This window comes from Oncorhynchus kisutch, linkage group LG3 (genome assembly GCF_002021735.2).
Source record: "Oncorhynchus kisutch isolate 150728-3 linkage group LG3, Okis_V2, whole genome shotgun sequence".
NCBI lineage: Eukaryota > Metazoa > Chordata > Actinopteri > Salmoniformes > Salmonidae > Oncorhynchus > Oncorhynchus kisutch.
The window spans coordinates 27,247,583-27,391,761 of NC_034176.2; the positions used below are offsets into that span (position 1 = coordinate 27,247,583).

General features: G+C 42.1%; 5 protein-coding genes and 1 long non-coding RNA gene across 12 annotated transcripts; 4 read left to right on the forward strand and 2 right to left on the reverse strand.

Moving 5' to 3' along the window:
* The first annotated feature begins 6,057 nt into the window (after window positions 1-6,057).
* LOC109879303 (leucine-rich repeat LGI family member 3) lies at window positions 6,058-18,930 on the forward strand. Its single transcript, XM_020471486.2, has 9 exons — window positions 6,058-6,638; window positions 8,085-8,156; window positions 10,604-10,675; window positions 14,785-14,856; window positions 14,969-15,040; window positions 15,236-15,405; window positions 15,498-15,662; window positions 15,843-15,933; window positions 16,413-18,930. The coding sequence occupies exons 1-9, from the start codon at window positions 6,430-6,432 to the stop codon at window positions 17,140-17,142; spliced, it is 1,653 nt and encodes a 550-aa protein (XP_020327075.1). The 5' UTR covers window positions 6,058-6,429; the 3' UTR covers window positions 17,143-18,930.
* Window positions 18,931-21,810: 2,880 nt separating this feature from the next.
* On the reverse strand, window positions 21,811-35,467 carry LOC116370664 (uncharacterized). Of its 2 annotated transcripts, none has more exons than XR_004208791.1 (3): window positions 35,431-35,467; window positions 34,483-34,556; window positions 21,811-21,858 (listed from the first exon to the last, which is right to left on the reverse strand). It is a non-coding gene; the product is annotated as an uncharacterized LOC116370664 (long non-coding RNA). The 2 variants fall into 2 exon arrangements; XR_004208792.1 differs by lacking the exon at window positions 21,811-21,858 and adding an exon at window positions 31,937-31,975 and having other exon boundaries at window positions 35,431-35,461.
* LOC109879313 (charged multivesicular body protein 7) lies at window positions 35,283-41,643 on the forward strand. Its single transcript, XM_020471492.2, has 11 exons — window positions 35,283-35,559; window positions 35,744-36,029; window positions 36,135-36,306; window positions 36,400-36,585; window positions 36,750-36,883; window positions 36,988-37,036; window positions 40,018-40,137; window positions 40,306-40,404; window positions 40,886-40,943; window positions 41,069-41,305; window positions 41,392-41,643. The coding sequence occupies exons 2-11, from the start codon at window positions 35,746-35,748 to the stop codon at window positions 41,445-41,447; spliced, it is 1,395 nt and encodes a 464-aa protein (XP_020327081.1). The 5' UTR covers window positions 35,283-35,559; window positions 35,744-35,745; the 3' UTR covers window positions 41,448-41,643.
* A 1,959-nt stretch (window positions 41,644-43,602) lies between these two features.
* LOC109879324 (ectonucleoside triphosphate diphosphohydrolase 4) lies at window positions 43,603-55,687 on the forward strand. Of its 4 annotated transcripts, none has more exons than XM_031819866.1 (13): window positions 43,603-43,725; window positions 47,574-47,680; window positions 47,825-48,019; window positions 48,136-48,341; window positions 50,639-50,789; window positions 50,900-51,003; window positions 51,119-51,178; window positions 51,333-51,487; window positions 53,027-53,193; window positions 53,303-53,627; window positions 53,774-53,859; window positions 53,961-54,122; window positions 54,237-55,687. In XM_031819866.1, exons 2-13 carry the CDS (start codon window positions 47,673-47,675, stop codon window positions 54,469-54,471), a joined length of 1,854 nt encoding a protein of 617 aa, XP_031675726.1. In that variant the 5' UTR covers window positions 43,603-43,725; window positions 47,574-47,672; the 3' UTR covers window positions 54,472-55,687. The 4 variants fall into 4 exon arrangements, with proteins under 4 accessions (XP_031675726.1, XP_031675727.1, XP_020327095.1 ...); XM_031819867.1 differs by having other exon boundaries at window positions 51,333-51,463; XM_020471506.2 differs by lacking the exon at window positions 43,603-43,725 and adding an exon at window positions 46,914-47,141 and having other exon boundaries at window positions 51,333-51,463.
* Window positions 55,688-67,644: 11,957 nt separating this feature from the next.
* On the forward strand, window positions 67,645-95,847 carry LOC109879339 (mitoferrin-1-like). Of its 3 annotated transcripts, none has more exons than XM_020471521.2 (5): window positions 67,647-68,158; window positions 68,240-68,298; window positions 89,542-89,770; window positions 89,992-90,048; window positions 90,182-95,847. In XM_020471521.2, the coding sequence occupies exons 1-5, from the start codon at window positions 68,128-68,130 to the stop codon at window positions 90,712-90,714; spliced, it is 909 nt and encodes a 302-aa protein (XP_020327110.1). In that variant the 5' UTR covers window positions 67,647-68,127; the 3' UTR covers window positions 90,715-95,847. The 3 variants fall into 3 exon arrangements, with proteins under 3 accessions (XP_020327102.1, XP_020327110.1, XP_020327116.1); XM_020471527.2 differs by lacking the exon at window positions 67,647-68,158 and adding an exon at window positions 88,844-88,957 and having other exon boundaries at window positions 68,213-68,298; XM_020471513.2 differs by having other exon boundaries at window positions 67,645-68,298.
* A 23,273-nt stretch (window positions 95,848-119,120) lies between these two features.
* Window positions 119,121-120,525, reverse strand: LOC109871954 (homeobox protein Nkx-3.1-like). Its single transcript, XM_020463006.2, has 2 exons — window positions 120,145-120,525; window positions 119,121-119,933 (listed from the first exon to the last, which is right to left on the reverse strand). The coding sequence occupies exons 1-2, from the start codon at window positions 120,344-120,346 to the stop codon at window positions 119,527-119,529; spliced, it is 609 nt and encodes a 202-aa protein (XP_020318595.1). The 5' UTR covers window positions 120,347-120,525; the 3' UTR covers window positions 119,121-119,526.
* Window positions 120,526-144,179: the final 23,654 nt, after the last annotated feature.

Sequence of the window (144,179 nt, forward strand, 5' to 3'; positions counted from 1 at the left end):
TCCTAAAATAACGTCAGAAATTATATATTTTACTTTGTCTGGTGGGTTGTTTCTCCATCCTCTTTATTGAGGGTTAGGAGTTGATGATCGTCTGGGTTTTTATCCGACTGTGGCCATTGTGGTTTTTGGGTGTAGTTCAGTTCTTGCAACATAGTTTGCAGTGGTACATTATATGTCATTTTTATGATGTAAATGTTTTCAAAACAAAAGGATAAAGAAAGCAGCAGTCTTATCAGTATAGTGTAGAATCTCTAACAGCATGCAGAGGTCAATATGACAGCTGTTGGCAGGGCCCATGTCTGTGGGATGGCTGTGTCTGTGACAGGCCGCCAGTGCCCTGGGACAGAACTGACAATAGGGTTTAGCGTACACTAACCCCAACAGTCAGTTAGGTTGTCCCTCACTGGCCGTCACAGTATTGTCTCTCACTTCCTGCCCTGCTCCTCCCTCCATGCTCATCATGGAAGTGGTCTTGCGCTCAAAGTGAAAGAATAAACCCTGGCATTCACACGTCACAGAGAGACAGAGAACGGGACAACTAACCCATGCAGTGACATTCCATCACCTATTAATAGCCACTCTGAAAATGTTAAATGTTTTCAAGTCTATATTTTGTCAAAACATTTGGTGACTAATTCATTCCATAAATGAGGGATTATGACTGTGAAAGAGGTTGGACTGGAGGGGACACTGTTGCAAGAAGCTACTTGACTCAAGCATTTATGGAGTCTGGTAGTATGGGTGTGGTTGGGGAAGAGGAGATGGAGGACAGTGGTTTTGTGTAGGTGGGTGTAAAGCTACCAGCAGATGGCTGTGTCAGGTTGACAAGGCGTGTTGGCCTCTTCACAAAAGTGATGCCTGCAGGCATGGCCCCTCTTCTTTCTCACCGGATCAACTTTCTTCTGCGTTGGAATGAGTCAGACACCTCCTCCAGGCTAAGACATATAATCTGGGCTTGTCAGGCCCTTTATCAAATAGGATCAACTGGTGTGCCAAGCCTTTCTCCTCTGTCCCCATGGGCAGGAGGATACCTGCACATGCATTCCTTCAACACATCCAACTCCCAAGAGGCATATCACCTATCTTTTATGAAGGCTCAGCTCAAGGAGGGAGATGGTTGCTCTGGATAGTACTGCATGATATCAAGCTATGATGCAAACATGATGTTTGGTTGTTGGAGGATTTCTGAGCTCCTCTGGTAATTCAGTTTCAAATGATCAACATCAAAATGCTGCTCAACAGAAATGCCCTAACTCACTATCTTGGAAAGGGGGTGGAAATTGAGGTCTGGATGGACACGAGATTGATTAAAGTTGTTTACTTAGAGCTTCAGTGGTATATGACAATAGTAATCTGTTTTCCCAGTAAAAGATGAAGACACCATGTACAAAACCCCTCCCACTCCCCCCCTACCTGGGGGGGGGGGGGGGGGGGGGGGGGCATACCACTCAATCGAAGCTCATTAAGAACGATCATGTCAATCTGAAAAAGCTTTTTAAACCAATCAGCACGGACCACTAGAGATGAGTTATTGACTCCGTATTGCATGAATGTGGTGTGTGGCGGCAAAGGTATTTACTTTGTATCGTTATATAGATTTATATTGTTTGATTGTTGTACATATAAGTGCACCTGTATTTGCTAATTGTGTAACACTGTAGTGTTTGGAGTATTTCAGGTTGGGTGTTTGCCCTTTATTTACTATGTGCTTCTGTTTTCCATTAATGCCAGGTTTCTGTTCATCCTAGTGTAACCATCTACATCCTCCTCTACATCACCATCTTTTATCATCTGTTACACTGTCTGAATCCTACAAAAACCGAAGATGCAAATCTAGTCAATAAAAGGTCAAAAGGTTGGCAGACATGCCCATTGTGGTACCTCCCATCCATCCTACCCAGTTTCTTTGAGCTATTTGACACACCAGTTATTGATGGTGTGACAGATTGGTGTGGATAGTGTCACATGTCTCCTGGACGATATTCTAGCCTACCCCAGGTCGCATTTCTCAACTTGGTTCTATTTCCCGGCTGGCTGCAGCGAGCCCTTTGCATGTTCCCTCTGCTAGTCCGAGTGAGTGACGAGATTGGGAAGGGAATGAATCACAGCAGGGTCGTTGTTCTCAGAACTAATCAGATCACTTGGCCTGCCCTGAGCCATATATCTTTGTAAGCTCTTTAATTGAATTGAGTCGGGATGAGAGTGCCTGACTGAAATGCCTTCCTATGTGTAACTGAGCCCCAGCAAGACAACATACAGTATTAGACTTCTGTTTGAAAAAGGGTTTTGTTATGGTTTTTTATTTTATAGGATTTCTGTCACAAAACAAAGGGTCATATCCCCTTTCTGCAGAGCATGAGCATTACAACCTACATGCTGCACCCCTAAAATGTAATCTGCTCTGCAGCAAGCAGGTTTTATCCTCAGTTTTCACCTGTATTGCCTAATATGAAATAATCTGAAGCTTATTTTTTATTTTATTTTTCCATTTGAATTGGCTGATAAAGACAGTCATCAAAAGTGACAGAATTGTCAGACGCGACCTGTTACACTTACCTTATTGGATTTCTTGGTCACCTGGTTTAGTGGTTGGATGCATTTGCACCCGACTCATTGGGGATGCTGTTGCTCCTTCAGGACTTTCTCTTTCGGCTCTATTAGCATGTTACAATAAGGTAAGGACTCATTTTATTGATGGGAGACGTAAACTCCCTGGCTGTTAGTTTGTGGCTGGCTGGCACCACTGCCTTTTTATATCCACTTTGGGAAACATTTCCAACCAGACTAGTTTCATTTGGGCGTACAGAAGACTTACTGTACTGGAATTACTATGTTGCTGGTATTACTTTGAGAAGTTTCTCCGTTGCATAGCTAGTGACACCTGTGTGCATATGTCTAAGTGGAGTCTGAACATGGCTGAGTGAGACCACCTGTGCAAATGCATTACCTGGGACAGCTGGATTTTCCGAGAGCACAACAGTAACTGAGGTGAAACAGGAAGCATCTTACTTCATATGTAGCCAGAGGGAGGCTGTGAAAGCCAGACACATGGCAGCAAGGACAGAGAGCCTTCTTCAGGCTGCTTGGCCCTGGCTTCGGATGTGGGTTAGAATATGAATTTTAAAAAGTAAATGTTAAACACTGAGTCATGCCAGTGACGCACAGTAGCAGTTATCCAAACATGTCTGATCCCCACAGGTAACAGGCCAGGGCAATGAGGTCACTGAAAAGGCTTCAACAGAGAGTTGAATAGCTTTAATTCAGAATACACGTGCCACACAGGAGGGGGAATGGTGGGGGGAGGAGCACAGTCTGGTAGAGAAGAAAAGAGGGCTCTGTAGCTCTGAACTCTTAACTTGCCAGACTTTACACCGTAAACTGCTTCTATTCCAAGGTCTTTAGATTTCGATCTCAATTGCAGGAAAGCCGAAATGTTGAAGTCCAAAAGCACAACTGTTTATGCTATAACTGTTGGAGACGTGCTGACAGGACAGAGAAAGCTGCTGTGCTTGTAGGAACAAGTCTAATCTCAAAGTTTTCTCCTCATGTCTGCTGCTGTGCTCTACAGCAGGCAGCCTGTTTTGTCTAAAGTATGGCACTCTCCACACTCAAACGTTGTTAGAATGTTCTCATTGTTATTTATTTTATGCTTCGCTTATACTTGGCGCTAACATGGGTCCTTTGTCCTGATCTTGTTTACATTCTGATTGTGGCCACTTTTTCAGACATGCGTCTACAGATGGTGCTAATGTTTTTTATCCACCCACTGTCTGCATTGTGACCAGATTTTCCTGTATGCAAATTATTTGTCAGATATAATTTCAAAATGTACATTTTTTAAGACACTGATGCCAGACGTCCATGTTGCCACCTGTCAATGATTTTAGAAGGCAGGACAATTCTGGAAATGGTTTTACTCTCCACATCTGTCTACATATGAGATATCCATACACATCCATACACATTGTGTACCATCACAATGCGTTTTTTATTGTCTACACCTGTCAAAACATGTGGGCACAATCAGAAAGTGAACAGGATCAGGACAAATGATGCATGTTAGCACCAGGTATAAACAGGGCTTTAGACACATAAACTGTGTTACAGCCCCTCTAGGTGTCGAAAGCATTCCACAGGGATGCTGGCCCATGTTGACTCCAATGCTTCCCACAGTTGTGTCAAGTTGGCTGGATGTCCTTTGGGTGATGGACCGTTCTTGATACACACGGGAAGCTGTTGAGCGTGAAAAACCCATCAGTGTTGCAGTTCTTGACACAAACCGGTGAGCCTGGCACCTACTATCATACCTCGTTCAAAGGCACTTAAATATTTTGTCTTGGCCATTCACCCTCTGAATGGTTCACATACACAATCCATGTCTCAATTGTTTCAAGGCTTAAAAATATTTTTTTAACCTGTCTCCTCTATACTGATTGAAGTGGATTTAACAAGTGACATCAATAAGGGATCATAGCTTTGACCTGGATTCACCTGGTCAGTCTGTCATGGAAAGAGCAGGTGTTAGTAATGTTTTTTTCCCCTCAATGTATGCTAGATGACATGAGATATAGGGCTGGGGCAGGGAGGCAGTAGTGACTGAAAAACCTGACAGAGTGCCATTTCATCAACTCTAAAGTATATGAATCTTCCAAGTAGACTTTAAAGGGGTAAACAAATATTTTTATGAAGATGTCATTTGTAGTAGGATGTCCCTTTATTTTAGATCATACTACAAATGAATAACACACATACAAACAATACCATTGAATGCAAAGGTAGTAGATCAGTTGCTGTAAATGTTTGCTGTTTTTGCAACCTGGTCTCAGAGCCAAACAAAACATACTTTACGTATGATACCTACTAACGGTCTAGTTACTTTAGACAGAGATGAAAACAGGGAGGTCTGGGAGGATGGGTGCTAACCCTTCCCTTTATTCTAAATGTAGCCCAATCACCTTACATGCTACATAAATTCACCTAAACTTTGTCGTTTTGATTACCCTAACTTTCAATGTAAATTTCCCCCATCATTTTCCTTTGTTGTTGCAGCGCAACAAGCAACCTGGTGTCAGAGACAGACGTATAATATTTTACAATTGCTATTCCATTCATAATGTAAACTAACATACCTCAATATATCATAGTAAATGGGGTGTCAGATTTACGTACACAATAATATGAATTGCCCTGAGACCACGTTGATTTAGCAGCAGTTGTAGTTAGTTGACATGGCAGTGTTTCTCGTCTTTTGCCTACCAATGTAAATGTTTCCTGATATGTACTCTGAATATTGATGCCCTATAGTTAAATTGTCCCTGGAGTGGAAATGGGATAGAATGGAGCACTGTTGAACACCACATAGAATTCCTCTATTATTGCCTGTCTGAAACAGAGCAGCGTGTTGGGATCTAGGCAACATGATAATTGTAGACAGTACCCAGCAGACTCAAAGGTGGTTGCTATCTGTCGTGAAAACAGTGTTGATGTGTGGGAAAGCTGGCTGTGCCTGGCACTGCAGCTCTGTCTCCTCTCACGGCTGCCACCAAACTACTGGCTGCTGGAGCCACACAGCTCCATTATATGGCCAACAGCTCCACTGTGTGGGTATGCAACTCTGTTTCCCATATTTTCAGATTCTAAAGGATTCAATGGAATTCTATAGGTTCTAATATGGGCTGTTTATGCTCCGGAACATCCTCCAGATCTGCACACGTTGGCCTACGTGTAAATAAAAAGTAAGAGGCCAAATGTGTTGTGCCTCCATCTGAAATCTGAACAAACTGTAAATTGCTGATTCATGAGATAGCCAGTACATGTTTTACAATACAAATGAACTTTCATATAAAAATATAACTTGGTAAAGTATTGTTTCAAAAGTATTATTTCTGATTTTGGTGTCTGTATACTGTCAAGTTGTGAGAGAGAGAGAGCTGTGTGTGTCCGCGGCAGAGTGTGAAGATCCCAGAGCCTCCCCACCCTTCCATTCCCTTCCAGCTACTGCCCTTGTTGCTCCTCTCCTCTCCCCTCCCCCTGCCTGGCTGCCTCTCTGGCCATATTTTTAAGGCTTCTGTGAGATAGTAAATAATTCAGTCAGCGGTGCTGCGTACAGGTCCTAACGCGGGGAATTGCAGCCTCACTCCCGCAGTCTGCGCTCTGACCGCAGCTCTAGGGAAAACACACACACATCCAGGGACGCTGCAGAGCACACACACACACACACACAGTGAATATGCCCCCTCTCTGGCTCTGCTCTCTCACTCTCTGCTTCTCTCTCTTTTGAACTGCCTCTCCAAATCCTCAGTCATTTGATATCTCAGCATCAACACTACTACTGCTGCTGCTATAAGGTAACCAGAGAAAACCCAACTTCTTGAGGCTCAGCAGTCTTTGTCACTAGTTCCTGTCCATCTGTCCATCCAAAGAGGAAATATGCTGGATGCCGGATCGAGAAGGGTCCCGGAATGGCTGAGGCTGTTGGCCGGCCTAAGTCTGCTTCTCTGCCTGGTGGGGGAGACAGGGGCCAAGAGGGTCCCCAAAATCCCCCGCTGTCCTGTCACCTGCTCCTGCACCAAAGACAGTGCCTTCTGTGTGGATACCAAGGCTATCCCCAAGAGCTTTCCCCCTGGGATCATCTCTCTGTGAGTACAACATTGATCACTCTGTCTGTTCATGTATACTCTCTCTGCTTTTTGGTCTATTCCTTACATTTCATTCCAAAATTATAAAACCAGCTGTTGATAATGTACATAAAGACTTACTAGATGGAAGATCTGATGTCATGCATGGTTTTTACTGATTACTTAATAATTAATGGACTAGCCTGTTGACCTTACATTAGGCTACACTTTTACAACAAGGTCATTTGGGCTTTTACAATATATTCTACTGTGTCTGGTTTCCAAAAGCTTATACTGTATAAAATCACTGATCCTTTTTTTGTAACTTCTTAAGTTATACCACGGTTATCTTTTCTAAACAACAGTGAACTGTGTCTCTGAAAATGCCATTATCAAGAGAGCAAGATGGTGTTTGAGCTCCTCAAGAACGTGTGTCTGATTTTAAAGAGACTTAAGAGAAAGAAAGCAGCAGGTTCACCATGGCTTGTGTGTTTTGATGGACAGGGCTAGGTCAGCCACGACATGCTAATGAAATATGACAAATGGGCACTTTGTGTCCCTGTGCCTCAGTCTCTCCTCATCCTTGGACAGAAGTCAGGGAGAGCTAGCAGAAATTAGACTACATTGATTGGAGTAGAGCAATGGGATGTGCCTTAGCCCTCCTGGGACTTACAACAGATTCACAGCAAAAGACATGCATGTCCTCCAAGGGATAGTAACCTTACAAAGATGAGATAAATAGTGCACAGTAATTGGAATGACAATAATGTAATAGATTCTGTAGCATAGGACTCAGTATGGTTACATTTTAGTTATATGTTTACTTTGATTTTAGTTATATTGACTCAATGTATTATCTTTCTGTAATTTAACATAATGTTCTTGTATTTAAAGAGCTTGGGGAATTGAAGAGCACAAGCACTACAAGGTGGAGGTAGCCTCAATTTTAAAGTGATGAATACAGGAACCTGTGAATAATGAAACTGTGTGTCCTAGTTTCAAAAGATTTCGCCCTCCTTGAAATTCAAATGGTAATACAGATTGAGCCGCATGAGCTCCTGGTAAAACATGCCGTTCTGCATGTTTAGTTCTGTCAATAGATTGACTGTGCCTGGGGACTAGGGAGGACATCCCCTTGCAGTCTCTGTCCACTCATATTGATTAGGTGGGATGCAGCACCAACATCCATCAGGCCCTAACAATTCTTATTTCTCCCCTTCAAATGTACAAAAACTAAAAGTCTGTGACCAGAATTTTTTTAACCAAAAGTTATGCTCATAAACATGTTATTCTCATGAATACATCACAAAAACATATGTGGCTGACTGGCAACATATACACATTTAGCGTGGAACAACAAGCCCTTGTGCACAATGGGGGTTGGATTTTATATGATAAGCATGATGACATTGACTTAATGTTAGTTGATAGAGCCTGGATGATAAGTTGATTGTCTGTACTTCTCAGGACAATGGTGAATGCAGCCTTCACTACAATCCCAGAGGGAGCCTTCTCCCACCTGCACCTGCTGCAGTTCCTGTGAGTATTCATGCATGTCCCATCATTCTATCCTTACCCTTACTGTCTGAGGTAGAGGAATTAGAGCAGTCTCAACTTAACATCTGTGGCTTGGGTCAATGAAAATGCTAAACATGTTCTCTCCAAAACACATCTTCTGTACAACAACAAAAATTCAGCTTGACCAATCTCGCTGGTTGTTTTGGAGGCAAATCAGGATAATAGATGTTGGAGGGCTAAACATATACAGTTCATTCAGAAAGTATTCATACCCTTTGACTTACTCCACTGTTTGTTGTGTTACAGTCTGTATTCAAAATTGAATAAATCAAGAAAAATCTCACCCATCACCACACAATACCACACAATGACAAAGTCAAAACATGCTTGTAGACATTGTAGCATATTTATTGAAAATTATATAGAAATATCTAATTTACATAAGTTTTCACACCCCTGAGTCAATATTTTGTAGAAGCACCGTTGGTGGCGAGTACAGCTGTGCATCTTTTTTTGGTAAGTCTTAGAGCTTTGCACACTTGGATTGTAAAATATTTTTTTAAATGGTTCAAGATCTGTCAAGTTGCTAGAAAGCCATTTTCAAGTCTTGCCATAGATTTTCAATTAGGCCACTGGAATATTCAATGTCATCTTGGTAAGCAACTCCAGTGTAGATTTGGCCTTGTGCTTTAGGTTATTGTCCTGCTGAAAGGGGAATTCATCTCCCAGTGTCTGTTGGAAAGCAGACTGAAACACGATTTTCTCTAGCATTTTGTCTGTGCTTATAGCTGTTCCATTTATTTTCATCCTATTTCCATTTTATTCAACCTTAATCCTTGGCAATGACAAGCATACCCAAAACATGATGCAGTCACCACCATGCTTGAAAATATGACGAGTGGTTCTTAGTAATGTGTTGTGTTGGATTTATCGCAAACATAACACTTTGTATTCAAGGCAAAAAAGTGTATTTCTTTGCAACTTTTTTTGCAGTATTATTTAAGTGCCTTGTTGCAAACAGGATGCATGTTTTAGAATATTTGTATTCTGTACAGGTTTCCTTCTTTCACTCTGTGGAGTAACTACAATGTTGTTGATCTATCCTCAGTTTTCTCATATCACAACCATTAAACTGACAATTGGCCTTATGGTGAAATCCCTGAGCAGTTTCCTTCCTCTCCGGAAACTGAGTTAGGAAGGACGCCTTTATCAGTGGAGGCTGCTGAAGGGAGGATGGCACACTAATGTCTGGAATGGAATGTCATCAAACACATAGAAACCACATGTTTGTTTTTGATACCATTCCACCCATCCTGCTCCAACCATTACCAGGAGCCCGTCCTCCCCAATTAAGGTGCCACCAATCTCCTGTGTCCTGTATCTTTGTAGTGACTGTGTGTCCATCCAAAGCCAAATTAATAACTTCGCCGTGCTCAAATGGATGTTCAGTGTCTGCTTTTTTATTTTTTACACATCTACCAATCGGTACCCTTCTTTGCAAGCCATTGAAAAACCTCCCTGGTCTTTGTGGTTGAATCTGTGCTTGAAATGTACTACTCGATTGAGGGACCTTACAGATAATTGTATGTGTAGGGTGCAGAGATAGGGTAGTCATTAAAAAATAATGTTAACCACTTATTAAACACGGAATGAGTCCATTCAACTTACTATGCGATATGTAAAACAAATGTTTACTCCTGAACTTATTTAGGCTTGCCATAATAAAGGAGTTGAATAATTGTCTTGAGTTGATATTTCAGCTTTACATTTTCTATTAATTGTTTTAAAAAATTTTAAAAAATCCACTTTGAAATTATGGGTTATTCAGTGACACAAAATATACATTGAATCAATGTTTTATTCAGGCTGTAAAACAAAATATGGAAAAAGTTAACTTAAGAGGTGTGAATACTTTCTGAAAGGAACTGAAATGAGATAAGATGTACAAGTTGTGAAGTAACATTTGTTCAACAATACAATCACTATAAATCTCTTGAAATAAACTGTTATTGAAAACAGTGGTGACATGGCATTAGTGAGTAAAGTGGCTCTGTATCAGTGTCATCACCCATGACTGACTCCCTTCAGTTCTCTTCTATTTAAACAATGGCTTATCTGTCTATGCAGATTCAATGGAGTGTGTGTGTTAAGATTAAGTGGTTTCAGTTTATATTAAGGCCGACCCATACTATGTATATTGAATACTTGATCACTGCCTTTAAATTGAGTAATTCTTCCTATGTCCACTCCACACAAATTCAAGTGATTTATTTGTTACTGGAGGAGATGCTTTGTACACTAATTGTGTCCATTTGCAATCAAGTGTAAATAAATACACATTTACAGTACCAGTATTCAGTAAGATGTCTTCTAACCTCTCCAGCAGTATTTTTCTGGACATTAAATGGAAAGTGAAACATTTAATTCCAGTATTTTGTAAACCTCTCCCTTTCTCTACATTTCTGCAGTCTTCTGAACTCCAATACCTTCACTGTGGTGGCTGATGATGCCTTTGCAGGTCTGGCACACCTGCAGTACCTGTAAGTGTCCCACTTTGTGTCTTCATTCAGTCAGTCACACACACACACACACACACACACACACACACACTTGAAGTCGGAAGTTTACATACACGTACGATGGAGTCATTCAAATTCATTTTTCAACCACTCCACAAATTTCTTGTTAACAAACTACAGTTTTGGCAATTCGGTTAGGGCATCTACTTTGTGCATGACACAAGTAATTGTTCCAACAATTGTTTAGACAGAATATTTCACTTATAATTCACTGTATCACAATTCTAGTGGGTCAGAAGTTTACAGACATTAAGTTGACTGTGCCTTTAAATAGCTTGGAAAATTCCAGAAAATGATGTCATGGCTTTAGAAGCTTCTGATCATCATTTGAGTCAATTGGAGGTGTACAGTGGGGCAAAAAAGTATTAAGTTCTCCCACTTAAAAAGATGAGGCCTGTAATTTTCATCATAGGTACACTTCAACTATGACAGACAAAATGAGAAAAAAAATCCAGAAAATCACATTGTAGGATTTTTTATTTATTTATTTGCAAATTATGGTGGAAAATAAGTATTTGGTCAATAACAAAAGTTTATCTCAATACTTTGTTATATACCCTTTGTTGGCAATGACAGAGGTCAAACGTTTTCTGTAAGTCTTCACAAGGTTTTCACACACTGTTGCTGGTATTTTGGCCCATTCCTCCATGCAGATCTCCTCTAGAGCAGTGATGTTTTGGGGCTGTTGCTGGGCAACATGGACTATCAACTCCCTCCAAAGATTTTCTATGGGGTTGAGATCTGGAGACTGGCTAGGCCACTCCAGGACCTTGAAATGCTTCTTACGAAGCCACTCCTTCGTTGCCCGGGCGGTGTGTTGGGATCATTGTCATGCTGAAAGACCCAGCCACGTTTCATCTTTAATGCCCTTGCTGATGGAAGGAGGTTTTCACTCAAAATCTCACGATACATGGCCCATTCATTCTTTCCTTTACACGGATCAGTCGTCCTGGTCCCTTTGCAGAAAAACAGCCTCAAAGCATGATGTTTCCACCCCCATGCTTCACAGTAGGTATGGTGTTCTTTGGATGCAACTCAGCATTCTTTGTCCTCCAAACACGACGAGTTGAGTTTTTACCAAAAAGTTATATTTTGGTTTAATCTGACCATATGACATTCTCCCAATCTTCTTCTGGATCATCCAAACTTCAGACGGGCCTGGACATGTACTGGCTTAAGCAGAGGGGCACGTCTGGCACTGCAGGATTTGAGTCCCTGGCGGCGTAGTGTGTTACTGATGGTAGGCTTTGTTACTTTGGTCCCAGCTCTCTGCAGGTCATTCACTAGGTCCCCCTGTGTGGTTCTGGGATTTTTGCTCACCGTTCTTGTGATCATTTTGACCCCACAGGGTGAGATCTTGCGTGGAGCCCCAGATCGAGGGAGATTATCAGTGGTCTTGTATGTCTTCCATTTCCTAATAATTGCTCCCACAGTTGATTTCTTCAAACCAAGCTGCTTACCTATTGCAGAGTCAGTCTTCCCAGCCTGGTGCAGGTCTACAATTTTGTTTCTGGTGTCCTTTGACAGCCCTTTGGTCTTGGCCATAGTGGAGTTTGGAGTGTGACTGTTTGAGGTTGTGGACAGGTGTCTTTTATATTGATAACAAGTTCAAACAGGTGCCATTAATACAGGTAACGAGTGGAGGACAGAGGAGCCGCTTAAAGAAGAAGTTACAGGTCTGTGAGAGCCAGAAATCTTGCTTGTTTGTAGGTGACCAAATACTTATTTTCCACCATAATTTGCAAATAAATTCATAAAAAATCCTACAATGTGATTTTCTGGATTTTTTTTCTCATTTTGTCTGTCATAGTTGAAGTGTACTTATGATGAAAATTACAGGCCTCTCTCATTTTTTAAGTGGGAGAACTTGCACAATTGGTGGCTGACTAAATACTTTTTTGCCCCACTGTACCTGTGGATGTATTTCAAGGCCTACCTTCAGACGCAGTGTCTCTTTGCTTGACATCATGGGAAAATAAAATAAAAATCAGCCAAGAACTCAGAAAAGAAATTGTAGACCTCCACAAGTCTGGTTCATCCTTTTGAGCAATTTCCAAATGCCTGAAGGTACCACGTTCATCTGTACAAACAATAGTACGCAAGTATAAACACCATGGGACCACGCAGCCGTTATACCGCTCAGTAAGGAGCTTATGTTTTTGGCTAAAGTGTATGTAAACTTCCGACTTCAACTGTATATGCTCAACAAACATTATATCTGAAAGAATGAGGAAGTGGTGTTACAATGAAAGATTACTATGGTGTCCAGTCCTCAGCCAAACAAGGAAAGCTCAAGTAACTGTTACGGTTTTCTAGGTGTGAAGGAGAGTCGGACCAAACTGCAGCGTGTAGATTGCGATCCATGTTTAATGAACAACGTACAACACGAATAAACACAAACACTACAAAACAAAACGTAACGAAAACCGAAACAGCCTATACTGGTGCAAACTAACATAGAGGACTCTAAGGACAATCACCCACGACAAACTCAAAGAATATGGCTGCCTAAATATGGTTCCCAATCAGAGACAACGATAAACACCTGCCTCTGATTGAGAACCACTCCAGACAGCCATAGACTTTGCTAGATAACCCCACTAGCTACAATCCAATACATACACACCAAAACCCCAAGACAAAACACACCACAATACAAAAACCCCATGCCACACCCTGGCCTGACCCAATACATGAAGAAAAACACAAAATACTTAGACCAGGGCGTGACAGTAACATTGAATATTGTACCTCCTCCTACCAGAGACTAGTCTTCCTTCCTTTGTGGGGCCTGATAAAGCTGAGCATGCCGTTTTGTTAATTGACAGGAAGTTGGCCACCAGGAAATATTAAGTTGCTGATGCCATCGCATTTGCTGCTTTCCATGTAAGCAGTGCATTAGGCTCCATAAAGTGATTGTGTGGCTCTGGCTGCAGCCCAGCCCCAGGGCTCTGCAGCACCCAGCCAGCTCTACCCGAGGTGGCTCCTCACTGTGAATGCTAATGAACTCATATCTTCATATCCAGTGCTGCTCCAAATGGGAGACTGACTGCAGGCTGGCTGAGCTCACACAGTGTAGCCCTGGGCTGCCTCACACATCCAGAATGAAGACAGAGAATGCACCTGTAGCCAATTGTCACTTGTGGTTATCTTTCATCATTCCATCAACTAAAATTATAGATTCATCATCCTAAAATAAGGAGATGTTGATGATATGATGAGAAATTCTCATGTGTGCATTGTTTTGTAGAGATTCATTGTGGTTGTCATTTGTGTAGTACAGGTAGTTCACAGAGCTATGTTTGCATTAGTAACTTAAGCCAAATATTGTCCAATCGACAACTTGTTTGATAGTTGGCAACATTTGCACAGTAACATTCTTTTAGTTTCTAAGTGGCTCAGTTCAATGTCCAAACAGCTGAACTTTGATACAGGGCTCAGACTATATTTATTCCTGAACCCATGTAGAGGCACCCTACTAACTATCTGATGACAGGGCAGTTTTGCCTATAAGTCATTTCTCGATTTTAAGTATACCCAAGAGACGTCCACCTGCTACGTTACCTCCATTAGAAAAATGTGAGCGGATGATTAATGGTTGTTTTGGACGCTTTGCACCACAGCCAGTAAAAGATTCCCTCCCCCTCTTTTCCTTACAACTTGGCTTATCCTCAAGGTTAGTCCCGCTCTTACTGCAGACAGTCCAGCCAGCAGACAGGTCCGTTCCCATTATAGCTGCTTAAGATTCAGGAAGCATTCCCTGGAAGCTAAATGAAATCTCTCAAAGTTTGCAGGACATGTTCCCCTTAGGAACAGGCTTTTGAAGTAAATAAATAAGGGAAAGACGGAGACACAATCAGGTTCAATAAGACAAATATCACACTCTGAATATGGAAAACAAGGCTGTGTACTGTCCATGAGTGACATGGCAATGTATTTAAATGGTCTTGATTGAATTACAGTACCAGTCAAAAGTTTGGACACACAGATTCATTCAAGTGACCCCCAGTTCTACCACAAAGCATGTTTTCTATTATAAGTATCTTGATTATCATGATTGCTTTCATCAGATTTGTAGAGAACAATGACGTCCAAGCCCTGTCAAAGCATACCTTCAGAGGGCTTAAATCCTTGACTCACCTGTGAGTATATCTTCTGACTTTTTCTCTGTAAATATCAATGGAAGAATACTTGTTACGTATTGCATGGACATGTTATGATTATTATATATTTTATCTTATCTGTCTCTTGTAGTTCTCTGTCAAATAATAACCTGCAGTTCCTTCCACGAGAACTCTTCAAATATCTTGATATTTTGACAGACTTGTAAGTACACTACTTTTTGAAAGGGACATGTTAGCCTTATCATAGGTTTCATCTTGTGATATGTTTTTGAAGTAACTAAGTTATCACCATGTTATTACAACTTTATTCAGCGCTGTAATTGAAAATGTGCTACCAAGAATCCTTACGAGACAGTTTTGTAAGAACTGTCATTCTATTGTTCTATGTGTTACCCAGAGACCTGCGGGGTAACTCATTCCGCTGTGACTGTAAAATCAAGTGGCTGGTGGACTGGATGGAGAAGACCAACACCTCTGTCCCTGCCATCTACTGTGCCAGCCCATTTGAGTTCCAAGGTCGCAGAATCCATGATCTCACCCCACGAGACTTCAACTGTATCAGTGCAGGTTTGCCCCAAATCATCTTGAAATTAATTTCACAGGACAGCAAGGCACTGAATTGATAGATTGATAATCCTCATCTCTCTCTTTCCCTGTAGACTTTGCCGTTTATGAGACTTTTCCCTTCCAGTCTGTGTCAGTGGAGTCCTATGAATTCAACAACAATCAGTTTGTGGCCTTCGCCCAGCCTGATACTGGGTTCTGTACACTGTTTGTATGGGATCATGTGGAAATGGTCTTCCGGATGTACCATAATATAACAGGTTAGTTTCTTCTTTGACTTAAGCCTTTTTTAATACAACAAATCATGCCACAAGACAACCAATGCATTCAACTGTTATCACTTAATTATAGACCAAGGGATTTTACATTGTATCTTTAAGTACACAAAGTAGACTGAATTCAGCTAAACCTGCTGCTTTCGGCTTCTTTGTTTCTCCTAGCTCGCTCCGCTGTCTACTGCAAGCCTGTGGTCATAAACAACACTCTTTACATGGTTGTGGCTCAACTTTTTGGAGGATCCCACATCTACAAGTGAGACTTATTCCAATTCTTTATCAAAGGTAAAATGTAATTGATTTGTTAATTTTCTTAGCCATTGGCGCTTTTCCATTAAGACTTACCCACACACCAGCGGGCCACCAGTGTTTTATGTTAATGTAAGCTCTGGTGTAATTGTGTTTCCATCAGAGTATGACACTTAAGACTTCCCACTGGGCACAGACAATTCAAGGTTGGTTCAACGTAATTTCATTGAAATTACGTGAAAACATAGTTGATTCAACCAGTGGCGAGCACAATCAACAGGCTTGTCCCCAAGTTAGAACAGGTCTGCCAGAGCCATGGCCCAGTGAGGCACGGGTGCCAGCCTTTGTAGATAGAAGCAGAAAAGTCTGAACCTTTTGGGTAAAAAACTGGGGTAAATCCTTATTGAAAATGTGCCAAAATTGTGTTACGATTAGATGTTTGTGATGATGATTTTGGGATGGCTGACCTGGTTGACACCTTTTCAGGTGGGAAGAGGACCCACAGCGATTTGTGAAGATTCAGGACATTGACACCACACGTGTGAGGAAACCCAACTTTGTTGAGACCTTCCAGCTGGATGATGAGTGGTACTTTGCCGTGGCAGACAGTTCCAAGGCAGGCTCTACGAGCATATACCGCTGGAACAGCAACGGTTTCTACTCCCACCAATCCCTTCATCCCTGGCATCGTGACACCCATGTGGAGTTCCTAGATGTGGAAGGGAAGCAGCGTCTCATTCTCTCCAGTGCCTCTCAGCCCCCAGTGGTTTACCAGTGGAACCGCAGCCTGCGCCAGTTTGCCTTTCATTCCCAAATCACTGAGACTTTCGACGTGCAGATGGTCAAGCATTTCTGGGTGCGCAACGTTCTCTACCTTTGCCTTACACGCTTCATTGGTGACTCCAAGATTCTCCGATGGGAGGGGCAGCGCTATGTTGAGATTCAGACCCTGCCCTCACGTGGCTCCATGGCTGTGTATCCATTCACTGTGGGCCCCCGCCAGTATCTTCTCCTAGGGAGTGATTTCTCCTTCTCTCGAGTTTACCTGTGGGATGACCTCACCCAGCGCTTCCAGCCCTTCCAGGAGCTCAACATGAGAGCACCCCGGGCCTTCAGCTTGGTGTCTGTGGACAACAAAGACATGCTGCTGGCAGCCAGCTTTAAAGGCAACACCCTAGCCTACCAGCACCTAATAGTGGATCTCAGTGCCAAATAGACCAATCCAGCTGAATCTACAGTATGAGACCATTCATTAATCTGTGCTGTTCTTGTGGAGAAGCAATCTAAGCCATGCAACTAAATGCCTGTTAAATTGGCAAAACAAAATGTAATAGTACTAATGAACAGGAAATGCATGATATCTTCTGATATGTCTGAATCAATTAAAACTGGATGTGTAATGACAGAACATATCACCATAACTAGTACATCACTATGCAACATCACTACTTACTTGACCTACCATTAATTTATGCTCTGTGGAAAATATACTTGGAGGTTCCATTGCAGATATAGTACAAAAATAAGTAACATCAGATTATGTGAAAAGCATGTGCATCTACTGAACTTTTCTATTGGATGTTTCAAATCCTTTAATTCATGAATATCAATATAGGAAAATAACTGTTCACATCAAATAGTTGGACTATGAAATGAAATGATAGTTAAGATATTTTGTTCAAAGCAATACTGTAATCTGCATGCCATAATGTTCTCTTAACAGTAGATAATATTTTATAAAATTATTCTGTGTACATTTTATATTGCATCAAGGTAATAATAGCAATACGTGTTAATAAGTTTCGCTCTGTTGATCCTGAATGATACCAATATATTTTTGTTTAATTACAATGCATGTGCACATGTACAGATTTCCCTAAATAAATGTTTGGTTAACTGAATAGGACTGGAAGGTTGTCAAGCTCCTGTCATCACCGTGTGTGTGTGTGTGTGTGTATATATTATATATATGGACACCTACTCATTCCAGGGTTTTTCTTTATTTTGACTATTTCCTACATTGAAGAATAATAGTGAAGACATCACAACTATGAAATTACACATATCGAATCATGTAGTAACAAAAAAAGGGTTCAACAAATCGAAATATATTTGAGATTCTTCAAAGTAGCCACCCTTTGTCTTGATGACAGCACACTCTTGGCATTCAAGCTTTGGACTGGTACTGTATATATTTTTTAAATATCTACAAGCCTGTTTTTGCTTTGTCATTATGGAGAATTGTGTGTAGATTGATGAGGCGGGAAAAAAACAATTCAATCCATTTGAGTAAGGCTGGAACGTAACAATGTGGAAAAAGTCAAGGGGTCTGAATACTTTCCGAATGCACTGTATAATACTGTTCATTGCCTTACATTTGTTTTGGACTTGGGGACTGTAAAGAGACCCCTTGTGGCATGTCTAGTGGGGTATGTCTGTCAGAACTGTACGTTATTTTCAACAAAGTAATGTTTCTCATACAAACAAGAAGTGATGCAGTCAATCTTTCCTCTACCTTGAGCCAAGAGAAACAAATGCATCTTGTTGATATGAGTCCTCTGTGTGAGGCAATACTCAAGATGTGATAAAACCAGAGCCTGCAGGACTTGTTTGGTTGAATGTGTTGTTGAAAAAGCAGAGCACATCTTTATCATAGTCATAATTGTCCCCATCTTTACAACAACAGAATCAATATGCTTTGACCATAACAGTTTACCTTCTAAGGTAAAACCAATAAGTTTAGTCTCCTCTACTTGCTCAACAGCCACATTAATCATTATCATACTCAGCTGAGGCCAATACTTATGGAATTATTTGTACCAAATACAATGCTTGTGGTATTGGTGCATGCTTATTGATAACTGGAAGAATGCATCAAGTGCAGCGCCTGGATGCTGCTCATTACAGGTCATTGTAAATAAGAATTTGTTCTTAATTGACTTACCTGTATAAATAAAGGTGAAATAAAAAAATGAAATAAAAAATATATTCATAGGAATCACTACAGAACGTTTTGTATGATCTCTTATTGGCCTACACTATTTTAAGCCCAGCCTTTGGAACCCTGCCTTTTCTGGATATAGCTACTATATGGTCACTACATCCAATTGGTGTGGACATCGCTTTAGAACAAAGTTCTCCAGCATTAGTCACATTTATGTCAAAAATAAAATAACTTGTTTCAACATTATTCTTCGAATAGCCTATACCGGTATATACACATTGTTAGTAGGATATTATGAGTGTTGTGATTGTATGGTTCACTACTGTATTTGACACTTACCACCATAGAAGGGGGTATAGTGTGAGCAGACTCTGAATTACGGGGGGCCCAGGGGCGTCTCAGACCCCCTGAATGAGTCACGAGTCCCCGTAAATGCAACAAAGTTTAAAAAAAATTGGGGATGGGTCTCTAAATAATACTAATTTAACCATTGGGTCGTTTCACCTCAAAAAGCACAAAGATGATTTTGACACCCATCATCTCAGATTGTTCTGAAATCGCTTCTGTAGTTAGTAACAGATACGATTAGCATTCCTGAATTCACAATTTACATTTATAGGATTCAGATAATGTTGTGATCTATTTATTAAACACAAGAGATCAGCAAAATTGATAAAAGTGTGGTGGTATTGCAGGAACTGTGGCAGCTAATGGTCAAAACCTGGTACTTTCACACTACTTTATGGTAAATAATGCAAGCGACTTCCAATTACTAATTTCTCAGAACAGGGGGAAAAAACATCACCAGATTCATAGGGAATACATTACATCGTATGGAGAAGCAATACTCCAAGCCGCAGCTTCATACTACTTGTCAAACAGAGAACTGAAACTGTATACTGGTTGTTGGAATGGAATGGAATGAGTTGTGCAGGGAGCTTATTGGCATTTGACAAAAAAAAATGTATTCCTCATGTCTTACTCATTGGTAGGGAAAGGTTTGGTCCAAATCGGATATTTGGTACTATATTTATTGAATATGATCTGAATCCTATAAATAAAAAAAAAGGCAAAATTGGGTGTAATCAATCTCCGGAATACATTTTAATTTCAACAAAATTATGTTTCAGGAATGCCAATCTTGTTTGTAACTACAGAAACAATTGCAAAACAATCTGAGATGGTGGGTGTCATGGCTTGTTGAAATGACATGGAACAACTCCATGCTCCTATATGTTTAAAATGCCATTTGTATGGCTACAGTGGTAAATTAGTGCCTGTCATACGTGTTACCCTGAATCAACAACATAAGTGTTCTTTAGTATTACAGGGCTCCAGAGTAACATTTTCCCCTGGTGTCACTAACTTTTACAGTTGGTAGCACCAGCCCATAATTTGGTTGGATGGACCAAAGCATGAGTAATGATCTTATAAAGTCATACAGAGTGCTTTATTAAGAAGTATAATAAAAAAAAACTACTGAGATATTCAAGTAACAAGTGGTTTCAATTAACACGTCCAAGCAGGAATGCAAGATATGTTGATGTGCAACATCATCCAGCGATTGTCATTAATTTTTACTATAGTTGCTATATTTCACTATCAAAATAGGACTCCAGAATTTTCTGATTTTTTAAATTCAATAGAGATAAATTACATATACTGAACAAAAATATAAATGCAACAATTCCAAGGATTTTACTGAGTTATATAACACAACAACATTATCGGAACACTAGACTCACTCCAATTGGCATACTGCCCCAACAGATCCACAGATGACGCAATCACACTCCACACTGCCCTTTCCCACCTGGACAAAGGGAACATCTATGTGAGAATGCTGTTCATTGACTACAGCTCAGCGTTCCACACCATAGTGCCCACAACGCTCATCACTAAGCTAAGGACTCTAGGACTAAACACATCCCTCTGCAACTGGATCCTGGACTTCCTGAAGGGTCACCCCCAGATGGTAAAGGTAGGCAACAACGCATCTGCCACGTTGATCCTCAACACGGGGGCCCCTCAGGGGTGCTCCTGTGCTCCTTGTTTACCCATGACTGCGTGGCCAAGCATGACTCCAACACCATCATTAAGTTTGCTGACAACACAACAATGAGACAGCCTATAGGGAGGAGATCAGAGACATGGCAGTGTGATGCCAGGACAACAATCTCTCCTTCAACGTCAGCAAGATAAAGGAGCTGATCGTGGACTACAGGAAAAGGAGGGCTGAGCATGCCTCCATTCTCATCGATGGGGCTGTAGTGGAGAGGGTCGAGAGTTTAAAGTTCCTTGGTCTCCACATCACCAACAAAAAGGGCATAACCTGAAAGGCCGCTCAGCAAGGAAGAAGCCACTGCTCCAAAACTGCCATAAAAAAGCCAGACTACAGTTTTCAACTGCACACGGGGACAAAGATCGTACTTTTTAAAGAAATGTCCTCTGGTCTGATGAAACAAAAATAGAACTGTTTGGCCATAATGACCATTGTTATGTCTGGAGGAAAAGGGGGAGGCTTGCAAGCCGAAGAATACCATCCCAACTGTGAAGCACGGGGGTGGCAGCATCATGTTGTGGGGGTGCTTTGCTACAAATCAAATCAAATCAATTTATATAGCCCTTCGTACATCAGCTGATATCTCAAAGTGCTGTACAGAAACCCAGCCTAAAACCCCAAACAGCAAGCAATGCAGGTGTAGAAGCACGGTGGCTAGGAAAAACTCCCTAGAAAGGCCAAAACCTAGGAAGAAACCTAGAGAGGAACCAGGCTATGTGGGGTGGCCAGTCCTCTTCTGGCTGTGCCGGGTGGAGATTATAACAGAACATGGCCAAGATGTTCAAATGTTCATAAATGACCAGCATGGTCAAATAATAATAAGGCAGAACAGTTGAAACTGGAGCAGCAGCACGGCCAGGTGGACTGGGGACAGCAAGGAGTCATCATGTCAGGTAGTCCTGAGGCATGGTCCTAGGGCTCAGGTCCTACGAGAGAGAGAAAGAAAGAGAGAAATAGAGAGAGCACACTTAAATTCACACAGGACACCGAATAGGACAGGAGAAGTACTCCAGATATAACAAACTGACCCTAGCCCTCCGACACATAAACTACTGCAGCATAAATACTGGAGGCTGAGACAGGAGGGGTCAGGAGACACTGTGGCCCCATCCGAGGACACCCCCGGACAGGGCCAAACAGGAAGGATATAACGCCACCCACTTTGCCAAAGCACAGCCCCCACACCACTAGAGGGATATCTTCAACCACTAACTTACCATCCCGAGACAAGGCCGAGTATAGCCCACAAAGATCTCCGCCACGGCACAACCCAAGGGGGTCGCCAACCCAGACAGATAGATCACATCAGTGACTCAACCCACTCAAGTGACGCACCCCTCCTAGGGACGGTATGAAAGAGCCCCAGTAAGCCAGTGACTCAGCCCCTGTAATAGGGTTAGAGGCAGAGAATCTCAGTGGAAAGAGGGGAACCGGCCAGGCAGAGACAGCAAGGGCGGTTCGTTGCTCCAGAGCCTTTCCGTTCACCTTCCCACTCCTGGGCCAGACTACACTCAATCATATGACCCACTGAAGGGATGAGTCTTCAGTAAAGACTTAAAGGTTGAGACTGAGTTTGCGTCTCTTACATGGGTAGGCAGACCATTCCATAAAAATGGAGCTCTATAGGAGAAAGCCCTGCCTCCAGCTGTTTGCTTAGAAATTCTAGGGACAATTAGGAGGCCTGCGTCTTGTGACCGTAGCGTACGTGTAGGTATGTACGGCAGGACCAAATCAGAGAGATAGGTAGGAGCAAGCCCATGTAATGCTTTGTAGGTTAGCAGTAAAACCTTGAAATCAGCCCTTGCCTTGACAGGAAGCCAGTGTAGGGAGGCTAGCATTGGAGTAATATGATCAAATTTTTTGGTTCTAGTCAGGATTCTAGCAGCCATATTTAGCACTAACTGAAGGTTATTTAGTGCTTTATCCGGGTAGCCGGAAAGTAGAGCATTGCAGTAGTCTAACCTAGAAGTGACAAAAGCATGGATACATTTTTCTGCATCATTTTTGGACAGAAAGTTTCTGATTTTTGCAATGTTACATAGATGGAAAAAAGCTGTCCTTGAAATGGTCTTGATATGTTCTTCAAAAGAGAGATCAGGGTCCAGAGTAATGCTACAGGAGGGACTGGTGCACTTCACAAAATAGATGGCAACATGAGGATGGAAAATTATGTGGATATGTTTAAGCAACATCTCAAGACATCAGTCAGGAAGTTAAAGCTTGGTCGCAAATGGATCTTCCAAATGGACAATGACCCCAAGCAGTCTTCCAAAGTTGTGGCAAAATGGCTTAAGGACAACAAAGTCAAGGTATTGGAGTGGCCATCACAAAGCCCTGACCTCAATCCTATAGCAAATTTGTGAGCAGAACTGAAAAAGAGTGTATGAGCAAGGAGGCCTACAAACCTGACTCAGATACACCAGCTCTTTCAGGAGGAATGGGCCAAAATTCACCCAACATATTGTGGGAAGATTGTGGAAGGCTACCCGAAACGTTTGACCCAAGTTAAACAATTTAAAGGCAATGCTACCAAATACTAATTGAGTGTATGTAAACTTCTGACCCACTGGGAATGTGGTGAAATAAATAAAAGCTGAAATAAATCCTTCTCTCTGCTATTATTCTGACATTTCACATTCTTAAAATAAAGTGGTGATCCTAACTGACCTAAGACATGGAATTTCTACTAGGATTAAAATGTCAGGAATCGTGAAAAACTGAGTTTAAATGTATTTGGCAAAGGTGTATGTTAACTTCAGACTTCAACTGTATAATTCTGTAATGGCCTATAGTTACCTGTACTTAATCCTATAATGGCCTGTCGTAACATTATAGCCTGCTAATGGCATGTAGCAATTTTATAATTGCCTATAGTAATCTGTACTTATTATTTTCTGGAAATAATGTATAGGCGAGCCACCAATATAATTGATCCAAGAAACAAGAGGGGAGAGGAAACCCTGCCTAGAGGAAAGAACTTAGATTTGGAAACAATGGTGGAGTAAATCCGAGGGGATATGGTAATTAGCATAAAGTGGAGGGACTATGACACTTGTATAAGCATGAAACTGTATAAAAGGAGTGGACTGAGACTGAGTCCAGCAGTTGCTCCATGTACCAACTCGTCTATTTGAATTCACAGGCTCCGGTATCTGAGAGGTATTATTGAACCAATATTTCCACGACACTACTTTCTGTTTATTATATATGCATAGTGACTTCACCCCTACCTACATGTACAAATGACCTGAGAAGCCCCTGACTGAAGTGTGCAGTTTGGGGCCAGACTCAATGTGGGCGGAGTCAAACACATTTAACCCTTCCTGTCTCCTTAAAGGTCTCCCAAGTTGAGGTAAACGTTGAAGGTATCAACGTCAAAGAAAGCAAATCTTAATCGAATCTGACCTACATGGATAAAAATATAAACCATGGAAGTAAGTGAGGAAACCATGGAAGTAAATGTTTTTATATGACCAACTACCGCACCGATGTTAGCATAGTGTTAATTTGCACCCATTTGCACATGAGCTGTCCAATTGCTCACAATGAGGGAATCTTATTTGGACAAATTTGCCTACTTGAGCAGTAAGCCTAGGTTTACATGTACAGATATGTTATCGATTTGATTATTGATTTTCTGTGTTTCTTCAATGTATGACTCATTGTGTTTGGCTGGCTCTAAATGTGTATCATTGATGCCATTCCCTTAGTCACACATTACGAGTCGACACAGTATATACCATAATGAAATCACCTGGTCCCAACATTCATGGCAAGTCAAGAAAAGTCATTGTAACTTGTCCACACTGCAAACTGAAGTTAAATAAGAAAAAATTCTAAACACATTTACGAAGAAAGCATACACATTGCTTTGAAACAGTGTCCAAGGAAAACATTTTGGCATGTGAGTGCATTGGTGAGAAATGGTTCCACTGAACTGTACCATTTGATTGTCATTATTTTATTAAAAATTGTGCCTTGTTTACACCACAGGGCCTACCAAAGCAAGGTTTCTCAAACAACTGTTGGGTGTTTGTTTTGATGGTAAGATGCTGGCTATTCAGTATAGTATATTAGTCCTATTTTCTGTTATAACACATGAAAAGTTATTATTATTTCTGTGCTTGCAGCCTGCAAAGCACACTATTGTTATTGTTCATACTTTTTCTATTATTTACTTTTATCATTATTGTTATCATAACTATCAAACTTAACAACCTACTCTTTCTTAACTTACAGTACGCTCTGTACATTGCAATGGAAGCACAGTGTGATTTCACTTGGGTATGTATAAATTATGAAATTCTCATCACTAGTGGATATGTTTTTTGGGATCCCCATCCGATCGTGTGATTTTACTTTTCAAAGGAAAACCTGCAGCAAATTAGGCGACGGTGGTGCCTAGTTCTCCTGCAGAACTTTCCAATTCCGTAAGTCTTGAACATTAGAAAAACATTTCCTTAAAATCACTTGTTTCACTGTAGCCAGACTGACCTGAATACTACAAAAAGAAAACCAGCCCCGTCGCAGACCATGATGTCTTGCTCCCAGACAAACTAAACAACTTCTTCCCTCGCTTTGAGGACAATACAGTGCCACCGACACGGCCCGCTACCAAAACCTGCGGGCTCTCCTTCACTGCAGCCAACGTGAGTATAACATTTAAAAGTGTTAACCATCGCAAGGCTGCCGGCTCAGACGGCATCCCTAGCCGTGTCCTCAGAGCGTCGGAATCCGTGATTCCAGTTTACATAGAGTCCAATGAAGTTCTTTCAGGGCGTTCGAGGTGTTTGCTTGGGAGGGGGGATATACACGGCTGTGATTATAATCTAAGAGGTAGATAATGCGATCGGTACTTGATTGTAAGGAATTCTAGGTCAGGTGAACAAAAGGACTTGAGTTCCTGTATGTTGTTATGATCACACCACTACTCGTTAATCATAAGGCATACACCCCTGCCCTTCTTCTTACCAGAGAGATGTTTGTTTCTGTGGGCGCGATGCGTGAACAAACCGGGTGGCTGTACCGACTCTGATAACATATCCGGAGTGAGCCATGTTTCAGTGAAACAGAGAATGTTACATTCTCTGATGTCTCTCAGGAAGGCGAACACTTGCTCGATTTTCATCTACCTTGTTGTCAAGAGACTGGACATTGGTAAGTAGTATACTCGGGAGCGGTGACCGATGAGCCCGTCTACGGAGCCTAACCAGAAGACCGCTCTGTTTGCCCATTCTGCGGCGTCGTTGTTTTGGGTCGCCTACTGGGATCCGATCCATTGTCCTTGGTCGTGGTCCAAACAGAGGATCAGCTTTGGGAAAGTCGTATTCCTGGTCGTAATGTTGGTAAGTTGACGTTGCTCTTATATCCAATAGTTCTTCCCGGCTGTATGTAATAAGACTGAAGAATTCCTGTGGTAGCAATGTCAGAAATAATGCATAAAAAAAATACTGCATAGTTTCCTAAGAACGCGAAGCGAGGAGAACGTCTCTGTTGGCGCTATCTCTATCAGCGCCATGTCCACTCCGACAATGAGAACAAACAGTAAATGACTGTAATAACAATAATAATAATAGTAATAATATATTGAATGCAGAAATTACCATAACTAAGCAAACATTGCAGATTAGAAATTATGGAAATGAATGGTAAATGTAGGCTATGTAATGGGGAATTGAGACACAGCAAACAATTAAGATATGAAACAATGAATACCAACAAAATGGTGGGAGATTTTTGGAGAGACATGTGCCTTGTGCATCGGAGCCACAATCCCTATATTCTTGGACAGTGGCATCCCTGCGTCCTCCTCAATGGATTAGTCCACTGAGGCAGGCTATCACCCCCTCCAGGTGTCACTTATTTCCCTCAAATTTGTGCTCCAGGGCATGCTAAACTGTTTTGTGTTCGTTTACCTTGACGACATCCTGTTTTCTCCCAATCTGCCCAAGTACATGTACTTCATGTCAGACAGGTCCATCAGCGCCTCCTGGAGAAGCAATTGTTTGTGAAAGCCAAGAAGTGTGAGTTCCACCGCTCTTCTATCACCTTTCTGGGATATGTCATTGCTGAGGACAATGTTCAGATGGATCCTGGAAAGGTGAAAGCAGTGGTGGATTGGCCTCAACCAACGTCCAACGTCGACAAAGCCTTTGTGGACCTGAAGCATCGGTTCACAACAGCATCCATCCGGACCCCTCGTATCAATTTGTGGTGGAAGTTGATGCTTCGGATGTTGGAGTGGGGGCCATCCTGTCCCAGCGATCTGTCCAGGACCAAAAGCTTCATTCCTGTGCCTTCCTGTCCCATCGTCTCAATCCTGCAGAGAGGAACTACGATGTAGGCAACCGAGAACTCCTGGCGGTTAAGATGGTGTTGGAAGAGTGGAGGCACTGTCTGGAAGGAGCAGAACAGCCATTCTTGGTCTGGACCAACCATAAAAACTTGGAATTTCTCCGTACAGCCAAGCGACTCAAGTCCAGGCAGGCCTAGTGGGCCCTCTTGTTTACCAGATTCAACTTCACCATTTCCTACTGCCTAGGGTCAAAAAAATGTGAAGCCTGACGCTCTCTCCCACCTATACAGTTCCTCTGCCACACCCTCGACCTCTGAAACCATTCTCCCTACCTCATGCCTTGCTGCCAATGTGGATTGTGGTATTGAGAACCTGGTTCGCGAGGTGCAACGCTCCCAGCCTGGACCTGAAGGGCCCGGCTAACCGGCTGTTTGTCCCTAACCGGTCACAGGTCCTGGAATGGGCTCATTCCTCCAGGCTGACCTGTCATCCAGGGTCCCGTCGTACACTAGCCTTCCTCCAACATTGTTTCTGGTGGCCCACAATGGTTCCTGACGTCTCTGCCTTCGTCATGCACAGTGTGTGCTCAGAACAAGACTCCACGGCAAGCTCCTTCTGGCCTCCTTCAGCCACTACCGGTCCCTCATCGTCCCTGGTCTCAGATCTCTGGACTTTGTCACTGGGCTCCCGCCGTCTGATGGCAACACTGTCATTCTGACGGTAGTCGATCTGTTCTCCAAGGCCACCCATTTCATCCCTCTCCCCAAACTACCCTCTGCCAAGGAGACAGCCCAGTTTATGGTGCAGTGTGTCTTCCGTCTCCATGGACTCCCAGTAGACATGGTCTCCGATCGGGGTCCTCAGTTCTCGTCTCAGTTCTGGAAGTCATTCTGCGCTCTTATTGGGTCGTCGGCCAGCCTGTCATCCAGATTCCCGCAAGCGGTCTCCCCATTTCATTGGTCCTTTTCCCATCTCTTGAGTCCTTAGTTCCACTGAAGTCCATCTTGTGTTACCCTGTACCCACCCTACTTTCCATGTGTCCAGAATTAAGCCCGTGTCTCACTGTCCTTTGACTTCTGTTTCCAAGCCCATCCCTCTCCACGGGTAATCGATGGCTATCCAGCATATATGGTGAAATGCCTCCTGAGGGTTCGACCACGGGGCAGGGGTTTCTAGCACCTGGTTGACTGGGAGGGTTATGGCCCGGAGGAGAGGTGCTGGGTTCCTGCTAAAGACATCTTGGACCAGGCCCTCTTCACCAATTTCCACCGCTGACACCCCGGTCAGCCAGGCATGCACCCAGGTAGGACGCCTGTACATGACCAGTCTCTTGCCTACCCCTTTTGGATTAATAAACATTGCAAGACTCCAGCCATCTGCCTCCTGTGTCTGCATCTGGGTCTCGCCTTGTGCCTTGATACAGGCAGAGCCCCACCTGTGCATTCAGAAAGCATTTAGACCCCTTGACTTTTTCATCATTTTCTGACTTTACAGCCCTATACTAAAATGAATACAATTAATTGTTTTCGTCATCAATCTACACACAATACCACATAATGACCAAGTGAATATAGGTTAAGACATTTTTCAAAAAAAATAGAAATACCTTATTTACATAAGTATTCAGACCCTTTGCTATGAGACTTGAAATTGAGATGTTTCTACAACTTGATATGAGTCCACCTGTGGTAAATTCAATTGATTGGAAATTACTTGGAAAGGCACACACTTGCTATATAAGGTCCCACAGTTGACAGTCATAACAAAAACCAAGCTATGGGGTCAAAGGAATTGTCTGTAGAGCTCCGAGACAGGATTGTGTCCCCAAGAACACAGTGGCCATCATTCTTAAATGGAAGAAGTTTGGAACCACTAAGACTCTTCCTAGAACTGGCCAAACTGAGCAATTGGGGAAGAAGGGCCTTGGTCAGGGAGGTGACCAAGAACCTGAAGGTCACTCTGATAGAGCTCCAGAGTTCCTCTGTGGAGATGGGAGAACCTTCCAGAAGGACAACCTTCTCTGCAGCACTCCACCAATCAGGCTGTTATGGTTGAGCGACCAGACGGAAGCCACTTCTCAGTAAAAGGCACATGACAGCCTGCTTTGAGTTTGCCAAAATGTCCTTGAGTGGCCCAGCCAGAGCCTGGACTTGAACCCGATCTAACATCTCTGGAGAGACCTGAAAATAGCTGTGCAGCGACGCTCCCCATGGGTGGATCTACAGAGAAGAATGGGAGAAACTCCCCACATACAGGTGTGCCAAGCTTGTAGCGTCATGCCCAAGAAGACTTGAGGTTATAATCGCTGTCAAAGGTGCTTCAACAAAGTACTGAGTAAAAGATCGAAATACTTATGTAAATGTAATATTTCATAACATTTGCAAAAATTTCTAGAAATGTGATTTTGCTTTGTCAATATGGGGTTTTGTATGTAGATGAGGGGGGGTAAATGATTTAATCCATTTTAGAATATGTATGGCTGTAACGTAACAAAATATGGAAAAAGTGAATGGGTCTGAATACTTTCTGAATGCACTGTGTGTGTGTGTGTATATATATATATATATATATATATATACAGTGCCTTGCGAAAGTATTCGGCCCCCTTGAACTTTGCGACCTTTTGCCACATTTCAGGCTTCAAACATAAAGATATAAAACTGTATTTGTTTGTGAAGAATCAACAACAAGTGGGACACAATCATGAAGTGGAACGACATTTATTGGATATTTCAAACTTTTTTAACAAATCAAAAACTGAAAAATTGGGCGTGCAAAATTATTCAGCCCCTTTACTTTCAGTGCAGCAAACTCTCTCCAGAAGTTCAGTGAGGATCTCTGAATGATCCAATGTTGACCTAAATCACTAATGATGATAAATACAATCCACCTGTGTGTAATCAAGTCTCCGTATAAATGCACCTGCACTGTGATAGTCTCAGAGGTCCGTTAAAAGCGCAGAGAGCATCATGAAGAACAAGGAACACACCAGGCAGGTCCGAGATACTGTTGTGAAGAAGTTTAAAGCCGGATTTGGATACAAAAAGATTTCCCAAGCTTTAAACATCCCAAGGAGCACTGTGCAAGCGATAATATTGAAATGGAAGGAGTATCAGACCACTGCAAATCTACCAAGACCTGGCCGTCCCTCTAAACTTTCAGCTCATACAAGGAGAAGACTGATCAGAGATGCAGCCAAGAGGCCAATGATCACTCTGGATGAACTGCAGAAATCTACAGCTGAGGTGGGAGACTCTGTCCATAGGACAACAATCAGTCGTATATTGCACAAATCTGGCCTTTATGGAAGAGTGGCAAGAAGAAAGCCATTTCTTAAAGATATCCATAAAAAGTTTCATTTAAAGTTTGCCACAAGCCACCTGGGAGACACACCAAACATGTGGAAGAAGGTGCTCTGGTCAGATGAAACCAAAATGTAACTTTTTGGCAACAATGCAAAACGTTATGTTTGGCATAAAAGCAACAGCTCATCACCCTGAACACACACCATCCCCACTGTCTAACATGGTGGTGGCAGCATCATGGTTTGGGCCTGCTTTTCTTCAGCAGGGACAGGGAAGATGGTTAAAATTGATGGGAAGATGGATGGAGCCAAATACAAGACCATTCTGGAAGAAAACCTGATGGAGTCTGCAAAAGACCTGAGACTGGGACGGAGATTTGTCTTCCAACAAGACAATGATCCAAAACATAAAGCAAAATCTACAATGGAATGGTTCAAAAATAAACATATCCAGGTGTTAGAATGGCCAAGTCAAAGTCCAGACCTGAATCCAATCGAGAAGATGTGGAAAGAACTGAAAACTGCTGTTCACAAATGCTCTCCATCCAACCTCACTGAGCTCGAGCTGTTTTGCAAGGAGGAATGGGAAAAAAATTCAGTCTCTCGATGTGCAAAACTGATAGAGACATACCCCAAGCGACTTACAGCTGTAATCGCAGCAAAAGGTGGCGCTACAAAGTATTAACTTAAGGGGGCTGAATAATTTTGCACGCCCAATTTTTCAGTTTTTGATTTGTTAAAAAAGTTCGAAATATCCAATAAATGTCGTTGCACTTCATGATTGTGTCCCACTTGTTGTTGATTCTTCACAAAAAAATACTGTTTTATATCTTTATGTTTGAAGCCTGAAATGTGGCAAAAGGTTGCAAAGTTCAAGGGGGCCGAATACTTTCGCAAGGCACTGTGTATATATATATATATATCACTGCTCAAAAAAATTAAGGGAACACTAAAATAACACATCCTAGATCTGAATGAATTCAATATTCAAATGAAATACTTTTTTCTTTACATAGTTGAATGTGCTGACAACAAATTCACACAAATTATTAATGGAAATCAAATTTTGCCAGAAATCTTGCTTGTTTGTAGGTGACCAAATACTTATTTTCCACCATAATTTGCAAATAAATTCATTAAAAATCCTACAATGTGATTTTCTTTCTCATTTTGTCTGTCATAGTTGAAGTGTACCTATGATGAAAATGACACAATTGGTGGCTGACTAAATACTTTTTTGCCCCACTGTATATATATATAACATTTTTTTTAAATGCATGTCAATTTGGCATTAATACATGTCACATTTTCGTTTGAAAAAAATATATATCATTGAATTCATATCCTCATACAAACATGGTCTCTTTTTTGCTTCTTGAGTAAGGCAGCTCCAAAATGCAGGTGTTTCAGCCTAGCGCAGTGCTTTCTGTGGTGTTGTGGCAGCCTGCAGAAAATACGGAGCGTAGGGGTTGGTAATGTTCTCTAGTTGCACCGTGATTGGCTCAGTGTTCTGTCACTCATGGGGACACTAAGTCACAGCAAAATCTATGGGGAGAGCTAAAACATTCAAACCCCTTGTGTGATTTACATTAGAAGCTCCCATCCAAGAAGGCTCAAGGTCATTGGCCACAGATAAAATATGTCAAATCCCATTTATATCTACCATAGCTTTGATTGGACTGATCATGTCAACATCATACTTTCAAAATCTTAGCTAGCAAGCTAGACAAGCAGTTATCATCATGAATCAAGACAACAAGCAAATCATTTTCAATCCTTGTCATATGAAGAGAAATTATAGATAAAGTGTATCGGTGTTCATCGGCCATTGAACATAAAACATTACACAACAAGTTGGAAATTGCAAATTCAACAATGTGTGGTTTGTAAGGAATCAGTGGCTAACTGCAAGTGTTGCAAAGCAATCACTAGCCTGCTATTGAGTGGAGTAGGTGTATGGTCCAAATCTGGGTTTAAGGGTCTCTTTTCCAAGATTAAAAGGATAAACATTCACATACAACACCATGGGCCAGAAAAGGTTGAATATATTGGCTGTGCTGTCAACTGAACTCTGAATTAAAAGAGCTCCGACTGGGAAAATAAGCTTTGAACGGTCATCCAACTTGGAATTCCATGTTGAGGAAGTCTGGCCTCTTTCTAGAGCTCCGTTCTGAAGATCACTAAACGTCATGATTTGACCTTGCTTTTTCCCAGAGTTCCCAGTTGTCTTGAAAGCACCATAAATACAGAGAATGGCAGACTTTGATGACAAAGTTTGATGACAAAGTTTGCCCACAAAAGGACTGTTGCGCCACTTTTCTGTTCAAGTGAGCACAGCACAACAAGGGGAGTCTAAAAATGTATTGTATGCTACTGCATAATGATGTAAAATGCCAGGGAAATATGTATACTGTGGTTAAGAAAGTAATACTGAGTGTATGTTGTGTAGTAAGCTTTTAGTAGCCCATGTGCATCACCCTAATAATTTGGTCCCTTTCCCCCTCTTAACTTAGCCTACTGTTTTGACTTGGTGGTGCACATGTAGCCTATAGCCTGTTTTAGAGAAATTTCAAAAGTGCTGAACAAATAGTTATTGACTACGTCTGTCCTAGCTCGCTCATTAATGTCTTAATCAAAATTGTTATTGTCAGTAGAAACCACATTTGTTTAAGCAAGTCATCCATATCAGCTATGTTTTTTTTTAAAGGCAGTAAATTAAGCTGAATTAACTGTTTCGCTACCAGGCAAGGCTCCACAGATACCACCGCTACACCTGGCTAAGGATTCACTCCATGGTGCTGAAAAAAAAAACTCTGCTGTTGGGACAGCTTTATGTAGGCCCTAACAGTTTGTGGGCACCGTTTGTCACCATTATAGTGCAATATCCCCCTTTCTCTTTCCCTACTAATGTATAGTTTAGTGTTGTGTAGTGGCTTTGCTGACATGCATAACAAAATATGTTTTGGAGTTTGCCCCACCAAGATTTACATGCTAAAATCACCACCGCTCGTTTTCCATGAAAAAAAGTAATGTTTTCTATACAGACCCCTTTTGTCATACAGTAGACTATTCCATGAGGCACCCAGACCTTATGAAAGTTGCACAGTATAATCTTGTAATAAATCAAATTTAGTGATACATAACTTGACATTTCCATTGGGACATTGAGGGAGGATAACCAACATTCCAATTAATAGCAATGCATTTCTGTAAATGCTAGGCTACACAGTTTCTTCTGATAACAGTCTCCAGTATCAATGTTTCCAAGCAAACAAAAACAGGGAGAAGGAAGAATCTGTAGACATGCTGAGATAAAAGAACATACTCTTTGCCAGAATTAGGCCAGTCTTCACAAGATCATAGCATATGCAAATATGTCCCCTTTTGTGTTTTACACTTCCAGCAGAGGAATTACATTTATGAGCATGATATTCAGTTTCACTGGTATATTGGATGTTCTATGGATGGTCTTAAGTCTTAAACTGCAGTAATTTGTCTGAGATTATATGAACATGACTGGGCATTCTAACATACCTTTGTTCCCGAGTGGCGCATATGTCTAAGGCCCTGCAGCTCAGTACTAGAGGCTTCACTACAGACCCTGGTTCTATCCCGGGCTGTATCACAACCAGCCGTGATCGGGTGTCCCATAGGGTAGCGCACAATTGGCCCAGTGTCGTCCCGGGTTAGGGGAGGGTTTGGCTGGGGTTTGGCAGTCATTGTAAAATAAACATTTGTTCTTAACGGACTTGCCTAGTTAAATAAAAGGTTAAATTTAAAAAATCCATTCATCATCATCAATATTATGTTGTGTACTAACTGTGCACCATGACAGTGTAGTCTGTTGAGCTGTTGAAACCGTGTCAGTGTGAAAGGTTGAGAGTAAGCTAGGGAAACTGACAGATCAATAACGTTACATTGCTATACCTACTAACTATAATAAAAACTCACATTGCGCTGTCAAAAAACGTCAGAATATCGGTCTTCAATCGTTTGGCCGCTTGGTTTCATCGTTTAATTCAGATCTAGTGTGATTGAGACAAAAATAATACCTAAAGTTAGTGGGCTAGCTAGCTAACGTTAGCCAACTTTTGGCTAGCTCTAATGGTAAATCAACTGGCGAACACTAGCCAATTAATTTACTTCTGTTGAAACAGGACAAAAAGGCTACAAAACATTTCCTAACACACAGCAGCTGTTAGAGACTAGAGCTGAAATGGCTGTGGTAGCTACTAGTTAGCTAGTTAATTCTCTTCAGACATAACTTCAGTGGAGGGGATGAAACATTAGCTAACATTACATGTCAGTTACACTACTAACTCAGCACTAGGAATATTTTTCTCTCCCTTCTTCTGTTAAGTCAAACATGTCAGTTGCACTACCAGCACTGGGGATACATTTGTTTTTCTTCTGTTAAGTCAAAAAGCAGTTACCTTCCCGGCTACATCAGTCAAATTAAGAGCAGCCAGTTTCTGATCTGCTTGCTTTTACAACTCTGAGAAAAAGCACAACATAGAAACAGCAGCTGCTGCACCATGCTGGTCAAAAGCTTTGCCTTCACACATCCCCCCCAGACTGGCAAAAACTATTATATATAAAATACATATTTTTGTGTGTGTCCAGCCCCACCACCATTTTTTTTAAATGGTCCAGCCATTGCCAGATGGCCAATCCAGTATTCAGAATTTGACCAGCGTCTCCGCTCTGACCCGGTCATGTCTAGACCGGATACCGTTTATGTTAAATTGATGACAACATTTTGGGGGGATTTTATCTAACCCTAACACACTTCTCTTAACCTGCTACGTTACTTCAACTAACCTGCTAGTAGCAGGCTGCTACGCAAAGTATATTTTGACATAAACTGTCTAATTTCTAGACAAAACCCTCGCTGCTTACTGTGAACCTTGTTATCCCGACCATCTTGAACATGCGCAGAAAAAGCTCAAATCTGACGTTTGAGGAAGTTAGCTGCTAGCAACAAGCTAACTTCAAAACAACATGTTGTGGAGCACACAGCAGGCATTGGTTAGTTGTTTGCTCATCATGGTGAAAATATATCATAGACTACTCTAGTGTAATTGGACATGTCTGAGATTGAATTTACTACGGAGCTCAGCTTGATAGCCTTGGTTAGCTGATGACGTTGTTGTTATTCTGCCTGCTAGCTAGCTATGCATTCCACACAATCTCTCTGTCTTTTGTTCTACAGAAATGGTTCCATCAAATCTTGGGGAAGAAATGTCTACTGAAGTAACGTTGCCACCTGAGTGGGAGGACGATGAACGGATGAATTTCCTATTCTCCGACTTCAAAGAAAACCGAGATGTCAACACAAAAGATTGGGACAGTAAAATTGATTTCTGGACATCACTCATTCTTAAAATCTGCCGAAGTCGCGGAACCGTCTGTTTTAATTTGCAAGAGTTGAACAAGATTTTTCAGAGAAAAGGATTTGTACCTTTGGGTTTGGGTACTGTCATTCGGTGCATGGCTAGGTAAAATATCATCAATATCAATGCCATCTGCTAAAATGTGAGAAAAATATAACCTACCTAGTCTCACTATCCTTACCTTACTGTACTTGTCTGTATTCCTGGCAGGTGCGGCAAGATACAAAGAGAGTCAGAGTTTGCAGCAAATGTGGACTGTGGGTGGGTGTCTTGGGGTTTTGGCCTGTTGCTGGTGAAGCCTTTAAAATGGACATTTTCAACTCTTCTGGGTAGCAGTGGGGTTACTTTGGAGGAGTCGTTTGTTGTCATTGAACTGGTAAAGGTGTGTATATTTAATTAATTCAAAACATGACCATGGGGCTAGCAGGTTTATCCATTTAACACTGACCTTTTATTTTCTGTATGTTTCCTTCAGGAAAAGGCAGCAGAATTGCTTGGTGTCTACTGGAGTTCCCCAGTGGCCAACTGCTCTCTCCTGTCCTTCCAGGAGCTCCAGACACTGTCGTCCCATATCTGTATTGATGAGAGTACCCTGTGTATGGCTCTGCTACAGCTGCAGAGGGAGAAGCAGGTCACAGTATCACTGCATGAAGGCGAGAAGGTGAGGATATGAGAATGCTTAATTGAAGTGAGCATATTATGAGACTACATTGTAGGCTGCAGTAACTTAGACCATTATCCATGAGATTTCACGCACATTGTTATGAGGATAATGTCACTGTATCAATGTGTTGCATTGAGCCAATGTTTTGTTTATTTTCACAGATTGTTAAGTTTTCTCAGCCGGGACAGGACCGTGTATCTTCAGTCAGTGATGTGGACCTAGGCATCTATCAGCTACAGCGCAGTGAGAGACTGCTTGAAGTGCGGGTGGAGGCATTGGGTCTAGAGGCAGAGAAGTGCGTCCCTGACACATCACTTAGCGTTGTCTTGTGCAGTCTCTAATCTTCAGTCTTACATTTTTTTTGGTGATTTCTGCTTGTGCTGTATTGTCTTTTTGTAGGTGCAAAGAAGAAGCTAGGGTGTTGCTACGCGAAGGGAAGAAATCTCAGGTAGATTTACAATCCTCTGATCCTGTGTTGACTTTTTGTCCTGCACCAAACTCAAACGCAAACCAAAACTCTCTAAAAACAAGCCTCTCACCTTTGCCGCCTGCTATATACCACCCTCTGCCCCCAGCTGTGCTCTGGACACCATATGTGAACTGATATCCCCCATCTATCTTCAGAGCTCGTGCTGCTAGGCGACCTAAACTGGAACATGCTTAACACCCCAGCCATCCTACAATCTAAGCTTGATGCCCTCGATCTCACACAAATGATCAATGAACCTACCAGGTACCACCCCAAAGCCGTAAACACGGGCACCCCCATAGATATCATCCTAACCAACTTGCCCTGTAAATACACCTCTGCTGTTTTCAACCAAGATCTCAGCGATCACTGCATCATTGCCTGCATCCGTAATGGGTCAGCGGTCAAACGACCTCCACTCATCACTGTCAAACGCTCCCTGAAACACTTCAGCGAGCAGGCCTTTCTAATCGACCTGGCCGGGGTATCCTGGAAGGATATTGATCTCATCCCGTCAGTAGAGGATGCCTGGTTATTTTTTTTAAATGCCTTCCTCACCATCTTAAATAAGCATGCCCCATTCAAGAAATTTAGAACCAGGAACAGATCTAGCCCTTGGTTCTCTCCAGACCTGACTGCCCTTAACCAGCACAAAAACATCCTATGGCGTTCTGCATTAGCATGGAACCGCCCCCGTGATATGCAACTTTTCAGGGAAGCTAGAAACCAATATACACAGGCAGTTAGAAAAGCCATGGCTATCTTTTTCAAGCAGAAATGTGCTTCCTGCAACACAAACTCAAAACAGTTCTGGGACACTGTAAAGTCCATGGAGAATAACAACACCTCCTCCCAGCTGCCCACTGCACTGAAGATAGGAAACACTGTCACCACTGATAAATCCACTATAATTGAGAATTTCAATAAGCATTTTTCTACGGCTGGCCAGGCTTTCCACCTGGCTACCCCTACCCCGGTCAACAGCACTGCACCCCCCACAGCAACTCGCCCAAGCCTTCCCCAGTTCTCCTCCCAAATCCAGTCAGCTGATGTTCTGAAAGAGCTGCAAAATCTGGACCCCTACAAATCAGCCGGGCTAGACAATCTGGACCCTTTCTTTCTAAAAATGATCTGCCGAAATTGTTGTCACCCCTATTACTAGCCTGTTCAACCTCTCTTTTGTGTCGTCTGAGATTCCCAAAGATTGTAAAGCAGCTGCGGTCATCCCCCTCTTCAAAGGGGGGACACTCTTGACCCAAATTGCTACAGACCTATATCTATCCTAACCTGCCTTTCTAAGGTCTTCGAAAGCCAAGTCAACAAACAGATTACCAACCTTTTCGAATCCCACCATACCTTCTCCGAAATGAAATCTGGTTTCAGAGCTGGTCATGGGTGCACCTCAGCCACGCTCAAGGTCCTAAACGATATCTTAACCGCCATTGATAAGAAACAATACTGTGCAGCCGTATTCATTGACCTGGCCAAGGCTTTCGACTGTCAATCACAACATCCTCATCAGCAGACTCGACAGCCTTGGTTTCTCAAATGATTGCCTCGCCTGGTTCACCAACTACTTCTCTGATAAAGTTCCGTGTGCCAAATTGGAGGGTCTGTTGTCCGGGCCTCTGGCAGTCTCTATGGGGGTGCCACAAGGTTCAATTCTTGGACCGACTCTCTTCTCTGTATACATCAATGATGTCGCTCTTGCAGCTGGTGAGTCTCTGATCCACCTCTACGCAGATGACACCATTCTGTATATTTCTGGCCCTTCTTTGGACACTGTTAACAACCCTCCAGGTGAGCTTCAATGCCATACAACTCTCCTTCCGTGGCCTCCAATTGCTCTTAAATACAAGTAAAACTAAATGCATGCTCTTCAACCGATCGCTGCCTGCACCTTGCCCGCCTGTCCAACATCACTACTCTGGATGTCTCTGACTTAGAATTTGTGGACAACTACAAATACCTAGGTGTCTGGTTAGACTGTAAACTCTCCTTCCAGACTCACATCAAACATCTCTAATCCAAAGTTAAATCTAGAATCAGCTTCCTATTTCGCAGCAACTCAACTTTGGCGATGTCATTTACAAAATAGCCTCCAATACCCTACTCAATAAATTGGATGCAGTCTATCACAGTGCCATCCGTTTTGTCACCAAAGCCCCATATACTACCCACCACTGCGACCTGTACGCTCTCGTTGGCTGGCCCTCGCTTCATACTCGTCGCCAAACCCACTGGCTCCAGGTCATCTACAAGACCCTGCTAGGGTAAAGTCCCCCCTTATCTCAGCTCACTGGTCACCATAGCAGCACCAACCTGTAGCACGCGCTCCAGCAGGTATATCTCTCTGGTCACCCCCAAAACCAATTCTTCCTTTGGCTGCCTCTCCTTCCAGTTCTCTGCTGCCAATGACTGAAACAAACTACAAAAATCTCTGAAACTGGAAACACTTATCTCCCTCACTATCTTTAAGCACCAGCTATCAGAGCAGCTCACAGATTACTGTACATAGCCCATCTATAATTTAGGCCAAACAACTACCTCTTTCCCTACTGTATTAATTTATTTATTTATTTTGCTCCTTTGCACCCCATTATTTCTATCTCTACTTTGCACATTCTTCCACTGCAAATCAACCATTCCAGTATTTTACTAGCTATATTGTATTTACTTCGCCACCATGGCCTTTCTTTGCCTTTACCTCCCTTATCTCACCTCATTTGCTCACATTGTATATAGACTTATTTTTCTACTGTATTATTGACTGTATGTTCGTTTTACTCCATGTGTAACTCTGTGTTGTTGTATGTGTCAAACTGCTTTGCTTTATCTTGGCCAGGTCGCAATTGTAAATGAGAACTTGTTCTCAACTTGCCTACCTGGTTAATTAAAGGTGAAATAAAATGTTTAAAAAAAAAATGCAGTCTGGGAAACCTCTAATTTTTCTCCCCAAGGCCCTGAGGTATTTGAGAAGCCGAAAGAGAGTTGAGAGGAAAGCAGACGGCTTAAATGCCCAGCTGGAGAATGTGAAGGGAATCTTGGACAGGATAGCAAACTCAGAGACAGACAAACTGGTGAGTATGCAACAACAACAAAAATCTAGCCAAAACAGAGTAAGCACTAAAGTTAACCTAAAATTTGCAATGTGAGTAATTTGTGGCTGTTGTCATCACTCTTCTTAGTTCTACATGCAGTAACTAAGGTATTCTGTTCTCTATGCCTCTTTCTGCTTGCCTCTATAGGTGATACAGGCATATCAGGCTGGAGTGTCAGCCCTGCGACTCTCTCTGAAGGATGGGACTGTAGAAGGAGCTGAGAGCCTTGTGGATCAAATCCAAGAGGTCAGACTCTTCTTCACTGGGACTGCATTTAGTTGCTGTTATTGACAGTGGTGTAAAAATGCTTTAAAGTACTACTTAGGTCGTTTTGGGGTATCTGTACTTCACTATTTATATTTTCTACAACTTACTTCACTACTCCATACATTTCCCCTGGTCATGCCTACTGCCTCAAATCTGGCTGACTCACTAACCACATGCTTCATTGGTAAATTATGTCTGAGTGTTGGAGCGTGCCCCTGGCTATCCATAAAAACAAGAATGGTGCCGTCTGGTTTGCTTAATAAAAATCATTTAAAATAATTTTTTACTTTTGATACTTAAGTATTTTTAAAACCAAATACATTTAGTAGTATTTGTATTTTTTTGGGTGACTTACTGAGTCATTTTCTTTTAAGGTATCTTTTACTTGCACTCAAGTATGACAATTTGGTACTTTCTCCACATCAATCTAAATGTATTTTCTTGCTGTTTGGTATTACAGTTGTGTGACACTCAGGATGAAATGAACCAAACTCTGGCTGGTGGAGCGCTCAACTCAAGTATGTCCTATCACATATTATATATCTACTTGGTTGTAGTGCCTAACTTAGACAATTTCATAATTACATTTCCAATATCCAGAGGGTCTGAGAAATGATCAATTATCCTATTGATATTTGTTTAGCGGATGCCGACACAGACGAGCTGGAGGATGAGCTGAGATCTTTATTGGAGAACTCTACTCTGGATAGGCCTTCCACACTTCCTGAAGTACCGTCACACCCTCTTTCACCTGTCAGGGAATCTGGTTCCCTTTGTGATGATCTGCTGTGTGGTTTGCCCTTAGTCCCTCAAAGCCTCTTCAATATCACAGATGAGGAACTGGACAAAGAGCTGAGCCGTCTAACACTTGCAGATACATGTATGCCACTCTTGTTCCTTTATCTTTAAAATACTACCTCAAAAGAGGCTACTGAAGTAACCTTTGTTTACACATCACTCCCTTAGGTCTTCAACAAAAAGATTGTACCGCGCCAGTGAAGAGGGCTGAGTCTGCACAGTGACAACACTAATAAAAGAACTGCAATATTACCTGGACCCTCAGTGTTTGGGCACAGTGATAAAAAAGTGTGATCTGTCTTTTGTAACATGCTTATTGATGTCTCTGATCACTGTCATACACTTTTAAAATGTATTTATAAGTGACATTTTTGAAGTTTATTTATCATTTACTCTAATAAAGATATCGGTAACAATTATGATGCCAAATTATAAAGCCACTATTTCAGATTGACTGTAATTAGGTTGGGTTGTATGATAATAACTATGCGAAATACAGTGCATTCGGTTTAGTATTCAGACCCCTTGATGTTTTCCACATTTTGTTACATCACAGCCTTATTCTAAAATATATTAAATGATTTCCCCCCCTCATCAATCTACACACAATATGCCATAAGAACAAAGTGAAAATATGTTTGCAAATGTACACTGCTCAAAAAAATAAAGGGAACACTAAAAGAACACATCCTAGATCTGAATGAATGAAATATTCTTATTAAATACCTTTTTCTTTACATAGTTGAATGTGCTGACAACAAAATCACAACTGATCAATGGAAATCAAATTTATCAACCCATGGTTTGGATTTGGAGTCACACTCAAAATCAAAGTGGAAAACCACACTACAGGCTGATCCAACTTTGATGTAATGTCCTTAAAAGTCAAAATGAGGGTCAGTAGTGTGTGTGGCCTCCATGTGCCTGTATGACCTCCCTACAACGCCTGGGCATGCTCCTGATGAGGTGGCGGATGGTCTCCTGAGGGATCTCCTTCCAGACCTGGACTAAAGCATCCGCCAACTCCTGGACAGTCTGTTGGTGGATGGAGCGAGACATGATGTCCCAGATGTGCTCCATTGGATTCAGGTCTGGGGAACAGGCGGGCCAGTCCATAGCATCAATGCCTTCCTCTTGCAGGAACTGCTGACACACTCCAGCCACATGAGGTCTAGCATTGTCTTGCATTAGGAGGAACCCAGGGCCAACCGCACCAGCATATGGTCTCACAAGGGGTCTGAGGATCTCATCTCGGTACCTAATGGCAGTCAGGCTACCTCTGGCGAGCACATGGAGGGCTGTGCGGCCCCCCAAAGAAATGCCACCCCACACCATGACTGACCCACCGCCAAACCGATCATGCTGGAGGATGTTGCAGGCAGCAGAATGTTCTCCACAGCAGACTCTGTCACGTGCTAAGTGTGAACCTGCTTTCATCTGTGAATAGCACAGGGCGCCAGTGGCGAATTTGCCAGTCTTGGTGTTCTCTGGCAAATGTCAAACGTCCTGCACGGTGTTGGGCTGTAAGCCCAACCCCCACCTGTGGACGTCGGGCCCTCATACCACCCTCATGGAGTCTGTTTCTGACCGTTTGAGCAGACACATGCACATTTGTGGCCTGCTGGAGGTCATTTTGCAGGGCTCTGGCAGTGCTCCTCCTTGCACAAAGGCGGAGGTAGCGGTCCTGCTGCTGGGTTGTTGCCCTCCTACGACCTCCTCCACGTCTCTTGATGTAGTGGCCTGTCTCCTGGTAGCGCCTCCATGCTCTGGACGCTACGCTGACAGACACAGCAAACCTTCTTGCCACAGCTCACATTGATGTGCCATCCTGGATGAGCTGCACTACCTGAGCCACTTGTGTGGGTTGTAGACTCCGTCTCATGCTACCACTAGAGTGAAAGCACCGCCAGCATTCAAAAGTGACCAAAACATCAGCCAGGAAGCATAGGAACTGAGAAGTGGTCTGTGGTCACCACCTGCAGAACCACTCCTTTATTGTGGGTGTCTTAATTATTGCCTATAATTTCCACCTGTTGTCTATTCCATTTGCACAACAGCATGTGAAATTTTTGTCAATCAGTGTTGCTTCCTAAGTGGACAGTTTGATTTCACAGAAGTGTGATTGACTTGGAGTTACATTGTGTTGTTTAAGTGTTCCCTTTATTTTTTTGAGCAGTGTATTAAAAACAAATACCTTATTTACGTAAGTATTCAGAACCTTTGCTTTGAGACTTGAAATTGAGCTCAGGTGTGTCCTGTTTCCATTGACCATCCTTAATGTTTCTACAACTTGAATGGAGTCCACCTGTGGTAAATTCAATTGACTGGACCTGATTTGGAAAGGCACACACATGTCTATATAAGGTCCCACAGTTGACAGTGCATGTCAGGATTTTGTCAGGAGAAAGAGAGCGTGGTTCCAGCTAAAGGTGGATTACGGACAGAGCTGGTGGAAGTCATGGACCCTGAGAGCACACTTGTTTGAAATTGAAAAGTGTCATGGTAACGTTTGAAAAAGAATAACATCAAGCTGAAGCAGCTGCATTATTAGTGGGATGCACTGTTGAGCTTTACATCCTGAGGGGTTTGTGCTGCTTGTATAGATTATGACAGCCAGTTAAATGGTGTCCTTTGAGAAAGCAAGAACAAGATGTATGTTAGATGTTCAGTATTATAAGGAGATGTATACAGAGGAGTAATGGAGGGGGAAAAGAGAGACAGAGGGAGGAAGATGGCGAGCTTCAGTCAGTTAAAAATGGCAGGAAAAGGGGAGATGGCTTGTTAAAGAATGTTAGAAAATGAGTGAGCTGAAGACAGGAGGAGAAATGGAAGTGAATGAGGGTGAAGTATCAGAGGTGTGGTGAAGTTCTCGGAGCCCGAGGCATGCACCGAGGTTCAGGATAAAGCTGAGTCTGACAGGAGTGATGTTTTTGGAAGAAGTGGACCCTTGTCTTTTGGCTGATAAATTTGTGGTTTCAGGGTAGGTGAAAACAGAGTTGGGTGCTGTGGAATTGGTGAGGGTAACCAGACGTGGTGTTGTGATAATAGTTTGTGTTTCTGCTGGTCAGAGGGAGAAGGCACTCGAGTTAAATGAATCGGGGCAAGAAATGTGGTTTTGTTTCGCTTTCAAGAAAAGGGTCTTTGCCCGACAAAGTGATGTTAGGATATAAGTTATCCTATACGAGCTTTTGTACCGACTACATTACGTTGTTACTGTTGTCAAGCTTGTGGCAGCAGTCTGTAGGAGGGAGGTTCATAGGTGTGAGAAGTGTGCAGAAGGGCCTGAGACAAAGGAATGTGTAGCATTGGGGAAAGTAGTGGTATGTGTTAATTGTAGGGGTGCCCATGGGGCTGGGGATCAGAAATGTCCCGTGTGAGAGAGGCATGTTGAGGTTTCCAGGGTTAGAGTAGTGCAGAAGTTGTCATATGTGAAGAAAGTAGGGGGGAATATGGATCAAGGGGGAGGGATCCTGAGAGGAGTGGTGTGAGTAGTAGATCTGTACCAGTACAGAGGGATAGGCCAAAAAGTGATATCTATTTCAGTAAGATTGGATTTTTAGCATTTATAGCAATGGTTATCAACTACTGCAGGGATGGAACATAAGTCACAGAATATTGAGGTTGTGGTGGCAGCTGCAGAGAAGTATTTGGGTGTTCGTGACTTGACTTCAGAAGAGTTGCAGGGTGTGTTAAGTGGTGATGTCTCATCATTTCAGGTTGTTGGCATGAGGTCAGACTAAATAGATTTAAATAGTGGAGTAGGGTGGTTTTTATTTATTTTTTGTGAGTAGTTAGATGGCAATTGTTTTGGGGTAAAAAAAAAAAAATTCAGCAAAGTACAAGGGTACTTTACTCCATTCTAGTAGGTGGCAGTAATGCAACATATTGGATGCCAACCGCCATTAAACCTCATCGAAGAAGTGCATGTCAGAGCAAAAACCAAGCCATGAGGTAGAAGGAATTGTCCCTAGAGCTCTGAGACAGGATTGTGTCGAGGCACCGACATGGGGAAGGGTACCAAATATTTCTGCAGCATTGAAGGTCCCAAGAACACAGTGGCCTCCATCTTTCTTAAATGGAAGAAGTTTGGAACCACCAAGACTCTTCCTCGAGCTGGCTACCAAGCTGAGCAATCCGGGGAGAAGGGCATTAGTCAGGGAGGTGACCAAGAACCCAACGGTCACTCTAATAGAGCTCCAGAGTTCCTCTGTGGAGATGGGAGAACCTTCTGGAAGGACAACCATCTCTGCAGCACTCCACCAAATCAGGCCTTTATAGTAGTGGCCAGACAGAAGCCACTCCTCAGTAAAATGCATGGCAGCCCGCTTTGTGTTTGACACTTTGTACATAAAGACTCTCAGACCATGAGTAACAAGATCCTCTGGTCTGATGTAACCAAGATTGAACTCTTTGGCCTGAATGCCAAACGTTATGTCTGGAAGAAACCTGGTACCATCCATACGATGAAGCATGGTGGTGGCAGCTTCATGCTGTGAGGATGTTTTTCAGTGGTAGGGACTGGGAGACTAGTCGGAATTGAGGGAAGGATGAGCGGAGCAAAGTACAGAGATCTTTGATGAAAACCTGCTTCAGAGTGCTCAGGAACTCCGACTGGGGCGACGGGACAACGACCCTAAGCACACAGCCAAGACCATGCAAGAGTGACTTCGGGACAAGTCTCTGAATGTCCTTGAGTGGGCCAGCCAGAGCCTGGACTTGAACGCAATTGAACATCTCTGGAGAGACCTGAAAATAGCTGTGCAGCGACACTCTCCATCCAACCTGACGGCGCTTGAGAGGATTTGCAGAGAAGAATGGGAGAAACTCCCCAAATACAGGTGTGCCAAGCATGTAGCGTCATACCCGAGAAGACTAGTGGCTGTAATCCCTGCAAAAGGTGCTTTAACAAAGTTCAGAGTAAAGAGCCTGAATTTGTGTAAATTTGATATTTAATTTTTTAAAATATAAATTAGCAAGAAAATCTAAACCTGTATTTCCTTTGTCATTATGTCAAGAAATTACACTTTGACACTGTCAATAAGCATTATGAACATCATAATCACATAGGCCAGATTGGCCTATCACGTACATTCCCTTATGTCAGTCATTAGTCAAAAAGAGGGTGTCTTGTCCTGCTCCTTCTCCTTTATCCACCCCAATCATCAGCAACAGCATTGGGGTAGGTGCATGTCTGTCATTGTTGTGCTCAATTACAATGATAATTTAATATGGTCAATTTCAGAATTTTATAACATAAACATACTGTTGACAAGTAGGCTATACTGTAATTGAATGTTTTGCCTTCTGTGGTAGGTATGTTTTTTTTGACTATGTAGGTGTCATTACCAGCCATAAAATAATGCAATTTGTCACAACAGGTCTAAATAGATGTGCCATGACAGTATTAAGACCATGTTATGTCAGCTGTTATAACACTGGGTGTCAAGTGTCACCCAGTTTTCTTTGTTTCCTTGTTTCCAGTGTAGTTGCACATTTTTCTTAATTTGTGGCAACTTTGAGTTGTTGGGGGTGGGGGCCACCAATCTAAACTCATGAGGGGCAGCAAGAAAACAACTGATACACAACTAAATTACGAAATTGCACCTTGTGTGTTCTACCTCGCAATAGTAAGCAAAGACACCGCCTGAGTCCCCCTCCAAAAAGGATCAGAGGATGCTGCCAGTTTCCCAACCCTGAGCAAGCAGGCTGTACCAGTGAAAGCCGCCAGGGAGTGCCAATGATTTAAAAACATTCGTACCGCACCTTTTACTAGCTACGTCACATCTGCCTGACCTGCGCACTGAATACTAGCTAGTTAGGGTGCTGTTAGCGCATCCTCCCAATAGTATTAGTAACAATATTCAGCAGCAAACGAGCTAATGTAAATGTTATGCAACGAAGTCGTTCGAAACGCAACAGTAAGTACATTTTAAGTTTGGTTTTAGATGGACCGTGGGCACAGCATACTCCTAGTACAGGGCAGGGGCTAACGGTAGCCTAGCAATACCCCGGCTATCGTCGTTGGTTAACCAGTGATCTGTTTGTTTCGCTAGCCAGAATCCAAACATTCGCCCGCTTAATAAGCTTGCTAGCTAACAGGTATATTGTATACCAAATAGGCTAGGAAACGCTACATAGCCAGCTAACGTATTGTCTTAGCTAACTAAACCAGCTAACAAGTTGAAATCGGACCAGTATCATTACATTATTATGCAATGCAGTACGTGGCAGTTGTGCCGGTGGATGCGCTAGTGGCCAAATGTCACCATTGGTATTGACACGCGTTGGTATCGATGTCATCAGTAATAATTACTGCTTAGCTTGTAGCTAACGTGTTTATTTTTATCAAGACAATGAGCAGATGGAGAAATGGTGAGGCTCTGAAGCCAACAACAGACTCGTGTCCCCTTTGAATGATTTTCATCCAGTGAACGAGGACAGTCCACGTCATGGGAAGGTAGGCTCGACCGACTGAGTAGAGGACTAGGAATTGTTACCCTTTAATTATTATTCCATGGACGGCATGCATGCCGCTATTGCATAGACTAGTCAAAGTGTATTTTACCATACATACATACCAAGGTCTCACTTGTCCTTACAGGATCAGCTTCTCGTGCCTCCCAGCCTCCTGGCACTTCAGCCTGTCACCCCTGGTTCTTCCTCGTCTACTGCTACCTTCATTCAGGCAGCTACTCTTATTTGGTCTGCTGGTGGGATTGCTAGGACTGCTTTACCTGTTGTTGGTAACAGGAAAGGGCCAGGACATCTGGATCAGAAAGGACAACTACTTCCATAGGTGAGTCACTAGTAGCGGCACATTAGAAGATATCATTACATTCCTGTAAAGACAAGAAAATGTTTGGCTGAATTTTGCTTTCAATTGTCAACTTTTCATTCACCTCTGATCACCAGACACTTGGCGAGAGTCACAGATGTGGAGGCCACCGACACCAGCAATCCCAACCTGAACTACGGTCTGGTGGTGGACTGCGGTAGCAGTGGCTCCAGGGTGTTTGTGTATTGTTGGCCCCAGCACAATGGTAATCCCCATGATCTGCTTGACATACGACAGATGAGAGACCAGCACAGGAAACCAGTGGTCATGAAGATCAAGCCAGGTGAGACATACCTGGTTGCTGATGACTGGTGTGCTGCTGGGAAGAGCCACATGTATACATTTCCACTCTGGTTTCATAAGGTAAACTCAGCAAAAAAAGAAACGTCATCTCACTGTCAACTGCGTTTATTTTCAGCAAACTTATCATGTGTAAATATTTGTATGAACATAAGATTCATCAACTGAGACACAAACTGAACAAGTTCCACAGACCTGTGACTAACAGAAATTGAATGTGTCCCTGAACAAAGGGGGGGTCAAAATCAAAAGTAAGTCAGTATCTGGTGTGGCCACCAGCTGCGTTAAGCACTAGTGCATCTCCTCATGGACTGCACCAGATTTGCCAGTTCTTGCTGTGAGATGTTACCGCACTCTTCCAACAAGGCACCTGCAAGTTCTCAGACATTTATGGGGGGAATGGCCCTAGCCCTCACCCTCCGATCCAACAGGTCCTAGACGTGCTCAATGGGATTGAGATCTGGGCTCTTCGCTGGCAATGGCAGAACGCTGACATTCCTGTCTTGCAGGAAATCACACACAGAACAAGCAGTATGGCTGGTGGAATTGTCATGCTGGGGGGTCATGTCAGGATGATCCTGCAGGAAGGGTACCACATGAGGGAGGATGATGTCTTCCCTGTAACGCACAGCGTTGAGATTGCCTGCAATGACAACAAGCTCCATCCAATGATGGTGTAACGCTCATTCCTTTGACGATAAACGTGAATCTAATCATCACCCCTGGTGAGACAAAACCGCGACTCGTCAGTGAAGAGCACTTTTTGCCAGTCCTGTCTGGTCCAGCGACGGTGGGTTTGTGCCCATAGGCGACGTTGTTGCCGGTGATGTCTGGTGAGGACCTGCCTTACTACAGGCCCACAAGCCCTCAGTCCAGCCTCTCTCAGCCTATTGCGGACAGTCTGAGCACTGATGGAGGGATTGTGCCTACCTGGTGTAACTCGGGCAGTTGCTATCCTGTACCTGTCCAACAGGTGTGATGTTCGGATGTACCGATCCTGTGCAGGTGTTGTTACACATGGTCTGCCACTGCCAGGATGATCAGCTGTCCTTCCTGTCTCCCTGTAGCGCCATCTTTGGCGTCTCACAGTATGGACATTGCAATTTATTGCCCTGGCCACATCTGCAGTCCTCATGCCTCCTTGCAGCATGCCTAAGGCACGTTCACGCAGATGAGCAGGGACCCTTGGCATCTTTATTTTGGTGTTTTTCAGCATCAGTAGGAAGGCCTCTTTAGTGTCCTAAGTTTTTATAACTGTGACCTTTAATTGCCTACCGTCTGTAAGCTGTTAGTGTCTTAAAGTCTTCCCGCAGAAATCCTGTTAACGGGATAAAATTCGACAACATCCGGTGATTTCGGCGCGCGCCGAATACAAAATCGTAATAATAAACATGAATGAAAATACAAGTGTTTTACATCGTTTAAAAGTGTAACTTCTTGTTAATCCAGCCGCTATGTCAGATTTCAAAAAGGCTTTACGACGAAAGCATACCATGCGATTATGAGGACAGTGCCCCACGTACAAAACCATTAAACATTTTCCAAACAAGCAGAAGTGTCACGAAATTCAGAAATAGCAATAAATCACTTACCTTTGAAGATCTTCCTCTGTTTGCAATCCCAAGGGGCCCAGCTACACATCAAATGGTTGTTTTGTTTGATGAAGTCCTTTGTATCCCAAAAAGGTCAGTTTTTCTAGCTCATTTAAAAAATGTAAAAAGCCCCCAAAAACTTTTTATAAAGACTTGGCATCTAGTGGAGGCCCTAGGAACTGCAATCTGGGAGGTATTCCTTTTTATTTTCCCATAAACAAGGATTTGGATGGGCAGATTCCTGCCATAACAGTTCTGTTATACTCAGATATTATTTGAACAGTTTTAGAAACTTCAGAGTTTTCTATCCAATACTACCAATTATATGCATATCCTAGCTTCTGGGCCTGAGTTACAGGCAGTTTACTTTGGGCACGTCAGTCATCCGAATTACCGAATACTGCCACCGGCCCTCAAGAAGTTAACCGTTCCACAGGTGCATGTTCCTTAATTGTTTATGGTTCATTGAGCAAGCATGGGAAACAGTGTTTAAACCCTATACAATGACGATCTGTGAAGTTATTTGGATTTTTACAAATTATCTTTGAAAGACAGGGTCCTGAAAAAGGACGTTTCTTTTTTTTTGTTGCTGAGTTTAGAAGACATTGGCTTAGTTTAAAACACTTATCCATTCCACCCAATAAAGACAGAGCCATGGTCTTCATACTTTGTGATTTTTTTTTTGTAGGCATCTCAGAGCTTGCAAAAACACCAGAGAAGGCCAGTGATTACATCCACCCCCTGCTGAGCTTTGCTGCCCAGCACATCCCCAAACACAAGCACCAGGAGACCCCTCTGTACATCCTGTGCACGGCTGGAATGAGGGTGCTGTCTGACAGGTACACCCCAACTGAGTATTTCTCATCTTGAGATGGAAACTTGCAAGTGTTTATTTTTTATTACCGCTGTGACCTCCCATGTTAACATTGGCTTATTTCCTCTTTTTCAGTCAACAGGAAGCACTTCTGGAGGATCTACGGACCGATATCCCTGTACATTTCAACTTCCTCTTTTCTGATTCCCATGTGGAGGTCATTTCTGGCAAGCAGGAAGGTGAGCTAACCTGTTTAGAGTAGCAGGCAAGCTAAACACTGGCCATTCAACATTGAGATGTCACCATCTGTGTTGGAAATGCTGGAATATATAAATTATCCTTGTTTTTGGACAGGTGTGTATGCATGGATTGGAATCAACTTTGTCCTTGGAAGGTTTAATCATGTGGCTAGTGGTAAGTATCTAAATACATTTCCTTAAGAGATCTGCATATCGTCACACTGAATACTTTAATTCCCTTATTTTACTTACCTCTGACACCACTTTATTTGTCTTTCATTATTTTTCTTCAATGGGACCTGTGACTCCTTCCCCTATCCTTCCTATAGAGAGGGATGCAGTTGTAGAGGTGCAGGTACCTGGAGGTGACCAGCAGGAGGCGCTGGTGAGGAAAAGGACCGCTGGTGTTCTGGACATGGGGGGTGTCTCCACTCAGATAGCATATGAAGTGCCCAAAACTGTAAGCTTTGCTTCTCCACAACAGGTTATTATCAACAACAATTTCCCTTTTTTGTGCTCTTTTAATTTATCACTCACTCATTTTCTCTTCCCACCACTCATTCCCTGGTTAAACCTGTAAACATCATGTTTGTCCTCTGGAGATGAAGTCCTCTCCATTCAGAGTGGACTATTGGAGGTCTGCTCTAAAGATAAGCCTGCTGCATTGCTTCATAGTAGAATGTGTTAGTTGAAACTCTAAAGGTAGACTCCGCAATTTGATATAGATGCATACAATAAACCGCATAGTGGGGTAATTTCTGCAACAGCTAAGAGCGTTAAAGTGCAAGAATCAACTTCTTTGCTGTTTTTGGTCCTCTGGCTACCATGCTGTAACAACATGTAGCGAACCCATGCACACACGTGCAGATATTGTGTCTGTAGCTAGCTTTCCATCCAACTGGCAACAGATTTTCATGCAAATATTTTAAAATGGCATTTTCCCACCAGATTCCATCAAATTGACTTGTGGATAAATGGCTGTGTGATGACAGTGCACATAAAACAAAACAAAATTATACTTTTGCGGTTAAATGCAATGGAAATCCATTTAACTAGTATTTATTTAACTCTACTAATGGTTTTCTCTCAAAAAATGTTGCATTATATAGCAAGTTTGCCCACAACAGCTCACAGATACAGTGTGGGTAGGGCCTACATTAGATCTATTATTATTATGGACAAAATAAATCATATCACCTGAATAAGATACTCAATATTTATTGGAAAGTTAGCATCAAGCTCATCACCTTGCACTTTCACTACCCTGTGAAGTTTCATCTGTAGCCTAACAAACTGCATGGTTTCCTGACAAGTCGTAGGAGGACGACAAATGTTATTGGGTGACTTTACTTCAATATGATGGTTATAATATCAATATTTGTGTGTAAGTGTTAACGCCGACATTTCTTGCATAATTTTTCCGACACAAAGATCCCACCTTGTCTAGCTTATTTTATCTTGTCGACATTTGGAAAGTTTACCGACAAATCTTCTGTTTCCATCAGGCCTGTTATGACTTTAAATTTTTTTTATCCAACATGTACTGTACTTGCATAAAAAGGTTGAATGGAAACCTGGTTACTGTGTGAGAGCAAAGTTTTGCATCTCGCTCATCTCAATATCTACGGTGCTGCTCATGGCAACGTCATTTCGCTGAGTCTACTTTTAAGATCACAGATAATGCTTAAGAGCCATCGTGCAAAACATCCATGACCAGATAATAATACATTCATTTAAAACAGTCCAAGTCCATCAGCTTTTCAGTCCTGCGCAATTATTTTTGCCAGTTCACAAACATGTTTGGTTTTCAATTTACTATGACAATTTGCATGCTCTCTTACTCTTGTAGTTTTTGCTCTCCACTGAACGTAATTCACCTGCAGTTTTTTTCTAAATGCGGAACTTTATAGAACTGTCGTCTTGATCAAAGTTTCTTTAAGTAAATGGTTGTTATACATATATAGACAGTCCTAGATCAAATAATGTCATTTCCTGGCTGATATTGAATGTTTGATTTTTATAGGAGGAAGTGGCCAAGAACTTACTTGCAGAGTTCAACCTGGGTTGCGATGCCCACCGGACAGAGCATGTCTACCGGGTGTATGTGTCCACCTTCCTGGGCTTTGGAGGCAATGCTGCTCGACAAAGATATGAGGAGAGCATTGTCAGGAACACTCTCACTAAAAACAAGTAAGAACCTTTAACACATACTATGATAGCTAATGATACTGATAGTTTACTAGTTTGACATTGCTCACTGCTGTCATTATGGAGAGCTCATTTTAGTTGGTTTGTCCAGGCTCCTGGGTCTGCATGTAGGTGAAACGGCAGAGTCCCCCCTGCTCGACCCGTGTCTACCCACAGACCTGCAGGACGAGGTGGGGCCAGCGACACAGAAACTCCACCTGCGTGGCACAGGGGATTTTGATCACTGCAGACAGCTGCTTCAGCCCTTCCTTAACCGCACCAACGAGACTCACTCCTCCCTCAATGGCATCTACCAGCCTCCCATCGACTACCCCAACAGCCAGTTCTATGGGTTCTCTGAGTTCTACTACTGCACAGAGGATGTGTTGCGCATGGGTGGTGATTTTAACTCCTCAAAGTATTCCGTTGCTGCCAAGGTGAGGCCTTACCACAGCAAAGCAGCACTTCTTCAATGTAGTTGGCACTCCTAACTGCATGGAAATGCATGTATTTCACCATAGCTTAGGCTACTTGCAGTAAGATGGTGGCTGTGTTTACAATCAACATTGTGCTTCATCTCCAGGGTTACTGCGCCACCCAGTGGAGATCTCTGAAAGAGCGATTTGACTCAGGCTTATATGCATCTCATGCTGATGTTCACAGACTCAAGTAAGTCCCACCACCAGCTCTGGCTCTTTAGTAAGACTTGAGTCCAGTAATAGTAAAGAGTTGTCGGGGAGAATTCATGTAAACATTTGTCTTGTGTGCAGGTACCAGTGTTTTAAATCAGCCTGGATGTATGAGGTATTCCACTCAGGCTTCTCCTTCCCTATAGACTACAAAAACCTGAGGACTGCCCTCTTAGTTTATGATAAAGAGGTGCAATGGACTCTTGGAGCCATCCTTTACAGAACCCGCTTTCTACCTTTAAGGTAAGAGAACACTTGCTGTCACACTTCATCATGCTTTAACACTGTGATACGCCAATATATTTTTGCTGATTAGGATATGGAGAAAACTTGCACTATTTTACATTCCTTTCCAAGGGATATTCAGCAGGAGACCCTCAAAGGAGTCCACGCCCACTGGCGTCACAGCTTCTCCTTTGTCAACAACCACTACTTGTTTCTGGCCTGCTTCCTGGTTGTCTTCCTCTCCATCTTGCTCTACTTGCTGCGACTCCGACGTATCCACAGCTGTACCACGCAGCGCTGCACCCCCTCTACTGTTGAGTGGTTAGAGGAGGGTCTGGGATCCCCCTCACTCCCTATCACCCTCTAGACTTCAGCTTTCACGCCAAAACCAGCTCCTTTCCCTAGCTGGAGTCCCTATGCCTGCACTTTTATGTTCAGGCCTTCATTTGTTAGCTGGTAATGACAAAAAACTCTAAAACTGAGTTTGATTTTGAATGAATCCAATGAACAGAGAAACAGCACTGGGAGGGACTCTGGTATGGGAGATCTTGCATGTTGAGTTTGCATACTTGAGTTAACCATGAGATTGTCTTATTTATTTTTAATGATGTCAAAATCTGCCTTTTTTTTTAAAAATGTTGCTGGAAATATGAACTAGGTACTTGGTGTGTAACTCCTTGCCTGAGGTTTGAGAGCTCCCCATGCATACTTTATCCAGTCACGCAGGTTTCGTTAAAGCTTCCTGTAAGGTTCGAATGGCAGCTGCCTCATAACTTCCCCTAATTAGTCAATCAAAAAACAACACATTTTTAAAGAAAGTCCTTAAATTACTGTCTTTTCCAATTAGTGCACAGAATTGAATCAATGTGAATAGACGAGCAGGTTCGAGGATGATAGTGAAACCGTTACTGTTTAGAGTACATACTGTATTAGCTCATATGTATAGATTCTCTGTACTTGAGTGGAGTTTCACTTCCTTTCCTGTCACATTATCCTGATGCAATTTAATATGTTTGTGTACTAGCGGCTCTGTTTGTCGTTTGGGTGCATGATTAGTGAATGCTTATTTGTTGTGTGGAGGAATGGTGTATGCCTCTGCTTACCCTCTGTACTCTTCAGTGTAGACCGACACCTGTCATACTTTCATTGTCATCGCTTCTTTTTTTACTTTAGTTTCTTTTGTATCCTTTGTTCTGCCTTCTATTGCAGAACAGGCAGCATCTATCAAAGCTGCAATGGTGCAATATTTATTGTCTTATCACTGGAGAGACACTCCAGCTGAATCCACACAGTGCTCAGAGCTACAGTAGGGTAAAGAATGTCTGTCTTTTCAGCTCAATGGTGTCACGTGATGGGGTGCCGATAATTTAATTTGAAATCTCGACAAACACACTGGGCTTCGTTTTCAGAAGCTGTGATATCACTGCTGTAAAGGGGTTAGTTTATGAAAGCATATTATAGGCCATATTTATATTGAAGGGTGTACTTAAATCAATTCACAGTTTGCACAGGATTTTTGTTTTGTTTTACAATACCATTGGTGTTGAATAATAAAGAGATTGTTTTGAGACTTCAAAATATAATAATAACTTCAAAATATCAACGAAAGCTACAAAAATCATCAAACGCAATCTGTTGATTTTCACTTGTGTTCACGTGGAATATATTGGGTGCCCTCGTTGTCTTGAGGAGAGTTGGAAGGAAATTGCTGATGAGTTTGAGTCCCCGTTGGTTATGTAAGTATTGAGTAAATAAACACATTTACAGCAGCCATGGTCAGGGTTTACACGTCCCCAGTAGCACGGGAAGAAAAGGAGTGTACCACAAGGATATCAATCAAGACGACTAGGCTGCAGTCAGCCACTAATGACCAGGTCACACAAGCCTATTAGAGGCCATGTTGTTGTAGCCGGCCTGTCAGAGTCTGGGTGACCAGGTTGGAAACACTGCACTATGGGGGTTTGTTTTCACTCCTCTCTCTGTCCTGTGTTACATTTCAGGTCTGCCAGCTGGTGATGGATGAGTCTGACGAGGACGTTAGTTTAATACAGGTTGACCATTAAGATGGGACATGTAAATACTGCATTGAACAGATTGCATGCAATGCATTTTACAGATTCATCTATTTTCACTATGAAATTGTCATTGTCCTGTAATTGTGAGAAATGCTTAGAGCTGAAACAACAGTATTTAACTGGTCAAATTGTTTAGCTTAGGTAGTGGTCATTAATTCAAAGTGCCAGAGACTAGAGACAGTAGCTGTCTGAGATATCTGCATTTCGCATTTGTAAATTCAGTAAAGGTCTAACCTCACAAACCTCCTGCTGGCCTATTCCTGTCACAGATAACTTTATCGCAATGTCCATATGGAATTATAGAAAGTACATACTACATGCATAATTGCACATCACAGATGCTTTTTGATGCTCTGTCTGCACCCTATAGCATTTTAAACCCCAGGAAACTGAGGTCTCAGCAGCCAATGGTTTTAATTCCAATAGGGGGCATTGTTATCCATGGTAGCATTTTACAGTTACCCTGTAAGTACAGTCGTATACAATTACATGTATCAAACCAAGCAGAATGTTACAAATCAGAAATAGTCATGTAATAGCCACAGCATATGTGAAAGAGGGAATATAGTCCAATATTTGCTGTAATTTGTAAATTCCCTCTCAGATCATTGTTGAAAGTGTATACCAGCTGTAGTTGTCACCAGCAGCATTTGTGTACAAGTGGTGTAGGTGCTTCAAGAGGCTGCTCTCCATGTGCTGAGTCATCCTCCATCTACACATGGGTCATACCACTTCAGCTTCCTCCCTCCCCACTGAGTTGCACTGACGTTGGTTACGTGATGAAGTTTGAAGGCGGGATGTTTGAGGAGCTTACGCTACAACTTGTGAGGTGGTGATGGTAGGGCTGTAGGAGGGATCCCATCTGATCCTGCCTCTGCTGCACCTCATTCATGTCTTAAACAGAGTAGGCCTTATAAACAAACTAACAAGAATCTATTTCCACAGCTTTACCACTTGAATTAGATTGGGATACATTTGTTGTGGCAGAATATTACATTTTAATTTATATATGACATTTAGGCATTCAGTTTAAAGTACACTACATTACCAAAGGTATGTGGACACCTGCTCGTTGAACATATAATTTCAAAACCATGGGCATTAAAATGGAGTTGGGCCCCCATTTGCTGCAATAGCAGCCTCCACTCTTCTGGGGAGGCTTTGTACTAGATGTTGGAATATTGCTGGAGGGACTTGCTTCCATTCAGCCACGAGCATTAGTGAGGTCGGGCAATGATGTTGGGCAGTTAGACCTGGCTCACAGTCAGCGTTCCAATTCATCCCAAAGGTATTTGATGGGGTTGAGGTCAGGGCTTTGTGCAGGCCAGTCAAGTTCTTCCAAACCGATCTCTACAAACCTTTTCTGTATGGGCCTAGCACGAGGGAATTGTCATGCTGAAACAGGAAAGGGCCTTCGCTAACTGTTGCCGCAAAGTTGGAAGCACAGAATCGTCTAGAATGCCATTGTTTACTGTATCGTTATAATTTCCCTTCACTGGAACTAAAAAGCCTAGGCTGAACCATGAAAAACAGCCCAAGACCATTATTCCTCCTCCACCAGTTTCCACTACTCCAGAGTCCAACGGCAGCTAACTTTATACCACTCCAGCCGACGCTTGGCATTGCACATGGTGAGCTTAGGCTTATATGCAGCTGATCGGCCATGGAAGCCCATTTCATGAAGCTCCCTTGTGCTGACGTTGCTTACAGAGGTAGTTTGGAACTCGATAGTGAGTGTTGCAACCAAGGACATACAATTGTTATGCTCTACGCGCCTCGGCGATCCCGTTCTGTGAGCTTGTGTGACCTACCACTTCGCAATGAGCCGTTGTTGCTCCTGGATGTTTCCAATTCAGAATAAAAGCAGTTACAGTTGACCGAGGCTGTTTTAGCAGGGCAGAAATTTTACAAACTGGCTTGTTGGAAAAGTGGCATCCTATGACGGTGCCACGTTGAAAGTCACTGAGCACTTCAGTAAGGCCATTATACTGCCAGTGTTTGTCTATGGAGATTGCATGTTGGTGTGCTTGATTTTATACACGTCAGCAATGGGTGTGGTTGAAATAGCCAAATCCATTCATTTGAAGGGGTGACTGCATGCCTTTGGTGATGTTGTGTATACTGCATCTGGACAGGTGTCTAGACTAGGGAGAACAATGTTGATAATTTTAAGTAGCCTAATCTTAAATATTTTATGATTGATAATGAGTAGATGACCCTTCTGTCTTTGGGACATTAGGCAGGTTTCCATCAAACCTTTTTATGCAGTAAAGTAGGCTAAATGTTGGACAAAACATTTCAAGACAGTCGAAATGTCGACTAAACAAAATATGCTAGACAAGTTGGTGTCATTTGTGTTGGTAAAATTAATTATGTGGGAAATGGCGGTGGAAACGCCTTTATGTGAAAATATTGACATAATAACCATCATATCAAAGTCAATTTGGAGTCCGCGATTATGTGTTGTGTGGTCCTCCCACTTTGATTTGGGAAAGCATGCAGTTTATTAGGCTACAGATTAAATAAATTATGATGAATTTGACAGGGTGGCGAAAGTGCACGGTGATGAGCTTGACGATCCTTTCCAATAAATACCGAGGATCTTATTCTGGTGGCATGATGATAGATGCTTGGCTGCCGTTTGACAAATAAAAATAGTCTTGCTCTTTTGTCCATAATAATCTCATCATGCAGTAGGCTATACCCGCACTGAGTGGTCGGTCACATTCACTGTATAACCCCCACAAAAATGTAGATAAAACGATCAGGAGAGTTGAAAAAGCGATGGAAACTCATTTAAATTGTATTTTGTATTCGGTACATGGGAATTTAACCGAAAAAGCTAGTTTTATGTGCACTACTCAACACGCACAGCCTTTTATAAAGTACATTTGATGGAACCATCTCTGGTGGGAAAATGCTTTTAGAATATTCACGTGAAAATCTGTCGGCAATTGGGTGGAAACCTATTTTATGTGGCGTTCTTTTAAACTACTTACGTAGATCAACATTTGCTCCTGTTCAGTGGCAGAACTAAAGTTTTATACATGGGGTGGCCAGGGGGAGGCCAAGGCTACTTCAGGGGGTCCATAGACCATGACCGAAAATTAGTGTGTAACCCTAACTTGGCATCTAAGGAGCATCAATGAATCCTATAATTGCTGATTAGAGATAGAAGTGATAATTCACTTAACCCGGAGTTCTTCAATATGGCAGATGGTGTGGTCCAAAAGGGTTACTTCTCTAGAATTCTTTAACATACTATGAATTGTTTGTCTCTACCTGCAGCTAAATTTATCACTCACTCACACACTTGGGTCACTTTTCATGAATATATATAATCTGGGTCTATAAGTGTTGAACATCCAAAATATTTTCAGAAAATAAAGCTCAAGCACCAAGGAGATAAGATAGCATTTGTGTGTTACATAAATTGCATAGTTTATTTACAAAGAGGTAAACTTACTGCAATTTGACATACCGGGTATGAAGCAGAAATGGACTTTAAAAATAATTTTGGTGCCCAGTAATATTACAAATTTACAGTATCATATTTATGCTCATATATATATATTAGGTTAACTAGTAGCAAAGAATAGTTTTGGAATTGGCCTAATCAAGACCAAATTAAATCTGTGTCACATGATACCCTTTGGATTTGTTATTTTAGGATGTCAGTGTACTAGCTAGGACACAGTGCAGGTTTTAATCATAACCAGAGGGACCAAATTATCCTAGGTAGATTTAAAACAGCATAATTCTGCGGTTCTGGTGAGAACTGGCAAAATGTTTCACAAACTCATTCATGTTGAGGGAGCGTGCCCTCCTTGACTCAACACTGAGAATTCCGAGGTGTCTGCATGTAAGGGGAGTGAGATGGTGTTGGTCAGAGGCAATCTAGGCACTTGAATATCTACATTTAATTTGTATATCATTTTAAATTATGAAAACAATTGTATTTTTTTTACCTTTATTTAACTGCACCACCCTCTGGAGAGCCCTGCGGTTGCGGGCGGTGCAGTTGCCGTATCAGGCAGTGATACAGTCAGACAGGATGATCTGAATTGTGAGGGTGTTAGGGACCAAGACACATTTCTTCAGCTTCCTGAGGTTGAAGAGGCACTGTTGCTCCTTCTTCACTCAGCACCCTGTCTGTGTGGGTGGACCATTTCAGATCGTCAGTGATGTGTACGCCGAGGAACTTTAAGTGTTTCACCGTCTCCACTGTGGTCCCGTTGATGTGGATAGGGGCGTGCTCCCTTTGCCATTTCTTGAAGTCCACGATCAGCTCCTTTGTTTTGTTGATGTTGAGTGAGAGGTTATTTTCCTGGTACCACTCTCCCAGGGCCCTCACCTCCTCCTTGTAGGCTGTCTCGTCAATGTTGGTAATCCGGCCTACTACTGTTGTGTCGTCTGCAAACTTGATGATTGAGTTGGAGGCGTGCGTGGCCACACAGTCATGAGTTAACAGGGTGTACAGGAGGGGGCTGAGCATGCACCCTTGTGGGGCCCCGTGTTGAGAATCAGCAAAGTGGAGGTATTGTTTCCTACCTTCACCAGCTGGGGTGTGGCCGGTCAGGAAGTCCAGGACCCAGCTGCACAGGGCGTGGTTCAGACCCAGGGCCCCAAGCTTAATGATGAGTTTGGAAGGTACTATGGTGTTAAATGATGAGCTGTAGTTGATGAACAGCATTCTCACATAGGTATTCCTCTTGTCCAGATGAGTTAGGGCAGTGTGGTTGCGATTGTGTCGTCTGTGGACCTATTGGGGCGGTAAGCAAATTGGAGTGGGTTCTGGGTGTCAGGTAGGGTGGAGGTGATATGGTCCTTGACTAGTCTCTCAAAGCACTTCATGATGACGGAAGTGAGTGCTCAGTCGTTTTGCTCAGTTACCTTAGCTTTCTTGGGAACAGGAACAATGGTGGCCCTCTTGAAGCTTGTGGGAACAGCAGACTGGGATAAGGATTGATTGAATATGTCCTTAAACACACCAGCCAGCTGGTCTGCGCATGCTCTGAGGACGCGGCTGGGGATGCCGTCTGGGCCTGCAGCCTTGCGAGGGTTTTACTCACATCGGCTGCAGTGAAGGAGAGTCCGCAGGTTTTGGTAGCGGGCCGTATCAGTGGCACTGTATTGTCCTCAAAGCGAGCAAAGAAGTTGTTTACCCTGTCTGGGAGCAAGACATCCTGGTCCACAAAGGGGCTGGTTTTCTTTTTGTAATCTGTGATTGACTGTAGATACTGCCACATACCTCTCGTGTCTGAGTCTTTGAATTGCGAGGTGGGCAAAACAGAGGATCCGCTTCGGGAAAGTCGTATTCCTGGTCGTAATGTTGGTGAGTTGATTTAGCTCTTATATCCAATAGTTCCTCCCGACTGTATGTAATAAAACCTAAGATTACCTGCGGTAACAATGTAAGAAATAACATGTAAAAAAACAAAATACTGCATAGTTTCCTGGGAACGCGAAGCGACGTGGCCATCTCTGTCGGTGCCGGAAGTCTCAATCAGTACGTACAATTTAAGAATTATGAAAATTGTATTTAATGAAATAAACAATAACATTTAAAAAATATATATATATTCAACAGTCTGATAGAGCCCCACAGTGGAGGTGTCATTATACACATAAATCTTAGTGGTCAAACAGGGAAATGTTCCAGTCATTTTAAAATAAGGGCTATGTTTCATGTAGGTTTACCCTGGCATGACATTTTGTTAACCATGTAAATCTCTCTTGGACAAGGTCAAAACTACAAATCCCTGCAAGCTCCTACACGTCATCTCCAAGGTGGCATAGCAGTTCAGACGTCTTTTGTCCTCGTCTTGTCGTGTCCTGTATATATATATATTTACAACTTTTTCACATACATTTTATTTTTATTTTCCATCAACTCATCTTCAAAACACTCTCCTGCAACCCGCCTCACCAATGTATATTTATAAAAAAGTATTATTTACCTCAGATCTGTAATCCTCCAAGAAGCTAGCCAGAAACTCCAAGAAGCTAGCCTGAAACTAGCCAGAAGCTAATCCAGAAGCTAGTTCAGAAGCTAGTTAGCTCCTTTACTGGCAAATCGTTAATATTCAGCTAACCACGGTTTGTGGTCATCAGCTATCCTTTAGCTCGAAAATCTATCGCCAGTTCTGTACGGCGCGGCTCGGAACGGAACATACCGGACCAATTTTTCTCTCCATGTCCCTGGATTTCGACTGCTCTCTGGACATTCATACCCGGATCTCACAGCTAGCTAGCTGCTATCCGTGTGACTATCGGCCTTCGTCGATTCCGGAGCAAACATCAATTATTCCGGAGCTAGCAAGCTCCGTCAATCACTCCTGAGTTCCATCAATCACACCTGGGCTGCAGTCACCTATCCGGACCCGTTTTACTGCCTTCGCGGAGCCCCACCGGGCCTTCACAACTGGACTGCCGACGTTATCTACCCGAAGGAGTTATTCGGCTGGCTCCTCCGTCGCGACGTTACCTGAACGCCCATCTGCGGCCTGCTAACCGTTAGCTGTCTTACCGGCTGCTATCTGAATAGACAATCGGACAATTTTTATTTTTTATTTTTTTTATTATTATTATTATGTTTTCTTCTTGGGCCTCTATAACTATATCTATTGTTTTTATTTTTGTTGTTGTTGTGTGATTTGGATGAATCCCCTCTACCACACGGAACCCCACTAATCTACTGACTGAACGTAAGGGGTGGCTAACAACAGACCTCCATCCTATGCTAGCTTGCTACCGATGCCCTGGCTAGCTGTCTAAATCACCAACCAACCTCTCCACTCACCGGACCCTTTTGATCACTCGACTAAGCATGCCTATCCTTAATGTCAATATGTCTTGTCCATTTCTGTTCTGGTTAGTGTTTATTGGCTTATTTCACTGTAGAGCCTCTAGTCCTGCTCACTATACCTTATCCAACCTATTAGTTCCACCACCCACACATGCAATGACATCTCCTGGTTTCAACGATGTTTCTAGAGACAATATCTCTCTCTTCATCACTCAATACCTAGGTTTACCTCCACTGTATTCACATCCTACCATACATTTGTCTGTACATTATACCTTGATGCTATTTTATCGCCCCCAGAAACCTCCTTTTACTCTATGTTCCAGACGTTCTAGACGACCAATTCTCATAGCTTTTAGCCGTACCCTTATTCTACTCCTCCTATGTTCCTCTGGCGATGTAGAGGTGAATCCAGGCCCTGCAGTGCCTAGCTCCACTCCTATTCCCCAGGCGCTCTCTTTTGACGACTTCTGTAACCGTAATAGCCTTGGTTTCATGCATGTTAACATTAGAAGCCTCCTCCCTAAGTTTGTTCTATGCACTGCTTTAGCACACTCTGCCAACCCGGATGTTCTAGCTGTGTCTGAATCCTGGCTTAGGAAGACCACCAAAAACTCAGACATTTTAATTCCAAACTACAACATTTTCAGACAAGATAGAACTGCCAAAGGGGGCGGTGTTGCAATCTACTGCAAAGATAGCCTGCAGAGTTCTGTCCTACTATCCAGGTCTGTACCCAAACAATTTGAACTTCTACTTTTAAAAATCCACCTCTCTAAAAACAAGTCTCTCACCGTTGCCGCCTGCTATAGACCACCCTCTGCCCCCAGCTGTGCTCTGGACACCATATGTGAACTGATTGCCCCCCATCTATCTTCAGAGTTCGTGCTGCTAGGCGACCTAAACTGGAACATGCTTAACACCCCAGCCATCCTACAATCTAAACTTGATGCCCTCAATCTCACATAAATAATCAATGAACCTACCAGGTACCTCCCCAAAACCTTAAACACGGGCACCCTCATAGATATCATCCTAACCAACTTCCCCTCTAAATACACCTCTGCTGTCTTCAACCAAGATCTCAGCGATCACTGCCTCATTGCCTGCATCCGTAATGGGTCAGCGGTCAAACGACCTCCACTCATCACTGTAAAACGTTCCCTGAAACACTTCTGCGAGCAGGCCTTTCTAATCGACCTGGCCGGGGTATCCTGGAAGGATATTGATCTCATCCCGTCAGTAGAGGATGCCTGGATATTTTTTTTAAATGCCTTCCTAACCATCTTAAATAAACATGCCCCACTCAAGAAATTTAGAACCAGGAACAGATATAGCCCTTGGTTCTCCCCAGACCTGACTGCCCTTAACCAACACAAAAACATCCTATGGCGTTCTGCATTAGCATCGAACAGCCCCCGTGATATGCAGCTGTTCAGGGAAGCTAGAAATCACTGTCACCACTGATAAATCCACCATAATTGAGAATTTCAATAAGCATTTTTCTACGGCTGGCCATGCTTTCCACCTGGCTACTCCTACCCCGGACAACAGCACTGCACCCCCAACAGCAACTCGCCCAAGCCTTCCCCATTTCTCCTTCTCCCAAATCCATTCAGCTGATGTTCTGAAAGAGCTGCAAAATCTGGACCCCTACAAATCAGCCGGGCTAGACAATCTGGACCCTTTCTTTCTAAAAGTATCTGCCGAAATTGTTGCCACCCCTATTACTAGCCTGTTCAACCTCTCTTTCGTGTCGTCTGAGATTCCCAAAGATTGGAAAGCAGCTGCGGTCATCCCCCTCTTCAAAGGGGGGGACACTCTTGACCCAAACTGCTACAGACCTATATCTATCCTACCGTGCCTTTCTAAGGTCTTCGAAAGCCAAGTCAACAAACAGATTACCGACCATTTCGAATCTCACCATACCTTCTCTGCTATGCAATCTGGTTTCAGAGCTGGTCATGGGTGCACCTCAGCCACGCTCAAGGTCCTAAACGATATCTTAACCGCCATCGATAAGAAACATTACTGTGCAGCGGTATTCATTGATCTGGCCAAGGCTTTCGACTCTGTCAATCACCATATCCTCATCGGCAGACTCGACAGCCTTGGTTTCTCAAATGATTGCCTCGCCTGGTTCACCAACTACTTCTCTGATAGAGTTCAGTGTGTCAAATCGGAGGGTCTGCTGTCCGGACCTCTGGCAGTCTCTATGGGGGTGCCACAGGGTTCAATTCTTGGACCGACTCTCTTCTCTGTATACATCAATGAGGTCGCTCTTGCTGCTGGTGAGTCCCTGATCCACCTCTACGCAGACGACACCATTCTGTATATTTCCGGCCCTTCTTTGGACACTGTGTTAACAACCCTCCAGGCAAGCTTCAATGCCATACAACTCTCCTTCCGTGGCCTCCAATTGCTCTTAAATACAAGTAAAACTAAATGCATGCTCTTCAACCGATCGCTACCTGCACCTACCCGCCTGTCCAACATCACTACTCTGGACGGCTCTGACTTGGAATACGTGGACAACTACAAATACTTAGGTGTCTGGTTAGACTGTAAACTCTCCTTCCAGACCCATATCAAACATCTCCAATCCAAAGTTAAATCTAGAATTGGCTTCCTATTTCGCAACAAAGCATCCTTCACTCATGCTGCCAAACATACCCTTGTAAAACTGACCATCCTACCAATCCTCGACTTTGGTGATGTCATTTACAAACTAGCCTCCAATACCCTACTCAACAAATTGGATGCAGTCTATCACAGTGCAATCCGTTCTATCACCAAAGCCCCATATACTACCCACCATTGCGACCTGTACGCTCTCGTTGGCTGGCCCTCGCTTCATACTCGTCGCCAAACCCACTGGCTTCATGTCATCTACAAGACCCTGCTAGGTAAAGTCCCCCCTTATCTCAGCTCGCTGGTCACCATAGCATCTCCCACCTGTAGCACACGCTCCAGCAGGTATATCTCTCTAGTCACCCCCAAAACCAATTCTTTCTTTGGCCGCCTCTCCTTCCAGTTCTCTGCTGCCAATGACTGGAACGAACTACAAAAATCTCTGAAACTGGAAACACTTATCTCCCTCACTAGCTTTAAGCACCAACTGTCAGAGCAGCTCACAGATTACTGCACCTGTACATAGCCCACCTATAATTTAGCCCAAACAACTACCTCTTTCCCAACTGTATTTAATTTTAATTTATTTATTTATTTTGCTCCTTTGCACCCCATTATTTTTTATTTCTACTTTGCACATTCTTCCATTGCAAAACTACCATTCCAGTATTTTACTTGCTATATTGTATTTACTTTGCCATCATGGCCTTTTTTGCCTTTACCTCCCTTCTCACCTCATTTGCTCACATTGTATATAGACTTGTTTATACTGCATTATTGACTGTATGTTTGTTTTTACTCCATGTGTAACTCTGTGTCGTTTTATCTGTCGAACTGCTTTGCTTTATCTTGGCCAGGTCGCAATTGTAAATGAGAACTTGTTCTCAACTTGCCTACCTGGTTAAATAAAGGTAAAATAAAAAATAAAATAAATAAAATCTCTAGCTGACACCTTTGCTAACAGGTATTATGTCAATTTAAAACTTGCACAAGAAAGTTCACAGAATTGTCCATTTAAAGTAATGTAGGGTACAGGCCAATATATTGATTAAAGTAACCTTGTCCTAGAGAGATTTACACGATTATCAAAATGTCACACCAAGGTAAGCCTACACAAAACACAGCACTTATTTAACTTGTTTCTAAAATCCCCTATGGGAAAAATGAATGGTGGAAAAATGATTGGAACCGTTTCCCTGTTTGACCGCCAGATTATATGGTAATTATGGCTCATACTGTGGTACCCTATTGACCTCCATACAAAAAACTCCATGCTTGGACGGAGACAACTATATTTTCTGCCGAGTTGGGCCTCTGTCTTCCTCTTTGGTTTAGCTAATGTTCCACTCCTTGTACTCCATGCTAGCATCAGCCCTCAGCTAATGTTGAGGGGATTTTAAATGCTTCCTCATGCGGTATTCTAGTGGCATAGGTTATTATTTAGTAAGGACAAAAATCATAGAAAAATGTATTACTTTTGAAATAGACAAGGGATCAATGACCTTTGTGACCTTTTTGTGCTCACATTGGTGACTGAGCAGCTAACCGATCGCTGCACCTACCTCATCCCCATACTGTTTTTATTTTATTTACTTTTCTGCTCTTTTGCACACCAGTGTCTCTACCTGCACATGTTCATCTGATCATTTATCACTCCAGTGTTAATCTGCTAAATTGTAATTATTCACTCCTATGGCCTATTTATTGCCTACCTCCTCATGCCTTTTGCAAACAATGTATATAGATACTTTTTTTCTACTATGTTATTGGCTTGTTTATTGTTTTACTCCATGTGTAACTGTGTTGTTGTCTGTTCACACTGCTATGCTTTATCTTGGCCAGGTCGCAGATGCAAATGAGAACTTGTTCTCAACTAGCCTACCTGGTTAAATAAAGGTGAAATAAAAAATTAATAAATACAAAAAAATTGAAAAGACCAGTCAGTGCGCGGATTCGATTATGCTGAGCCGCGGGGTGGGAGGAGCGCCATCTCAAAGCGAGCAGTAATCTGTGCTGCTCGGTCATTTTGTCAAGAAGGCAGCATGGTGCATAGTCCAAAAAGTAAAAGTTTTAATTTTCTAACAAATTTTCATTGGAAAGGTAGATAAAGCGTTTTTATTTAAAGCCAACACTTTTGCATGAGAAACCCAGAATCCTACTAATTGCTACACGTACTTAATTACATCACTTTTGTTTTGAGCCGACATCGCCGAATGCAATTAACTTTCAACCGATGAAAAACATGCCTACACGGGCCCCCGGGTGAGTTCAATCGAACACCCTCATTTTGGTATGCCTAGCTGGGCTACTTTCATTGGCTGTTGGTCCCGCCTCATTTTCGGTTTTCTGGATGTTCATTGCTCAAACTAGACAGCCATCGTGTTTACTGCCGACGTCATTTAGGCGCTCGAACTCGGTAATGATGTTGTGGTTATCCATGCCTCTCATTCGGTGCTTGTGTCTGAAGATATCCTTTTGACCAGTCTGCCTCGCATGGAGTTGCGCGCTGATGGCAACCGTGGAGATGTCGGAGATTAAAGGTAAAGATGAGGAGCCTTTAGAAGGCGAGGGCGATTACGAAAGTTTACCACCTCATGCCTCATTGACAATCCACATGACAGCAGGAGCAGTGGCTGGAATCCTGGAGCACACGGTGATGTACCCCGTGGACTCTGTCAAGGTAGGCGAGCTAGCTACCCCATGAATCAAGTGATGGCTCAATGACCCATTTCATTCGCATCATTATGCATTTCTGTTTTTTTGCTCACCAACAAGCAGAGGAGGAAATAACCTTACCAGATTTGCTTGTGTGTAAACGAGCTATTTGGCTAGCTAGCTGCTAACTAGCCAACTAACTAACGTTATGAGACATGCAAGACACTGTTGCTAGCATATGTGTCTTGCTAGCATATGTGTCCCTGTTTCCCTGAAAATATTCACCCTGTTAACGAAACATGCTATTGAACGTTTCCAGTAAGTTATTGCTAGTTAGGTAACGTATAACAGTTAGCTTGTTTGCTAAAACTTTCAAATCCAACAACCATCAAGTTCTGGTTAACGCCTGCACATGTTGAGATAGCTCTCTGACATTAACCACACAGTGCCCATTTGTTCTATATTCCTAATCGTACCCACAACCGACCTTCCTATTAAACTAGTTGTGAGGCAATTGAGACAAACAGGTGAAATTCAAAAGCTCTCAAACAGGCTCAAATTTAAGTGGCCTTGGGGGAAAGGTGTTCCTAAAGGAACTGGACAACTAGTTAGTGGTCAATATTATTTTTCATATTAAATATACAAAACCAAGTGGTTTAGTCCTGGTCTGGACTAGTCAAAGCTGAAGGGCATGTAGGTAGCCTATAGTAAGACATAAGTAATGAGTAAGTGGTTGTGAACTTTGTTCCCTGCTATGCCCCCTCTCATTGCATACCGGTAGTTATTGTTTTCCAGTTCATTCATACATGTTTATCTAAGTACATTGCTGGATAGCCCTGTGTACATAAACACTTGACTTAACACATCAACAGAATAAAGTTTGTGGCAAAAAAGGCATACAACTTTTTATCTTAATCAACCATTAGAATGAGACAATCTGACTTGGAGCCAAACTAGGTTGCGTCTATTCAACAGGGTTACACAAGCCATTGTCGCCACTTCCTCAGTAGCTGCCAGGATCTGGTGTTGGACCTTTCACGCTGTCCATCTTACAGCTCAAGGTTTAAGAGCCAGACTTGACATGTTTGATCAACACATAGCCACAGTGTTTCATTAACTCAGCTGCTATGAACTTCATTTTAATATAGGAATAGATTAAAGTTCAGTAGATATTCTGTACCCCTTACTTTCCACTGAAAGATTGCTTCTTCATCACTAAGTCTGTGTTTAGATTAGGGACGCCAAAACCGTCATATGTATCGGCATAGCGGAATAAGAAAGCAATAGAGGGTGACGGCAAAAGCAAGCCAGCATGAGGGTATGCTCTGCTATGGTGATTTCAGTAAACAATGAGTGCAAATCAACATCTGTTAGAAAACAATGCTATGGCAAAATTATGTATTCAAACTTTGGCGGCAATGTCTGTCTACTGTGGCGGCTGACAGCATTCACCGCCAGTCTCAATGGCATTTACCGTCATGCTCCCATTGAAAACAATGACATCAGGTTTGCCGTCTTCCATGAGGAGTTAGGCCGAATTGTTTTTAGTGACTACTGACAAGGAAAATAACCCTGACAACTAAGAAGCAGCTCATCACTTCAATTGTTTGTCATTGGGCTAGGCCAATTCAGTGGCTGCATAAGACATTACTCATACTCTATAAAAACATTATGAGAAGAAAGATGGTACCAGGGTGATTTCCCCGCTAAGGAGACCCTAGACAGAGAAGAGAACTATTTACTGAATCTCTGTAAAATTAAGAAACAATAACCTAGTTGTTGATGTCCCTGTGATAAAGATTGCCAGTACAGGATAAACACAGGCTACATTAATTCATAAAACAATAAAACCCTTGTGTTTTACAGGAGCCTACATTACTGATCTAACCTTTTATATATGAGAGAGTTGCAGAGTTATCTATACGGCCCTCTGTACTACTTCTAGAAGTGTCGGGTGTTCTCTTCATGTCCCAGCGTGGAAGTGTTTCAAATTATTCACTTGCAGAAAAATGTTGTGCGCACTATCCCGCTCTTATACAAGTTAATTAGCAAACAGTTTGTGTCAGCCATGGGATGCACTCATGAAATGCATTTACACACATGCTATGAGCACATAGTTAGTCATGATTCTCCCCAATTTCGTGGTATCCAATTGGTAGTTAGTCTTGTCCCATCGCTGCAACTCCCGTATGGACTCAGTAAAGGCGACGGTCCAGAGCACTGCAGCCTCCAAAACACGACCCGCCAAGCTGCACTGCTTCTTGACACAATGCCTGCTTAACGCGGAAGCCAGCTGCATCAATGTTTCGGAGGAAACACCGTGCACCTGGCGACCGTGTCAGTGTGCATGCGCCCGGTCCGTCACAGGAGTCGCTTGAACGCAATGGGACGAGGACATCCCGGCCGGCCTAACCCTCTCCTATCCCAGATGATGCTGGGCCAATTGTGCGCTCCCTCATGGATCTCCTGGTCGTGGCCGGCTGTGACACAGCCTGGATTCGAACCAGAATCTGTAGTGACACAGCTAGCACTGCATTGCAGTGCCTTAGACCGCTGCACCACTCGGTAGGCATTAGTCATGACTTTTAATGTAATAGAAACAAAACACATAGATATCCCCAGCAATCTGAAGACTATGTTCTGGTCTCCCAGTTTTATCATGGTAGGTTGACCTTTTAACTCCTACAGTGTGTGAGGTTTCTCAGGCTTCTAAAGTTGGCTTGCTACTGATGAAGTCACTCCCTTCTGAACAACTAAAGCAGCTGTGTCGCACAGAAACAGGGATTCCCTGCCCCATGTCTAAACTACAACCTCCATACAGTGTAAAAGAACAGAATGTCTTATGCTTCCCATTGAGCCCAGATAAATTTAGCTCCTTCCAGACCTGCTTTTCTCTCCTGCCCAAAACAAGCAGGATGAGCTGGTGTGATTTTTTTCTTCTCCACTGCCAAATGGGTCCCCCCCCCCCCTTGCCAGTAGGAAGGTTGAACGTTATTTTATTTTTTTACAAAAATATTGTGTAATAAAGAGTTCATTGAGAAAATGTGAGTTTCAGTTGGATGTATTGGAGATTACTTTACAGTCAGCCTAACCCTAGATCCTGGTAGAATATATTTACTAATAGTTTTATTACTCTGTGTCATCTCCAAAGGGTGTTTTTTTTTTAAATATATATTTTTATCTACTTCTTGTTATGAAGTATGTCTTAAGCCAATCAGGAATGCATTTCCTGTTGGTAAACTAAGATCGGTGGCAGTAGAACAATGCAAACAAATTACTCATTGTGTGTTATGCAGCAGATTTATTTTATTTATGTTATACAGTTGGCCTAAATGAGTTATTACATTGTTGGAGATTTTACATTAGTTGCTTGTTGGACAAGGTGAGAAAATAAACCAAATGACGTAAGGTCACCAAGTTTGTCTAATATTCAATCAATAGGATAGTTTCCTGGTTCTTTGGCACTGCACAGCCAGAAAGAGTAGCCATTTTAATAGCCTGAGGCATTGTACCGTCACTGTGAGACCCGCCAATCAGGATAAAGCTAGCTCTGTTTTGTCAAGTGGACTGAGTGAGTGCAGACGGAGGCAGGCAAAGTCTCTCTGCAAGGCTGAGCCCAGAAGTACCAAATGAGCCTAGAGTATCAAAAAGTAAGATGTTTGACAGCAAAGTCTCATTCTGTACTCTTCCTTCACCACTTTGTGATTGCTCAATTTTGTATGTCTCACTTCATTAGTGCTTAAGAGGGAAGAGGACACTTTACTAATAACTTAAAGTAGGCTCCGAAAGAGGATGTCCAGCACCCGGGCAGAGGTCCAACATGTATCAGTATTACAGATCTGAGATCACACTAATCACTGATCTGGCTTTCAAGTCTCTTTAAAAATATCCTTTTGGTTATATTTTTTTCCCCATAACCATGCATAATGCACATTCACTAATAATGGCTAATGCCTTGATCACACCGATAGCGTCATTGCGCAAGATGGTACACAGCATCATCTGGATATGTGTGCAGCAAAAGTTCAACATTCACCTTCCGCCATTTCTGTCAAGCCGTCTAAGCATACAGTTTGGCACATGTTTGATAAATCCAACGTATGCACCACACAGGACGCACTGCAACTGCCTCTGCAACGCAAATGCAGCGTTCCATTGGAAATGAATGTACTTCGGGTGTACCAAAATGCAATTATGCTGTCGGTGTGATTGAGGCAAACTTCTTGTAGCAGGCATTATAGAAAATTAACACATCTCATAAACAATCTCTCAAGCACAAGCCTATGTGCTAGTGAGTAGCAACATAGGCCCAATCTTTAAATTTCAAGTTTAGCCAACTTGTATCTATTTGCTAGCTAACAGGGTAGAACAGTTGAATTGTTATGCACACACCCTTCTGTCCATCTCCGACTGTTTAAACCGCATGTTAGCCTGTCCACTTTGTTCAGATGATGAAATCAAGGAGCCTACTCCTTTTCTCAAAATGAGAACAAGTTGCCAATTCCTTATAATTTTGTTTTATGCTTATTGCATCAAAACACACACTTGACAGTCTTTGGCAAATAAATGCTGCTGGCTGTACATGGTACAACAAACTGAATTTATTTTCCATAATCAATGTTCATTGATACCTCCCCTCTTTTTTACTAGTGTCTGCACGCAATTTGAGTTGAGACATACACTTTTTAACTTCTCTATTACAGTTAAATGTGTTTCTGTGTCCATATGACTGATTCTGTTGGACCAAACCTCAAATGCGAATAGCAAGTTGTCAGAGAGTAGGAAGTGATCTTTGTTGTTGTGACTGCCATGGCGAGGGGCTTGATGTATTCAATTGGAAGGTGCTCCCAGCCTACAGTCATTGCACGCAGCACAGAAGGAGCGAAATAGACGAGACCAGAAAGACATGAGAACAGGCGGACCTAAATGCTCATAAAACTGAAAATAAAAAAGACATTGATTCTTGCGATACAGGCATTTGAAATATTCCGCAAAAACATTTAAATTCAAAACATCGTCCAGCCTTACATCAGAATAATTTTTATTCGCCAAGTCCATTTATACACCGTGGTGGAAAAAGTACCCAATTGTCATATTTGAGTTAAAGTAAAGATGCCTTCATGGAAATTGACTCAAAAAAAAGGGAGTCACCCTGTAAAATACCACTTGAGTAAAAGTCTAAAAGTATTTGGTTTTAAATATACTTATGTATCAAAAGTAAATGGCATTGCTAAAATGTACTTAAGTATAAAAAGCAGCACCATTTTTATTTTATTTACGGATAGCCAGGGGCACACTCCAATACTCAAACATCATTTACAAACTAAGCATGTGTGTTTTGAGTCCTTCAGATCAGAGGCCGTACGAGGTGTTCTCTTGGTAAGTGCATGAATTGGACCAATTTCCTGTACTGCTAAGCTTTCAAAATGTAACGAGTACTTTTGGGTGTCAGGTAAAATGTGAGTTAAAAAGTACAATGTAGCAATGTAGTAAAGTAAAAGTTGCCAAAAATATAAATAGTAAAGTACATAAACATCTACTTAAGTATTACTTTAAAGTATTTTTTTTACTTAAGTACTTTACACCACGGCATAAACACACACAGAATTTGCCTTAGTGAGAAGATACTGCCTAGTGTTTTGACTTCGATACCAGGTTTAGTATCATAATACCGTCACAATACTCAATACCAAAACGATACAAAAACAATACCACAAAAAAAAGACGTATTTAGCAAAAGTCACAGAATGGCACTTGATCCAGACAGATATAAACTCAGCTACTGCGCTGTAAAATCATTGGGCATCATTACATTTGAACATAATTTACATAATCTTAAAACAGCCATGTAGGCATTGAGTCAATTGAACAATGGTATAATAATAATAATCTAAATACAAAACAACAATGGTAATAATTTATTTGAATGGTAAATCTCTGTTGATAAACTGGGTAAATCCAAATGTAGCCTAAGTCTATTCACAATACAGGTCAATGCATATTATTCAATAGGAGTGTGTGTGAATGAGTTATTGAGCTTGTTTTGGCTAAGTTCATGGGGATACCGATGAGAAACAATGCCTTCCATTTAGGATTTATTTTCTCATAGCAGCTGCTAACATATTTTATTTGTACTGATTTTAAAAACATTTGCATAGAAGAAGCAATCTCTTTTCTAAAAGAGTGCACGGTGTCTTTAAGAAATGAATGACTTCATTGCCAGTTGGGTCACATGCATTGGCGTACTGTTATGTTCAGCTGGTAACTGTTTTCTTTCATTCATTCGTCCGGTGGTCAATCCAAGAGTGTTAAAACAGTCTGGACAAACTATCCTGTCTTTGTTGAAATTGTTAACAATAGATTTGTATGGATTGTTAAACTTTGAAATCAATGGTTTTTGTTTGGCATACATTTTATTTAAAAAAATAATTTAAAAAAGTCAAAGTATAATTTTGGTACTGTGGAATTTCCCTCAGGGTCTCCACTGGCAGATGGAGTCTGATACTTTCAACTTGGGTAAATTTGTGCTCTAGGATTGTGTTGAAGGCTGAGCTAAAGTCCACAAACAATATCCTTACATATGTCCTTGGGTTGTCGAGGTAGTGAAGGCCCATGTTGTCCGTAAAACAATGTTTTATATAGACCCCCCCCCCCCCCCCCCCCCCCCCAACCTAAATATGATGGACTTGCCGTGAATTCTGAAACATTTTAGGGCAGGCTACTCTCCCAAAAAATATTACAGTACTTACAGTGGTTAGTTTTATTCCTCGTGTGCTTTTGTTCTACTTGACTTTTTTTGTTGATAGCACTACTGATATTCATTACTGCATTATTGGGAACGAGCAAGCAAAGGCATTCCACTGTACTTGTGCATGTGACAATAAAAACTTGAAACTTGATACAAAGGCCTACTTCAATGTAAAAGATCAGCTGTTTAATTTTGACTGTATACCAGTATTATAAACCGCCCTGCCTATGATATTGCAAAGGCTGTATGTATTTCAGGTTATCTATTTACTAGGCTAATAGGTCCAATTTAAATGAGAGATGCCCATGGTAATTTGTTGTATGGCTCCTACAGGAATATGAACCCAATCACGGCCAGAAAAGGTGAGGAATATATTCTGCAGTGGTTATGAATCAAAAATAGATAGGAAAAAGATTCCTATGTCTAATTATATGATTCTTATGTGTATTTTAGATTCTAAAAATAATAATTAAAAAGCATGAGCTGGCGCACAACCATAGAAACGTATTTAGTGTAGAGTTGCTGACTAATGGTGAATAAACTGTAAGCTATAAAAACAGAGTCATAAACTCCCAGTGATTTATTGGGTAAAACACCAACGTTTCGGCATCACTGTGCCTTCAGTGTAATGTCATGAATGCTTAAAACGGGTTATGTGGACAAAACAGTGCAATTGGTGAAACCAATGAAAATAGTGAGGGTTGTCTTGTCATAATTATTAGGTTGATTAGAATTAATTGTGAAACTGTTAAAAGACAATAGTTTAAAGGATATTGAATATATTAGGCCATTGTTAGCATAAGATTAGCATAAACTTTTTTTCAAACATTTCACAGATATTTAATTGTTTCCAATTTTTTTTGTTTTTTTTGTGTGAATTTTACCCCTTTTTCTCCCCAATTTCGTGGTATCCAATTGTTGTAGGACCTCCCGGTCGCGGCCGGTTACGACAGAGCCTGGGCGCGAACCCAGGGACTCTGATGGCACAGCTGGCGCTGCAGTACAGCGCCCTTAACCACTGCGCCACCCGGGAGGCCCGAATTGTTTCCAATTTCATTACCAAATATCAAATCATATAGTTAATTATAATAAACACACAGAAATATGAGCCTTTGGTCATTGATATGGTAAAATTCGTAAAACTAATTTAGAAAACAAAACATTTATTCTTTCAGTGAAATATGGAACCGTTCTGTATTTTATCGAACTGGTGGCAACCCTAAATCTAAATATCGATGTTACATTGCATAACCTTCAATGTTATGTCATAATTATGTACAATTCTGGCAAATTACAGTCTTTGTTAGGAAGAAACACAGTTCGCAACGAGTCAAGCGGCCCAAACTGTTGCATATACCCTGACTCTGCTTGCACTGAACCCAAGAGAAGTGAGACAATTTCCCTACTTAATATTGCCTGCTAACATGAATTTATTTGAACTAGATATGCAGGTTTAAAAATATATAGTTCTGTGTATTGATTTTAATAAAGGCATTGATGTTTATGGTGAGGTACATTTGTGCAACGAATGTGCTTTTTTCGCAAATGCGCTTTTGTTAAATCATCACCGTTTGGCAAATTGAATTAGGCTGTGATTTGATGATAAATTAACAGGCACCGCATTGATTATATGCAACGCTGCCTACCACCGCTCAGTCAGACTTCTCTATCAAATCATAGACTTAATTATAACATAATAACACACAGAAAAATAGCCTTTGGTCATTAATATGGTCGGATCCGGAAACTATCATCTCGAAAACGAGACGTTTATTCCTTCAGTGAAATACGGAACCGTTCTGTATTTTATCTAAGGGGTGGCATCCATTAGTGTAAATATTCCTGTTACATTACACAACCTTCAATGTTATGTCATAAAATTCTGGCAAATTAGGCAGCCCAAACTGTTGCAAATACACTGTCTCTGCGTGCAATGAACGCAAGTGAAGTGACAATTTCACCTGGTTAATATTGCCTGCTAACCTGGATTTCTTTTAGCAAGATGTGCATGTTCAAAATATATACTTCTGTGTATTGATTTTAAGAAAGGCATTGATGTTCCTGGTTAGGTACACATTGGAGCAACGATACGCACCACATCGATTATATGCAATGCAGGACACGCTAGATAATATCTAGTAATATCATCAACCATGTGTAGTTAACTAGTGATTGATTGTTTTTTATAAGCTAAGTTTAATGCTAGCTAGCAACTTACCTTGGCTTACTGCATTCGCGTTACAGGCAGTCTCCTCGTGGAGTGCAATGAGAGGCAGGTGGTTAGAGCGTTGGACTAGTTAACTGTAAGGTTGCAAGATTGAATCCCCCGAGCTGACAAGGTGAAAATCTGTCGTTCTGCCTCTGAACGAGGCAGTTAACCCACCGTTCATAGGTCATCATTGAAAATAAGAATGTGTTCTTAACTGATTTGCCTAGTTAAATAAAGGTGTAAAAAAATCGGCATTTGTCTCATGAGACAGTTTCATCATAGCTCTTGATGGTTTTTGCCACTGTACGAGGAAAAGCTTTCAAAGTTCTTGAAGTTTTCCGGATTGACGGATCTTCATGTTTTAAAGTAATGATGGACCGTCGTTTCTCTTTGCTTATTTGAGCTGTTTAGCCCTATTTGGTATAAGACCATCTTCTTCTGTGAACCACCTGTCACCACAACTGTTAATTGAAATCCATTTTTAAATGTAACCTTTATTTAACTAGGCAAGTCGGTTAAGAACAAATTCTTATTTACAATGACGTCATCTCTGGGATTCGATCCAGCAACCTTTTGGTTACTTGCCCAACGCGCTAACCACTAGGCTACCTGCCGCATTCCAGATGACTACGTCATGAAGCTGGTTGAGAGAATGCCAAGAGTGTGCAAAGCTGTCATCAAAGCAAGGGGTAGCTACTTTGAAGAATCTCAAATCTCAAAAGTGTATTTTGATTTGTTTACCACTTTTTTGTTTTGTTTTTTGGTTACTACATAATTCCATATATTTCATAGTTGTGATGTCTTCACTATTCTACAATGTAGAAAATATTACATAAAGAAAAACCCTTGAATGAGTAGGTCTCAACTTTTGAATGGTACTGTACATAAACGCATATCTTTTAAAATGTATTCTTCTTAATTTTTCCGCTAACCCTACCAGCCCCTTAATTGGAGTAAACTAATGAACAACAACATTTAGGCTTCTACTTCCAGCTTATACATACTATATACACATTACGGACATAATCTATTTTATAGTTTGTTTGTTTTTAGTCCTGTCCTTCCTCTCCCATCTTTCTGATGTCCATCCAGTTTGATTTCTATTTGCCATATATTTTTAACTGTGCTGATTCACAAAGGTTCTGAACCTATAAACATTTTACAGACACAGAATATTTAACATTTTATGTTGTAATTAGTCCCACCCTTCAGCTCCTCTAGTAGTAGGATCTCAATGTTCGATATCCTTGGTAGAGCAACATGCTCAATGCCTGTGTATTTGAGGGAGGAGATGGGATGGTTAGCTTCAACAAAGTGAGCTGCTACTGGTCAGCAGGAACTAAATGAATTGCAAACTCTGCTAAACAAAAGCTCTATCTCAAATTCACCATGCAGACTGATGATAGGAAAAAGTTTGCGGGGAGATGAGCACATTTTCTGGTGTACGCACATTTTGGAGTATATTATGTAAGTACGCACAGTTTATCAATGAGGTCCCAAGTGCTCAAAGGATTTCATGATGACCGAGGTGAGCGCTACAGGTCTGTAGTCAATCATGCTGGTCACCTTTTGTTTCCTCGGGACGGGGATGATGGTGGAGGATTTGAATAAGTCCGGGACAGTGCATAGTTCCAGAGACTGATTATGTCAGTGAAAAGAGGGGAAAGCTGGTCAGCACAGTGCTTTAGTGTAGCTGAAGAGATATGGTCTGAGCCTACAGCCTTCTTGCTGTTTTGCTCTTTTTTTGCGCTTGTTCACCTCCTGTTCTGTGGTGACGAAGGGGGAGGGTAGCCTGGGGTGGGAGGGAGGGGGTGTAGGATGGCAGGGGGTTTTCAGGGAAGTTAGTCCTGAAGGTGTTGTCAGTTGAGGGTCAAGATGGCTGAAAATACCATTGATTAAAAACAACCTGTAGTGCTCATTCAGCTTGTTTGGTAGTAGTGGGTCGTAGAGGAGTAGGTCAGATTTATTGATATCATGAGATAATCCCATGAAGCTGTCCTGTGTGGTGGTTTATCTCTAGAGCAAAACTGCTAAATAGATGGAATTACTTGAATTAGGAGGCTGAGATGATAGCATAATAAGGAGGGAGGTAAACTATAGACATGCAATTGGCCTATTGCTGGTAAATAAGGGACGAATCTTAACTCGCTCAAGGATTAGGTCTACTTTATTAAATAGTGAGCCACTTAAGAAAGAACAAGTAGGGTTGCACATTTTGGGGAATATTCAGTGGTGGAAACTTTCTTTGGGAATATATGGGTAATTAACTGAAATATATGCAAATTAATATTAATACCATTTTTTTAAATGTAGATGTTTTTTTGCATTGGATATATTTACCATATCATATGGAGACGGAAACATAAACCTGTAAATCATAAGTTGACATAATTGCAAATGATTAAATGATTCTAATAGAAATAAAGAACTATTTAGTTACGAATTGAACTGAATGAGTTGACCCTTCACATGACATGATTTCGCTGAACAGCGAAAGAAAGGGAATATTGAATGATCCCCAATGATCCATCGCATCTCCCAAAAACGTTTTCAACATACATCTGTAAAATGGTCTTTTCCCTGGAACTCCTCAATGTCCAGGTCTTGAACATCAGACTCTGAGGCCTCATCTTCACTGTCAGTTTCCATCCTGGTTGAGGATGGCTTGATGTCAGGCTCAAAACCCTAAAATTTGCCCGGTTGGCCACTGATTTTTCAACCCTTGTATTGGTCAGCCTGTTGTGTGTTTTGGTGTGTGTTCCCAAACAAGGACCAGTTGCGCTCTGAGGTGGCCGATGTTGGTGGGATTTGGAGGATGATGGAGGCAACAGGGGAAAGAGCCTCAGATCCACAAAGTCCCTTCCACCAGGTGGCTGTTGAGGTATGTTGGCATGACTGCCATATTGCATCTCCATCCCAAAGCCCTTGCTTAGAAGTGTACTTCGCCAGACTGCCAAGAACCTTGCCCTCATCCAGGCCAAGGTGGTGAGACACTGTAGTGATGACACCATAGGCCTGGTTGATCTTTACACCAGACAGGATGCTCTTGCCGGCATACTTGGGGTCCAACATGTACGCTGCAGCATTTATGGGCTCCAGGCAGAAGTCTTCACGCTTTTTTATGTATTTCAGAACTGCAGTTTCCTCCGCTTGGAGCAAAAGTGAAGTGGGCAGGGCAGTACGGATTTCTTCTCTTACATCAGACAGGATGGCATTGTCTTTCTCAATCTGTGTATTGGCTGCTGCTATAGGTTTCAGGCTGCTTACCACTCTCTCTCAAAATACATCATCCAGGAGGATCCTCTTGATGGGGCTGTCCATATCGGCAGACTGTGATATGGCCATTTCTTGGAGAGACTCCTTTCCCTCCACGAGACTGTCAAATATGATGACAACACCACCCGAACGGGTGTTGCTGGGAAGCTTCAATGTGGTACTCTTATTCTTCTCACTTTGCTTGGTGAGGTAGATTGCTGCTGACCCTTCACATACCTAACCATTTCCTTGGCTCTCTTGTAAAGTGTATCCATTGTGTTCAGTGCCATGATGTCCCTGAGGAGCAGATTCAATGCATGAGCAGCACAGCCAATGGGTGTGATGTGAGGGTAGGACTCCTCCACTTTAGACCAAGCAGCCTTCATGTTCGCAGCTCCTCTGCAATGTAGAGACTGGTGTGTCTGTTGTCCCTTGTGTCTGTGCTCTTGTGGAATACTGGTTGAGTGGTGGAGATTATGTTGTTAATTATTCCTTGCCGGCGAACATTCAACCACCCATCGGAGATGATTGCAATACAGTCTGCTTTCTCTATGATTTCCGTGACCTTCACTTGAACCCTGTTGAACTCTGCATCCAGAAAATGAGTAGATACACCCTTCCAACCAGATATGATTTATGCTGGTGGAAGAACATTTAGAAATCTCTTCCAATACACATAGCCTGTGAGCATCAGAGGTAAACCAGTTGCATACACAGCTCAAGCAAGACATCATCAGCATTTCTCTGACTACGTTCCGCCATTGAGTCAAAAACACTTCTGATTCCAGGAGGACCATGAGCTGTTGCTATCGATAAGGTGTCTGATTCATCCTTTTCACATTGACAAAAGTCCCTCCACTTCTATTCGATGGTTGCTTGTGAGCGCTGAGGGAACTTTATGCACTTGGCTAGATGATTCTGCATCTTTGTTGCATTCACATTTGATTTGGCACAGTATTTGCAAATATACACTGTTTTTCCTTCTACATTAGCTACAGTGAAATGTCTCCACTCACCAGATAGTGCCTGTGGCATTTTCCTGTAAAGATTAGAAAAACATTTGTAAAAATAACAAATACTATTCCATGTACAGATACAGTTGAAGTAGGACGTTTACGTACACTCAGTTTTTCACAATTCCTGACATTTCGTTCTAGTAAACAATCCCTGTCTTAGGTCAGTTAGGATCACCACTTTATTTTAAGAATGTTAAATGTCAGAATAATAGTTATTTTTTTCAGCTTTTATTTCTTTCATCACATTTAACATGAGTTTACATACACTCAATTAGTATTTGGTAGCATTGCCTTTGAATTTTAAATTTTTTGGTTCCGCTCGCAACATCCAGTGAAAGTGCAGCGAGCCAAATTCAAAAGTCGCATAATTAAAATTCCTCAAGCATATAAGTATTTTACACCATTTTAAATATACAATTATTGTTAATCCAGCCACAGTCTCTGATGTCAAAAAGGATTTACAGTGAAAGCACCACAAACGATTATGTTAGGTCACCACCAAGCCACAGAAAAACAAAGCTAATTTTCCAGTCAACGAGAGGAGTCACAAAAAGCACAAATGGAGAGAAAATGAATCGCTAACCTTTTAAAAAAATTTTTTAGCCCTTTTTCTCCCCAATTTTCATGTTATCCAATTGATTTTAGTAGCTACTATCTTGTCTCATCGCTACAACTCATGTACGGGCTCGGGAGAGACGAAGGTTGAAAGTCATGCGTCCTCCGATACACAACCCAACCAAGCCGCACTGCTTCTTAACACAGCGCGCATCCAACCCGGGAGCCAGCCGCACCAATGTGTCGGAGGAAACACCGTGCACCTGGCAGCCTTGGTTAGCGCGCACTGCGCCTGGCCCGCCACAGGAGTCGCTGGTGCGCGATGAGACAAGGATATCCCTACCGACCACGCCCTCCCGGACGACGCTAGGCCAATTGTGCGTCGCCCCACGGACCTCCCGGTCGCGGCCGGTAATGACAGAGCCCAGAGTCTCTGATGGCACAGCTTGCGCTGCAGTACAGAGCCCTTAACCACTGCGCCACCCGGGAGGCATGAATCACTAACCTTTGATCTTTATCAGATGACACTCATAGGACTTCATGTTACACAATACATGTATGTTTTGTTTAATAAAGTTCATATTTATATTTAAAAAATCTGAATTTACATTGGCACGTTACATTCAGTAGTTCTAAAACATGCTGTGATTGTGCAGAGAGCCACATCAAATTACAGAAATACTCCTAATAAACATTGATAGAGATATGACTATTATACATGGAACTTTAGATAAACTTCTCCTTAATGCAACTGCTGTGTCAGATTTTTTTTTTTTTACTTTACAGAGAAAGCAAACTATGCAATAATCTGAGTACAGCCTTTAGACAACAAAGCAGCCAAAAAGATACCCGCCATATTGGGCAGTCAACATCACTCAGAAATAGCATTTTAAATATTCACTTACCTTTGATGACCTTCATCAGAATGTTCTCCCAGGAATCCCAGTTCCACCATAAATGTTTGATAATGTTCATCAGTTATGTCCAAATATCTTCTTTTGTTAGGGTGTTTGGTAAACAAATCCAAAAGCGCATTCAGGTTGCGTCGGACGAAAAGTTCAAAAAGTTCCGTTACAGCCCGTAGGTTGGAATGTTTGTAAGTATGGAATCAATCTTTAGGATGTTTTTAACATAAATCTTAATTAATGTTCCAACCGGACAATTCCTTTGTCTGTACAAATGAAGTGTAAGTGCCAGACCGAGGCTGTGGCACTCTGCCAGACCACTCACTCAAAGAGCTCTTATGAGCCCCTCCTTTAGAGTAGAATCCTCAAAACAGGTTCTAAATACTGTTGACATCTAGTGGAAGCCTTGAACTGAAACATAACTAATATCCCACTGTATCTTCAATGGGGACTGAGTTGAAAAACTACAAACCTCAATATCCTACTTTCTGGTTGGATTTTTTTCTCAGGTTTTTGCCTGCCATATGAGTTCTGTTCTACTCAGACATCATTCAAACAGTTTTAGAAACTTCAGAGTGTTTTCTATCTATATGCATAGAAAATATTCTAGCTTTTACGGCTGAGTAGCAGGCAGCTTAATTTGGGCACGTTTTTCAACCAAGCTACCCAATACTGCCCCCTACCCCAAAGAAGTTAACTTGGGTCAAATGTTTCGGGTAGCCTTCCACAAGCTTCCCACAATAAGTTGGGTGAATTTTGGCCCATTCCTGATGACAGAGCTGGTATAACAGAGTCAGGTTTTTAGGCCTCCTTGCTCACACACACTTTTTCAGTTCTGCCCACAAGTGTTCTTTTGGATTGAGGTCGGGGCTTTGTGATGGCCACTCCAATACCTTGACTTTGTTGTCATTAAGCCATTTTGCCACAACTTTGGAAGTATGCTTGGGGTCATTGTCGATTTGGGAGACCCATTTGCAACCAAGCTTTACTTCCTGACTGATGTCTTGATGTTGCTTCAATATATCCACATAATTTTCCTGCCTTGTGATGCCATCTATTTTGTGAAGTGCACCCGTCCCTCTTGCAGCAAAACACCCCCACAACATGATGTTGCCACCACCGGGCTTCACAGTTGGGATGGTGTTATTCGACTTGCAAGCCTCCCCCTTTTCCTCCAAACACAATTATGGTCATTATGGCCAAACAGTTCTATTTTTGTTTCATCAGACCAGAGACCATTTCTCCAAAAAGTCCACATGTGCAGTTGCACACCGTAGTCGTTTTTTTTATTGCGGTCTTGGAGCAGTGGCTTCTTCCTTGCTGAGCGGCCTTTCAGGTATATTGACATAACCTGAAAAGCCGCCAATATAGGACTTGTTTTACTGTAGATACTTTTCTACATGTTTCCTCCAGCATCTTCACAAGGTCCTTTTGCTGCTGTTCTGGGATTGATTTGCACTTTTCGCACCAAAGTACGTTCATCTCTAGGGGACAGAACGCGTCTCCATCCTGAGCGGTATGACGGCTGCGTGGTCCCATGGTGTTTATACTGGCGTACTATTGTTAGTACAGATGAATGTGTTACCTTCAGGCGTTTGGAAATTGCTCCCAAGAATGAGCTAGACTTGTGGAGGCCTACAATTTTTTTTCTGAGGTCTTGGCTGATTTTCTTTTGATTTTCCCATGATGTCAAGCAAAGAGGCACTGAGTTTGAAGGTAGGCCTTGAAATACATCCACAGGTACACCTCCAATTGACATCAGTTCAATCAGAAGCTTCTAAAGCCATGACATCATTTTCTGGAATTTTCCAAGCTGTTTAATTAAAGGCATAGTCAACTTAACATATGTAAACAGTTTATAATAAGTGAAATCTGTCTGTAAACCATTTTTGGAAAATTGCTTGTGTCATGCACAAAGTAGATGTCCTAACCGACTTGCCAAAATTATAGTTTGTTCACAAAAAATGTATGGAGTGGTTGAGAAATGTGTTTTTAATAACTCCAACCTAAGTGTATGTAAACTTACGACTTCAACTGTAAATAGTGAAGCAGTTAGATTAAACATCTCTTTTGTTAGATAAATGTTTTAAAATTAAACATGTATGGAAACAGGTGAATTAACACTTCTCAGTTAGCACACTCAAGTAAGCTAAAACCCACATGGTAGCAAAAACTAACTAGCAGAAATGGTTAACAATTTAGAAATGAATTAAACACACTTTGCTGTAGGCTACTTTTTACCAGTTAACAAAAATCATGTATGTCATATAAATATATTCACCCCACCCAGTGTTGTAATCAAAACTTACCAGAAAGCATGTAATCCTTGGCCCAGACAGTGTACAGTAGCAGTCTGGGCTCAATAGCATCTCATTTGTGTGCAAGAGGGTTGCAATTCCATTGAATTTGGGATAATTCAAATGAAATATGCCACAAGACCTAGATTTGCTTTGTGTATCCCACAAAAAAAGTTTTACTGTTTATAAGCTAACTTTTTTGATGAATTTAAGCAAAATTCCCCAAAATCCCGGGCTTAACTTCCCATGGAAAATATCTGGAAATTTACCTTAAAGTTTCTGACCCTTTGCAACCCTAGCCGACAGACATGGTTTCCCTGTTTCTATCTCCTAGCCAACTTTTGCATTATTTTTATGTGTTATTTGCTCAGAACGTTTCTTGTATTATTACCTCCAGCCAACAATAACTTTTGGATATTAGATCGGCGGGCACTCACCAGAAATTCGAGCTGAAATTTGACCTGGATCCTTTATTTGAAATTCCTGAGGCAGCTCTATTTATCCTGGGGTCTGCACCAAGACGCTGGAGTAGAGGAAGAAGTAGGACTCAAGTCTCAGGCGGCGTGCATACCATCCACTGCTTCCGAGTATATTACTTGCTTACTTTCAGTCCCTGGATGATAAAGTAGACGAGCTCAGGGTGAGGATCTCCTTCCAGGGAGACATCAGGAACTGTTACATACTCTGTTTTACTGGATCATTGCTAATCTCCACTCCGGGATGGCTACAAGAGTCTCCCCCACCCTCCCTTAGGCACATCAGATCATGCCTCCAATCTGCTCCTCACCAGAGGAGAAACTTAAGAAGGAAGCTCCCGTGGTAAGGATGTTGTTTTCACTGTGACGATTACAACTAATCCAAACCAAAAACCGTGGTAGATGGCAGTTTTCGCTCAAAAAATGAAAGCACGAACCACCATATTTAACTATGGCAAGGTGACTGTGAACATCAGCGTGTACAAACAGACCAGCTGACATCAGTAAGGCAATCTGAGGCAAAGGGACAGTACAGGGACAAAGTAGAGTTGCAATTCAACATCTCAAACAAGATACGTATGTGGCAGGGACTCCAGACAATCACAGATTATAAAGGGAAAGCCAGCTACGTTGTGAAAACCGACAGCTCGCTCCCGGGAGCGCTAAATGCCTTTGCCCGCTTTGAGAGAAACAACATTGAGCCGCTGACGCAGGCCCTCAACGCTCACAAGGATTGTGTTCTCTCGTTCTGTGTCCGACGTGACTAAATCATTATAAGCATGTTAACCCCTGCAAGGCTGCCGGACATATTACATTTCTTCAAATCCCAGTCTGTTGTCCCACTTGCTTCAATATCTCCAACATTGTTCCTGTACCCAAGAAAGTGAAGGTAACTGAACTAAATGACTATCGCCCCGTAGCAGTCACTTCTTTCATCAGGAAGTGCCTTGAAAGGCAAGTTGGGGACCATATCACCACCACCTTACCCAACACCCTAGACCCACTACAATTCACATATAACCCCAACAGATCCACTGACAATGCAGTCGCCATTTCACTGCACACTCTCTTATCCCAACTGGACAAGATAAATACCTACTGTATGTAAGAATGCTGTTTATTGACTACAGCTCAGCCTTCAACAGCATAGTGCCCCCCAAGCTCATCACTAAGCTCAGGGCCCTGGATCTGAACACCTCCCTGTGCAACTGGGTCCAGGACTTCCTGACGGGCCGACCCCAAGTGGTGAAGGTAGGCAGAAACACCTCCGCCATGCTGATCCTCAACACTGCATGGCCACGCACATTCCAACTCAATCATTAAGTTTGCTGACGACAACAGTGGTGGGCCTGATTACCACAATGACTAGACAGCCTACAGGGAGGAGGTGATAACCCTGGCAGAGTGGTGCCAGGAAAATAAACTCTCCCCTCAACATCAACAAAATGAAGGAGCTGATCGTGGACTACAGGTGACAGTAGAGGGAGCACGCACCCCTCATCGACAGGGCCTCAGAGAGGGTCAAAAGCTTCAAGTTCCATCACTGATGGCCCCTTCACATAGACAGTGCATGAAGACAGTGCAACAGCGCCTCTTCAACAGGAGGCTGAAGAAATCGGTCTAACAGTGCATTCGGAAAGTGTTCAGACCCCTTGACTTGTTCTACATTTTGTTACATTACAGCCTTACTCTAAAATGTATTACATTGGTTTTTTTCTCATCAATCTACACAATTCAGGTTTTTAGAAATGATGTACATAAGTATTCAGATCGTTTGCTATGAGACTCCAAATTGAGCTTCCGATGCATCCCGTTTCCATTGATCATCCTTGATGTTTTTACAACCTGTGGTAAATATAATTGATTGGACATGATTTTGAAAGGCACACACCTGTCTATATAAGGTCCCACAGTTGGCAGTGCATGTCAGAGCAACAACCAAGCCATGAGGTCGAAGGAATTAGACAGTATTGTGTCAAGGCACTGAGCTGGGGAAGGGTACTAAAACATTTCTGCATCATTGAGGTCCCCAAGAGAGCAGTAACCTCCCATCATTCTTAAATGAAAGAAGTTTGGAAGCGCCAATACTCTTCCTAGAGCAATCTGGGGAGAAGGGCCTTGGTCAGGGAGGTGACCAAGAACCCAATGGTCACTCTGACAGAGCTTCAGAGTGCCTCTGTGGAGATGGTTGTCCTTCTGGAAGATTCTCCCATCTCTGCAGAGCTCCACCAATCATGCCTTTTATGGTGGCCAGACAGAATCAGCCCTCCAGTAAAATGCACACTACCGCCCGCATGGAGTTTGCCAAAAGGCACCTAAATACTCTGACCATGAGAAACAAGAATCTCTGGTCTGATGAAACCAAGATTAAACTCTTTGGCTTGAATGCCAAGCATCATGTATGGAGGAAACCTGGTTAATGTTGCATAGGCTTATGTTTTTTAAGTCATGTGGTAGATCTCTGCTTGCGTTTTGACTCAAAGTGATCTCGACTCAAAAGGTTGGTGACTACTGGTCTAGGGTGTCTGAGATGGTGGAGTTAATGTGCCATACCATCCTCTCAAAGCACTTCATAATTACAGAAGTGAGTGCTACAGGGTCATTGTGCCTTTTTAGAATGATTGGGGACAGGAATTTTGGTGGTCACAGGTTGAAAGTCACCGCATGCTCTGAGAACGCACCCTGGAATACTATCGAATACATCCGTAGACTCCGTACTGTTTCACATGATTCTTGCGTAGGTGGTTTGAGCCTGTTGTCGGGACCGGCCTGCGGCATATTTAGCAGAGGACGGTTTCCGGTTTCAAGCCGCAGCACCATACTACTTGTGAGACATAGAGAACTGATACTATATACTCATTGTTGGGTGGCGTGGGTGGCTTTTCACCATTTCTTTGGATTCCTCATGTCTAACTAATTGTTAGAAAAAGGTTTAGTCCAAATCGAATGTTGGGTGTAATTTATTAAATATATGAATCCTATAAATTAAAATGGACAATTTGGGTGCAATCAATTAGCAGATTTTTTAAATTTTTTATCAAATCATATTTCAACAAAATAAAGCTGCAGGAATGCTAATCTTATCTTTTTCTAACACAAACAATTTCAGAACTATTTGAGATGTGTCAATCCTCTTTCTTGTGCTCTTTGAGATGGAATGACCCATTGGAATCCCCCTTTCAAAGACTTTGATGAGATTGATGGAAGATGAGTAATATCACATGTAAGTAAAAGACAACTACAGAAGCTAGTCTTGAGGGTACATGCAGAATTCATTGTCTCCTTGGGGCAGAGTTCAACAATGTGTGTGATTCGTGTAGAGTTTTAGTTCAATTTGACACAAACTTAAACTAAGTTGGAGTCCCTCAAGCCTCCAGATGTATCTGAGGACATGTAATTGATATTGTATTGTTTGGGGAAAGGACGGAAACACAAGGCAATGTGTTGAGAAAGATAAATGGCCTGTCTTTTGGGCTGTCCTACATTTTAGGCCAAATAAAAACATTCTTTGTGCTGTCCAAATAACTTGGCATGGCAGGGTATAACAAAGAACTGCCACAGCCCCCCACCCTAGGCCTGGGACAGAAACGCACCAGGACATGAGTTCTGCCAAGAACAGACATTAACAGAAACATGGCAGGACATCAGATCACTAGAAAAACAATAACCTCAGAAACAGACAGCCCAGGTGAGTGTGTGTGTGTGGTGGTTTGACTACGGTCTTCAGTTTAGCTTTACCAGGTTGTATGAACCACATCCATGAGAAGCTAGGGTCTCTCACTTCAAATGACCCTCTTCTTTCTCCAGACCAGGATGCAGAGTTTGCAGCCAGACCCGAAGGCTCAGTACAGCAGCGTATACGAGGCCCTGAGAAGGATCATCCAAACGGAGGGCCTCCTCAGACCCTTGAGGGGCCTCAACATCACCATGCTGGGGGCTGGCCCTGCCCACGCCCTCTACTTTGCCTGCTACGAACGGGTCAAGTGCACACTCAGCGAAGTAATTCAGAATGGAGGCAACAGCCACATAGCAAATGGTACAGTTCTGTTTCCCTTGGAACTCTCATGTTTCACACTGACCACTGGAACATGGCACAGAAAGAAGTGAATTGTTTTGGTAGTTGTGATAAACGTACAGTATAAATAATTGGCTTGAGACAGTTGAGGTGAGAATTGATGTAGTATCACATGAAGTATTGTATGTTGATGGGTGTGAACATGTGCAGGCATGACTGACTGATGACTCTGTCCCAACTAGGACTGGCAGGCTGTGTGGCCACTGTGCTGCATGACGCAGTCATGAACCCAGCTGAAGGTAAGGCTTTGAAAGGGGGCATTGGGGTGTTAGATTTCTGTGACATTCTCAATTAGAAATGAATACAGAATATGAACCCCCTTTTCTTTGTACCCCTGTCTGTGTGACGATGCTGTCCTGCATGGTGTCTTAGTTGTGAAACAGCGGATGCAGATGTACAACTCTCCCTACCGGAACCTGTTGGACTGTGTTCGGACTATACGACATACTGAGGGGCTCGCAGCCTTCTACCGCAGCTACAGCACACAGCTGGCCATGAACATTCCCTTCCAGGCTGTCCACTTTATGACCTATGAACTGATGCAGGAGCGGCTCAACCCCCACAGACAGTACCACCCCGGCAGCCACATACTGTCTGGGGCTGCGGCGGGAGCTGTGTCGGCAGCGATAACCACCCCGCTGGATGTGTGTAAGACCCTGCTCAACACACAGGAGAACGTAGCGCTCAGCTCCATGCACATCAGTGGTCATCTCACAGGCATGGCCAATGCCTTCAGGACAGTGTACCGCTTTGGCGGCATGGCTGCCTTCTTCAAAGGGATCCAGGCCCGGGTCATATACCAGATGCCCTCCACTGCAATTGCCTGGTCAGTCTATGAGTTCTTTAAGTACTTCCTGACCAAGCAGCAGATGGAGGGAGAGGCTGGGACAGCAGGCCCAGTCTGAGGAAGGGCTGTGGACGGGTTCGACCATCCACCACACGTATTCTGGAAGCTCCTGGCTCTCCAATGGAATCCATGCCAAACGTCTCATCGTGTACGCAATGTCGTGTTCATAATTTATATATGTGTGCTGTTGTGTAATAATCTGTGTTTTCTCAAAGGGAAGTCACTGCAATGGAGGAAGTTTGAAAGACTTGCTGCGGGAGTGGTACACTGTGGCACTCCTTACCCTTCTTACGTACTCAGCAAGCCCTTCCATTGTACAGTGTTATTCATTAGAGGAGTGGAGGCTGTTACATGAACAGGAAATGCACAGAGATGGCTTGTCTTTCCATTAATGCAGAGAAAAGGGCATCTTCATATGGCAACAGGCCCTTTTCACAAATCACCTGTTCACTACGCGCACAACACTCCCAACTTTGTCTATCTAGTGATTGTGTTTGGCTGCATTCATACAGTATGTATACTGAACAAAGATATAAATGCAATTTCAACGATTTTACTGAGTTACAGTCCATATAAGGAAATCAATCAATTGAAAGAAATTCATTAGGCCCAAATCTATGGATTTCACATGACTGGGTAGGGGTGCAGCCATTGGTGGGCCTGGGAGGGCATAGGCCCACTCATTGGGGAGCCAACAAAAGGGCTTCATTACAGTCAGAAATACCACTGTTTCATCAGCTGTCCGGGTGGCTGGTCTCAGACAATGCTGCAGGTGAAGAAGCCAGATGTGGAGGTCCTGGGCTGGCATGGTTGCACGTGGTCTGCGTTTGTGAGGCCGGTTTGCGTACTGCCAAATTCTCTAAAACGTTGTTGGAGGCGGCTTATGTTAGAGACATTAACATGCAAATCTCTGGCAACAGCCCTGGTGCACATTTCTTCAGTCAGCATGCCAATTGCATGCTCCCTCAACTTTAGACATCTGTGGCATTGTGTTGTATGACCCTTTATTGTCCCCAGCACAATGTGCACCTGTTTTAATGATCATGCAGATTAATCAGCTTCTTGATATGCCACACCTGTCAGGTGGATGGATTATTTTAGCAAAGGAGAAATGTTCACTAACAGGGATGGAAAGAGATTTGTGCTTTTTCATGCATGGGGGAAAAAATGGGATGTTTTATTTCAGCTCATGTAACAGAGGACCAGCACTTTACATGTTGCGTTTATATTTTTGTTCAGTATAGATCTGATATGGGGAACACTTTTTTTAAATGTACTTTTCAGTGCTTGTATTTTATGGATTCAGAAGAGACGTGGCTTTTTGCTTGATTTTCTTTTCTTGTGTATTTATAAAGGACTGTTTGAACACATTCCTGAGTCTCGCTGCACAGTAAACACAGAACAATTGCGCTTTCAAAGTGCCTCTTTAGTAATGAAGTCCCCGCTACAAGCTAAGCTTTTTGTGTTGTGCAGGTCCTAAATAGAAATAGATTGGACTGATCATTATTTCCATGATCATAATCATTGTTTGCCATTAAAAGGTCTTATCATTCTGTGGTTTGAATCTCAAATGGTCATTTAAATGTTAACTCTGGAAGCCAGATTTGATCAATCATAGCAAGAAACCACCCGTGTCAAAACCAGATCTACTGAAATAGTACCATATTGTTATTTTTCCTTGGTCAGAAGGTTGTCATCATGCAATGTGGCTGTAGTCTGAACTGAACCTTTCAAGATTAGGGATATTTTCTATTCTGTGTTAGAAATTGGCTCAACCCCCAAATGTTGGATATTTTCACTTTAGATGGGTCTTCATTCAAACCTCCGTACTAGAGGTCGACCGATTGTGATTTTTCAACGCCGATACCGATTATTGGAGGACCATAAACGCCGATACCGATTTAATCGGGCGATTTTATTTATTTATTTATTTGTAATAATGACAATTACAACAATACTGAATGAACACTTATTTTAACTTAATATAATACATCAATAAAATCACTTTAGCCTCAAGTAAATAATGAAACATGTTCCATTTGGTTTAAATAATGCTAAAACAGTGGTGGAGAAGAAAGTAAAAGTGCAATATGTTCCATGTAAAATATGTGCCATGTAAGAAAGCTAACGTTTCAGTTCCTTACTCAGAACATGAGAACATATGAAAGCTGGTGGTTCCTTTTAACATGAGTCTTCAATATTCCCAGGTGAGAAGTTTTAGGTTGTAGTTATTATAGGACTATTTCCCTCTACCATTTGTATTTCATTAACCTTTGACTATTGGATGTTCTTATAGGCACTTTAGTATTGCCAGTGTAACAGTACAGCTTCCGTCCCTCTCCTCGCTCGAACCAGCAACACAACGACAATTACAGCGCGCTAACTAGCTAGCCATTTCACTTCGGTGCCTCATCACGGGAGTTGATAGGCTTGAAGTCATAAACAGCACAATGCTTGACGCACAACGAAAGAGCTGCTGGCAAAACGCACAAAAGTGCTGTTTGAATTAATGTTTACGCGCCTGCTTCTGCCTACCACCGCTCAGTCAGATAATTAGATACCTGTATGCTCAGTCAGATTATATGCAACACAGGACACACTAGATAATATCTAGTAATATCATCAACCATGTGTAGTTAACTAGTGATTGTTTATTATATGATAAGTTTAATGCTAACGAGCAACTTACCTTGGCTTACTGCATTCGCGTAACTCCTTGTGGGGTGTAGCGAGAGAGAGGCAGGTCGTTATTGCGTTGGAGTAGTTAAATTTGCAAGATTGAATCCCCCGAGCTGACAAGTTGAAAATCTGTCGTTCTGCCCCTGAACAAGGCAGTTAACCCACTGTTCCTAGGCCTTCATTGAAAATAAGAATGTGTTCTAAACTGAATTGCCTAGTTAAATAAAGGTGTAAAAAATAAATAATAATAATCGGCAAATCGGCGGCCAAAAATACCGATTTCCGATTGTTATGAAAACTTGAAATCGTCCCTAATTAATCGGCCATTCCGATTAATCGGTCGACCTCTACTCCGTACCTCCCATACTCAAGACTGCAGTAGTTTTAGTTTCAGTCATTTATTTTAACCACACGGCCTCCTTTTCCTGAGGGTACTGGAATCCCTCAACGTAACGGCCCAAATATTAGTCTTGTTTGAGCACGGTAGTAGGCCTATGCACTGGAATCACGCACAATGATCAAGAGTGTTAGTGTAAATTGTATAACAATCTTCTATGTTTAAGAGAATAAGCTTTTAAACAATATTTTTAGGCAAGCCCTTTAAGCATTGGATTCTGTCTGTGACAGTGAGACCAGTACTAATGGTTGACCAGATGAGCTGTTTGTTCTCTGGCATATTTTAGCCACGAACTGTGCTCTCCCTCTTCCCAGCATCTTGGCTCCGTGTTTTCTGCTCCAAGACGAGACATTTCTCCACACATTGCTGTAACCAAAAAGCTGCGAGATTTGTTTGTTTTTAAATAAATGCTTGTTTTATTTTCATTCACCAGTGAAGTATAAAGTTCTATGAGATCTCCAAAGATCACAGTCCCTCAAATGTAGGCTAATTCATTCCTTGTTAAAAAATCCTAAAGATAATGCATTGTTTGCTTCCACTCGCAAACCTGTATTTTTGAAGTTAGCGGTGAACCTACCTGTGAAATAATAATAAATTAAAGGACTGCTTATTGGCATAATCTCCAGCCAAAATATCTTTAGCATCTTTTTCTTTGGATTTCTTCATTAAAGCTTTTAATTTAGCTGTCTTGAGGCTTATTGCCTTATGTTTGAAAAGTATCTGTGGGTGCCTCAGCACTTTTATGAAGGGTAGCGATATGATAATTTCTTCTCCAAATGGACTGTATCTGTGGAGGCTGAAGTGTTTGGTGGTATGGGATATTTTAGTCTAAACTGGGACGACCAGGTAAACAGTGGTAGAGAGAAGTTGGCACAGTACATTACCATTTTAAAATGTAAATTGTCACTCTTAATTTGAGCCTTTTCTGTGTGTGTTTTATAGAATTACACCTGTTTTTGCTAACTATCACAGCTATTGTTTATGTAAATGTAAACAAATATGCAACACATTTAGGTTGATTTAAATTCAAGCTTTTTTACAACTATTGGACAGCTGAAGGTTCATTCATTTGATGTTAGTTTATGGCATATTGTTGGTTCATATGTTTGAAAAGTGAATTCAAGACTTGTCATGTATGATTCTGTACAAATCAAATGTTATTTGTGACATGCACCAAATACAACAGGTGTAGATCTTACTGTGAAATTCTTACTTACAAGCGCTTAACCAACAATGCAGTTCAACAAATGGAGTTAACTTTAGTTTATTTAGTAAACATTTTCTTCTTATTACTTTTTTTAAGTAACAAGAATATACCGGGATTTCTTATAAGCGTCCAGATTAGTGTCCTTCTCCTTGGAAGCGGCAGCTCAAGCCTTTTTAGCTCGGTGTGGATCTTGCCTGTTATCCAAATGCAGAACATGCCATTTCTGTTCTGACTTTTATTCAATTTGTATTAATCTTATGCTTAAATGCTTGTCATTCAGTTGATGGAATTCATTGCATTAAAAAGCACTCACCAGGTATTTTAACCCCTCTTCAATAACACTGCTCTTATACATTGTTAAATGTTTAGCAGGACTGATATTCTTTTTAAGAAATAGATGGGTTGGTTGATAATTCAAGATTGGAAACATTTGATTAACTAATATTGTTCACAGATTCAGTCTGAAGTACTTTTTTATTTTTTTGCTTCTGATGATAAAATATCCACAGAATATTACATTGCATTACAGCTCTGGAAATATAAGGAAATATACTTAAAGAAAAAACCTTGCTTAATTATCTAGCTTGTCTACCTTGACCGTAAGATCATTTCAACAATGTACGTTGTAAGTATTACTATGTATGCCACATTAAGTGATTTATATATTTCAATGGAGATTGGGAAATTAAAATCTTATCCAGGTATGTTCATAATGTAACATTGTTGCTGCTTTTTTTGCACACAACAAAATAAGGGGGGAAACTGGGATAATATGACTAGAGTGCCATCTACAGTACAATTTTAGATTTGAGGAAAAAAACACCATGCAAATGTTAAAATGAAGGTGGTTATGCTGCTACAGTATGTAACACTGGAGCTCAAATAAAATGCAAGTGGTCAATGCTGTGTTTATTGGATAAACCTATTACTTTGGTTGACAATGATGTAAAGGAGTATCACTGAGGGCGCAATCTTAAGTAAACTGATCAGTCTACCTTAAACTTTGTTGCATTAGAACCAATAGAGGGCACTATAGTTGTAAATTCATCTCATGGATAGCCTCCTTAATCCAGCCTGCACTCATGAGGGCACTGCTAGAGTTGTTGGCCTATATCCAAGATAGACCAGAGCTTGTCCTTTCCAAATTGAGTACCACTGTATGTGTCTTATCTTTATAACCTAGCGGTAAAACCCAGTAATGGTTACAATTGTTATTTCACCATTTTTCTGTTTGGGATTTTACTACTACTTCATATAAATGAAGTTTCATTTGTCACATGCGCTGAATACAACAGGTGTAGACCTTACTGTGAAATGCTTACTTACCAGCCCTTATTAACCAACAATGCAGATTTAAGAAAAATAAAGGTAAGAGATAATAACATAATTAAAGAGCAGCAGTAAATAACAATAGCAGGGCATACTGGCACCAGTATTGAGGCAAAATGTACCTGTAGGTAGAGTTATTATTAAGTTACTATGTATAGATAACAGAGTAGCAGCAGTGTAAAATGGGGGGGGGGGGGGTGTTCAGGAGTCATGGCTTGGAGTAGAAGCTGTTTAGAAGCCTCTTGGACCTAGACTTGGCGCTCCGGTACCGCTTGCCGTGTGGTAGCAGAGAGAACAAGAAACTCTTGAATGGGTAGGTGTTGTAAAACTTTTGACCGGAAGTGTAAATTCCTACTGTGCACATGATAAAATGCTATGTTAATTGTGTTGTACTACTGAATGAAACTGTGAGAGATTCACTCAGACCAGCCTTTGTGATTGAACTTACATTAACTACAGTACTTTAGTTGGCTGATTTGAGCAAACTTGTATGTAATATAACATTCTGGGGGGGGGGGGGGAGTCATGGCTTGGAGTAGAAGCTGTTTAGAAGCCTCTTGGACCTAGACTTGGCGCTCCGGTACCGCTTGCCGTGTGGTAGCAGAGAGAACAGTCAATGACTAGGGTGGCTGGAAAGTGTCAGCTCTACCCTTTAGTTCAGTGGGAATGTTGCCTGTAATCCATGGCTTCTGGTTGGGGTATGTACGTACAGTCACTGTGGGGATGACATCTTTGACGTACTTATTGATGTGGTGTACTCCTCAATGCCATCGGAAGAATCCCAGAACATATTCCAGTCTGTGCTAGCAAAACAGTCCTGTAGTTTAGCATCTGCTTCATCTGACCACTTTTATAGACCGAGTCACTGGTGCTTCCTGCTTTAATTTTTGCTTGTAAGCAGGAATCAGGAGGATATTCTTATGGTCAGATTTGTCAAATGGAGGGCAAGGGAGAGCTTTATACATGTATCTGTGTGTGGAGTAAAGGTGGTCTTGATTTTCTTTTCTCTCTGGTTGCGCATTTAACATGCTGATAGAAATGAGGTAAAACTGATTTAAGTTTCCCTGTACTGAAGTCCCCGGCCACTAGGAGCGCCGCCTCTGGATGAGCGTTTTCCTGTTTGCTTATGGCAGTATACAGCTCATTGAGTGCGGTTTTAGTGCCAGCCTCGGTCTGTGGTGGTATGTAGATAAAGATATACTGGCAAACTCTCTAGGTAGATAGTGTGGTCTACAGCTAGATAGTGTGGTCTAGAGATACTCAAAACCTTGAGACTTCCTCAGATATCGTGCACCAGTTGTTGTTTACATATATGCATAGCCCCCCCCTCGTGTCTTACCAGAGGCTGCTGTTCTATCCTGCCGATAGTGTATAACCACCAGCTGTATTTTGTCGTTCAACCACGACTCGGTGAAACATAAGATATTACAGTTTTTAATATCCTGTTGGTAGGATATACGTGCTTTCAGTTCGCCCCATTTATTTTCCAGCGATTGAACGGTAGCTAGCAGGACGGAAGGCAAAGGCAGATTAGCCACTCGTCGCCTGATCCTCACAAGGCACCTTGATCTTTTTCCGTGAAATCTCAGTTTCTTTCTCCAGCGAATGACGGATCTGGGCCTGGTCAGGTGTCTGTAGTATATCCCTCCCGTCCAACGCCTTGTAGAAAAACGCTTTGTCTAATCTGAGGTGAGTAATCACATTTTCAACATGTCCCTGATTTAAGTCTGTAACACCAACATGTTTCAAGCAGACCACCATAGTCCCTGTGCCCAAGAACACAAAGGCAACCTGCCTAAATGACTACAGACCCGTAGCACTCACGTCTGGAGCCATGAAGTGCTTTGAAAGGTTGGTAATGGCTCACATCAACACCATTTTCTCAGAAACCCTAGACCCACTCCAATTTGCATACCGCCCAAACAAATCAGATGATGCAATCTCTATTGCACTCCACACTGCCCTTTCCCACCTGGACAAAAGGAACACTTATGTGAGAATGCTTTTCATTGACTACAGCTCAGCGTTCAACACCATAGTACCCTCAAAGCTCATCACTAAGCTAAGGATCCTGGGACTAAACACCTCCCTCTGCAACTGGATCCTGGACTTCTTGACGGGCCGCCCCCAGGTGGTGAGGGTAGGTAGCAACACATCTGCCATGCTGATCCTCAACACAGGAGCTCCCCAGGGGTGTGTGCTCAGTCCCCTCCTGTACTCCCTGTTCACCCACGACTGCATGGCCAGGCACGACTCCAACACCATCATTAAGTTTGCAGACGACACAACAGTGATAGGCCTGATCACCAACAATGACGAGACAGCCTATAGGGAGGAATTCAGAGACCTGGCCGGGTGGTGCCAGAATAACAACCTATCCCTCAACGTAACCAAGACTAAGGAGATTATTGTGGACTACAGGAAAAGGAGGCCCGAGCACGCCCCCATTCTCATCGACGGGGCTGTAGTGGAGCAGGTTGAGAGCTTCAAGTTCCTTGGTGTCCACATCAACAACAAACTAGAATGGTCCAAACACACCAAGACAGTCGTGAAGAGGGCACGACAAAGCCTATTCCCCCTCAGGAAATTAAAACGATTTGGCATGGGTCCTGAGATCCTCAAAAGGTTCTACAGCTGCAACATCGAGAGCATCCTGGTTGCATTACTGCCTGGTAATGTGGCCTCTGACCGCAAGGCACTACAGAGGGTAGTGCGTACGGTCCAGTACATCACTGGGGCTAAGCTGCCTGCCTTCCAGGACCTCTACATCAGGCGGTGTTAGAGGAAGGCCCTAAAAATTGTTAAAGACCCCAGCCACCCCAGTCATAGACTGTTCTCTCTACTACCGCATGGCAAGCGGTACCGGAGTGCCAAGTCTAGGACAAAAAGGCTTCTCAACAGTTTTTACCCCCAAGCCATAAGACTCCTGAATATGTAACCAAATGGCTACCCGGAATATTTGCCTCCCCCAACCTCTCTTTTTACGCAGCTGCTACTCTCTGTTTTATCATATATGCATAGTTACTTTAACTATACATTCATGTACTTACTACCTCAATTGGGCCAACCAACCAGTGCTCCCGCACAGTGACTATCCGGGCTATCTGCATTGTGTCCCACCCACCACCCGCCAACCCCTCTTTTACGCTACTGCTACTCTCTGTTCATCATATATGCATAGTCACTTTAACCATATCTATATGTACATACTTTCTCAATCAGCCTGACTAACCGGCATCTGTATGTAGCCTCGAAGTAAAATGAGGCATGAGGATTGGGTGTTGAGACCAAAACGGACTTTCCTCCGTCGAGACCTCCCTCTAAGGCCCTTCTGCTAGCTTGCTAGCCCCGGCCTGCCATCTGTCTGAATCGCCGTGTGTCCAGCCAGCCCAACCATGCACTGGACCCCTATTGATCACCCAGCTACGCATGCCTCTCCCTAATATCAATATGCCTTGTCCATTACTGGCCTGGTTAGTGATTGTCTTATTTCACTGTAGAGCCTCGAGCCCTGCTCAATATGCCTTAACCTACCATTTAGTTCCACCTCCCACATATGCGGTGACATCACCTGGTTTAATCGTCTCTAGAGACAATATCTCTCACATCATTACTCAATGCCTAGGTTTACCTACAATGTACTCACATCCTACCATACCTCTGTTTGTACACTATGCCTTGAATCTATTCTATCGCGCCCAGAAACCTGCTCCTTTTACTCTCTGCTCTGAACACACTAGACGACCAGTCCTGATAGCCTTTAGCCTTGCCCTTATCCTCCTCCTCCTCTGTTCCTCTGGTGATGTAGAGGTTAATCCAGGCCCTGCAGTGCCTAGCTCCACTCCTACTCCCCAGGTGCTATCATTTGTTGACTTCTGTAACCGTAAAAGCCTTGGTTTCATGCATGTTAACATTAGAAGCCTACTCCCTAAGATTGTTTTATTCACTGCTTTAGCACACTCTGCCAACCCGAATGTCCTAGCCGTGTCTGAATCCTGGCTTAGGAAGACCACCAAAACCCCTGAAATTTCCATCCCTAACTATAACATTTTCCGACAAGATGGAACTGCAGAGTTCTGTTTTACTATCCAGGTCTGTACCCAAACAATTCAAGCTTCTACTTTTAAAAATTCACCTTTCCAGAAACAAGTCTCTCACCGATGCCTCTTGCTATAGACCACCCCCTGCCCTGGACACCATATGTGAATTGATTGCCCCCCATCTATCTTCAGAGCTCGTGCTGCTAGGTGACCTAAACTGTGACATGCTTAACACCCCAGCCATCCTACAATCTAAGCTTGATGCCCTCAATCTCACACAAATTATCAATGAACCCACCAGGTCCAACCCCAAATCTGTAGAAACAGGCACCCTCATCCTAACCAACTTTCCCTCCAAATACACCTCTGCTGTTTTCAACCAAGATCTCAGCAACCTATTCCCCCTCAGGAGACTGAAAAGATTTGGCATGCGTCCTCAGATCCTCAAAAGGTTTTACAGCTGCACCATCAAAAACATCCTGATGGGTTGCATCACTGCCTGGTATGGCAACTGCTCGGCCTCCGACTGCAAGGCACTACAGAGTTGTGCGTATGGTCCAGTAAATCACCGGGGCCAAGCTTCCTGCCATCCAGGACCTCTATACCAGGCGGTGTCTGAGGAATGCCCTAAAAATTAGACTGTTTTCTCTGTTACCGCACGGCAAGCGGTACCGGAGTGCCAAGTCTAGATCCAAGAGGTTCCTTACAGGTGAAGGGGTTCCTTACAGGTGAAGCCTGTAAAATGCCAAGAGTGCCAAGCTGTCAAGGCAAAGGGGGGCGATTTTGAAGAATCTCAAATATAAAATCTAATTTAACACTTTTTTTTGGTTACTACATGATTCCATATGTGTTATTTCATAGTTTTGATGTCTTCACTGTTATTCTATAGTGTAGAAAATAGTAGAAATAAAGAAACTCTTGAATGGGTAGGTGTAAATTCCTACTGTGCACATGATAAAATGCTATGTTAATTGTGTTGTACTACTGAATGAAACTGTGAGAGATGCACTCAGACCAGCCTTTGTGATTGAACTTACATTAACTACAGTACTTTAGTTGGCTGATTTGAGCAAACTTGTATGTAATATAACATTCTGGGGGGGGGGGGGGGGGAGTCATGGCTTGGAGTAGAAGCTGTTTAGAAGCCTCTTGGACCTAGACTTGGCGCTCCGGTACCGCTTGCCGTGTGGTAGCAGAGAGAACAGTCAATGACTAGGGTGGCTGGAAAGTGTCAGCTCTACCCTTTAGCTCAGTGGGAATGTTGCCTGTAATCCATGGCTTCTGGTTGGGGTATGTACGTACAGTCACTGTGGGGATGACATCTTTGACGTACTTATTGATGTGGTGTACTCCTCAATGCCATCGGAAGAATCCCAGAACATATTCCAGTCTGTGCTAGCAAAACAGTCCTGTAGTTTAGCATCTGCTTCATCTGACCACTTTTTTATAGACCGAGTCACTGGTGCTTCCTGCTTTAATTTTTGCTTGTAAGCAGGAATCAGGAGGATATTCTTATGGTCAGATTTGTCAAATGGAGGGCAAGGGAGAGCTTTATACATGTATCTGTGTGTGGAGTAAAGGTGGTCTTGATTTTCTTTTCTCTCTGGTTGCGCATTTAACATGCTGATAGAAATGAGGTAAAACTGATTTAAGTTTCCCTGTACTGAAGTCCCCGGCCACTAGGAGCGCCGCCTCTGGATGAGCGTTTTCCTGTTTGCTTATGGCAGTATACAGCTCATTGAGTGCGGTTTTAGTGCCAGCCTCGGTCTGTGGTGGTATGTAGATAAAGATATACTGGCAAACTCTCTAGGTAGATAGTGTGGTCTACAGCTAGATAGTGTGGTCTAGAGACCAGCCTTTGTGATTGAACTTACATTAACTACAGTACTTTAGTTGGCTGATTTGAGCAAACTTGTATGTAATATAACATTCTGGGAGCCTAGTGTATGAATAATGTGGAACCTTTTGGCTTCCCTGAAAACAGGTACTGACAGGAGGTGCGACTCGAATGCTGATCCAGCATGTGGTCCTTGAAAAGCTCCTCTAGTCCAGCAATATGAGTCTCCCCAAGGTCGTCACGCTGGATGGTGATGGAGGGTTTGGTGGTCCACACAACGAAGGATAAAGTGTCCCTTCCAGTGATGTGGAGCTGCCCTTGAACCTGGTGCCAGGAAGGATGGTCTTCACGAAGACTGTAAGACACCCCCTCTGGATATAGAAATCCTTTGACTTCACTGCCTCTTCAATGGTAAGGTCCCTTGCACCATACGGTCGCTTGACCTCCACCACTGTTGTGGTGCCTGTCTTGTTTTGCACGCTTTGTACAAAATAATAAAATGCAGTACTACAGGATATTTCTTAACGTAGCTCTTTGTTAGCTAGCTATAACTTGCATGTTCACTTATCTCCAACCAGGATCAACTGACCATGACCTAACCATCTGGGTGGTCTTAATCAGTATGATACGGCATTAAAATGCATCCAATTATCATTCAGTACACATGAATATTACAGTGCCCACCAGACCATCTGGTGATTCCAGGATCCCAGACCATGTAACCATGTACTGACTCCTGCACATCCATCCCTGTAACCATTTTGAATGCCTTGATGTTCTCCTCCTTATCTGTGCCTCACTTTACAGACAACACCACATCCAATGACAGCACCTTGAAATGTATTTGTTGTAAGAAATGTGCTTTAGAAATAGTTGTGTTTTATTGATGACATTACAGATGTAGAATATTTAATAAACTGTAATTTTCACATGAGGACAAGTACAGTTTTTCCATAAACTGTTTTTTGTTAACTTGGGATTTTATCACTTGACATATCAATCATATAGTGGGAAGGATCCTATAAATCAAAACGGAATGCATGTAGCACTCTGAATAAATAAAGACTTTGCCTTTTTGAAGATTTGTCTCTGGTCATGAAACTACAATACAGGCTGAATGTCTAAACAATGTCCATTTTGAATGTCAATAAATTGAATAAAACATTCTCAATGACAACATTCTAGAATTACCACTCATCGAGTTACCACTTATCCAAGTCTGGTATCAGGGGTAATCTGGTTAATAATTATGTCATTGAATAAGTGGTTCTTTGTATAGAAAACATTGTATTGCTAAGATGCTCAGACTTAATAGCTACGCTCACAGACACCGGATAAATTGCGCCATGCTGGCCCTGACCAAACCGGTAAGTTGCCTCTCACTATAGTGGTCTTCTTCCCTTTTAATGTTGTTATTCTCATCCTTGAAACATGACATAAGGTATGAAATGGACACCAAGTTGACATACTGTGCAAACAATTATCAAAATTATTTTTTGATCTTACTACTCTGATAACTAGCTAATGTGTTGTCTGTGGCCTAGCTTGGACAGAGGAAAGGGGATGCAAATTAATCGATTGGGCACAGGTCTCTGGGCACGCTGGTTAACGTAGCTGACAGCTTTAAGTGTAGGAATTTTCTGCAGGAATTTGTAGTCTTGCTGTGGTCTTCTCTGTTGCTAATTAGTATTTCGAATTTGAGAGTAAATTGAGGTGAATATATTGACAAAAAAAACACCTTGTCCGAGAGTGAATTACATGGCTATCAAAAAGTCACACAAAACACAGACCTTATGTGAAGTAGATTTTAAATTCCAGATGCAAAAAATTAATGGAGGAAAAACGATTGGAACCATTACCGGGTATTATGATGTGTCCAATGTGCCGTTCTATGGGAGCAAATTAATTATGGTGGGCAGAGCTAGTGAGATCCTATTGGCGCGTTCTAGCATTTATTTGCATATTTCCGTTAGAGAGCGCCTACTTTGAAGTGTGCCTGTGCAATAGCTCAATTCGCCCTTGCACTCCTAAACAACGCAATTTAAAAAAAACTTTGGCAAAGGGTAAAGTCTACAAAACGCAGTCCACTCTCTTTGTACATATTCTAGTTTGGGAAACAGAAAACTGTATGGAGATCAAATGTTTAATCGATGAGAAAATTAACAGAAATTCGGACAAAATCCATCTCGCTCCATCTTCTCCCACTTGCCTGCCATAGGGCTTCCTCTCATCACCATATTTGTTAGTATGTGGAAACGCCAACCGGATGCTTCATATGTTATACATCCGGTGAAAAATCTGGCTCATCTGGCCTGTATGCATTCAGTATTTTCAGTATTTTCTGAAATAATTTCGAAATAACTTAATTTAGTCTCTTAGCTAATCACCTATGCTTTGACCTTTTTATAGCTGTAATAACTGAAAAACATCTGAAGTAACTTTTTCCTTAGTATTGTATCTACAATGCTATGAATGTATTCACCAATCACATACATAATATGAGTTATACATGTCCCAAGACACGTACACTCCTAGAGGGACTGCTCTGTCCCCTTTGTGTTTTGTTTTTTCCTTGCTGGCTGTTTATCTGTATGAATGGCCCATGTGGCTGTCCTTGTCATTCTGCTCTGCTCTCTAATCACTTTATCTGCAGTAAACCGTCCCACCACTTTGTGTCTCTGTCTTTGAGATAAGGTCGTTGGAAATTTCAACAGACTGGATCCATACACACACTCACATTCTCTTAACCATGCTGCTAAAACACACACACACTGCTCACACACACTTTGCTCAAGACAGTACGTACAATCAATGACAACCATCTGACGAGTCGGATGCAAGGGTATATCTGCAGATGGGAGAAGAAAGGAGCTGTGCTGGTACCATGTTACATCAGGGATCCAGTTTCACTGCTGTCCTGGGAAGTTTATGAATCTTCCCTTGTGCAACGATCTGGGCTGATTTTAAACCACCTTATCAGCTCCAGCAAATTTGTTAGCCAGTCACGGCATATTGGAGCACTGACAATGCCTGTCTTTGTGGTGGAGTTCGGTTTTCCCCTGTCTTTAAAGGAAGAAATCTGTTAGTTTTCCAAAGTATGAGTGGGTACCATGAAGAGTCGTATGATGGCTTCATGACCACTCTGTGTGGGCCAATCAGATTCACGAGGAGATGGGACAGACAAGCACAGGACCAAACAGAGGCAAAATGCAGGTATTTAAAAATAAAAACTTGAAAAATATTGATTTAATTCTGTTCAGACATTACAGGCACATTTCCATGAAACCTTACTTCACTTTAGTCATTACAGATATACCACTGTCAAAAAATAACTCATAAGGAATAATATTAGATTATTTGGTTATTTATTTTTAACCTCCACAATTTTGTGATATCCAATTTGATAGTTACAGTTTTGTCCCATCGCTGCAACTCCCGTACGGACTCGGGAGAGGCAAAGGTCGAGAGCCATGCATCCTCCAAAACACGACCCCGCCAAGCCGCACTGCTTCTTGACACACTGCTCGCTTAACCCGGAAGCTAGCCACACCAATGTGTTGGAGGAAACACTGTACAGCTGGCGACCGAAGTCAGCCTGCAGGCACCTGCCAGTGTCTGTCCTACAGTGCCTTGCGAAAGTATTCGGCCCCCTTGAACTTTGCGACCTTTTGCCACATTTCAGGCTTCAAACATAAAGATATAAAACTGTATTTTTTTGTGAAGAATCAACAACAAGTGGGACACAATCATGAAGTGGAACGACATTTATTGGATATTTCGAACTTTTTTAACAAATCAAAAACTGAAAAATTGGGCGTGCAAAATTATTCAGCCCCTTTACTTTCAGTGCAGCAAACTCTCTCCAGAAGTTCAGTGAGGATCTCTGAATGATCCAATGTTGACCTAAATGACTAATGATGATAAATACAATCCACCTGTGTGTAATCAAGTCTCCGTATAAATGCACCTGCACTGTGATAGTCTCAGAGGTCCGTTAAAAGCGCAGAGAGCAGGAGAAGACTGATGGGAGTTACCAGTTGGCAACTATGGACTCGTGGCACTCACTTTTTCTTGCCACTGTAAACATTGCAGTATGTGAACCCTTTGGAAATGCCTGGATTTCTGCATACATTTTGATCTGAGCCTCATCTAGGTCACAACAACAGACAAACACAATCTGCTTAAACTAATAACACACAAACAATTATACATTTGTCTTTATTGAACACATCGTGTAAACATTCCCAGTGCAGGGTGGGAAAAGTATGTGAACCTTTGGATTTAATAACTGGTTGTCCTTCCTTCTGCAGCAATAACCTCAACCAAATGCTTTCTGTAGTTGCGGATCAGACCTGCACAACGGTCAAGAGAAATTTTGGACCATTACTTTTACATAACTGTTTCAGTTCAACAATATTCTTGGGGTGTCTGGTGTGAACTGCTCTCTTGAGGACATGCCACAGCATCTGTCGGGTTGAGGTCAGGACTTTCTTCTGATGAAGCCATTCTGCTGTTGATTTACTTCTGTGTTTTGAGTCGTTGTCCTGTTGCATCACCCAACTTCTGTTGTGCTTCAATTGGTGGACAGATAGCCTGACATTATCCTGCAAAATGTCTTGATAAACTTGGGAATTCATTTTTCTGTTGATGATAGCAAGCTGTCCAGGCCCTGAGGCAACAAAGCAGCCCCAAACCATGATACCCCCCCACCATACTTTACAGTTGGGATAAGGTTTTGATGTTGGTGTGCTGTGCCTTTTTTTTCTCCACTCATAGTGTTGTGTGTTCCTTCCGAACAACTCAACTGTAGTTTCATCTATTCACAGAATATTTTTCTTCTTCCGTAGTGTCCCCCCATGAACACCATTCTTGTTTAGTGTTTTATGTATCGTAGACTCGTCAACAGAGATGTTAGCATGTTCCAGAGATTTCTGTAAATCTTAATCTGACACTCTTGGATTCTTCTTAACCTCATTGAACATTCTGCGTTGTGCTCTTGCAGTCATCTTTGCAGGACGGCCACTCCTAGGGAGAGTAGCAACAGTGTTGAACTTTCTCCATTTACAGACAATTTGTCTTCCCGTGGACTGATGAACATCAAGGCTTTTAGAGATACTTTTGTAACCCTTTCCAGCTTTATGCAAGTCAACAATTCTTAAACTTAATTCTTCTGAGATCTCTTTTGTTCGAGGCACGGTTCACAAAAGGCAATGCCTCTTGTAAATAGCAAACTCAAATTTTGTGAGTGTTTTTCGTGCAAGGCAGCACTAACCAACATCTCCAATCTCGTCTCATTGATTGGACTCCAGGTCAGCTGACTCCTGACTCCAATTAGCTTTTGGAGAAGTCATTATCCCAGGGGATCACATACTTTTTCCAACCTACACTGTGAATGTTTAAATTATGTATTCAATATAGACAAGAAAAATACAATTTGTGTGTTATTAGTTTAAGCAAACTATGTTTGTCTGTTGTTGTGACCAATTTATGCAGATATCCAGGTAATTCCAAAGGGTTCACATACTTTTTCTTGCCACTGTACATGTTTTGATGGGTCCATGAGTGTGTTCATATGTTAGTGGGGGCTTATGATCCTCTGTGTGGGAAGGTGCATTGGGACCTTCCAATCCCTCATCTTTGACTTTGGAAAAGTCAGTTTGTCCAGGTGACAGAGACACTCCCTCTGTTTGAGCCTAAAGAAAGATCTGAAGGAAGAGAGACACGGAGGATGATGTTTTACTCTACTGCATTTGTAAATCAATGTACCGTGTCCCTCTCAGCTCTTGGAAGTGCAGGCTTCACAAGGGCAAGTGGGGTAATAATAGTTGTAACCTTCAGCTATGCCTGTCACCAAGCTCCTTTATCTTGATGGGCATGTTCTTTTACACCATGTTGCCAGAGACACACTGAGATACTGATCTCCTCTCTTCACATCTAATTACCTGTGTGCTCCAAGGGCCTTGTTCACAAAATATAGCTTGCTAGAGATGAAGGGAGACCACTTCTGTTATTTGAGCACTTGAATGGGGATTTAGTCATCTTTTTTAAAGTTATTCTTTCATTCAGACATCTGTTTAAATTAACCTGTCCAGTGTTTCTAGATTTCTATGAAATTTTACCTATAATTAATTACAATATGAGTGAAATAGTTTTAAATTAAGAATGTTAAAAGCAGCTTTTAAGTGTTTGGAATGGTGTGGGCGTACCCCGACAGCAGAATGGTGTGGGCGTACCCCGACAGCAGAATGGTGTGGGCGTACCCCAACAGCAGAATGGTGTGGGCGTACCCCGACAGCAGAATGGTGTGGGCGTACCCCAACAGCAGAATGGTGTGGGCGTACCCCAACAGCAGAATGGTGTGGGTGTATACCGGTCATGAACAATATTCATACAAATAGACCACTGATTGGCTAGCTGACATCATTCTCTGTGAGGAAATAGCAAGCATTTTTTAAACGGTCGGTTTGAGATACAAGTATGATGTGGGTTTTGTAGTGATTTTTTTTCAATTTATGCCTTTGTCACAAATACGAGTATTGAATGAGTCAACAAAATTTATTTGGGTATGAGTAAACAGAATATGAACTTTTAAAAGTTATATTTTCACTGAAGTTACTTTCAATTTCACTTCACATTAGCATAATAATGAGAAGCCATAAGCATCATTCCACCTTAGTTTCTTTGACTCCGTATACCATAGTATCCTTTAGAGTGGAGAATCTTGCATCAGTCCCCTGCTGCGAGTGTCTCCAAAACATAAGTCATGCTCTTTATGACAATCTCCAGCAAGTAATGCTTGGTTGAATCAACTCTTTTGAGTGCATCCAAGCAGTGCCGAGCAAGTTAACTTCACAAAGATGCAGAACCCAGACCTGCCCAAACATATGCAATGTTGACAGACAGATGAGCACTGCAAGATGGAAACATTAACAAAAACCTCACTTGAATGAATAGCAACCAACTCTAGGGTGAGAAAGGGGATGAAAAACAAGCAGCGAAGTGAAGCTTTTGACATTTTATTGTTAGACTATGAACACATGTATAGCGAAATGTAATCCTGACCATGTAAGTACTACACTTTTTATAACCCTACATTTACACAGCATCTGTAAACAGGTTACTGTTTATGTTATTTATTTTAGTAGCAGTACATACATTGAAAATATAATCCATTGGTTGAATTATTCCTATATTATCCCTATCGTTGATATGGGAGTTACCAGTTGAATACCACTGTATGTAACATGTTAGTTGGGTTGCCTGAGGAGGATCCACAAGGTCAGTGAGTTATCAGTCTCAGACAGGTTATTGGCGTGGGCGCTTCAAACTTCCAGATAAAGGCTATGGTTATCTGAACTGGATCAGATTTCTGTTCACACTAGCTTTGTGCTACTGTAAACATGTCCTCCCTCATAGTACAGCCCTAGACCATGTCATCTTATCAGCACTGTTCGGAGGATTGTGTCCTGTTTGTCTGGCTACTGTTATAGTTGAAACTTCACTTTGTTGCAATGTTCGATTTTGGTCCTTACTCATTCTTTGGTGAGCGATTACTTTTCTGACACAGTAAAAAAAATATTGCTTAAATCTACAGTACAAAATATTATTTAAAATCTATTTGATAAATTACGTAGATGTCCATTTTCTTTGTGCAATCTACTATCTCCAAATGCAAACGACTTACTTCCCTCTTAAATGATAAAGAGGAGGGGTGCTTCCTCAAATGGGGCGGCAAGGTTGCCTAGTGGTAGCCTAGAGTGTTGGACTAGTAATCAAAAGGTTGCAAATTCGAATCCCTGAGCTGACAAGGTACAAATCTGTTGTTCTTCCCCTGAACAAGGCAGTTAACCCACTGTTTCTAGGCCGTCATTGAAAATAAGAATTTGTTCTTAACTGACCTGCCTAGTTAAATAAAGGTAAAATGTAAAACATTTAAAAGTGTATGTCATTGTCGATAGCTCTATCAAAAAACCTAATGAAAGTCTAGTTTGGAGACTCAAACACTCCCTGACCTGTAGAAACAATGAAATAAGTAAAAACCCTTCATTAGGATTTAAGTTAATCCTGTTTATTCATAAACTATTTCACTTCAGTTTGGTTGAGTGTTTCAATAGTTATAACTATTGTGAACAACAACTACCTGGTATTGTTCTTGAAAATGCTCTCTGATTCTAATGTTGAATTTAATTAGATTTTCTTACATAAAATTGATAGCACCCTCTTGTATTTGAGATATCAAATCAAACATGCTCTGCTAGAGGGAGGGGAATGTGATTATCAGTGGATGGATCATCAGCGTGGGTCTCTGCTGCTTGGTCTGACTCAGCTTCATGGCCCATTGTTCCTGCCCTCATTTTGAGTGACATGGATGAGAACTCATCTGTCTAGGAGAGCACCAAGAGAGGGGCTTCTGGAGGAGAAAACCACCAACTCAAAACACATCTGACTCATTGGTACATCAAGGTACATTGAGCTAAATTGAGGTGAAGTAGGAGACAACTCTTCCAGACACTGACGACTCAGGCTTTGGAAAGCAGTGCCTCCTCAGCTGATAAGATCGAGGCCCTTTCACTTCGACTATGTGATTGAGTGGGGATAGGAGGCACTAAATACAAGCCATGGATAATATCAAAATGCTTCCAGAGTTTCCTGAAAACAGACAACTGGACCGAGTGCATTCCATGGCTGCCAAAGAGGTCAGCGGGTTGCATTCCATTTTTCTCATTCATGGTACCATCATATCTTACTCTTGCCTACCCTTATGCTACCCTGCCTATCTCAATGAAAACCATGTCAATAAAGAGATTGCTGTTATTAGGTGGCATAACATTGCTGAGAAAATATGGGCCACAATGCAGCTTCCCTGACTGCCATGCAAGTTTCACATGCTCAACACAATGACCCTTTATTTGTGGGCATCCTACCAACAGTTATACCCCTCATTTGATCCTGAAGGCTAAACACTAACTTTGGTTTCCCCCATAGCTCTGTCATAACGTTGGCCTGGGGGTAGGTTTATGACAGTCATAAATACCTCTTCCCCCCTTTTTCCTCCCTCTACCCTACTGATGTGACATTTGAAAAAACCCTTGGTTAACATAGAGATTCTGGGAACATCAGAAGGTGGGGGAAAATGAACTATATTCTGGTAATATGAGCAATTGAGCATATGCGGTGGTACTTAATGAATATGATGTCAGTTCGGTTGTCATCTGAGGCATTCTCATCAATGATAGGATGACAAACTCTACAGTGGAAAGTCTGCACATTGTAGTTATCGGATTCACATGGAATTGTTGTTCAATTTAAATGTTTGAATATAAAATTATTGGTGAAGAGATTAAACGTAATTTTAGCTTCCAAATGAGAGATTTGGGTTTTCATAAGGTTAGGGCTCTGCTCAATCAGTGGCCCGCCCCTGTGAAGAGACATGGGTTATAAAACTTTTCAAACACACCCTTCACGCTCCAATATATAAAGCCTTGACGAAAATGTAACCTCCTGTTCCAAGTACGTGAGGTCTGCAGCCTCTGCGTTAAAAGGACTAACATGTCAACTACAGAACTAAGGCAACCTCAGCGTGAGCTTTGGTTGCGAATGGTATGAACTTTGAACTCTTATTCACTGCAGAAGTGATACCTCCTAGCCATTGAGTTAGCAACAGCAGCTGCAAACGTGGGCAAGGGAAGAACAGACAGAGTATCCTGTCTACCACGCAATGACGTTACTACAACGTATCCAATTTACCACCAGAGACATTCTTCAAAGGACTCATTTGGGCAACATGGCCTTCCATCTACCACCAACCTACCGAAGCGCAGCTCAGAGGAAATATTTATTGCTTTTTCCTTTTCCAAATGGGCGGTAATTTAGAATGCATAAAATACTGTATTTATGATAGCACAGCTTCTCCCTTTGTTCCTCAGTCTTCCCGCTCTTTCACTCAAACCCAGCCCCTTTTCTTTTGTGTAACCAACTGTCATATCTGTTCCGCCCGCCAGGGACATTTTTCTTTATGACGTAATTTGTAATCAAGGTATGATTCATTCTTTGTATATGTAATTCTGTGTGATTAGTTAGGTATTTAGTAAATAAATAATTCAACCCAATTTTGTATTGCTGATTCAACTTGATAGCCAGGGTTCGTGAAGATAACCAAGAATGTATAACTTTCAGATGAGACTGAATTACGGTGACAATTAATATTGACTGCTATTGATGTAAAATGTTACTAGGTCTTTAAGAGTTTATTCGGAAGATAACAGCTTTATAAATATTATTTCACGGTGCCCCGACTCTCTAGTTAGTTAATTACATTAATCAGGAAATATTAATTCTGGAGAAATGATTTTATAGAAATACATGTCATATCACTTATTCCGGCAAAGCCAAAGACACAACATATTGGTGCTCCCGTGCGAGGAATCTAAAATAGAATGACGCTTTCATTTTGATTCAGCCGGTATAAAATTGAAAAGCAGATTACATAATATACCAAGTTTATTATACACATTATGGGTATTAAAGACAAGCATTATTAGGTGTGTGTGTGCTGAAGATTCCCCGCCTCCGTGTTGTTCTTTGATGTAGTCAGTGGGTAACGTAAGCGCAGGACTTTTTCTGCCTCGCGCGTTTCAGACGCGGATAGGCTCGGTCATTATTAATTTCTCGAGCGAGGACAAAGAGCCAGATGATTGAAATTCAGGAGATATAAGCTTGACCAGCGATAATTATCTCTGTTTCTCTCGTGTTTCCATGCGAGTAGACCACGGTGTATTTCGTTGCTTGCCGCGTGTTCCGGTTAAAACATCGTCAAATTACCCCAAAAAGGGTTTGAACATAATACGTTATAAGTAAAACCTTTCCCTTGCTAAGGGAATCTTAGGTGCTGCATTTTTCAGGCACAAGTAGTAGGTTTAGCTTGCACGAGATGCTAAAGCTAACAAGGGAAAATAGCCATTTTGTTTTCTTGTGCCACGTTGAAATTCCTCCGCCTTGCGGAACGGAAGTCCCGCCCGGGTACAGCGTGTGCGTGTGCGTGTGCAATCATCTGACCGCTGAAGTGTGCCCTAGTATATTCTTTCATGAAGAATTATTCAGGTCACACTCAAGTCATTACTTATGATATCCAGATGGATATCAATGTCTTATTCAAATTGAACTATTAAGTGAAATTGCCAGACTTGCATTCAAATAGATCTTTTAAATAATATCCAAATTGAGGAGTTTTCTAAATAAGACATTGTAAACTTTTTCCAAACTAACCTAGATGAATCAACTTCAGGTTAATTCAAGTTTAAAAGTTTAAAATAGCCTATACAGGTCTGATTTATCATTAAATTGATAAATCAGTAAAATTTTGTTTTTGCAAAACCATTCAGTAATCCAGTACTGACAAAAGTCCCGCCCCAGCGGGAATCCCATGTGGCTTCGGCCTTAGGGAGAAGTGTACCACAGTGTTGAATGTTCCCAACATTTGATCTAATGGTTACACTTATGATATCCAATCAATGGAGAATGTATGGATTATCGTCTCATTCAATTTAATAAGTTAAATTGTTGAACATACCTTAATGTTCTTCCAATCAAATGAGACACTTTTAAACTTCTCATATTAACCTGGATGAAGCAACACCTCAGGTTAATTCAAGTTTAATACCCAGATAGCCTACCCAGGTAGGATTAATCATTGGCATTGATTAATTCATTCAATTTGCTTTTGCAAATTCATTCACGTCCAACTTCCACATTACTGGTATGGTACTGATGGTTCGTCAACATCTATAAATAGATTAAACTTGTCTTTGCAGCTTCCAATGAATTCCAAACCCAAACTTTGAAAATAAAAATGAAAAAATGTTCCTCAAAATTGTTCTAATAATGTGCAAGCTATCAAAGGAAGTGGTCACCACTCCTCTGCTAATTGGTGAACCTCCACCCATAAAATTATTGATCTCTGACCTCAGCAGCGATACCAACCCTAATTATGCCATTAGCGGAAAAAAACAGCCGAAATTGCGAACGCTCTCCAAAATCAACCATCAAACACAGGCTTTGTGATGCCCACAAGATTACTATCATAAGCTTCGTTCAGCTTACTTTGGCCTACTCACTGAAACAGGCATGGAAGACCTGTTACCATTTAAACAAATGTTCCTGTCGAACATATATCCTACCTTCATTACCTACTTGGGCCCTGCCCCCCACGTTGGCTTGCCTATCTTACAACTCAGAGAGCTTGCAAGCACAGCTTTTGAGGCATCAAAAGCTCGCAACGCTAAGAGCCCTGACCACTCGGTTTTGAAGTTTGACCAGGAGCACTCACTCCAGTTAGAGGGTGCATTATCAGGTATTGGAACGTTAAGAGATGACACACAACAACAGTTTCTACCACGAAACCATGTTTCCAATAACCTCCGCGGTCAAAATACCTGTAAAGTACGTCGCCATCAAAACGACTACCGCTACAATCGACCTGTTCACTACGTTCCTGCACCCAACCCACACAAAGTGTCAGAGCACAGGGTAACAAAGGGTTGAAGGATGATCAAAACGTAGTCCAATGTTCTCCAGAAGTTCCACTACGTGAAGAACTAAAGCGAGAAACTTTTGAGAAAAGGGTAAAAGATAAGTCACAAGGACTAGACGAGGAATTACCGGACACCAGGTCCACAGGAATTAACACCCATAGCGAGGACGTTAAAATTAAAATCTCTCCCGCTCTCACTCGAGACCCTATCCAGGGCCCGCTTAATCAAGAAACAAGCCCACGGGCTTTGTCTATAGACTCTGATACAAAGGTTGCGAAGAAAAAGGTCAAATGCTTCGTTACCGCCAAGCCCACTCAAAATCTGAAAAGTCGATCTGCTTCCACCTTGAACAGAATTGACACATCGCGTCGTTGCGAACGACCACTCCACTTTGTGGGGAATATGTCCACTAAACACGAATCGAAACGCCTATACCTGGAAACAGTCCTGGAGGACTGCTTAACTTGTCATGCGCTAATTGATTCGGGTGCGACAATATCACTCATCTCTCAAACATTGTTTGATGATCTAAAAAGGGATTTGAGGCCAACTAAACGTTAGTTAAAAGTGGAACGATGCGACACTACACTTCGAGGGGTCACTCAGACTACCTCGCCTCTCACATTGAGAGTCATGCTGAAACTACTCTTCAAGGACGTATCGCTCGTCCACCCTGTGTATGTTACCATTCTCAAAACTGTACCCCTGCTACTTGGAGCAGACTTGATGGATCGGTTACTCCCATTGATGGATTGGAAAACCAACCAGGTATTGTCACAGGCTACAGTGCTTCTCCACCGACCACACTGTCTTCCCCTAACGCTAGCTGCAACGCAGTCATTCACGAAGTGTATCTGTCGAAAGCACCCCTAGGGAAAAAGACGTTTAGAAAACACTTGGTGCAGAATCCGATCCAAGGAGATATTACGATATCTCGACACATTCCATCAGCTAATCTGATTGACAATTATTTTCATGATTTCTAGCCATCTGTCTCTGTGAATGAGCAACTTCCCTCCTCCTTGCAGTCATGCAATATGGTAGTTGAAATGAACTTCTCTTGCTCTTCGGACACTTCCGCAAGCACTGCTTCTCAGCAATGAGAAGTCCATAGGTCATCCCAAAACTAGTGCCATACAGCTGTAGACTTATCATATAGTTATCAACTTAGAATAGTACCCTAAGCAACACCCCGCAAATTAGGAAAGCCCTAGATATGACATGAGACAATGCCATGATAGGGTTATTTTGCCAAGACCATGGACGTAGATAGAATACAGTCCAATTAGATGATTAAGGGGGCATAACTATATTTTGTTTTGTTTATGCTTTCATTTATTTAGTTTAATTTTCTTCGGCACATAGAAAATGATAGAGCCATAAACGACTTCCCCATACAACCATCAGTTAGTGCCACAACGCCGCTCATTTGGGAGGAAATGTGATGACATATTTCATGAGTGTGTGTGCGTTGTTAACATCTGCCTAAGTTACTGCCCAGATCTTCCAGTCTGGACGACCAGACGACGGGTCCGGAACGGCAATCCCAATCCGGACATCCGCTGCCCAGCCATGAGGCGGACTTCTTCATTTGCAGACACCCTACCCGGGTCGACCACCAAAGGGAGGACTGCAACGGCGCTCCTAATCTGGACATCGGTTGCTGAGCCATGGAGCGGACTTCTTCATTTGCAGACACCCTACCCAGGTCGACCACCAAAGGGAGGACTGCAACGGCGCTCCCAATCTGGACATTCGTTGCTGAGCCATGGAGCGGACTTCTCCATTTGCAGACACCCTACCCGGGTCGACCACACCAGAAGGGGGACTGCAACAGCGATCACCAACTGGACATCTGCTGTCCAGCCATGGAGCAGACTTCATTCGCAGAAACCCTACCCGGGTCGACCACCAGATGGGGCCACAACAATGGTCCACAACCAGGACAACCCACAGTCATTTTTATGTTGATTTGCAACATGCAGGTTAAGCGCAAGATTGAACCCAACATGGGGGGACTGTCATGACGTTGGCCTGGGGTAGGTTTATGACAGTCATAAATACTTCTTCCCCCCTTTTTCCTCTCTCTACCCTACTGACGTGACATTTGAAAAGCCCTTGGTTAACATAGAGATTCTGGGAACATCAGAAGGTGGTGGGAAATGAACTATATTCTGGTAATCCGACCAATTGAACATATGCAGTGGTACTTAATGAATATGATGTTAGTTCGGTTGTCATCTGAGACATTCTCATCAATGATAGGATGACATAAACTCTACAGTGGAAAGTCTCCACATTGTAGTTATCGGATTCACATTGAATTGTTGTTAAATTTAAATGTTTGAATATAAAATTATTGGTGAAGAGATTAAATGTAATTTTAGCTTCCAAATTCGAGATTTGGGTTTTCATAAGGTTAGGGCTGTACTCAATCAGTGGCCCGCCCCTGTGAAGAGACATGGATTATAACACTTTTCAAACACACCCTTCTCGCTCCACTATATAAAGCCTTGACGAAAATGTAACCTCCTGTTCCAAGTACGTGAGGTCTGCAGCCTCTGCGTTAAAAGGACTAACATGTCAACTACAGAACTAAGCCAACTTCAGAGTGAGCTTTGGTTGCGAATGGTATGAACTTTGAACTTGTATTCACTGCAGAAGTGATATCTCCTAGTTAGCAACAGCAGCTGCAAACGTGGGCTAGGAAAGAACAGACAGAGTATCCCGTCTACCACACAACGACGTTACTACAACGTATCCAATTTACCACAAGAGACATTCTTCAAAGGACTCGGTTGGGCAACACGACCTTCCATCTACCACCAACCTACTCAGCTCAGAGTAAATATTTATTGCATTTTCCTTTTCCAAATGGGCGGTAATTTAGAATGCATAAGATACTGCATTTACGATAGCACAGCTTCTCCCTTTGTTCCTCAGTCTTACCGCTCTTTCACTCAAACCCAGCCCCTTTTCTTTTGTGGAACCAGCTGTCATATCTGTTCCGCCCGCTAGGGACGTTTTCCTTTATGATGTCATTTGTAATCAAGGTATGATTCATTCTTTGTATATGCAATTCTGTGTGATTAGTTAGGTATTTAGTAAATAAATAATTCAACCCAATTTTGTATTGCTGATTCAACTTGTTAGCCAGGGTTCATAACGATAACCAAGAATTTACAACTTTCAGATGAGACTGAATTAATGTGACGATTAATATTGACTGCTATTGATGTAAAATATTACTAGGTCTTTAAGAGTTTATTCGGAAGATAACAGCTCTATAAATATTATTTTGTGGTGCCCCGACTCTTTAGTTAATTACATTTACATGATTAGCTCAATCAGAAAATGTTAATTGCGGAGAAAGGATTTTATAGAATAGCATGTCATATCACTTAATCCGGCATAGCCAAAGACACGACAGCTCTATATAATAATACGAATTTTAGGTGGGTACTTATATTCATCCTAATTCACACAAGTACAATTGTGTATTATATGCATGTGTGAATTGGAAATGTTTTTTTTTGTTGCATATCCCAGGCCCCCCTGAGACACCCTCAGAGAGTAGGATCATGGTTAAGGTCTGCCATTATCAAAGGTGACCCTGGAGCAATTAGGGTTAAGTGCCTTGCTCAAGGGAACATCAGCAGATTGCTCACATTGTCGGCACAGGTATTCAAACTAGCAATTTTTCTGTTAGTGGCCCAGCTCTCTAACCACTCTAACCGATGGCTATCTGCTACCTTAATGTGTCCCTTGCCTGTCTCACAGTTCTCACAAGCACAAGCTCACAAGCTTGTGGGGGAAACCACTTATAATTTAATGTAGTCACCACAATGAGGAACTGCCTTCAGTAGGGTCAGTTAAAAACACCTTGATGTTGAATCAAGCCTCAGTTTAAATGGATGGATAGGGGCTCTTTATCTGTTAAAGAAACCAAGCATCGTTGTTTAGAGATCGCCCTTATGTTTTCTGAAGATCCCAGGCAAACCCTTATCTGCTCATGCAATTTTCTAGTATTATCAAATTTTAACTACAGGTACAACCATTGTTTGCCTCTGGAAACAGTTACTGTAGACCATATTTCAAGCATTCATTCCTGAATGTAAGCATATACATTTCAGTTTAAAGCAACATTCATGGCTGCTCCAGGGAGAGGAGTTTGTCAAGATATTGCCAAGTAAAATCACATCTTTTGTCTCCAACCAGCCATGGCCCTTTGCATACATAGTGTTTTAGTGTGTATCTTCAGCATCTCAGAGCACAGAATTATGACATGTATGCTTACACAGAGGGATAAAGTGTTAGCTGTAACTCTGTCAAATGGAAAGAGTAAACTGTCATTTTCAATAACCATCTCTACTCTCAATAGTAATGAGCATATTTGCACTGTCTAAATAAAAAGTGAGCTGCACGGGTACTGAAACATTTAGCAAGATTTGTATTACTACAGTTGGCAAAACTTTTCATAGACAATGACACTACAATAGCCTTTGAATTACTTAGTCTCAATTTCAAATCAGTTACCCTTTATTTTCTTGCAATTTCGGGAAAAAAATATACATAAAAAAATCAAATGCAAGCAACAAAGTGATTAGGTCATTTTTTCTGTGATAACATACTCATTCATACATGGAGGCTATGAATGAAAAATGACAGCTTGACAGTTTGACATTGGTAGGCTACATTTTAGCCATATAAAAGTCGATTGTGAAAAAATATGACAAGTTACTGTGCTGAATAGATCAAATAACTAGGTAACATAATTAGTTGTTTAACATACTCTCCTCATAAGGCATTGTGTCCATATTGACCTGAATATTGTCCAGTATTATGTAATGTTCACCACAGTATTGGTCTCCATGTGCTATGGAAGTCATACACATATGGTTGGTATTTATATGTTTTGTAGAACGTGGAGAGAAGCGACGATCTGACTAAATTGTCCTCTGTACTTAGTTCTTCTGACTTTTGAAAGATGTCCTTACAGTACTCCGTAGCTTGCTGCTTCCGTTTGGTTTTGTATCTTCTGTTCTGAAACCAGATTTTAACTTGGGTCTCGGTCAGTCCCAACGTGTTGGCAAGATTGGCTCTTTCGGGAGCGGACAGGTACTTCTGGTGGTTAAATTTCTTCTCCAGTTCTAACACTTGCACATGCGTAAAGGCAGCGCGCGAGCGCTTCTGTTTGCCGACTGGTGTACAGCTTATCATGGCATCTGGGGTGCTAGAACAAGAGCTGTCAAATAAATCTGTAAAAGAGAGACATGATTAGCCCATTTGTGGTGTGGTGACTTTGCGTCAAAAGCTGGCAATTGACAGGTTCACTCCACAGGTTCATATGGAATAGGTTTATTTCCTGTTGTTAATAGTATGTGTCCAGGAAATCTGGCACAACACCGTCAATCCATACCTTAGCCTAAACTATTTTTAAGTAACCTACATACAATCCAATGTGCTCACCTTTCCGCCCTTCAAATGCTGTATCCTGTGCGCAAAGTTCCTCTGACTGTGATACATGCTCGCACTGTTGGTTATTCCATTGCGCGCATCCCTCCTTGGCCTTGTGTGAGGAAGAGCACCTGAAGTTTAGCCGTGTATTCTCTTTAATGGAGAGGATGTCCTCGATGAAAAACGAAGTTGGTGGCTTGACTGGCTCCGACATTCTGCAGTTAGGAATCCACCGTATGGGCCAACGAATGAATGCTAGGCTTGACTGAATCGCACAAGCCAAGTGGGGAATGATGCCCGGGACACAGGGCTAGCTCGTAGCAAAGCTTATACCTTGTGAAATACTTACTGGCGCGTCAATTTATAGTAGTGCTGTTGTGGTCATGACAGCACAAGCGACTGGCGAGACGCGTCATCTCGGCGACGTCACTGGTGTAGGCTACCTGGATGACACTGATGATAGGACAGAACTGCTGTGCTCACTTTACATTGATTTATTCTTGATTTTAAGATATATTTGTCATGGCACCTCATGTGTGACTTCACCATATAGTCAAATTAAACATTATATATAAATAATATTGCATGGACAATAAATCAAATGAACATGTTTGTTTTATCCGGGTCTCCCTGATATTTAAATATATGTATATTTACAAAACATTATGTCAACTGTTCAAAAGTGGAAATACTATTGCGATGTGATTAAATAGGACTTGGAAGATCTGGGGATGTGGCCCTTTGTCTTGTGCTCATTATTAGAGCTGTGAGATGTATTTCTAAATGTGTGCAACAGGATAGCTATTATCATTACAGCCATGCCTGGGTTTCAGCCATGCTTAGGGAGTAAGTGACCCCTGTGTCTGCTCTGCGGGGGCTGCCAGTGCCAGGGAGGGGTCAGCATGGGTGGCCAGCCGTCTCGGAGAGGCTAATGTGTTCAGCAGATTTAGACTGGCTCCTTAACCAACACATACATTGTTCAATGGCTGTTTGTTTGTTGTGCTCTACCATGCTTCTGCCTGTTTTGTTTTCAGTGGCACAAACCCTTGGAGAATTGAGAGACTGTTTGTAATAACAAGAATCTAGGGACGACAAACAGATCAGTTTACCCCCACATGCCCCCTGCCCTCGCCTATTACCTCATCAGTTTTCCTTGACATCTCCTTTACCTACCACACCATGAAAGCTAATAATTCTAACTTTAATTTTACATTCCCTTTTCTATTGTTACACTGCAGGTTATGTGCAAATAACAAGTTTGCTTAAAATATATAATTTTATTTATTGTATTAATTCCCCAGTTTTCTTTATTCCCATTATTTTATGACTGATTGGATCTCAACAGAGGTCAGGTTGAGTTACCTTTCCAAGTAGATCATGTAGCCTGGTATTGTAAGTAGAAAAACTAGAGCATGGATATTTTAGGGTCCATCTTAATTTCAAACATTAGCTGTTTTCATGTAAACATTGTATTAAGATGTTTTGTTTGATAAGGTTAATCTTGAATTCTTTGTCTGCCTCTCCCCCAGCTCCCTCTGTGAGTATGTTGTATTGTGGGATAGATCTTCTCGCAGTGCCTTTATTCCTTATGTACGTCTTTGATGAAGTTTTTTTCTGGTTTAATGTTTTCCCTCGATGCCTATCTTAATTGTAAATGCATAAACCCTGTTTATCCTGTATACTGGCTATGTCATCTCCTACCCTGACTGTTAAACAAGCTGTGTAATTAAGATAGCATTACTCATATCATGTGGACACTGGTCTCTGTCTCTTCTGTAGACCACAATCGTGTCCTAAAGCTCATAGGATGGTGCAGATATGTAGTAGAAGCTTTCTCTTGGCTGGCCCAGCATGACCACACCAGATGTTGGCTTGTTAGAATATGACCCTATAGCCTAGGAAGGCATTAGTCTTCCACCAAACATAATAACATGTTACTGTCTGTTGTTTTGTTTCCACCCAGTCACGATGTCTTGGTTTGGACTATCAATCTTCTGTAGTTTTTATTCAGTACAATTATTTGTGTCCAATTCATGCTACTTGTAATGAATATAATAATGCATGATACATTTAATTTATATATAACTTTTCTCCACGTTCTTCATCTATACAACACAGTAAAAAAAAAGTTGGATATGCAAAGCTTGTGGAGATGCCCTCTACTGGTGCAAATGCAGCAGAGCACAGGATCAAATCAGGATCAAATACTCATCTCTCACTTTGCACAAAGGGGTGTGTATTTACAGGTGATAATCGTGATCCAGAAGTTCAATTTACCAAAAAATCTAGATTGTAAATGTCAATCTTTTCAATATAACTTTAATGAAAAGAACATATGAGCAGGCAAACTGTTATTCCATAAGACCAAGGTTGGGGTAGGCTATACCAGGCTCACATCAGCCTACCCTCACAATTAGGCCTACCAAGACAAATCTCTCAGAAAAGCCCCAAAACAGTCGCTTAAATTCACTTAGCCCCTCCTTCCTAGTACATACTCAGCCTGGCCTCAGAACACCATGAAATACAGTTGAAGTTGGAAACATACACTTAGGTTAGAGTCATTAAAACTAATTTTTCAACCACTCCACACATTTCTTGTAAACAAACTATAGTTTTGGCAAGTCAGTTAGGACATCTACTTTGTTCACGACTCAAATAATTTTTCAAACAATTGTTTACAGACAGGTTATTTCACTTATAACTCACTGTATCACAATTCCAGTGGGTGAGAAGTTTACATACATTAAGTTGACTGTGCCTTTAAACAGCTTGGGAAATTCCAGAAATTATGTCATGTCTTTAGAAGCTTCTGATAGGCTAATTTACATAATTTGAGTCAATTGGAGGTGGACCTGTGGATATTTTTCAAGGCCTACCTTCAAACTCAGTGCCTCTTTGCTTGACATCATGGGATAATCAAAAGAAATCAGCCAAGATCTCAGAAAAATAATTGTAGACCTCCACAAGTCTGGTCCATCCTTGGGAGCAATTTCCAATCGCCTGAAGGTACCAAGTTCATCTGTACAAAAAATAGTACGCAAGTATAAACACCATGGGACCACGCAGCCTTCATACTGCTCAGGAAAGAGATACGTTCTGTCTCCTAGAGATGAATGTACTTTGGTGTGAAAAGTGCAAATCAATCCCAGGACAACAGCAAAGGACCTTGTGAAGATTCTGGAGGAAACGGGTACAAAAGTATCTATATCTACAGTAAACGAGTCCTATACTGACATAACCTGAAAGGCCGCTCAGCAAGGAAGAAGCCACTGCTCCAAAACCGCCATTAAAAAAATCAGACTACGGTTTACAACTGCACATGGGGACAAAGATCGTACTTTTTGGAGAAATGTCTTCTGGTCTAATGAAACAAAAAAATGACTGTTTGGCCATAATGACCATTGTTATGTTTGGAGGAAAAAGAGGGAGGCTTGCAAGCCAAAGAACACCATCCCAACCATGAAGCATGGGGGGTGGCAGCATCATGTTGTGGGGGTGCTTTGCTGCAGGAGGGACTGGTGCACTTCACAAAATAGATGGCATCATGAGGATGGAAAATTATGTGGATATATTGAAGCAACATCTCAGGACATCAGTCAGGAAGTTAAAGCTTGGTCGCAAATGGGTTTTCCAAATGGACAATGACCCCAAGCAGACTTCCAAAGTTGTGGCAAAATGGCTTAAGGACAACAAAGTCAAGGTATTGGAGTGGCCATCACAAAGCCCTGACCTCAATCCTATAGAACACTTGTGGGCAGAACTGAAAAAGCGTGTGCGAGCAAGGAGGCCTACAAACCTGACTCAGTTACACCAGCTCTGTCAGGAGGAATGGGCTAAAATTCACCCAACTTATTGTGGGAAGCTTGTGGAAGGTTTTCCGAAACGTTTGACCGAAGTTGAACAATTTATAGGCAATGCTACCAAATACTAATTGAGTGTATGTAAACTTCTGACCCACTGGGAATGTGATGAAAGAAATTAAACTGAAGTAAATCCTTCTCTACTATTTTTCTAACATTTCACATTCTTAAAATAAAGTGGTGATCCTAACTGACCTAAGACCGGAGATTTCTAGGATTAAATGTCAGGAATTGTGAAAAACTGAGTTGAAATGTATTTGGCTAAGGTGCATGTAAACTTCTGACTTCAACTGTATCTCTCCAGCTTCAGTGATTTTTGCAATTCGTTCCAGTCATTGGCAGCAGAGAACTGGAAGGAAAGGCGGCTAAAGGAGGAGTTGGCTTTGAGGGGTGACCAGTGAAATATACCTGCAGGAGCGCGTGCTACGGGTGGGTGCTGCTATGGTGACCAGTGAGCTGAGATAAGGCGAGGCTTTACCAAGCAAAGACTTTTACCAATCCTGGTCCTGGGACATCAATGGTTACACATTTTAACTCTGCAATAGACTAATACATGATTTAGCTATTTAAAGGCTGATTTGTAATTCATATATACAGAACCAGAATAAAGAAATACAGTACACTACACTTCTAATGCATTGTTATCCACGTCGGCACCAACAATGTTATGATGAAACAGTCAGAGGTCACAAAGCGCAACATAGCTTCAGCGTGTAAATCAGCTAGAAAGATGTGTTGGCATCGAGTAATTATCTCTGGCCCCCTCCCAGTTATGGGGAGTGATGAGCTCTACAGCAGTTTCACAACTCAATCGCTGGTTGAAAACTGTTTTCTGCCCCTCCCAAAATATATAATTTGTAGATAATTGGCCTTCTCTCTGGGACTCACCCACAAACAAGACCAAGCTTGGCCTGCTGAGGAGTGATGGACTCCATCCTAGCTGGAGGGGTGCTCTCATCTTATCTATGAACATAGACAGGGCTCTACCTCCTCTAGCTCCACAATGAGATAGGGTGCAGGCCAGGCATCAGGCTGATAGCCACCCTGCCAGCTTAGTGGAGTCTGCCACTAGCATAGTCAGTGTAGTCAGCTCAGCTATCCCCGTGCCTGTGCCTCGGTCTAGGTTGGACAAAACTAAACATGGCGGTGTTTGCCTTAGCAATCTCACTGGAATAAAGACCTCCTCCATTCCTGTAATTATTGAAAGAGATTGTGATATCTCATATCTAAAAATAGGGCTAATTAATGTTGGATCCCTCACTTCCAAGGCAGTTATAGTCAATTATCTAATCACTGATCATAATCTTGATCTGATTGGCCTGACTGAAACATGGCTTAAGCCTGATGAATTTACTGTGTTAAATGAGGCCTCTCCTCCTGGTTACACTAGTGACCATATCCCCCGCACATCCCGCAAAGCGGAGGTGTTGCTAACATTTACGATAGCAAATTTCAATCACTTTTTATAGCTACTGTTTACAGGCCTCCTGGGCCGTATACAGCGTTCCTCACTGAGTTCCCCGAATTCCTATCAGACCTTGTAGTCATGGCAGATAATATTCAAATGTTTGGTGACTTTAATATTCACATGGAAAAGTCCACAGACCCACTCCAAAAGGCTTTCGGAGGCATCATCAACTCAGTGGGTTTTGTCCAACATGTCGCCGGACCTACTCACCGCCACAGTCATACTCTGGACCTAGTTTTTTCCCGTGGAATAAACATTGTGGATCTTAATGTTTTTCCTCATAATCCTGGACTATTGGACCACCATTTTATTACATTTGCAATCGCAACAAATAATCTGCTCAGACCACAACCAAGGATCATCAAAAGCCGGGCTAGAAATTTTCGGACAACCAAATGATTCCTAGATGCCCTTCCAGACTCCCTCCACCTACCCAAGGACGTCAGAGTACAAAAAAACCCACCTGATAAGCTAAATTTAACCTTGCGTAATACCCTGGATGCAGTCACACCCCTAAAATTTGTCATAAGAAACTAGCTCCCTGGTATACAGAAAATACCAGAGCCCTGAAGCAAGCTTCCAGAAAATTGTAATGGAAATGGCACCACACCAACCTGGAAGTCTTCCGACTAGCTTGGAAGACAGTACCGTGCAATATCGAAGAGCCCTCACTGCTGCCCGATCATCCTATTTGTCCAACTTAATTGAGGAGAATAAGAACAATCTAACATTTAGTTTTGATACTGTCGCAAAGCTAACTAAAAAGCAGCATTCCCCAAGAGAGGATGGCTTTCACTTCAGCAGTGATAAATTCCTGATCTTTTTTGACGAAAATATCATGATTATTAGAAAGCAAATTATGGACTCCTCTTTAAATCTGTGTATTTCTCCAAAGCTCCGTTGTCCTGAGTCTGCACAACACTGCCAGGACCTAGGATCAAAGGAGACACAAGTTTTTTAATACATATATCTCTTGACACATAGATGAAAATAGTCTTGGTCTCTAAACGTTCAAGCTGCTGAAAGAGCTGCTTCCTGTGCTTAGCCCTCCTATGTTGAAAATAATAAACGGCTCGCTATCCACCAAATGTGTACCAAACTCACTTAAAGTGGCAGCAATAAAGCCTCTCTTGAAAAGCCAAACCTTGACCCAGAAAATATAAAAAACTATTTGCTTATATCGAATCTCCCATTCCTCTCAACATTTTTGAAAAAGCTGTTGCACAGCAACTCGCTGCCTTCTTGAAGACAAACAATGTATACAAAACGCTCCAGTCTGGTTTTATACCCCATCATAGCACTGAGACTGCACTCATGAAGGTGGTAAATTACCTTTTAATGGCATCAGACCAAGGCTCTGCATCTGTCCTCGTGCTCCTAAACCTTAGTGCTGCTTTTGATACTATCGATCACCACATTCTTTTGGAGAGATTGGAAACTTGTCTACACGGACAAGTTCTGGCCTGGTTTAGATCTTATCTGTCGGAAAGATATCAGTTTGTCTCTGTGGATGGTTTGTCTTCTGATAAATCAACTGTAAATTTCGGTGTTCCTCAAGGTTTTGTTTTAGGACTACTATTGTTTTCCCAATATATTTTACCTCTCGGGGATGTCATTCGGAAACATAATGTTAACTTTCACTGCTATGCGGATGATACACAGCTGTATATTTCGATGAAACATGGTGAAACCCCAAAATTGCCCTCCCTGGAAGCCTGTGTTTCAGACATAAGGAAGTGGATGCCTGCAAATGTTTTACTTTTAAACTCGGACAAAACAGAGATGCTAGTTCTAGGTCCCAAGAAACAAAGAGATCTTCTGTTGGATCTGACAATTAATCTTGATGATTGTACAATCATCTCAAATTAAACTGTGAAGGACCTCAGCGTTACTCTGGACTCTGATCTCTCTTTTGAAGAACATATCAAGAATATTTCAAAAACAGCTTTTTTCCATCTTCGTAACATTGCAAAAGTCGGAAACTTTCTGTCCTAAAAGGATGCAGAAAAATGTATCCATGCTTTTGTCACTTCTAGATTAGACTCCTGCAATGCTCTACTTTCCGGCTACCCGGATAAAGCACTAAATAAACTTCAGTTAGTGCTAAACAGGGCTGCTATAATCTTGAATAGGACCAAAAAATGTGATCATATTTCTCCAGTGCTAGCCTCTCTACACTGGCTTCCTGTTAAGGCTAGGGCTGATTTCAAGGTTTTACTGCTAACCTACAAAGCATTACATGGGCTTGCGCCTACCTATCTTTCCGATTTGGTCCTCCCGTACATACCTACACGTACACTATGGTCACAAGACGCAGACCTCCTTACTGTCCCTAGAATTTCTAAGCAAACAGCTGGAGGCACGGCTTTCTCCTATAGAGCTCAATTTTTCTAGAATGGTCTGCCTATCCATTTGAGAGACTCAGACTCGGTCTCGACCTTTAATTCTTCACTGAAGACTCATCTCTTCAGTAGGCCCTATGATTGAGTGTAGTCTGGCCCTGGGGTGTGAAGGTGAATGGAAAGGCACTGGAGTGACAAACCACCCTTGCTGTCTCTGCCTGGCTTATTCCCTTCTCTCCACTGGGATTCTCTGCCTCTAACGCTATTATGGGTGCTGAGTCACTGGCTTACTGGTGCTCTTCCATGCCGTCCCTTGGAGGGGTGCGTCACTTGAGTGGGTTGAGTCACTGACGTGATCTTCCTGTCCGGGTGGCACCCCCCTCGGCTTTGTGCCTTGGGGGAGATCTTCGTGGGCTATACTCGGCCTTGTCTCAGGGTAGTAGGTTGGTGGTTGAAGATATCCCTCTAGTGGTGTGGGGGCTGTGCTTTGGCAAAGTGGGTGGGGTTAAATCCTGCCTGGTTGGCCCTGTCCGGGGGTATCATTGGACAGGGCCAAAGTGTCTCCCGACCCCTCCTGTCTCAGCCTCCAGTATTTAAGCTACAAAGGTTTATGTGTCGGGGGTCTAGGGGCAGTCTGTTATGTCTGGAGCATTTCTCTTGTCTTATCCAGGTTTCCTGTGTGAATTTAAGTATGTTCCCTCTAATTCTCTCTTCTTCTCTCTTTCTCTCAGAGGACCTGAGCCCTAGGACCATGCCGCAGGACTACCTGGCCTGATGACTCCTTGCTGTCCCCAGTCCACCTGGTCGTGCTGCTGCTCCAGTTTCAACTGTTCTGCCTGCGGCTATGGAACCCTGACCTGTTCACTGGACATGCTACCTTGTCCCGGACCTGCTGTTTTGGACTCTCTCTCTACCGCACCTGCTGTCTCTAACACTGAATGATTGGCTATGAAAGCCAACTGACATTTACTCTTGAGGTGCTGACCTGTTGCACCCTCTGCAATCACTGTGATTATTATTATTATCTGGTGGTTATCTATGAATGTTTAAACATCTTGGCCATGTTTTGTTATAATCTCCACCCAGCGCAGCCAGAAGAGGACTGGCCACCCCTCAGAGCCTGGTTCCTCTCTAGGTTTCTTCCTAGTTTCAGGCCTTTCTAGGGAGTTTTTCCTTGCCACCTTGCTTCTACATCTGCATTGCTTGCTGTTTCTGTACAGCACTTTGTGACATCGGCTGATGTAAAAAGGGCTTTATAAATACATTTGATTGATTGCTTGATTATGTAAATACTCTAAAACAGGTTAATCTCAATATCTAATTTTCTTCATCTGCACTTATCTGAGGACACAGGATAGGTGTAGTATTTCAAAACATGAGACTTAATTTCAACCAGTAGAGAATTTGAACCAATTCCAGTAGAGAATTTGAAAAGCATTATTGAAAGAAGTTAATTATCCAAGTTTTATAAATACATAATACCTGTGTTATAAATATTATAATTGTAATATATTATAAATACAATGTCCATCTGTATTTCAATGCACATCTGGTGTGCATTATAAAACAGAGGAAGAAAGAGGTGGGGAGAGAGGTGAATGTGTAAAAGACAGAAAGGGAAAGAGATAAGAACAGAGGAGCAGGGAACACAGCATATGATTAATAAACTTCATATTCTCTCAGGTCATCTTCCTAATAGTGTCTCTAGCGGTGTCTCCTAACCAGCCTTGGACCCCCAGTTGGCCCAAGGGTTATCTTAGAGCGGGTGAGGTGGTGATAACGGGACTAGGGCTGGGCATTCTCTCTCAAATCAAAACATACCTGCAGACGAGAGACAGATGAAGCGAGAGGGCATGATTAAGCCTTGTGTTTTTGTTTACTCTAACACTGTCAGTCATCAGGAGGTGAAATTCAAAACTGACCTTGATCATTAACTCTGGGACTACTACATCTCTATCTGTATTTCAATGTCAAGCATCTATTTAATAATACTTCCTGTTGACCCGACCAAGTGACCTCTCACCTCTGATCATGCTGTGCCCTCTGTTTATTAAAAAAAAAATATTTCACCTTTATTTAACCAGGTAGGCCAGTTGAGGACAAGTTCTCATTTACAACTGCGACCTGGCCAAGATAAAGCAAAGCAGTGCGACAAAAACAACACAGAGTTAAACAAACGTACAGTCAATAATACAATAGAAAAATGTATGTACAGTGTGTACAAATGTAGAAGAGTAGGGAGGTAAGGCAATAAATAGGCCATGGAGGCGAAATAATTACAATTTAGCATTAACACTGGAGTGATAGATGTGCAGATGATGATGTGCACGTAGAGATACTGGGGTGCAAAAGAGCAAGAGGATAAGTACAAATATGGGGATGAGGTAGTTGGGTGTGCTATTTACAGATTGGCTGTGTACAGTGTGGCAGACCAGGGGGTTTGGTCAAGACATTTACACAGATCAGACATGGACAGAGTAGGATTAGCTCGGTTTCAAGGGTGTTTATTTAAATAATAAATCAAAAGAAAAGGATAGGTCTCCCCCATGAGACCCTCTTCGGGATACTGTCTTCTGGGCTCCGGGTCTTGCTGTATCCTGTCAGGCACCGTGTCCAACTATATGGAAGGCACCCCCCCCCCCCCTTGTGATCTGCACTTCTGGCAGCTTTATGGGACTTGTACAGCTGGTGAGCAATCAGCCCTTGATTACTCACCAACCACAATCAAACCCAATTAGTCCTGGCCGGAGAGCCCGTAGAGACCTGGCACGTCCAGCAGAGGGAGCCATCGCCTCATGATGTCGACTCCGTTTGCCACCAGGCTTCGACGAGTCTCCCCCTGGTAGCTGACCTGTTGTACGCTACAACAGGTACAGTGATCGGTAAGCTGCTCTGACAGTTGATGCTTAAAGTTAGAGAGGGAGATGTATGACTCCAGCTTCAGTGATTTGTTCAATTCGTTCCAGTCATTGGCATCAGAGAACTGGAAGGAAAGGTGGCCAAAGGAAGTGTTGGCTTTGGAGGTGACCAGTGAAATATACCTTCTGGAGCGCGTGCTACAGGTGGGTGTTGCTATGGTGACCAGTGAGCTGAGATAAGGTGGGGCTTTACCTAGCATAGACTTACAGATGACCTGGAGCCAGTGGGTTTGGCGACGAATATGTAGTGAGGGCCAGCTAACGAGAGCATAGATGTCGCAGTGGTGGGTAGTATATGGGGCTTTGGTGACAAAACGGATGGCACTGTGATAGACTACATCCAGTTTGCTGAGTAAAGTGTTGGAGGCTATTTTGTAAATGACATCGCCGAAGTCATGGATCGGTAGGATAGTCAGTTTTACGAGGGTATGTTAGGCAGCATGAGTGAAGGAGGCTTTGTTGCGAAATAGGGAACCGATTCTAGATTTAATTTTGGATTGGAGATGCTTAATGTGAGTCTGGAAGGACAGGTTACAGTCTAACCAGACACCTAGGTATTTGTAGTTGTCCACATATTCTAAGTCAGAACCGTCCAGAGTAGTGATGCTAGTCGTGCGTGAGGGTGCATGCAGCATGCTTGCATGTTTCAGGTAGTTCAGAAGCGGGAGGGCTTCAACGACACAGCTGATATAACCTAGAAGATTTAGGGAGAAGATTAGGGGAAATCTAATCACTCTGACAGCTGCCTCTGATTGGGAACCATACCAGGCCAAACCTAGAAATACAAACATAGAAATCAAAACATAGAATGCCCACCCCAACTCATGCCCTGACCAAACTAAAACAGAGACATAAAAAAGGAACGTGACTCATATTTTTTTGTAAATGTAAAGACAAGATTAAATCGAGAATACTCTGATGGGTGACAATATTAGCCTATCACTAAATGTTTTCAATATGGGTGACTCTTAAAATATCCTGTTTAGGTATATGCATCACCCTTACCTGAAGAGCACCCTCACCTGAGAAGTAGAAATCAAAGGGAGAAAACTGTGAGTTGAATAACTGCAGTTGACGTAATGTAGCTAAGTAAATAGAAGAATACTCTTATTGTAATGTGGGTGGCTCTCAAAAGAGCCTTTGGTTGTGCATAGCGTAGTCCATCGTGTTGCCAGGGAACAGCACCCTCTTCGAAGAAGTAGGAGGTTTATTTATTTATTATTATTATTTATTTATTTAACCTTTATTTAAGGTGAAGATGTCCCGCACATGGATTTCCTCCCATGCTGCGTTGTTGAACCCCATCCTTGCAACATCCTGCCGAGCAGCAGACCTCTCCTATGGCACATGGAGGTGAGCTGCAGGTCCTCTCCTGTTCCTCATGTCCATCCTCATGAAGTTATGCAGGACACACTTCAAACACGCCTGAATTCCCCCACGAGGCAGTCCCAGATGGCCCTGGTCACCCAACCGTGCAGTGCCCTAAACGATAACTGTAGGCAATCGTTTTGAAGGAATCTGCAGTTACAAGGTATATGTAGGAGTATGGAAGATATTGTCATTATTAGACTTTTACATCACCAGGTCATTGTGGATTACTAAAGGAGAATATCTCTTCTGACAAATCATGATAACACTTGATTGATAGATACATGGCATGTGTAGCATATGACAACAGCAGGATCATATCAAGGATAGCATCACAAATGAATACATAATTACCTCTTGAAGCTTGATGATGAGTTGATCATTTGAATCACCTGTGTAGTGCTAAGTGAAAAACAAAAATGTGCAACCCTTTGAGTCCCCAGGACTGAAAAACACAGCTCTTCATTGGGACCTCTTCATCATATCTGACCTTCCTCATTTAAGAACATTTTAGGAGGCATTGGAGAGCTTCTGGACGTTGGGGTCAACTAATCTATATCCCATTTACGAAGTAGGCTAAAATATGCAAAAGCCTCTCAATTTATTATTTATTATTACGTTTCATTCCCTGCATTAGATGAGATTGAAATGGAATTGAGACCCTAACCAGTCTATTGCATTGTGGCTGTGGAAGAGCTCATGTTAAACCGTGGTCTCTCTTTTCTCTTCCAGCACGTCACAGCATCAGCCAAGCATTGTAGGCTGGTGCTGTGGCCTCTCCACTTCCACAGCATCAGTGGCGCATTTCCAATGACGATTTACCCCAGTGTTTAACCCAAAACGCTTAGACTTTTCTGTTTCCATCTATGCGGGCCGGCACCCGTGTCTCACGCCATGGCTCTGACAGACCTGCTCTAATGTAGAGCCAAGGCAAGGCACTGGGTACTTTTCAGTGATCATTTACATAACACTGGCTAACTGTGAACTTTAAATCCTTCTCACAAAGCAACAGACTTGAATGATACATAGGTTGTTGATTCTTCTCATCACAAGTCTTTAGTTTCACACTCCCGATGGAAACACAATAACACTAGAGCTAACATTAACATAAAATACTGACGACCCACTGGTGTAGGGGTAAGTCTCAATGGAAAAGCACCACAGGTGTTATGTTGTTGTTTGTTGTGGCCTAAGCATACTAATAGGTCGTTGGAAGTCAGCATCCTTGCAAACTTGGGCAACATCCACCTTGGTGGGCAAGATCACTCAACCAAGACCTGAACAACATACAGCCAACATACAGCCTGTCTCGTTATAGTTCTCGCAGTTGAGAGTTGAATTTCAAATCAAAATCTAATCAAATGTTATTCGTCACATACCAAATGCTTACTTACGAGCCCTTAACCAACAATGCAGTTCATGAAATAGAGCTAAGAAAATATTTACTAAATATACTAAAGTAAAAAATACATTTTTTTTTGCTGATGCTGCTAGTAGTACCATATCTGATTCAAATCCTAACCCCCCCCCCCCCCCCAAAAAAAAAAAAAAAACAATCAACCTATATAAACTATTCTGCAATGATCCCAGTTGCAGTGGTGTAAAAATACTTGAAAGTACTACTTAAGTTTTTTTGGGGGGGTATCTGTACTTTACTTTACTATTCATATTTTCGACTACTTTTAGTTTTACTTCTCTACATTTCTGAAGAAAATTATGTACTTTTTACTCCATACATTTTCCCTGACACCCAAAAGTACTTGTTACATTCTGAATGTTTAGCAGGACAGGAAAATGGTCTAATTCACACACTTATCAAGAGAATATCCCTGGTAATCCCACTGCCTCTGATTTCACTAAACACATGCTTCATTTGTGAATGATGCCTGAGTGTTGGAGTGTGCCAGTGGCTATCCATAAATAATAAAAAAACAAGGAAATAATGCCATCTGGTTTGCTTAATATAAGGAATTTGAAATTATTCATACTTTTACTTTTGATACTAAAGTATATTTTAGCAATAACGTTTACTTTTGATACTTAAATGTTTTTAAAAGCAAATACTTTTTAGACTTTTACTCAAGTAGGATTTTACTGGGTGACTTTCAGTTTTACTTGAGTCATTTTCTATTAAGGTATTGTTACTTTTACTCAAGTACGACAATTGGGTACTTTTTCCACCACTGCTCAGTTATAATGTACATATCAGAACAGCCAAACCTTCTTCACCATCATCATCATCCTCAATACCAACAAAAAAGTATAGGCCTAATAACTCCTCATACTGGCACCCCACCCCCATTCTTTCACACTTTACCCAGATGAAGTGAGATGTCTCGTGTCATTGTGTATGATAAAAATTTGTGGTTAAAGTGCATGAGAAAGGTGCTGAAAGGTAGGCTGTGAGACCAGGTTGACTTTCACAATGACTCAGACAGTGCTTCTCAACTCACCTAGATCTAAGGAATTATTACATTCCTATTGAAGAACATTTGGACAACATTGATCATATCTGTTGTATGATTGATTTGACCACTTTGAATCAATGCCATTAGCCTATACTTTAACCTGTTTTACAAATACTACCTCTGTATAAACTAGTGATGCTTCCCAGTCCAGTGACTTTAACACCATTCTCGGTGAAGGATATTCTATAGCTGGAGAAACTACAACAACACCACCATGTTTTTACTCGCCAATAATTATTTAATCCAGATCAAGACACGCGGGTGTCTCTGCAGCGCATATTGTGCTTCGGAGCCTCAATTTACTTGACAGCCAGGATAAATCGTGCTTCTCGGGCGATCACAGATGAAATGCAGCTAGAGTTTGGACATTGATATGCTGAGGGGCAGTTGTATTTCAGCGGCTGAGAAGGAGACAAATGAGCACCCAAGTAAGTTAAAACCATAGCTAAAACGGTAATCCGATTGGACTATGACGCTAAGTCAATTTGAGAACTGTATTGAAATGCAAATGTATTTTAAATAATTGAAACCAATCATTTTGAAACAACCCCGAATTAGGCTATTGATGTTATTGGCCCTAACCCTGCCTCCTGTTGCTAAATTATAGCCAAACCTAATTCCATTTGTACATTATTATCCAAACATAAGTTCATGGCAATGACGAACCCGAGGCTATACCTTTAGGAGAAAATAAAGCCTAGTAAAGGGAAATTCATTTACCTTCTATAGAAAACTTTGTGGTCGTATGTACATCCTGAAAAAACGTAGGGGCTGGGCTAATAAAGTAGACTTGAAAAATAACAAATCGAGACCCTCACACTGAATATGCTCCCATTTAGCATCTTTATTGACAACATTTCAGTCCACAAGGATCTTCGTCAGTTCAAAATAATTTACCTTCTGACCACATTTAAATTCATCTGAGCTTCATACTGTATATGGTGACATTGAGAACTGTAGGCCTATGCATCATCTGTTTTTGTATAGCCTAATAGAGTGCATGAAGCAATTTCAATTGAAGTAGGCCTATGCCTATGTTTTTGACTTGGAAGTTTTCCAATGAAGGTATGGGTGTAACAGTGCTATTTCCTATTATTGCTTGACGACGTTTCGTTGAGTTGTGATGGGAAAAAGGACAATACCTTTTCAGACGAAGATTGCGCAGAATGCCACGGGTGCTGTTTCTCAAACACAGGTTTTTGAGCTGGAACAACGTTTCGAACAGCGGAGGTACATTTCTGCACCAGAGCGGGACCACCTCGCCAATGATCTTAAGCTTGCTTCCACTCAAGTCAAAATCTTATTTCAAAACAGGAGGTATAAGTGCAAGCGGAAAAGACAAGTCTCTGGAATCGGCTGGATACCCACCTCACAGTGGCGACCCATTATTCAGGGCAGGTGGGGCAGCACCTGTTTTGAGCCCCACATTTTTAGCAAAAAAATTATAAATAAAATATCAATTTTTTTTTTTGGGGGGGGGGGGGTGGCTTACCTGTTTTGCATGTTATTTTGGCATTGGCTGTCACAGAAGACTAGGAGTGGGAGGTAGGAATCAGAATCAGGTGCAGAGAGCAGAGGGTTCAAGGAAAAATGGCAATTTATTCCAGCACAAAATGTTCATGCTCAAACACTGGGCGGGAAACACTGACCAACCCAAAACACAGGGTAACACGGTCCGGAGCACAGCAACACCTCCAACACAAAACACAGGGTAACACGGTCCGGAGCACAGCAACACCTCCAACCCAAAACACAGGGTAACACGGTCCGGAGCACAGCAACACCTCCAACCCAAAACACAGGGTAACACGGTCCGGAGCACAGCAACACCTCCAACCCAAAACACAGGGTAACACGGTCCGGAGCACAGCAACACCTCCAACACAAAACACAGGGTAACACGGTCCGGAGCACAGCAACACCTCCAACACAAAACACAGGGTAACACGGTCCGGAGCACAGCAACACCTCCAACACAAAACACAGGGTAACACGGTCCGGAGAACAGCAACACCTCCAACACAAAACACAGGGTAACATGGTCCGGAGCACAGCAACACAAAACACAGGGTAACACGGTCCGGAGCACAGCAACACCTCCAACACAAAACACAGGGTAACACGGTCCGGAGCACAGCAACACCTCCAACACAAAACACAGGGTAACACGGTCCAGAGTACAGCAACACCTCCAACCCAAAACACAGGGTAACACGGTCCGGAGCACAGCAACACCTCCAACTCAAAACACAGGGTAACACGGTCCGGAGCACAGCAACACCTCCAACACAAAGCACAGGGTAACACGGTCCGGAGCACAGCAACACCTCCAACACAAAACACAGGGTAAGACGGTCCGGAGCACAGCAACACCTCCAACACAAAACGTGAACGCAAAATAATCCCGCACAAACAAGAGCGGGCTTCACAAGCTCTCAGGTGCTTCTACACCTGCATTGCTTGCTGTTTGGGGTTTTAGGCTGGGTTTCTGTACAGCACTTTGAGATATCAGCTGATGTACGAAGGGCTATATAAATAAATTTGATTTGATTTGATTTGATTTAAATAGGCGAGCAAATCAAGAAAACACAAATAGGAACAGGTGCAACTAATAAGACTAAACTAACAGAAAAGGAAAAGGGATCGGTGGCGGCTAGTAGGCCGGTGACGACGACCGCCAAGCACCGCCCGAACAGGCAGGGGAGCCAACTTCGGCGGGAGTCGTGACATTGGAACATTACAAACAATACAAGAATTACAAACAAGATTATAAACAATACAATAACATATATATCATTGAGATAATAAAGCCGCATGCAACCATGGTCTCTTTTTTGTTTTCTTGAGTAAGGCAGCTCCAAAATGCAGGTGTTTTCGGCCCAGCTCAGTGCTTTCTGTGGTAGTGGGGCAAGCCAGCAGAAAATACGGAGCGTTGCAACATGATTGGCTCAGTGTTCTGTTGCTCATTGGGAAACTACGTCACCACGAAGTCTAAGGGGAGACCTCGAAAATTCTAGACCTTTGGGTGCTGACACAGAGATACATTAGAAGTGTCCATCCAAGAAGGCTCAAGGTCATTGGCCACAGATAAAATGATGTCAAATCACGTTATATGTACAGTAGCTTTGATTGGACTGATCAGGTCAACCTCATACTTTCAAAATCATAGCTAGCAGTCATCATCATGAATCAAGTCGACAATCTACTGATAGCGGAGCCTTGTCTGGCAGCGAAACAGTTCATTCAGCCTCATTTACTGCCTTTAAAAAAAACATAGCTGATATGGCTGACTTGCCATAGGTTAAACAATGTGGTTTCTACTGACAATTGAGATGTACAAACTGTGGCATAAAGGGACGACAAGTGGATAAGAGGCAATCCGTAATTCCAAAAAGTTTTGGGACACTGTAAAGTCCATGGAGAATAAGAGCACCTCCTCCCAGCTGCCCACTGCACTGAGGATAGAAAACACTGTCACCACCGATAAATATACGATAATCGATCATTTCAATAATCATTTTCCACGGCTGGCCATGTTTTCCACCTGGATACCCCTACCCCAGCCAACACATCAGCACCCCTTGCAGCAACTAACCCAAACCCCGCCACTTCTCCTTCACCCAAATTCAAACAGCTGATGTTCTGAAAGGGTTGCAAAATCTGGATCCCTACAAATCAGCTGGGCTAGACAATCTGGACCCTCTTTCTAAAATTATCTACCGAAATTGTAGCAACCCATATTACTAGCATATTCAACCTCTCTTTCGTATGGTCTGAGATCTCCAAAGATTGTAAAGCTGCCGCGATCATCCCCCTCTTCAAAGGGGGAGACACCCTAGTCCCAAACTGTTATAGACCTATATCTATCCTGCCCTGCCTTTCTAAAATCTTCAAAAGCCAAGGTAATAAACAGATCATCGACCATTTCGATTCCCACCGTACCTTCTCCACTATGAAATCCGGTTTCCGAGCTGGTCATGGGTGCACCTCAGCCACGCTCAAGGTCCTAAACGATATCATAACCGCCATCGATAAAAGACAGTACTGTGTAGCTGTCTTCATCGACCTGGCCAAGGCTTTCGACTCTGTTAATCACCGCATTTTTATCAGCAGACTCAATATCATAGGCTTCTCAAATGACTGCCTCGCCTGGTTCACCAACTACTTCTCAGATAGAGTTCATTGTGTCAAATTGGAGGGCCTGTTGTCCGGACCTCTGGCAGTCTCTATTGGGGTGCCACAGAGCTCAATTCTCGGGCTGACTGTTTTCTCTGTATATGTCAATGATGTCGCTCTTGCTGCTGGTGATTCTCTGATCCACCTCTACGCAGACGACACCATTCTGTATATATCTGGCCCTTCTTTGGACACTATGCTAACAAACCTTCAAACGAGCTTCAACGCCATACAAGACTCCTTCTGTGGCCTCCAACTGCCTTTAAATGCCAGTAAAACTAAGTGCATGCTCCTCAACCGATTGCTGCCTGCACCCTCCCGCCCAACTAGCATCACTACTCTGGACGGTTCTGAACTTGAATATGTGGACAACTACAAATACCTAGGTGTCTGGTTAGACTGTAAACTATCTTTCCTATCTCACATTAAGCATCTCCAATCCAAAATTAAATCTAGAATCAGCTTCCTATTTCGCAGCAAAGCCTCCTTCACTCATGCTGCCAAACATACCCTTGTAAAACTGACTATCCTACCGATCCTTGACTTCGGTGATGTAATTTACAAAATAGCCTCCAACACTCTACTCAGCAAACTGGGTGTAGTCTATCACAGTGCCATCTGTTTTGTCACCAAAGCCCCATATACTACCCACCACTGCGATCTGTATGCTCTCGTTGGCTGGCCCTCACTACATATCCGTCGCCAAACCCACTGGCTCCAGGTAATCTATAAGTCTTGATGTCCCAGGACCAGGATTGGTAAAAGTCTTTGCTAGGTAAAGCCCCGCCTTATCTCAGCTCACTGGTCACCATAGCAAGACCCACCCGTAGCACGCGCTCCAGCAGGTATATTGCACTGGTCATCCCCAAAGCCAACTCTTCCTTTCCTTCCAGTTCTCTCCTGCCAATGATTGGAACAAATTGCAAAAATCTCTGAAGCTGGAGTCTTATATCTCCCTCTCTAACTTTAAGCATCAGCTGTCACAGCAGCTTATCGATCACTGTACCTGTACACAGCCAATCTGTAAATAGCACACCCGACTAACTCATCCCCATATTATTACTTACCCTTTTGCTCTTTTGCACAACAGTATCTCTGCTAGCACATCATCATCTGCACATCTATCACTTAATGCTAAGTTGTAATTATTTTTGCCTCTATGGCCTATTTATTGCCTACATCCCTACTTTTCTACATTTGCACACACTGTACATAGATTCTATTTTTCTTTTATTTTGTGTTATTGACTGTACTTTTGTTTATGTGTAACTCTGTGTTGTTGTTTTTAGTCGTACTGCTTTGCTTTATCTTGGTCAGGTTGCAGTTGTAAATGAGAACTTGTTCTCAACTGGCCTACCTGGGTAAATAAAGGTGAAACAAAATGTAACATTTTTTATTTGAAGATAAATAATGAAGAGAAATTATAGATGAAACGTATCGGTGCTCGTCGGCCATTGAACAACATTCATCGGCCATTGGACAACATTATACAACAAGTTGGAAAAAGCTAATTCAACAATGAGTGGTTTGGAAGGAAGTGAGCACAGCACAAGGTGAGTCCAAAAATGTCTTGTATGCTGCTGCATAAATGATAGCATATGCCAGGGAGGTATATATATATATACTGTAGCTAAGAAGGTAATTCTAAGTGTATGTCGTGTAGTAAGCTGTTACTAGCCCATGTGCCTCAAGCTAATAATTTAGTTCCTTTTCCCCTCTTTTGCCTACTGTTCTGACTTTGAGGTGTACGTGCACATGTAGCCTATAGCCTGTTTTAGAGAAATGTAATCATTGAATATTGTAAGAGCTTTAATTGTCTGCTTATATGGCCCCGTTATTTATCCTACGGTCCTGACTTGGTGTACAGGGAGAATAATGTAAGATCAACCCATGTTCTGAATTCTGCCGCTGTACATTTTAAAAGTGCTGAACAAATAGTTACGTTGACAACGTCCATCCAGGCTCACTCATTAATGTCTCGGAATTATGGATTGCCTCTTATCCACTCATCTTTCCCTTATGCCATAATTTGTACATCTCAATTGTCAGTAGACACCACTTTTTTTTTTAAACAAGTCAGCCATATCACTATGTTTTAAAAAAAGGCAGTAAATGAGGCTTAATGAACTGTTTCGCTGCCAGACAAGGCTTGACACCGCTGATAGCCAGGTGTAGCAGTGGTAAGGAGTTGGGACTGCTGTTGGGACTCTGCTGTTGAGACAGCTTTATGTAGGCCCTAACAGTTTGTGGGCACCGTTTGTCACCGTTATAGTACAATTCATGTATTGTTTAGTGTTGTGTAGTGGCTTTGCTGGCATGCATAATTATTATTATTATTTTGTATTATTTTGTATTTATTTTGATTTTGCCCCACCAAGATTTACATGCTAAAATCGCCACTGCTGCCTCCACCACAAGTGGCAGTCCCTGTGTTGGTTCGGGGTGGCAAACCGTGCATGGGAGGATCTCATTCAGCGTCATACAATGTGACAATTGGCTCTTTAACCCTCTATATGGATATGGTTATAACTCATATTGCAATTATCCGAGTATGCAATCCATTCCAAGTGCCACGCAAATGTCAAACAACCATGTGGTTGACATGAACCTCATGGAAAATATAGAGGGACCTTTCCAACAAGGACACTTTCAGGAGCATGGTGAGAAACTATTTCAAAACAACCACCGGACTTTGTTTGTTTACCTGGATATGTGAATACGTTTAAGTTGGGCTATGCAATGGCAAGGCACAGTGGTCTAAGACATCGCATCTCAGTGCAAGAGGCGTCACTGCAGTACCTGATTCGAATCCTGGCTGCAGGGCAATCCAGGGTATGGCCCTTGTAAATAAGAATTAGTTCTTAACTGACTTGCCTAGCTAAACAAAGGTTTAAAAAAAATATATAATGTTAATTGTGGAAAAAATCAACAAAGGCCTACAGGCAAATCGAAGTGTATGCCTATAGCCTACTGTACTTTAAAACATAGTTTTATTCTAACTAGGCCTATGTGTGTTGGTCTACTATAATACATTTATTGTTTACCTAATTCGTTTTGTTTAGCTTATATTTCGCTAAATTTATCATATTGCTCTGACAGACTTGGTCTTGTTTTGGGGGGGGCTCATATCCTGTAGGTCTACTTTTACCCTTAAACAAATTAGAATTTGTTTTCTCTATCCTAAACTCCCTGCGAACACACACTTTTCCTCACTGGTTGTAAAATAGCTTTTTCCTATTTTTAAAATTGTTTTATATATTACACCATTGTTGAAGATATACTATATTGACATATTGCCTGACATATGACCTGGCATGAGCTCAGCTATTTAAATTGTTCCACAACCTTAATTCGGTTATTGTTCTGTCGACAAAGCCGCTGAACAATGACACACGCGACAAGGCCGAGGAGTCAGTCCTGTCATTGACCTTGGGTAAAGGGGAACGAGCTGGTAGACAAAGTGTATTTTTTCCTCTTAACTTTGAATCAAATAGGAAAACAGATTCCAATCTAACCTTGTCAGCCATCGATAGGAGGGAGATAGTAGCACCACTTGTGCAAACTGAATTGCAGTTTAGATAACTATCAGTGAATGCACCAAATTTGCCCATTCACTTCTAGACTTGAGGTATTATTAACATATTAACATATTTCATGATAAAGCTATAGCCTATTGCATTGTATGTTAAGTATTTATATTTATATTATGCTTACCTAAAATACCAATGCAATACATCTCTATAATTATATTTTTATAAAACGGAAAAGTATTGGTTGGCATTTCTGATTGTTTTGAAACATAATTACGTTTTTTAAAAGCTCCATCTATAATTAAAATATAAATTTATTTATAATGAAGTATAAGGCCCACATACAATATATAATATAATAGAAACATTTGTCCGTAATCTGTCATCAATTTAATCATTCAGTTAGAGGGTTTATTTGGTAGCCAACCTGTGAATGTGGATTCCCTGTGTGGCTGCTTGCCTGAGCCCTGTGGGGCAGAGATAGTGGTGAGCTGAGGTGCATCAGAGCTGGGATAAGGGAAAGAGTTGCTCAGAGCAGAATTTAGCAGCAGACAGAGTGGAGAACAAGACCTCTTGAGAAGATCTTTATCAAGAGCGAGACCTGGCTCATCAGCTGACTAATGGCCCATGTACACTAGTGGGTGGCACCTCGCGGTGAAGCACTGCTTTCCATTCATTTTCAATGGAAGGAAGTGGTGAGGAGCATAGTGGGCGGGGGACCGTTGAGCTGTGCGAAAGTGGAGTGGGAGGCGGTGAAAAACAGCATTTCCCTATTTTTTTCAAATAACAAGCAACTGGGCGTTGACCAATCATATTGAGTGGTTCCCATGATTAATCTGACGCTCTGCTACCCAACACTGGAGACTTTCTTCAGCAAAGATGGCTGACAAATATACTAGGATTGAAGCAAATGTAAGTAATTATACAACTTGTACAGTTGAGATGAATATGTTAGTTCATGGAGAGACAAACGATTATGCATATTTTTTGTAGTAGTTAATTTACAAAAATTGCTATTCAGCAAGCTAGCTGACTAGCTAACATTAGCTAGCTTGCCCTATGGGCGTTTTGACATGAATATGCCATTGTAATTCGTGTTGTTTAATGTTTTAGGGACTCCTGAGAAAACCATCAAACCAGGCAGTCGTCTTGTGAAATAGTGGATGTAAAGAATCTAGCCAGTGAAAGCATTTACTGCAAAATTGAATGTACAATTTTGTAAGCCTGCCTTGCTGATATTTGCTGAAGTAACGTAGCTAGCTAACTCTTGCTTATTGTGTAGTGCAGGATAAAAGGCCTTGTATGCCTAGGAATGTGTAGCTAACTATGTAGTCAATATGTGTATGGACAGTTTAAAATGTTTGGTATAAATATTAGTTTAGAACAGTGGTTTTAATTACTTCCACCAGTTAATCATTCATCGCAAAGATATTTCAAAAAATGACTGTTACATGTCAATATTATAATGTCAATATTAGCTAGCTAGCAATGAACCTAGCCATGAACCTCAGCTATCATAGCTAGTTGTATTGACTTCAAGACACTGAATGGTATCAATAAAACCTATGGATTGAGTAGAATATAATATAACTTTGTGCCAAGGATGCAAGTCGTGTAAACATGTATTTATTACCAAGCATGAGTTTCGCATATTGTAGCCTATACGTTGAATATATTCAAATCAAATCAAATTTGATTGGTCACATACACGTGTTTAGCAGATGTTATTGCGGGTGTAGCGAAATGCTATGTTTCTAGCTCCAACAGTGCAGTAATATCTAACAACTAATATCTAACAATTTCACAACAATACACTCAATAGACACAAATATAAGTAAAGGAATGGAAATAACAATATATAAATATTTGGATGAGCAATGTCATCATAGACTAATAGACTAAGATAAAGTACAATAT

Excerpts from the sequence above, each read along its gene's own strand:
- LOC109879303 (XM_020471486.2), top strand. The coding sequence starts at position 6,430 with ATGCTGGATGCCGGATCGAGAAGGGTCCCGGAATGGCTGAGGCTGTTG. Across the intron at positions 14,857-14,968 it reads CTTAAATCCTTGACTCACCT|TTCTCTGTCAAATAATAACC; the intron begins GTGAGTATATCT and ends TGTCTCTTGTAG. Across the intron at positions 15,406-15,497 it reads CTTCAACTGTATCAGTGCAG|ACTTTGCCGTTTATGAGACT; the intron begins GTTTGCCCCAAA and ends CTTTCCCTGTAG.
- LOC109879313 (XM_020471492.2), top strand. The coding sequence starts at position 35,746 with ATGGTTCCATCAAATCTTGGGGAAGAAATGTCTACTGAAGTAACGTTG. Across the intron at positions 36,030-36,134 it reads GTCATTCGGTGCATGGCTAG|GTGCGGCAAGATACAAAGAG; the intron begins GTAAAATATCAT and ends TATTCCTGGCAG. Across the intron at positions 40,405-40,885 it reads TTGTGGATCAAATCCAAGAG|TTGTGTGACACTCAGGATGA; the intron begins GTCAGACTCTTC and ends TTGGTATTACAG.
- LOC109879324 (XM_031819866.1), top strand. Across the intron at positions 48,342-50,638 it reads GGTCATGAAGATCAAGCCAG|GCATCTCAGAGCTTGCAAAA; the intron begins GTGAGACATACC and ends TTTTTTTTGTAG. Across the intron at positions 51,488-53,026 it reads GCTTTGCTTCTCCACAACAG|GAGGAAGTGGCCAAGAACTT; the intron begins GTTATTATCAAC and ends TGATTTTTATAG.
- LOC109879339 (XM_020471513.2), top strand. The coding sequence starts at position 68,128 with ATGGCAACCGTGGAGATGTCGGAGATTAAAGGTAAAGATGAGGAGCCT. Across the intron at positions 89,771-89,991 it reads CAACAGCCACATAGCAAATG|GACTGGCAGGCTGTGTGGCC; the intron begins GTACAGTTCTGT and ends TGTCCCAACTAG. Across the intron at positions 90,049-90,181 it reads AGTCATGAACCCAGCTGAAG|TTGTGAAACAGCGGATGCAG; the intron begins GTAAGGCTTTGA and ends ATGGTGTCTTAG.
- LOC109871954 (XM_020463006.2), bottom strand. The coding sequence starts at position 120,346 with ATGTCGGAGCCAGTCAAGCCACCAACTTCGTTTTTCATCGAGGACATC. Across the intron at positions 119,934-120,144 it reads AGCATTTGAAGGGCGGAAAG|ATTTATTTGACAGCTCTTGT; the intron begins GTGAGCACATTG and ends TCTCTTTTACAG.